Below are 142,936 nucleotides of genomic sequence, written 5' to 3'. Positions count from 1 at the left end.
TTTAAAGAGATCAGAAATAGGAGATAGGTGAATCACTAAGGAAACTATAGAAAAGCTTATTTACATTTGCCTTCACTGAAGAAAATGTAGGCTAGACATCCATGCCTTAACTTCTGCCTTCAGGAGGCAAATCTGAATAACTGCCACAAATAGCAGTGATAAGTGAAATTCTAGACATTACTGACAAATAAAAAACAAATCACCAAATCTAGACAGTGTTCATTTTCAGAACTTTTAAAGAACAGAAGTATGAAACTGTTGATTTTCTGACAAATATATGCAAAATCTGTGGAACAATATAAATCTTAGGGTCCTCTGTGAACATTCTGGGATCCCAATTTTTTTTAACCCAGGCGGATGAACAACAATCTGGTGAAGTTCGCTGAAAATACCAAATTATATTTTTCATGGTTACAAATGGGATAGCAAAGAGCTGCAGATGTATTTATTCAAGTTTCTTATTATAGTAAACTCTTGATTTAATGGACATCAATGTAGCAGACTTCAAATTTAATGGACAAAATCTGCTGGCTTCAAATGACTGTTACAATTGGCATCACACAGTGCCTAGATTGTTGCTCACTTTTACCTCTCTCTTTACTAACTCTGGAAGATCCTCTGGCTCCTACATTGGCTCAGTCCATAAAGTCGGACAATCCATTCCCAGGTTCTGTTCTTCAGCCTCCATAAAGCCTCTCACCTACGGCTCATCTTCCAGATATTGATCTGCCAAGTTTATCTTTGTTGGAGTCATCTTTGACTACAGCACTAGCACTCAAATGCCTGCAGCTGGTGCTGTTTTTTGTTCCTTGGCTACAACTCAGTTCCCTTTTTGCTTTCAATTCTTGGCCCATTCGCTTTAACAGACACCCTTTCCCACATTAGAACTTTAAATCAAGGACTTACTGTATTAAAATAGTAAATGTACATTAATTAGATTTGAGACCCAATTAGTAGTTAAGCTGCTGGACTAGAAATTGGGAGACTTTAAGTTCTAGTCCATCCTTAGGCATGAAAGCCGGCTGGATGACTTGGGCCAATCTCTCTCAGCCTAACTCATTCACAGGGCGGCTGTTGTGGGGAAAATAGGAGGCAGGAACATTATATATGCTGCCTTGAGTTGTACAACATAAAGGCAGGATGTCAATCTAATAATAAATAAATAAAAATATAAGCAAGTGAAAAGTGATACAGATTAAGGCTAAAAACCTAAATTTCATAAATGGGCTGGAGGTCTCTGACAAGACAGGAATCTAGGAATTATAATAGAATTCCATAATAGAACAGAAACTATACTTCAGAAAGGGTATTATGGGACCTGAAAATATTCAAGAAAGGGATAGCTAAAATGATCAAGCACCGAAAAGAAAGGACTGTTATAAGGAACACAGTGCTAGATTAGAGTCCAAAGCGATTCTTCTGTTCAGTTGAATAATACTAGTTTTATAGAAATCTACCCAATTAATGTTATTGAAAACATTCATTATACTTGGTGGCTATGAATCATGCCCTAAATGTTGCTGTATCAGGTCTAAGAGATGTAAGCAGATGATGTCTCAGAATCTCAGATGATGTCAGGCAAGTTCCCTGAATGTAAAATATGGGTGTCCCAGCAAGAACTAGATATACAACCTGCAAAACTCTCATTGGGCTCTTAGTCTTCAAATTATCTGTACATTTAATCATGTGAATTAAAAATACTATTTTTAAAATCTGAAAGTACAGACATGCCAGCTTTTACATTCTGCTAATTCTGGACAGAGTTCATCCACACAGGCATGCTGAAGCCTAAATAACCCACATAATGTCTATTGTATCAAAGTGCTGCGGTTAGAGTCCATGAAATATAAATATAATTTATTACTTCATGGATCCCCTTTCATCCAATACATCCTCAGCAAAACTGACATTGCTGGACACCTTTTTTCAAATCTGAGCTCAGTCAAGGATGCTCAGTATGGTCTTAAAACAAAGCTTACAATCTCTTCCATATGACTGACATCATGGGATCATATCACAATCACAGTGGTAATGTAAATGAAATATTAAGGATACCTACATATTAGTATGTAAGTCTCACTGTAACCGTGTCTCATTTTCTATAGAACCTCTCTCCAGAAATCTTGAGACTTTACCTGTCCAAAGTATACTGCCTGGCTGTCTGCATACAGAACTCAGCAGCACCCAGTGCCCCCCAGGAGATGCCATAACGTGCATTATTCAAGCAGCCAAAAGGTCCCTGTGGGAAGAGAAAGCCATTACAATTCACAGAAAGAATTTACTGATATTTCCTTCAATTCCAAACAGACATTGACTTCCAAGGATCATCCACATGATTCACATCCACTTTCTGCCTACTAGCCACACTATTCAGCCTGTGCAAGCTTACACAGGGGAGTGCCCTAAAGTCTGTTTTACATATTAAGTCCTCTTTAAAATTATGTCATATATCCCTCTGTGAAATTAGCATCTGATATGGCTAAGTTATTTTGTAGCAGGTTGTTTAAAGACAGGATCTCATCATACAAAAAAACATGGAATACTAGATTTATATTTCTTCCTTGTGGTGAAAGGTGAAAGGTCCCCTGTGCAAGCACCAAGTCACGTCTGATCCTTTGCAGGGACGCTGCTTTCACGATGTTTTCTTGGCAGACTATAGCGGGGTGGTTTGCCATTGCCTTCCCCAGTCGTCACCTTGCCCAGCAAGCTGGGTACTCATTATACCGACCTCAGAAGGGTGGAAGGCTGAGTCGACCTGAGCTGGCTGCCCGAGAGAGAATCCAGCTTCTGCTGGGATTGAACTCAGGCCGTGGGGAGAGTTTTGGTTGCAATACTACCGCCTACCACTCTACGCCACACAAGGCTCTTATTTATTCTTGCAATGCAATGTACACATTCTTAATGAAATAAACAGCAAACCTTACAGCTAAATCATCTAGAAATACTGTAAGCTTGAACTAAAAATATATTTTCAATCCCTCTCAACATCCCTGATAGTAAACTAAAGCTAGCACCTCTTGTAGCATTCTTGGTCACTGCACCATTCACATACAGTAGTCCCACTTCACAGAGTCAATGCCAATGAGTATCACATGGATTGGAGGGATCTTACTGCGAGTCCAGACACTTTGGGTAGTAGATTCTCTTCAGGCACTTCTATGTCTTCCATAATAATCATCCCAGTAACAGAGGCCCGTAGTGAAAATTTGCCCTCAATCTTTGGGGTGGAAAGACCTTTCATTCCACGTTCCAATAGGAAACCTCGCACTTTGCCATCATCACATACAGCCCACACCACACACAGGTCAGCCATTGGAGAATTGGTGATCCTAAAAGAACAGTAAGTATATTGCCAATTGTTTGGTATGCCACCCAACACAGGCCTTATAGAAGTCAAGCTAAAACTCAGGTGGCTAAAAAGAAACACTCTAGAGGGGGGAATACAATGTGAAAACTATCTCTGGATAGTAGCAAAACTCAGGTGGTATCTAATCTTCCAGGAATAAAATCTAGCTCAGTCCTGCTCCCTCAAATCTGTCACAGCAATTATCAGGATCTTAACCTTTTACCGCTATTTCAAAATAATCCTAGCGGCCTAGGTTACTTCTCTGCCTCAATCCCTGTATACTGACAAGTGCAAACCTCACCAGGTCTTGGAACCATTGAGCGTGTAGGTCTTCCTGGAAGGGTTGTACTGGGCCCGAGTCTCCATGCTACCAGGATCACTTCCATGGTTAGGCTCTGTAAGCCCAAAGCAGCCCAGCAACTCTCCTTTAGCTATGGAGAAAAAATGAAGAGATGAGTGCAGCAATTCCCAAAGTACCCCTTATCCCTTTTTCACAAGTCCTGTTGTTACTCACACAACTTCACAAGAATAATTCCGTGAAACACCCTGGTAGGCAAAAAATTTCACAGATTCTATCAACCCTTCTGGATTACAGTATTGCATTATTTACTTGTAAAAGGCGAGAAGTAATTTTTAAACAAATTAAACAGCTGAAGCTATCTTAATAAACAACATGATCAAAAATCAGCAGAACCACAAAAAGAAGATAGAAGCTGGTTTGAACTGCAGAGCCAAACCAGAAGGAAAGTCCTGGGAAATAGGGAAAGGAACAAAACAACAATTAACTAAAGCATGAAACTGAAGTATCAAAGTAGTAATAGGAAAACTGAAAAAAATAAAGTTCTGAGTTTTTTTTAAAGCTCAACCAAATTCAAACTACAGGATGAGGAGGAAATCTGGTAAAAAATCACTTCATTGTTTTTTTGGAACAGTGAATGAGATACCTTAAGAGTTCAAAGTGAAAAAAGGTATATAGATTTGAGATATCAAGGAAAAACAACAACAACACTGTCTTCTATGTGCATAAAGGAGATAATTATAATTTTGTTCTAGTTATTGTTGATTATTTCCAAAGCTTACAAATCAAAAGACTGAGAGTTCTAGTCCCACCTCAGGCATGAAGCCGGCTGGGTGACCTTGGGCCAGTCACTCTCTCTCAGCCCAACCCACCTCACAGGGTGGTGGTTGTGGGGAAAACAGAAGGAGGAAGGAGTATTAGGTATGTTCGCCGCCTTGAGTTATTTATAAAAATAATAAAGGTGAGATAGAAAATAAATAAATAAAAGAAGGGGAGGATTTCTAGTACATACTAGAGATCCCCTAAATACTTTTAAAAAATCAAACGTAAGAACATCAATATGATCTGATGAAATACACATTTTTAGGATGTACAGAATGCTGAGATGTCAGTTGAGAGATGGGTGGGAGAAAATAAAACCAGTTCCTTTCAGTATTAGGGCAAGTTTAAGTATGAAATGAGTGTGCATGTGCATGTGTGTGTATGTGCAGTAATGATAGCACAAGAGATACAACACAAAAGTTTTGATATAACTGAACAGTAACAGTCCTCTAACCCAGGGTTTCTCAACCAGGGTTCCATGGCACCCTAGGGTTCTGTGAGAGGTCACTAGGGGTTCCCTGGGAGACCACAATTTATTTTAAAAATTATTTCAAATTCAGGCAATTTGAAAAACAAACAAACAAATAAATAAACAGTCTTCACATTAAAGAGGTAATTTTCATTATTTTCAGCTTAAGAACATTGTTAATGCATATATACAGGCCTAGAAGTGAAACAAATATAATAATTTTGTAACTTCTGGCCTATATTTGAGCCTGAATGTGCAGGGGCTCCCCGAGGCCTGAAAAATATTTCAAGGGTTCCTCCAGGGTCAAAAGGCTGAGAAAGGCTGCTCTAACCTATTTACTCACCCAGGCGTGGCAAGTATTTCTGCTTCTGCTCCTCTGTCCCATATGCATATATAGGATGCATCACCAAAGATGACTGAACACTCATGACTGACCGATAGCCACTGTCCACCCTCTCAATCTCCCTGGCCAGGAGTCCATATCCAACGTAAGTGGTCCCCGCACAGCCATAACCTAAGGCAAAAGAATGGAGAATTAATTGTAAACCCACCTGTGTCAATAAATCAGCAATAACCCCATTAGGTAACTATCCTGGAGGATCCTACCTCCCAAAGATTTAGAAGGAAACAAGAAAATAAAGGGAACAATTTATTTTAGGAGAATAGTGCCCTAATACTCCAAGATACCTCAAAACTTCTTTTATAAAGCATCTTGCAGATATAAAGCAATTGTTATATCTTCAACAGTCCCTAACATGGACTAAACACAAGTTTCACTAAGTCTCTAAAGTAATAATCTTAGTACTTCAAATATGATAAATGATTGGCAGTTTCTAAGCTCCCTAAACCTGGATGTTGCACAATTGTGCAACACTGGAAAACTCTAGATAGCAACTGAGTTGTGGATTAACAAGGCCTCTTCAGTTGCTATATTAGAAAAAAATCACAAAGTTAAATTAATGAGACATCAGAGGCAAGAACCACAATTTTATCAAATTTGGATAGATTTTATGGTTTATCTCAGTAGCAATAGACTAATCTGGTATACTTTATATATATGACAAATTTTCATATGGAAGGTACCTGTCTCTTTATTTGCATTGCAGTAGATCTCTTTTGTATTTTCTATATTTTTTTCTTTTTTTCCCCTCTATATGTATCTTGGATTTATGTTAATGTAATTACCTGATATCGTTTGATAAAAACTAATAAAAATATATTTTTAAAAACTTCCCTAAACCTGGTTTTTAAAATTTTGTATCCTATCAATCATCTTAAGAAGCTCTTTCAAGCATTTCAAAATTCATAACAAAGCATTTAGAAACAAAATCAAACATTTAATTCTGTAAGATAAACCACAACTGGTTCAGCAGCACAACCAAATCACTGTTTGGTCTAGTGGTGAAGGCAACAGGCTAGAATCCAGGGGACTGAGAGTTCTAGTGCCACCTTAGGCATGAAAACTGGCTGGGTGACCTTGGGCCAGTCCCTCTCTCTCAGCCCAGCTAACCTCACAGGGTGGTTGTTGTTTTGGGGAAAAGAGGAGGAGGAAGGAGTATTAGGTATGTTCCCCGCCTCGAGTTATTTGTAAAAATAATAAAGGCAGGATAGAAGATAAACAAAAAACAAACATCACATTGTTACCTTTCCAAACACTCTACTTCATAGCAAAAATTGCAACACACTTTACAGCAGATGGCTGTGGATGAAGGAAGACATCCAAAACATACCTCCCATTATTCATTCATCCATCGATTTTAACCATATTTTCCCTTATAGGCCAACAAAGCTAAATAATAGAATAAAATATTAAGGAACAAATAAAACTGCAAATAAAACTCTGAAGTCACTGACTAAATACAGATGTAAACTAGCAGAAACAAAGGACGGATTAGTTGAATAGAAGAGCTATAAAAATATTTAGAATGTGGTGATGATTTATCAAAAACCTAAACTACAGCTGAAATGGAGACATAATATCATCTAAACTTCTCCTCCCAAGAAACATGGAAAAGTTCTGGAAGATCCTACATTTCTGCTACAGAAATAATGGGCTCATGTACTGTCATGAGAAATGTTTCAACATTACCTTTGATGGTTGGGCCCAAGACACCAATGGCCCCCATCTCAGACACAATTTCCCGGTGAAAGACTAGAATGAAAATAGGAGAGAATAAAACAGGATGGGAATGTCAGTTACAACACTGTAAGCAAAACCTATTGTAAGAATATGCATTAACGTGTCTATATTTCCCAAAGTGTCATGCGCTGCCTGCCTCTGAATAATGCTCAGACACTGGTTCGTGGATCAGGCTCTGATTTATTCACAGCGCAGTTACAGCGTCGGAAGAAAAAAGCTGAGAGTGACAGGAGCGCGCCGGTGCGGGGTTTAAATACCCCGCGCCGGTCAGCGCCCCCTCACTCGCGGTCACGTCACCCCCCTTTGTCCAATACGTTGCCCTGCCGGTGGGTGAGGGGTTGTGAGGCCCCGCTGGCGTTCCGGGATCGCCCATCATCGGGTTTTCTATTCATCCGGTGATTGCTGTCAGCTGGGCGATCTCCGTTGTATTGGCGCTGATGGCTTGGGTGTGCTCCGTGATCCGTTTAGTTATTGTCTGTTGGCCGTTAGTCGTTGTGGGTTGATGGCTACTTATCTTGAGCCCCTTCACCTCTTTCCTTGCTATTGTCATGTGTGCCATTGCGCTGATGACTTCAGCTCAACGGCACTCATGACATACTGCCCCCTGTCCGAATAGTGCTCCCCCCCGGTTTTCTGGTTTTTTTTTTTTTTTTTTTTTCGGTGGAGCTGTCAAACGGCACTTTTTTTTTTTTTTTTTCCTTTCGAAATTCCCGCCAGAGTAGTTGTCGCCCCTCCCTTTGCTCCTCCCTCTACCACGTGCCTTCCCAGGGTGTATCCATGGTGCGCATGCCCGGGTCCCGTCTTGGCGTGCGCATGCTCCAGCCACACCCTGTTTGTTTGGCTCAGTTCGGCGAGGAGAGAGGCGTGGCTGGTCGGGTGCTTATCAGCTCCAGGTAGGGCCCTTCTTTTTTTCCTTTTAAAGTGCGTCGCCTTTGTTGTATCTCCTGCGCGTTGCCCCCAGGTTGCCCTGTTGACTTGCTTGCCACTCCCCCGTGGCCAGGGGGCGGGGGAGGGTGCTGGCGAACGCTTGTCACCACCTCGTGGGCCCGGGGCGGGGGGAGTGAGTCCCGGGGGGGGGGAGGTCCACCCAAGTCGCGGGCTTGGGGGGGCCCTTTCCCTTGGGGCACGGGAGGCGGGGGGGGCCTGCGGGGGGGGTTTTTGGCTTGCTGACCTTGGTTGTGGCTTGTCGGGGTATGCCTGGTGAAATGCTCCGGTTAGGTCAGGCGCGTTAACGTTGTGCGCCGCCACCCATTCCGGGTGGGGGAAGTGTTTCCACCTGACCAGATAGTGTAGAGTTCCTCGTTGCTTGCGGGAGTCGAGAATGTCCCTTATCTCGAAGTGGTGTTGCCCGTCGATCATCACCGGTGCGGGCTGTGGCGTGCTTGGGTGCCATCGGGAGGTGGTTGCCGGTTTCAGGAGGCTGGTGTGGAACACCGGGTGGAGTCTCCGTAGGTTGTGTGGCAGGTCCAAGCGTATTGCTACCGGGTTCACTATTTGGGTGACTCGGAACGGCCCGATGTACTTAGGCCCCAGTTTTTTCGAGGGTTGGGTTGACTTTAGGAACTTGGTGGATAGGTAGGCCATATCCCCCGCTTGGAACGTCGGTTGTTGGCGCCGGTGCTTGTCGGCCTGCTCTTTGTAGGCTGCCTGTGCATCCTTCAGCGCCGTGATTACTGGCCATGCTTCCGCGATCTTCCGTCCCCAGTCGCTAGCGTCCACCTGGGGTTCCGGGGGTTGAGGTAGCTCCGGTATGGGGACGAAGTCGCGCCCCGAGACTACTTCAAACGGAGTTTCCCCGTGCTCGTGTGGACGGCGTTGTTGTATGCGACTTCGGCGAACGGGAGCAGTTCAGCCCAGTCGTCTTGGTGGTAGTTAGTATATGATCGTATGAATTGCTCTAAGGTGGCATTAAGAACCTCTGTGGCTCCGTCCGTCTGGGGGTGCCAAGCCGTAGATAGGGCCTGTTGGGTCCCCGTCAGCTTTAGGAAGGCCCGCCAGAATTTGGAGGTGAACTGTGTGCCCCTGTCGGTCACCACACGTGCGGGACATCCGTGTAGCCTGTACACGTGGATGAGGAAGAGTTTGGCTAGCTGTTGTGCGGATGGGACCGACGTGCAGGGGATGAAGTGGGCCTGCTTTGAGAAGTAGTCCTTCACCACCCAAATGGCCATTTTCTTCTGGCTGGGTGGGAGGTCCACTATAAAATCCATAGAGATTTCCTCCCATGGGCGGGAGGGTTCTGCCACCCGTTGTAATAGCCCCGCGGGTTTGCCTGGTGCCCGTTTGGCCCTAGCGCACGTTGGGCAGGACGCTACGTAGGCTTTTACGTCGCGCCTGAGCGCGGGCCACCAGAATTGACGCCGTGTTAGGTGTAGGGTCTTGAGGAACCCAAAGTGTCCCGCTTGTTTGGCGTCGTGTGACCTATGCAAGATCGCCTGGCGTTGCGAGTCCGGGACGTAGATTCTGCCTTCCCCCCATGCTAGGTCCTGTGCCATCGTTACCTGTCGAGGTTTGCCAGGAACCAGGGGTCGGTTTTGAGGGCGGCGGCGAGGTCCGTGCGCATTCCCCCTGGTAGTTGCGGTTGGCTTCTTCCGGTCGCCGGTTGTCCCGCCGTCGGCTGCGCCGTAGAGTCGAGCTGCCTCCGCGCGCCGCTTCGGGTGGTCACGGCCATCCCCAGTTGCGAGGCGGATAGGGCCGTCCCAATGGTGTCTGGGGCGGGCTCTTCGTCTTGGGGCAGTCGGGAGAGGGCGTCGGCCAGGAAGTTCTTTTTGCCCGGCATGAACTTCAGCTGGAAATTAAAGCGGCTGAAGAATTGGGCCCATCGGACCTGTTTTGGGCTAAGGCGTCTGGGCATTCGTAGGGCCTCGAGGTTCCGGTGGTCGGTCCAGACCTCGAATGGTTGGGTGGCTCCCTCGAGTAGGTGTCGCCATGTCTCTAGTGCTGATTTCACCGCGAAGGCTTCTTTCTCCCAGACGTGCCATCGCCTTTCTGTCTCGGAGAACTTCCTTGACAGGTAGGCGCATGGTTTCAGGAGTCCCGTGGGGTCTTTCTGTAGCAGGATGGCTCCCAGGGAGAAGTCTGAGGCGTCGGCTTGGACCACGAACGGCCGTTCTGGGTCCGGGTGCGCGAGGATTGGCTCCGTAGTGAACAGCGCTTTCAGCTTGTTGAATGCGGTCTGGCACGCGGGAGTCCAATTCAGCACTGTGCCTGGGTTCTTGGCGCGTCGGGTGTCCCCCACCCCTTTGGTTTTGAGGAGGTCCGTTAGGGGGAGGGCTATCTCTGCGAACCCCCGGGCGAATGACCTGTAAAAATTCGCGAATCCGAGGAAGCTCTGTAGTTGGCGTCTGTTGCGGGGGCGCTCCCAGTTTAGCACCGCTTCGACTTTTGCGGGGTCCATTTTGATGCCGTCCCCGGAGATTCGGTACCCCAGGTAGTCTAGGCGCGCTTTGTGAAACTCGCACTTTGTAGGCTTGGCATAGAGCTGCGCCCTTCTGAGCTTGTCGAGGACTTGCCTGACTAGGGTCACATGTTCCTCGTGCGTTTTTGTGTAAATAAGGACGTCGTCGATGTAGACCAGGACCCCTTTGAACAGATGTTCATGCAGTACCTCATTGATGAGCTGCATGAACACCCCAGGGGCCCCCGCGAGTCCGAAGGGCAGTACCTTGTACTGGAAGGCGCCTAGGGGGCAGTTGAACGCCGTCTTCCATTCGTCCCCCTCCCTGATTCGGATGCGATAGTACGCCTCGCGAAGGTCCAGTTTGGAAAAGACTTTGCCCGTGGACAGGTGGGTGAGCATGTCCTTCACCAGGGGTAAGGGGTATTTGTTGGACAGGGAAGCCGCGTTTAGGCCCGGTAGTCGGTGCAGAGCCGTAGGGTGCCGTCTTTCTTCTCCCGGAATAAGACGGGGGCTCCGACCGGTGAGCATGCTGGCTCTATGAATCCCCTGTCTAGGTTTTTATCGATGAACTCCCGGAGGGTTGCCATCTCCTTCGGGGTCATCGAGTAGATCTTTGGTCTAGGTAAGGGGACGTCGGGCAGTAGGTCGATCCGGCAATCCGTCTTGCGGTGGGGGGGTAGTTGGTCAGCTTCTGCCTCTCCGAAGACCTCGGAGAAGTCGGCGTATTGTTCCGGGAGGTCTGCTGTGGTAGCGGCGTTGTCTTGTGTAGTCGCCTCCGCTCGTCCTACAGTGGGGTTGGTTCTGCCCGCTGGAACTGGTGCTCGATACTCGCCGTCGCCGAATGTGAAGGTGCGGGTCTCCCAGTTGATCCGCGGGTTGTTTGTCGCGAGCCATGGCATCCCCAGGACTGCAATGGGCCGTCCGATGTGCGTGACGACGAACGATGTGCGCTCGGTGTGAGTGCCCATTTGCAGGGTGACCGGCTCGGTTTGTAGCGTGGCTGGTTTCCCTCCCGCTGTGGAGCCGTCCAGCTGGTGGAATGCCAGCGGCGTGGGGAGGGGGAAGCAGCGGAGGTCGAGTTTGGCGACTAGGTCGGGGTGGATGAGGTTTTTTGAGCACCCCGAGTCCACTAGTGCCGCGGCCGTGGTGGCTCCGTTGCCGGCAGAGAGTTTGATTGCTGCCATTATTACGGGGCTGTCGTCGTTCCGTCGAGGTGGTCCGCGTTGCTGTCCCACCGCCTGCCTCGCCACGCGTTTCAGGGCAGGCGGGGAGCTTTTCCCGCCGGCTGGTCGGGGTCTGCGTTATCCTCTTCCCCCCAGTAAGCGTCCCAGCCTTCCTCTGGTGTCGCTGTGGCCACGGTCATTCGTCGGTGAGGGGGCGGCCCCAGGTTGGGTGGTTTGGGGCTAATTTTCGGGGTGGGTTTGGGCGCACTGGTCGGCGGTCGGTTGGCGAAGCAATCCACCGTCTTGTGCCCTAATTTGCCACACCCCCCGCAGGGCTCCCGATTGAATTTCTTTTTTGGGTATATGGGGCCGGCCATCCCCACGTGTGGTGCGGGTACCTTTTTCCCGGCATAGTTTGTGTCTTCCGTGGTTGTCATGAGGAAGGTGCGGTGCGCGTGTTCGGCTTTCCCCGCGAGGTGGATCCACCCGTGTAGCGTTTCTGGGTCGTCGCGGTAGAGGGCCCATTGGAGAACGTCGCGATTGAGCCCCCTTTTGAACATTTCCAGCAGGGTGGTCTCGGACCAGTCGCTGACCTTCCCCGCGAGGGCTTTGAACTCCAGGGCGTAGTCAGGGACCGTGCGTGTGCCCTGTTTAAGTCTTTGGAGTGCGCTTTTCGCCCTTACTTTGGCTAGGGGGTCTTCGAAGTAGTTTTTCAACTCATTGATGAAAGCGGGGAAGGTGGCGAGGGCGGGGGAGCTGGACTCGTACAGTTGGACGTACCAGTCCGCCGCCCTGTCTTGGAGTTTGATCGCCACGGCGGCGATCTTGTCGGCCTCGGAGTCGTAGGAGTGTCCGTGCCTCCCCATGAACTCCCTAGCGTTCGTGACGAAGAACGAGAGTTTCGTGGGGGCCCCATCGAAGAAGATGGGGAAGTCCTTTGGGGCCCGGGCGTTGTGCGCGGCCCTGCCTCTCGCTTCCCGGTCTGTGGTGTCGTCCGCCTGTGCCGTCTGCTGACCCTCCGCTGGCCCGTGGGGGTTCGGTGCTTCGCTCGGGGTGTGGGCCTGTGCGGGGACGTCGTTGGGTGGCGCGGGGGGCATAAGCGACTGGAGCATGGTCCGGAGTTCCGTCAGTTGAGCCCGCATGGCCGCGAGTTCAGCTCGTGCCTCCTCGTCCACAGCCCGCGCCGCCGCTGGGGCCGGTTCCGTTGGCGCGTCAGCGGGGGTGGGTTGCCGGCGGGGTTCGTCCTCCCTCTGCCGCGGGTCCGCTTCCTCCGCCGTCTGCTGGGTGTCTCCATCGTCCTCCTCCGTGTTGACCGCCGTTGGGCTGTCGCTCCACGCCCGTTGCTGGGGTGCGATGTGGGGCGCGGGGTCCTCCGCTGGTTTCGGAAGTCGTGCTGCTCCCTCCCGCGGTCGGGTTGCCTCCGTCGCCATCTCCCCTCGGGGTTGGAGCTGAGGCTCGGGTCGGGTGGGGTGGGCGTCCATGGCTCCGGGAGTCCGCGGTGCCTCTGGCCTTGGTCGGTCCTCCTCTGTCTCTTGCCGCGCGGCTCGCCCTCCTTGCCCGCGCCGCTCCGGCCTCATCTTGCTGGTCTTCTCGCCGTCTACTCCTCCCGCGGCTCGTTGTCGTCCGGTGGGGCTCGGCGAGGCTGAGTTTATGACTCTCAGCTTTATGTCATGCGCTGCCTGCCTCTGAATAATGCTCAGACACTGGTTCGTGGATCAGGCTCTGATTTATTCACAGCGCAGTTACAGCGTCGGAAGAAAAAAGCTGAGAGTGACAGGAGCGCGCCGGTGCGGGGTTTAAATACCCCGCGCCGGTCAGCGCCCCCTCACTCGCGGTCACGTCACCCCCCTTTGTCCAATACGTTGCCCTGCCGGTGGGTGAGGGGTTGTGAGGCCCCGCTGGCGTTCCGGGATCGCCCATCATCGGGTTTTCTATTCATCCGGTGATTGCTGTCAGCTGGGCGATCTCCGTTGTATTGGCGCTGATGGCTTGGGTGTGCTCCGTGATCCGTTTAGTTATTGTTTGTTGGCCGTTAGTCGTTGTGGGTTGATGGCTACTTATCTTGAGCCCCTTCACCTCTTTCCTTGCTATTGTCATGTGTGCCATTGCGCTGATGACTTCAGCTCAACGGCACTCATGACACAAAGGCTTAGTATGCAACATAGTGTCATGGCTCTGGTAGGGCAACTGCTTCCAAATTATTAACGTATGGGAGTAGTATAATGCTGATAAGTATTTTTCATAATTACTGCAGCACAAAAGCCAGCAATTATTTAATTTACATTAAAATCAGTATTCCATTTTAAAGGGCAGGTAAGGTAGCATATGAAATAATAAACATTTAACAACACACACACAGCGTATATTCTTTCAAGTGAGTCTTGATTCCTAATGGCTACATGGACTAGTTCCCGCAGTTTTCTTGATAACATTTTTGGAAATGGTTTGCCCTTGCCTTCTTCCTAGGACTGAGAGTAATTAGCCCAAAATCACTCAGCTGGCTTTGTGCCTAAGGCAGGATAAAAAAAGACAGTCTCCTGGTGTCTAGCCTTTCATTTCTGAGACCTAGATAGATATCGTTTCATTTCTGAGACCTTGATTACCTGAAAGGAAATCAAAGTACACTTAACTCAGAGATACCACCGCTCCCTTTTGGAAATTGATCCAAAACAATTTACTGATTCTTTCACTGTCCCCCTTGCCACTCCCAGTCAGGCCACTGAATAAGTAACTTAGCTATGTAATGATTTGGCACATTCAGCAAATGTCAAAGAGGAGATTCTGTATTTCTAAAGACAGAATAATACTCTCAGTTCATCTGGCACAATGGTGTATAAGGCAACGATAGGCAATCTGTTGCCCTACATACGTTTTGAATTTCAGTTCCCATCAACCTCAGCCAGATCAGCAATTCCAAAGTATGGAGGGCACCAGATAGTAATACAAAGTTACCTTCATTTCGATTGGCCATGAGGATCCTGGGCATCAACTTTTCCTGGCAATAGGCACGAAATGAGTCCCGCATCATTATTTCCTCCTGAGTCAGGAGCCTTTCCAGCTGTAGGGCATCACGCCAGTCAAACTGGGCTTTTGGAACTGGAAAAAGCAAGGTAGAACTAGCCTAAAGAACAAAGGGACTGATGCAGAAATTCCCTCACCAGTATGAGAGGCACCCATATGAAAAGGCCTGCTGCAGCAATGGGAGTGCACAGTCCAACAATTCTCCCCACAGACAGTAACATGAACACCACTGGAAAATTGTGTAATTGGCACATGCAAGCTTGTATAGATCTCTTCACCTGGCATTACAAAAAGTTTCTCATACACACAGCACAAGATTATTGTCCATTTCAGTATTCCAAATGCACACAGGCAAACTGCAGAACTGCAGTGACACAACTCATTTTTCTCTGAACTATGTTTTGTATTTTAAGTCCTTGTTTCAAGGTGTGAAAAAGGTTTTGTTAAAGGATGGTAATACTGAGGAAAATAGTATCTCATAAGGAACAGGCTGCTTTTATATACATTCATGTTTTTTTCAAGAGTTAATTTGTGCCCTTAATTATTCTATTTTACTTATCTGATTTAATCTTTGGAATTCTTGAAATGCTGGATTGCATACAGTTATTTTATGCTATTTGTTAGATTTCTATCCTGCTTTTCCTACAGGAGCTCAACACAGTTAAATAGCACTCCCTGCTCCCATTTTTCACCACAGTAACAAACCTGAGAGATAGCAGATTGCCTAAAGTTATCCTGTCAAATTGCTTGGCTAGGAGTGAATGCAAATCCATGTTTCTCCAGTCCAAGCAACACTTCAACCATTATACCGTGCAGGCCATGCTTATCCGCATAATTTGTTATTTATAAGCTGAAATTGCAAGCTCAGTGGGGCTTATTTCTGGGAAGATGCATATACAATTGCTATATAAAATTATCAATTGTGATAATGGCAGTATTTGCAGCTAATCGTTTGTGTCTTCCAGAACAGGATATCTGGGACCAGCTTTTGGGGGAATAAAATCTTTTAATTATCTAATCAAAATCTAATCTATTTAATTATCAATTAGATGCACAGATCCAGTGGAAACTCACAACATCCTTCCTCAGACCCACCAAATTAATGACAAGGAATTAAAAGTGAGAATGTATTTTATACATTTTATACAACACAGCAAATAGCTTTCCAATTTTTTTCCAATGTAAGGATCTATAAAATAGAAGGAATGTTGTTGCAAGAGTGTTGGTGACTGTGAGCTCAGATAGATCACAGCTGGCAAGAAAGAGGAACCTGCTTACCTTTGGATGCACTCACCAAGGGCTTCCCTTCTTTTTCTGTAACGTAAGTGACAAAATAAGGCCATTTCTCAATCCAATTGCCTCTTCTGTGCTCCTTCCCCATAAAATCCAACGTCCTAAATAGGTTTATCTATCTCTCAGATGTGGCTCTACTGTCTCTCCCCTCACCCCACTCTGTCCCTGTTAACAAATTCAGTCACTGACCTTTTGGCACAGATGAACTAGTGCTCTGTGCTCTGGTATTACAGAAGTTTGCCACACAGCGTCTGCACTGCAGTAATAGCCTGCTGGGTGACCTTAGCGCCATGGAGGATGAGTGCCTGGAAAAGGTCAATCAGAGAAAATCGTAAGGTCCTAGTAAGTCGTGAAAATCACCTGGGGTGTTCAACGAACTGCAGCTGCCTTCCTCCTCCAGCAAAATGCTGGAATAGATTATGATGATATCCATGCTCAATTCACCCCTATCTATAACACAGAACCAAGAGTGAAACTAAAGCACCACCTACTAAATGAACAGGCAATAATTCCTAGGGTAAAGGAACAGCCAAATAAAGGGGAAAGAAAGGGGAAAAGGTATTCAAGCAGTACACCAGAGGCCTTTAAATTAGAAAACAGAGGATGTCTGAAGCTCACTTCCAGGAATCCTATCCAGCTTTGCGGGAGGGAGCAATGGGGCCTAGCGGTGTGCAGAGTAGAAACCACCACCCATGCTTTTTCTTCTGGGGGAGGCGGCTATTACCAGCGCCTATTCTCCATCTGGGGGCAATGAAAAGGAATCCCGCCAGGGATTTCCCTTCTCCTCCCAATAGGTGCAGGGAGCGCCACTGGTTTCAGGGTCAGGCACTCTAACCCTTAATTACGATAAAAAAGTACTGACCGAGATTGGGGTAGCCGAGACTTCACTTCACGCTTCACTCGTACCTTTGCTCGGAAGATTGACAGGCCGGCAATGACGTCTCCTCCCGGGTTAACCACAGCCCCTCCCTTAGGCCAATGGACTTCGCCTGCCCTTCCTTCCTAGCTGCGCGAGAGGGCGCGCTCCTCGCCCATTGGTCAGGCAGAGGAGGCGTGTGGCCACGACGCAGGCGGGAGGGAGGAGGGGAGAGCTCGGTGGCTGGGAAACGGAGGAGGGAGGGAGTCCCGAAGCGGCTCGGGCGGGCGGGGAAATGCTTCGGTCCTGCAGATGTGGACCTTTGATACGTTTCTCTTTCCGTTCCTTGGCAGTTTTTTTAATTCAGTCTTATATTGCTGTTTATTATGTTGCTTGTTTGCCTTGCTTATCTAACACACATATAAAACTTTTCAAAAATAAAATTGCATCTTTTCTCGCCGAGCATCGATCCTGGTAAGAGCTATACAGTTTAAAGGAGTGTTTCTTTGCAGAGAGTGGAGGCGTGGGTTCAAACACTTTTTTGGGGAGGTGCCTTCTGGCGACTGCATGGGCTAGTCCCTGCGGCTTTCTTGGCAAGGTTTTTCAGAAGTGCTTTGCCATTGCCTTCTTCGTAAGGCTAAGAGAAAGTGACTGGCCCAAGGTCCCCCAGCTGGCTTTGTGCCTAAGGCGGGAGTAGAACTCACGGTCTCCAGCCTGGTGTTTTAACCACCAGGCAAACTGGCTCTCTCACTTTTATCCTTTTAATGAACGTGAGATAGTAGCCTGAGCCAGATGCCCCTTCACAATTTTTTTTTAAGGGCTGGTTCAGGTCTTATGGGGAAATGCCTCTGACCATGTTTCATTACTGGCAGAGTACCTTTGAAAGTACCAAAACCCACTGATTTTTCACTATAAGCTGCGCATTTCCTGGCATCTCCTGGTTTATTCAGGTCTGGTTTTGGTAGTTACAGCTGGGTTGGCTCCTTCCCCTTTTCCACCTCCCCATTGGCAAGCCGCCGGTCAATCGTTTCCTCCAACCCTCGCCCCCCCCCCCCCGCTTTCCAGTTAGGGAAAAAGCCGGATGCTTACTCGGCACCTGTTCGCTTAAACTCTAAAAATTAGGGAACTCTACCTGTTAATTGCGTGCTTCTGGTATGAATTCACAAAAACACCTGTTAAAATGGGTTCTTTATGCTTTGACAACATTCCACTATTATAGTAGTCCACGTTTAGGGTTACTATCTTTTAGTCATTGTATACAGGGCAAGAGGAACACAAAAATTGCTCATGAATAAACAGATACAAATCAGATTATATTGATTTTCACTAGAATGATCTTTTTCCAGTCAATTTTGCAATTCAGTTGTTCTTCCAACTATCCTTTTATCCATATTAAACCTCTCTTTCATCTGATTATTAGAAAACCATTAAAAAGAGTGTTCTTCTGTTACTAATTGTTCCCTTGTCTTCATCTTAATTTCTTACTTTGTATTAATAAACTCTCATGTTAGCCATCATTCTTTATCTGCTATTTCTCTGCTGTAGAAAGCTTCTTGAGTGGATGTCAGCAGTGATCTCTTTGGGCAAAGTCTAGACTTATATTTGTTCCATATTCTTAATAACATATTTCTCAGGTAATGATTCTTAACATCTAAATTTCCCTTTTCTCACAGTCTGGCAAATCAACATATCCAAGGAGGAAAAGTGTTAATATTATACTTTCACCTTGTACAAAATAAACACTTCTTCCCTTCATATCCCCAATTTGAGCTTTTAACATGATAGTGGCAAACCACATTTTAGCAGCTGCAGCTTTTCTTGTTATAAAAGAGCAGCAATTGGATTCTGCATGTCACCTGTTCATTTATTTTATGCCATGAAAACAATTAAAGACACAGAATTCAACATCTGTGTAAGTTAGGGATTTTTCTCCATCCCTAACCTGTCTGTGTTCACAGAACTTGCTTACCCATGCTTAACCATAGTTTACTCAATTCCTGCATGGGTTCATACAAAATCATAAAGGAATCACATTAGTTTGCTAGCCTAAGCCAACCCTGCCTTAAAACTTTCTCTCCTACCCCTGATTGATTTTCCTTCTCAATCTCATTAACAAGGTTTGAGAGACAGAGATAAATGCTGTATTCTAGTCCCAGCATTGTAGCCAGGGCAATTCTCTTTCCAAAGTGTCTCTCCTCTCAGAGGCAAGACAGTGTTGGTCCTCAATTCTGTATCGGAACAGGGCCTGCTGCCAGACCCCTCTGAGACCTCCTGATACAAAGCCAGGGCAAGCTGTTAATCTGCATTCATGCTTTTCCCCAGCCGAAAGCTGCCCACTGCTCTTTCAGCTGTCTTCGCAGGGCCCAGCTCCAGCCCATGGGACAAGCACAAAATGTCAGCTGGAGGCTGATCTGGTTGAGGGAGGCAAGGGGGAGACGGTGGAGCGGTGGAGTCCACAGTCTCACTCCTCCACACACTTCTGGAGGACTCCTCCATTTGCTTTCTGGCGTCATTAGAGTCAAGCAAATGCACCATGCCAGAAAAGCTGAGGGCTTCTTCCCTGGGCATGCTTAGTCACGGAAGCGTTATCTCTCAGTTTCCATTCCCCATATGCAAGTAGGGATTACGATCATGTATTCTTATCCCGGGAGTTGCTGTCCACGTATGAATGAAATGAAGCCAACCCTTTTGTAAAGACCTTAACACATGAAAAATAGTAAAGCTACACAGGTACAGTAAATGGTCATCCTGGCTGGGAGTCATAGGTGTGATAGTCCAATACAGGGCAAAAGCGCCAGGTTGGGGAAGGCAGCTCTTGTGTCTAGGCAGGAAATAGTAAGACAACGTAGTCACCTTGGAAAACAAGAGAAGAAATAGGCAAATGATGCCTTTGGACATTTCCTTTCATGCTGGTCAGACTCCCTGTTTCAAGTTAATCTAATGCTTTTTAAGGTTCTTTTCATTAAAATAAAGGCAAAATGGGCATGCTGTGAAACAATGTGCCACATTAACCAAGAATGCCTTTAATGCCCATAAAGAACCTGTTACACACAAAAAACATAAAGTCGTCTTTGAGTTGAACTCAACTCCTGCAAGGGATGTGTCCCTATCATTTTCTACATGGCAGCAGTATGTAACAGGCTTGCCACTGCCACCTTTTGGGATGTTTATTTGGCTTTCAAGTGAAATCTATAGACTTGCTGGTGGTCTCCCATCCAATTGTTAACTTGAGGTCCATTTAGTTTTATTAACTGTAGGTGCTGGGTTTTCTTGAACACTTAATATGGCAGGTGACTTGCAATCTATCCAGAAAACATGACAAAACTAAACTGGGGAGGTAGGAAGCACTTTAGAGGCTTCAAAGGGAAGTGGTGGAAAACAACTCACCAGTTGGCTGCTGGGAAATGGGTGTTTTGTGATTATGACACCCACCATGGTAAGGATTTTGCAAATAACCACCCCCACCCCCACCCATGGCAGCCTTTTTATGACAGTGCCCACAATATGATCCAAGAAGGATGCTCATTTTGCTTATAATAAATGGGGTGTGCATTTTTATTATTTAGACATTACTGTATTGTCTTCTATATTATGAATGTTGCTCTTTTAAAAATCACATTTGTATTCATTTGTATCTCTAACAAGCTCAAGACAGTTTGGTCTAGTGGTTAAGGCAATGGGCTAGAAACCAGGAGCCTGAGAGTTCTAGTCCCACCTTAGGCCTGAAAGCTGGCTGGGTGACCTTGGTCCAGTCACTCTCTCTCGGCCCAACTCACCTCACGAGGTTGTTGTGGGGAGAATAGGAGGAGGAAGGAATATTAGGTACGTTCCCCACCTTGACTTATTTATAAAAAATAATAAAGGTGGGATAGAAAATAAATAAATAAAACTAGGGAGTTTTCAGAATACCAAATTCTAATTCCTGGAACTGCAGAGCTTTTAAAGTACCCCATAGTAAATGTGGGTTTATAACTCGACAGTTTGACTGAACAGGCAGAGTTTTGATCTCTTTTTTCTTTTCAAAATAGCAAAACGTGATGATTCTTTACTGTTCACCTTGGCAAGGACAATGAACAGGTCCCAGTCTTCAACAGGTGGACAGTGGGGAAAGCAACAAAAGGAATCTAAATAAACCTTGAGGAGATGTACTAATTTACACTTTGCCTTTGGGAAGGAAGATCCAATGTAAGGTCAGTCATGACCTTAGCCGTTGTTTTTTTAAAAAAAAATATTTATTCATCAACTTTTGCCACTGCCCATCTCCCCCCAGAGGAGAGTTGCAGGGTGTGGAAAATTCAGAACCCATTAAAAAGCCAGGCTACTTTAAATTTGCATGTGTAAAGCTTGTCCTTCCCTCCCTGTTAGATTTGCAGATATTTTTCTTAGAGGCATCCCAAAGCTTTAGCTTAATTTACCAAGACCTTTCTGTGACTAGAACCCATGGAAGTCAGTGGGGCATTCTAGGTGTATATTTCTAAACTTGCACCATGCATTGCATGAACTCTTAAAGGGCTTTCAGATGCAATCATATAATATTTATTGGAATATAATCCCACTAAATTTAGTGCAGTTTACTTCGGAGTAGATGCATAGAACTGCAGGTTAGTCCCTGAAAGGTTTTAAATGTGCAGTTTTTAGGTATCAAACAACCTCCCCCCTCCCATAAATGGACTCTACTTTATGAAAAATACATCTTACAAATAACTCTAGATGCTGAAAGTGTTAGAAAATTGTTAATTAGATGCCTTCATTTAGTTCTTACACTTTATAACATGAAATTTAATATAATTATAGTTGGATCTACGTTTTGACTTCAAGAATACTCCAGATTAGAACTATTGGGACCACATACCCATACTTCAGTGGGTAACAATTAGCCTCATAAGCATAATACTTTAGTAATAATACTATTTCCTTCTGACTAAACAGGATTACAGACTGGATTGCGAATTCATCCTTATCCCTCTTATTTAAAGAAAGTAAGTAACAAATGTGCGGCAAACAAGGTGATTATGATTAATCCTAATCCGCCTCCAACGCGTTCCTTGGCCGGCCACGCCCCCTTTTTCTGATTGGTTTAGTCGGCTTCATTTATTCTTCTCTCTTCTTCAAACTGGCAAATGAAGGAAAGAATTAAAAGAAGAAAAATATTGAAGGCAAGACTTAAAGTATAAGAGTTTGCTCATAAACGAGGGATGGGTGATGTTTAGGTGAGAGAGTAAAAGCAAAGTCTGTGCATATGAATAAGAAGAACAGAGAACTAGGAGTAAGTAAGCAAAACTCCAAGAAGTATGCTACCTTGTTATTAATTTTTCCTTTTCTTTTAGGGATATTGCTGTTTATTGGCCATGACTTTTGTGGAGACTGTGTTGCCCTCATCTGGAATCCTGGGGGGGTTCAACCACTTTCAGGACACACAATCTGAAATTTTTCAGGTGAGGAGTTGTGTGTGGGGAGCTTTGGCTGGCTGAAGGTGGCCTCTGGGTTGCTGCTTGGCTGTGCAGACTGATAAGAATTAAAAATTTCTGACAGGAGGGAAGGAGTTAATAAGTGTGGGTTCCGAGCTGGACCTCGGCTGTTACTTACCAAATCAAGGTTCCTTTGCAGAATAGGTGCGGCAAGGTACTGCTTTCTAAACCCCTGTGCAATATTTCAGGAGCTCCCCTAGCCGGATGGTGGAAAGTAAGTTGGAGGGATTCCCGGTCTTACTCCCGATATGGAGAAAATAGCAGAACAGAGTGTTCTGGGCACCATTTGTTGCTTCTGGAGGAAAGGCAGGATATCGTACTAATTAAATAGATGAGTAAATAAAGAGAGGTTGGTAATTTTGGAGTGCTTGTGTTTGTTCAACTAAAATGCAAAAAAACGTTTTTTTGTGTAGAACGTTTGCATGTTTGGAAAGTATTTCATGATGATAGCAGGTCTGTCTGGGAGAGATAACGGCATGGAGTTTTAGGGTGTTTTTCCCTTAAATTAAGAGATACACGCGTGCAGGCCTCGTAAGAGCCCACAAAACTAATCAGAGCTAAAGTCTAGTCAGTGGATATAATGCTTTTAAGAAAGAATTTCCCTGAGGTCTTCTGGAGGCCGTTGTTTATCAGAACTGTTGATATAATTCTGTGACTAACGTGAAAGGGGAAAAATAGCCCTTCTCCCACTCCCTGTATTTACTGTTTGCAGGACCCAATTCATGGTTAAGTGTTTTTAATCCAATGCAATGTTATGGGATTAAACCTCATGCTGATTGAACCGCAAACTAACTGCAGGAGCTGAGTTTAAGAGCTTGTAGTTCATGCACAGCTTCAGTGGTCTATGTAGTCTTAAATTGATGGTATATCGTAGCTTATTTTTAAAGTCAGTTTCTTCACATTTTATGATTAGAACATATTATATAGAGGGAGAGGAGACTTACTTATTCTATTTGCCCAAATTGTAAGCAAATATCACCTCTTTTTTGACTCTTCATTGTGGTGCATTTAAGGTTCTAGTAGGGAAGGAGAAGTCAGAGGAAAAAAATGTAGTTGCTGTGTAGCTAAAATGGCCAAACTCCAGCAGGAGCCAATGAGTTATAGTTGCTATACCTTAACTGAAGTGCTGTATTGTAAACTGCATGCATTTGGTTATGTTCTTGTATAGTAATCTTACTATTAATAATTTTTTTTAAATGTAGCTGGTTCATAGAGAAAAATATTAAATACTTATAAATTAATAGTTGAGTTATAAATCTGTTTTAGGACAAGTAGAATATGGTGCGTGTGTGCAGGTTTCATCTTCAGGCAGATCTTATTTTTTTTAAAAAATCGGAGATAAGGAATTCAAAAACTAGGGTGAACATTCATTTATTTATTTTCATTCCCACCATTATTATTTTTTTATAAATAACTCCTCTTTTCTCCACAACAACCACCACCCTGTGAGGTGGGTTGGGCTGAGAGAGTGGGACTGGCCCGAGGTCACCCAGCTGGCTTTCATGCCTAAGGCGGGACTAGAACTCACAATCTCCTGGTTTCTAGCCCGTTGCCTTAACCACTAGACCAAACTGGCATCCTTTTTTCAGTGGGAATCTGCCCCTCTGACCTGGAGGAACCTGAAACTCTAGCTCTCATAATTCTTAGATTTGTTTCTATGGCATCTTGCACCCTGCCCTTATAATTCTACTTATTAATAGTAGTCTCTCTAGTTCTGTGGACAGCTTCATTGCTTCTTACTGGAAAGGAACCCTGACATCCCTAGAGAAGTTGCAAGATTTCTTTTGGCTGCCATTGCTTCACACAGGAAGCTACTTCTTTAATTTTTGGGCCCCTGCTAATTGTTTTCTTCTTATTTACATGTTCTTTATGTTTTTTTAGTCCTCTTTGTATTTTACCAGTCATTGGCCCTAATAAGAGATATGTACATACATACTTGTTCAGCAGCTTAATATTTAGTATGTAAAGACTTTTATTCACAAAATCATTTTGTAGTCTTGTTAATTAGTTTTAACAGTTAGTTTCCCTAATATTATCTGCATTTACAACATAGTATCTATGCTTTTAAATTTCTCCTTTGTTTCTCATAACTGCATAAAATGGTAGTCAGGGACTGTGTTAAAGTTAAAAGGTCAGATGTTTTGTAGTTGCAGGTCAGAGTCTGAATAGGAGCAGCTGAGATGCTGTATCTATGTTATCAGATCCAGTTGTGAGGAACGAATGAAATAAGCTGCTGTAACACACAGATTGTGAACACTTTTATTGTAAGGATTAATTAAATACAGTACATTGATGTAATGCTCTTTGAAGAACAGATGCTGAATACTTGCCTCTGTCCTTGGAGGCTCACCTTGGAATTGTTCATAGCTGTCTCTTCAAAAGATGACGTTATGAAGGACAGAATATAGGGACCATGCAGCAGGGAAAGAAGGTGGTTTTTTTAGAAGAAAGCATTGTCAATCAAGATGGTTTTAGAAATGTAGCCCAAGTTTCTTTTCTACCATTCTAACCCCTAGACCTTGAAAGTCTAGAGTAGATTAATCATAGGGTGCTGTCCTAGAGCCAGACTCAAAAAGCCTCTTGAGTAGCAAATGCTTCTGTTGCCTGTTTCTGAGGGCCTGTGAGATAACTAGCTTTCTGCCTCTCCCAGCTGCAGGGCAGAAACTTGTGCAGCCTTGTGATAGTGGGCTCTTTATCTCTGCCTTAATGGCAGGCTCCAGCCTGTACTGGCTCTTCTGAAGCTCTTCCATCACAGCTTTTGTAACCTGCTTCTGTCTTTCATTTAGTGAAAGACACTGCGACAAATCTACAAGAGTCTGCTGTTTTTTTCCAGCTTCTAACTGCAGTTCACATCTGGAACTCAATTTATTTCATGGGCTGTTTACTTGCTTTCTAGTGGTGGAAGACAGAAGACTGCCCTGAAACTCCATCTCTGGAGTTCTCGGAGTCGAACCAACCTGAGGAGGTCCAGCAAGTCAAGCAGGAGCACGAGGAAGCCTATTGGGACCTTGACTTTCTCCTAAGAAATTTTTCTACCTCAGGGCAAAATGCTGGTCTTTCTCGAGTTGACCAAAAGGAACAGACCTCAGTGTCTGCTGTCTGTCAGCCAATGACCATTGAGGAAGTCAGAGAGAAACTCCCAGGAAACCTCAAGGTTCCGGAGGTTCCTGGTCCCTCAGGCCTGGAAGTCAAATTCCTGCCAGGAGAGAACTCTGTGAACTGTGCTCCAGTCCTACCCAGTTATTCCCAGGACATAATAGAGCCCAATAAGGGTCTAGTATTTTCCAACAATCAGTTGCCACAGTTCTTTGCCCAGGGAGATTGTGTGGCTCTTGCTGCAGCAGGGCAGCAGCCTGGGGACCCCAGACAAAGATCTCATGGGCAGTATTATCATTTAACTTGTGAAGCCTATGTACACCCAAGTCCTCCTTTGTTAGGCAAACATGCTTCTTACAATCAGCTTCCACCAGCTGCAGTGGCTTCCCAGCTGCCACACTGTGGTGTGCTGAATGGTTACCACCCTTTCTCCCATGGCCCATACCAAACCCGAGTTCAGATGTACCAGACAGATTCTGCTCTCCATGCTCTGCCGCTCCTTGGTTTCCGGAAACCACCTTCGCCTACCAGAGAAGCCACAGCCAGGCCTAAGAAGGGGCACAAACAGTGGCCCCGCAAGCGGCCTGCTAGTCACATCTGTAATCATCCCAGCTGTGGGAAGACATATACCAAGAGCTCCCACCTCAAGGCTCATCTTCGCACCCATACAGGTAAAAAGATTGATGTGAAGGGAGGCTGTAGGCAGCTGTGTGTTGGGTCTCAGGGCATTTTATCCTCTGGCTGGGGCTTTAGAAATGGTGTCAGCTGTCAAGTCTCCCTTCTGTGTCCAGCAGACATTTAAGTTGTGGGTGTTGCAGTGAATCGTGGCCCCCATACCCTGCGCTAGCGGGGAAGTGGGAAATCCAATTTTAGGCTGCTTATTTCCTCAACATTCTCTGCATGAATATTAGCTATGGAACTTAAAATAATGACCCTTTGGGTCCAGTGGTAGCACAAGGACATAGTGGTATTTTCTGTTTTACAGGAGAAAAACCGTATCACTGCACTTGGGAAGGTTGTGGTTGGAAATTTGCCCGCTCAGATGAGCTGACTCGCCATTATCGTAAACACACAGGACAACGCCCATTCAAGTGTCACCTCTGCCAGCGTGCTTTCTCCCGCTCAGACCACCTGTCTCTGCATTTGAAGAGACATGTGTGATGGATATGAAAATTTTGGACTGCAGTGGATCTTCTAACCCACAAGGAAACCTCAGTGGGACAGTGATTGTGGGGTGGGGGTGAGGATCTGCATGTTTCCATTTCCCACAAAGAAGGCACACCTGACCTTGTCCCTGGTAGTATTAGCCAAGAGAATGTAATGGAAACTAGTTACCGGGTTGGACTCCCACACTGAATGCTTTTGGAATCTCATCTGTTATTCTCTCCACCACCACTAAAAACTCACCTATATGGTACCCATATTTTGAAATCTAAATAGGGTACTTTGTGTCTTTTTCTTCCCTTCCTATCAAATAGCACTCAAGTTATTTCCAAGGCCACAGAACTATTTACTTCTAGGACATGGGAGAACCTTTTATATTTATTGTCCTTGCAGTAAAAAGAGATCACTGTTTTCCATACTCTAAAACATTCCCATAGGTGTGATCTGCTTTGGTTTAATGCCAGAAGTGTGAGGAAGGGGATCTAAGGCAGCAGTGAAGCCAAAGCAATTGGTCTAGTGCATTCTTGGATATATTTTCTGAATAAATGAAATCAGAATAAGGGCTAGACCCTATAGCTTCCAGTATTAAAATGAATGCTCTGAAGTGTTTTGTCATGTATTTTGTGAATGTTCTAAAGCTTCTTGGGCAGGTCCTGGAAATGGAGCTTTATATTCTATTAGGATCAAATGTTGAAGGAGCTGATGGGATAGTCCTCTTTCCCAGGCTGGCTATCCTAACGGGTGCAAAGGAGCTCCTTTATTGTATCTGCCATAGTTTCATAAGTGAAAAATAGGCATATCTTTATGTATTGAATTATTTCTCATTACTCAACTGCTTTTGTATCCAATTATGTCCCATTATTAAACTGAGCATAATGCAAAAGAGGACCCAGCTCTGCATTTTTAACAGTTGTGCTGAAGAGTGTAATTTCTCATGCAAGTTATACCTGCTGAAAGGCCTTATCCGTAACAGTTATTAAAAGGCCACGACTCAATGTCAAATGAGCATTTATTTCTGTTACTTTAATAGGGGGTTCACAATGCTAAGCCAAAATATGAGTTGCTTATTTCTGGCATAACATGTTATACAAACCTAGTCAGTGTGATTTCCATGGTTTATGGCTCAGTGTATTATGCAGACCCAGCCACTTGTGGTTTATTCAATAAACCATGCATAATAAACGATTGCCTGTTGTGCTACATGAACATAGCCAACGTACAGTTTCTCTTCCTGTCCCACTTATACAGTGTGAGAAGCAAGAGGCATTTGGGAAATTGCTGTGCAAAAGGCCTCAGCCTGTTACCTGAATGCTTAGATGTGGCCCCAAGATGACAATCATCTTTAAACCTGGCATTGTGAGAAGGAACAAAGATTGCTGCCTGTTCTGAACAGGCCTACGGCAAGAGAGTCTTATTCTTCATATCAAAGAAAAGCTATAGCTTTTTGTTTTTGTAAAGCGGGACAGGTATTACTAGCACTTTGAGGAAGCTGCAGTTGAGCCACTGATTTCCCCAACAACAGAATAACCACTGAAAGGCTATTTTTGGACACCTCTAAATACCTGCTGGTCTTGCCCGTCTTACCCTCTGTAGCAGCTGTGAGCCATTGCATTAATATCCTCACTGCTGGGTGCTCGGGCTGGGAGGATGAAGAAGGGAGGATTGGAAGGCTACCCCTGGCCATTGAGAAAGGAGAATGGACATTTTAGCGAGCACCCTGCCACCTCTCCTCTCTGGATCTGGTTTTGCAATGAGGGGAATCCAGGGTACTATGAGGGGGCACAGCCAATCTGTTTCTTCCCTCCTAAGAGTGATTTGGTGGTGTAAATGGTGCCAGGTTTTTTTTTGTGGGGGGTGAGAAATTCAAGGAGTCCCTTGGCATGTCACTGAGGTTCCCTTCAGTGCGAAATTGCTTATTGCCCAGCTCAGGAGGAAATGCTGCAAAGTTGTCACTGCAGTTCCCAGGCTTCCCTCCAAGGTAATAGGTGAGAAAGCCTAACAGATTTTGTGTACCTCAAGCCTGCCTTGGAGAATGCTAGGCTAAAAAGGGGAAGTTCAGCACTGAGTCCATGAAAATGGCTTACGGCTGTCTCACTCATGGGCTGCTGGACAGGAGATGGAAGAAATGTCCCTGGGAGCCAATGAAAAAGTTATTGCCAGTTCAGGCTGGCGCTGGGGTTAGAGGCATGTGGGAAACTGCCCCTAAGTTTGAGATACGTTGGAGGATAGAATAGCAATGGTTGGCGGTTGGTTGCCTAGCAACCTATTTCTATGTGATGGCAACTGGCCTAGGTGATGAATCTTAGAAGGCCTATTCGATTGGATGGCTTAGTGGTCATTAATTGATATCCTGATTAATCTTTCCTTGAGTGGCAGAAATCAGGTAAAGGACTCAATCCCTGCCCACCTCTACTGGCCATATGGTAATATGACATATATCTGGCCAGTTCTTCCAAACTGCATTCATGATTTTCCTAACATGTTTTTTATATATGCATTGGATCCGATACACACTGATTCTTGGGTGTCCTCTGATGGAGTGATTTACTACTTCTAAATACTTGAATAGCTTGATCTTCTATTTTCCAGGGTCTCCAGTCCATGCCTGAAAATGTATTGATTTTCTCTAAAAAAGAAATTGCCCAACTAAGGAATTGAGGAACATGGATATGGTGCTGGGCCAAAGCAACAAACTCAAGCAAAGAGGTCCTGGGTGTGTTCTAAAAACTTTCCATTTGCAGCCTGATTGTGAGAAAGAGCTAATTGCGAGCATGGGATTTGGTCAGGCCGTGGGAAGTAGGTTATAGAAAACAGGCACCTTCAGCATAGGGAATAAGGGGCAGTGAGGGTCAAACCAGATACCACAATATGTCTCCTGTGTGTGGAGGAATATCGATACTGCCACCAATAATGAAACCAGTTGGGGCTTGTCATGGAGTTAGAAGGGTGTAGATCCAGGTTTGTTTAATGGTTAACATTTTAGATTGGGATCAGAGAGACCCAATTCTCACGCAGTCATGGAATTGGCTGACTAAGCCAATAACTACCTTTCAACTCATCTTACTTTACTGAGGACAAAATGAGAGAAGTCCCATGTATACTGCCTAGAACTCCTGGAGAAAAGGCAGAATATAAATGTAATAAAAGTCTCTTTATTTTATTATTTATTTATTATTAAATTTGTCTACTGCCCATCTCTTGTATAAATGACTCTGGGAGGCTTACAGATAATTAAAATGACAATTACTAAAAACAATTCAATATAACTATAAAAATACATATAAATACAAAATACAACATTTCATATGGGAGATGAGATCTTCTCCTTGGCACCATCACGGTGCTAACCACCCCCATAGCTGTCCCTTCTCCCATCCCAAGCAAGATGACATAACCAAGTCTTCACTCCCTCCGGAAAGGCTGGGAGAGTGGGGGGCCTGTCTTATCCAGGGGGGAGCTTGTTCCAAAGGGCCATGGCAGAGAAGGCCCTCCTCCTGGACCCTGCCAATTGGCAGTCCCTCATGGACAAGGTCCGTAACATGCCCTCTCTGCCTGACCGGGTGGGACGGGTCGATGTAATGGGGGTGAAGCAGTTCCTCAGGTAACCTGGACTCATGCCATGTTCCCACACAGTCCGTTTAACCAAAGAAGCTTTTCTCCCACTACAAATTGTATCAGAAACATGGGAAGGGATGAAACATGGAGAAACATGATTTACATTATTCCCTTCTATATGGCATAATTTTAATTTGGTTGAGCCCCACCCTTGAAATCTGCTGTTATGTAAAGAAATTAGCTAAATATACATGGGCAAAAGATGCTGGCTTCTATCTTAACAGGACAAATAAAAAAATCAAACTCTATAGCTGAGTGAGTGTGAACAGTTTTAATTATAATCAGCTGTTTTCCTGAATTAGACAGGATGCATTTAACAACGTAGACATTTATTTATTTATTTGTCAAATTTGTCTCCTCCCATCTCCTCCCACCAGAGGGACTCTGGGCAGTTTACAACAAAATAATAAAAGAACAATAAATATATAATAAAATTACAATATAGAGGTGCATTATAAAACAATTTCACATAGCTTCTAAATATAAATAAAGTCCAGATGGCTGTGATCTCATTCAGTCCTTGCGTAGGAGGGGCACTTCAAAGCACTAGTCAACCCCAAGTATGACTATTCTCCTCCCCTCTCCAAGCCAGGTGGCAGAGCCAGGTCTTCAAATTCCTCCAGAAGGCTAGGAGTGATGGGGCTAACCCCACCTCTGAGGGCAAGATGTTCCAAAGGGTGGGCGCTACTGCAGAGAAGGCCCGCCTCCTGGACCCTGCCAGAAGGAATTATCTTACCCACGAGGTCTGCAGCATGCCCTCTCTGCATGATCAGGTGGGACGTAGCGGGGTTGATGTAGTGAGGAAGAGGCGGTCCCTCAGGTATATCTTAATATAAGAAAGGAAGAAACAAGTTCAGTTTTTAGGAAGTACAGCCTGATTTTATACAAGCCACTCGGGAAGGAAGTTAGTGGAGAGATACCTCAGCCTAAGGAGGAAATAGTGCTAAAACGTCTGTTCCATCACCACCCCAACATCATGCCTGCATCTATGGCTCAATGATCTAGAGCAGTGTTTCTCAACCTTGGCCATTTGAAGAAGTGTGGACTTCAGCTCCCAGAATTCCCCAGCCAGCATGGGGAATTCTGGGAGCTGAAGTCCACACATCAAGTGGCCAAGGTTGAGAAACTGTCATGAGTACTGATGGTGAGCAGGAGGGGGCCCCTATCCAGGGGGAAAAACGCATGCCTAGTTTGGAGGCTTTGAACTGTCCTTCAAAGAAACTCAGAGCAGACCCACCTTGAGTTTTGGGTATATCTGTGTGGGTTTCCCATGGTCCTTCGGTTTGGCAGGATTTTCTGTCTACTAGAGTAAGACAATAAAGACTAGAGACCAAATCACCATCTCACTGTGGTTTTTCTCTCTGAGATAGGACAGAAACACTGATCTAGAGACAGAAAAGATATTTAGAAAGGACCAGGAGTATCACTTCTGCAACCTCTTGGATTTACCATAATGCCATACATTCACTCCTCATCAAGTTTCTCCCCTACAAACTCAGGACCTTTGAAGATGAGAATGCTTGGCTGCAGGAATGGATCCATGAAGAACTTGCCTATGGTGAAGTCTGGCAGAAGCAATATGAGGCACTGTTAGGGCATCATGCCCAGCTCTGCTCCTTGCTACAGCCCAAGAGGTGAGGGGACTCTTCCAAGTCTTTCCTGGCAGGTGCTGATCCCTCAAAAAGCTGAAGAGAAAATGGGCACCCATGAAAATTATTTATACATGATACAGCCTGCTGTTTTCCTATTAGTCAGCAAAGAGGAACCCTTTGTTGATGGCTAGATTTTTAGCCATTTTTTGTAGACATCTTTCTCTTTGGTGGTTTAATAAAAAAAATAATGCAAGGGTTTGCAGGGGGTTAGCTGATAGAAAGTTGGCAAGGAGAATGCTACAGCTCAGTCTGTTGGCAAGCATAAGTGGAAGGGACCAAAATTTTAGGTAAGAAGGCCAGGATACTTCTGAGTAAGGTGCTTCTGGGATTAGATCCTTGGCATAAGAGATGGTGGGGATACTGTTCCCTTTTGTCCTCTGCAGTCTTAAACTCCTGAAGAAGAAAACTCAAGCATTGCAAGAAGAGCTGGAGGAAGCCCATGGAGTTCTGCAGGAGTGTCAGAACCGAAGCCGTCAACGCCAGCTGCACATCCACAAGCGAGTGAGCCCCTCTGGGGATGAATTTAAGAGCTCTGCATTCTCTCCTCATAGTCCTCAGCCTCCCATCCTTCCTCCTTTATCCTGCTGGGTTTTCTCTCTGGGTTGAGATAAGAGGATTGGTTTTGTGACATAGTCTTCTAAAAACCTTGGATAATTTGTGCTATGAGAGGAAGAAGCTGGTGTTAAAATGGCTCTGTAGACTGACGGGAACCAATGAGGGTCTTTTGTAATTGTTGTAATTGCTATTTCAAAATTCTCTTTTAGTCTTCATTTCTGGTACCAATGATACACCTACTCCTTCACATTTATGTATTCTAAAACAAGGTAGTTTTTTTTTAATGCACTGGAGTAAATTGATGATCATGATTTAGAGAAGAATCCATGCCAGTACATGGCTTCTCATTATTTTAACTGATATATAATATTTTGAAGAAATAAAAACAGTAACTTTAGAGATAGGCAACCTGGTGCTCCATAAATGTTTTGGACAACAGTTTCTACACTCCTTTTTCACCAACCATATGCCATCTCGCTGATGAGAAGTTCAAAACATGCCTTTGGTATGCCTGCTGTGGCAAATGCAATAGAGATTTGATTCTTTTAAAAGCTGAATTTTTAAGAATTGCAGACTAAGGAGATTCAGACCAGGAAAATGGTAGTAAGTCTTGCTTGAACTCATTAACGGCAAGCTCAGTTGCAGTCCCCATGTCTTCAGGATAGAGATAATAATATTGACTTTACTGTACACAAATTGCATAAAGCACGTTGGATATTCTAAAGTGCTGTATAATTTCTAAATGTTAATAGTGCTGATAAGAAAAGAATTACAACCCTAAAAGCTTGCTCAACAAGAAAACATTATCTGGGTAGTAGGGCTTAGATTGTTCAAATTCTTTGCTAAATTACAGGAAAAGGAAAATCAGAGAATGGCTGAGACAGTTAAAGAACTGGAACAAAAGGTGAGTGCTCGAGATATTTTTTTATTTTTGTTTTCTATCCCGCCTTTTATTATTTTTACAATAGGGCAGAGTTTTGCTGTAGAAAGTTGGGAGTCACTTTGTAGTAGTTTGTTTTGTATTTTCACACCTTTTTAGTTTTCTTCTTTTTCTTTGTAGGTTCTTTTGTTTCATCCTTTTTAGTTTTTATGTACATGTTGAAAAAAATTAATAAAGCTTTTAAACAGTGAGATCGGGCAGAGTTGAAGAGGATTGGTAAAGTTTTTGCCCTTATTCTAGACTTCAAGTAGTTACAGAATAAAGTGATTAAACGTTGGGTTGAGGTTACCACTTCATGCTGCAAGTACAATAAATCATGAAATATAAACTTGCAAAATAACACAGGAGAATCAGATAAAATAGATTGGCATTATAGGCATGCCAATTTTCATTAGCCAACTTTTGAATGTGTGGCACAACTTGCAACCTAAAATGCAAATTGGGCACTTGACTCCTGGTGACTCAATGGGTTAAAGCCATGTAGTTTTCTTAGCAACCTCATGGAAGTGGTTTGTTGTTATGTTTTTCAAAAATGTTTTTTTCAGTTTCCCAGCTCTGGGATTTCCTGTTGGTCTCCCATCCAACTGGCATTTGAAGATCCACTAAATTTGGCTAGTTGCTGCCACCTAGCTGTGATGATATATGTAGAATGGTGTGAAAAGCAGGGATAGGCATTGGAAGCCAGGAAAAATAAGTGGAGTGCTACAAATGGCTGCTCCATTTGGGGGGAAGATGGGAGGGGTAGAACCTTAGAAAACACTTTTTCACAATGCAAAACACCAGCTGCTAAATAAGAGACCAATTATAGCCTAGTAAGAATGGTGAGATCAACAAGTCAGCAATGCAAATCCTCTTGGATTTGGGGCAACGTTTACTTGGGATGGCAATTTCCAGCATGTAGTAAGTCTCATTATGTGAATAAAAGGACACCAATTCAGTGTTAAATATGTATTGGAGCTGTACTTAGATGGCCAAAGTTCTTTGGATATCACTTGTCTATCTAGTAGCATTATTCCAGTGTTCTCCACAGGTCAAGGATGTAATTATATAATTAATGGTGACTGCACATATAGGAATTGAATGCACTATAAGTCCAGTCTGGCTTCAAGGATAGCTCAAATCCGAAAATTTGCACTATCAAAAAAGCTAATGCAGTATTATAGGCAGTAAATTTATAAAGGTATGTTTAAATTTCCTGTCTTATGTAGGATCCATAAGACTGAAATTTTAGAAGTCTGGAAAATCTCCACCCACAGCAGCTCTCATTCTCCCAAACCATGTTAAGTTCACCACCTGGACACAGGCTGGCCTCCTCTGCTTCGTAGGGACCTTTTTCTGAAACAAATGGGGGGTGGGGTACGGGCATGAGAATGCAACAGGAACCCTCTTTGGTACTAGATAGTTCATTTGCTAATTATTCAAAAGGTGGAAGCCTCAGTAGAGGCAAAAGACATGGTGGTCAAGAGGGAATCTGCACTTGCCCTCTCTCTCTTTGGAGAGGACAGGCTGATCTATGCGAGACCAGATAAGAATTACTTTAGCCAATATTCTGCTTCCTACAATAGGAACCAGCCATTTGCCTCTGCGAGCCCACATAATGACATCATGGCTTCTTCCCAGCCATGAAAGCTTTGGATTCTTTTTGCAATCATTACTACAGGTCTTCAAGCAACAGCTGGAGGAGAAGTCCAACAAAGACACTCTGAAGATGCTGAGATCAGAAGGCAATGAGATGAAGGTAACTTTTAGATACCTTACCTATTTGTTATAAGGGCCCACTAGATTAGGAAACCAATACAATTAACGTAGGAATGACCACAGAATTTTACAGCAGAGTAATAGATATTGCGAGCATTTGCTTTGTAATCTTGTCTACTTATTTATTTAATAAATATATAAAAAATAAATATGAACTTATTTACTTAATCCAGTTCTGATGTTATGGGTAACTGTCCCTGGTAAGTCATAATTCTTATTTAGTTTCCTGACTCAGTTTTTAAATAAAAAATTGGCAACCCATAAAACAGTCATTTTTCACATCATATTTAATCAGAGAGACAGTTGTTCTGATTTCATCCTCACATCGTGTCTCAGAACTTCTCTTTCATAAGAGAAGATCCACTTTGTCATGCACGTGAACGCATTGTCAAGTGCATCATCTTTTTCATGTCAGGATCCTAGGCCAACATAAGTTTTGCAGGCAGGAGGAGTTATATGCTTCTGTATTCATTTATTGTGCCGCGTATGACAGCTGCCAGGTTCATTATGAGTTCGTAAGATTTATGACAAGAGGATTTTCATATACAGTAGGTTATTCAATTAATAGTGTTCTGTTCCTTTCTCATTCCCTACAACTAGATGCTGTAGCTGTTGGGTAGTAAATGGGAGGTCTGCTCATTCCTCCTCTGCTCTTTTTCAGGAAGTGGGGAAAAGCTGAACGGAGATATGACAGATCTCTGTATGTGTCCTCATGGGAGGGGAGAAAAGAATGAGCTTTCTTGAGCATGGAGGAGTCCCCTGAGCAGGGATGTGGTGCCCATAGTAGGTTGCCTTCTGCCCTTTAGGTCTCTATGACATCCACAAAATAATTCATGTGTTTTAGTTTTCAGTCTATGTAGGGCAGAGTTTTACAGAATAAAGCAACTGCAGCCAAGTTAAGAAAACTGTTCCCCAATGTAAAATAATGGAATATGTGCATACCAGGAGTATGTAAAGTTTGGAAGGAACACGTCTTTCTGATGAAGCTTTGAAGCAAAACTGCCAAGTGCAATTGCCCCCTGCTTCCAAGCACAGGAGAGGCTGCCCTGCCTTGCTGCCCTCCAAGAATGTGGCCCCTGTGCGTTTCCTCTGATCTGGGACTGCCAGTCAAGGAGGAGATGCTGCACCTCAGTGCTTTGTGAAGTAGGGTGATGCACTTAGGCAGACGACATTATGACTGAAAGTGCATTGTTGAGGTGGAGCACATTTGCTTTGCACACTGCAGTGTTTAGTAGGGCAATCTGAACTACTAGGGGAAAAAAAACCTATCCACAAATTTTCATTCGTGAAGAATGTGAATGCATTCTTGCTGTTCCTAGAATATAGTTTGTCACCAGCTTACTCACTTGTGGAAGGCAAAAAAGAACTTTTGAAACTAGAATTCCACAATTGTGTCCCAGCTTTGGGATAGAAATAATCAAGGATGCTCAGGATTAAGGGGTAGCTCATAGTTGTGGCCGGGTCTCTGCATCTGAAGGCTAGAAGTTCCTGCAACAATATTCTGTGTTTTTTTTTCACCAACACAGAGGCACTTGTCTGAATGGGAAGTCAAGTGGCAGACAAAGAATGACAGGAACAGGCAGGTAAACTCAGTTATGTTTCTGGGTTCAAAGGTCCTTTGTTTCTGATGGCAAACTAAAGTACCCTTGGGACTTTGGCTGAAAAATGAGAGTCAAGGCAGGGACTGATTTTCCATTGGGTCTCTATTATATAACAGTCACGTCTGTCAAAGTTCATAACCTGTATGTGTTAATCAGCTGGCAGGGTTATTGTTCAATAGTGTATCAGCTACTGCTTCCTGAATCCTTCCAGTTATAGTTTAATTGGAGAGAGATGTCATTGCTTAGAGGCAGCTTCTAAGGCTGAGAAGTACATTTATTCAGAATAAAAGTAGTGTGATGGAAAAATTGAATATAAGAATTAGAGACAAAGGCCCTGATAATGCATAATATTAATTTCCCACAAAGCTCAGCCAGATGATTCTGGGAAGTCCACACATATTAATATAATAGCCTCTTCCACTGCTTTTCCCCAGAAAGAGGCACTGGGTGGCCTACTGCATCCCATATTGGTACATTATACATCCATCAGAACTAGTTGCCAGTACCATCCCCATCCCCTATGAAGTTGTCTCAAGTTCATTCAAAGCAGTCCAAGTTTGTATCTATCACTACATCTTCTGAGGAAAAACACAGGAGAATTCCCTAGTCACTGCCCTTAAATTTGAAGCCATTAGTGGACAGCTAGGACCACTGAATGGAGCAGAGCTTAACACAGTGGCAGATGAGCACGGAAAAAGAATATTATCTTAAATAGCACTAATGAGCACGTTAGAGAAATATAGGTTACTGATCTTACACACTTAGCCCACCCAAGCATAAAGAATTATACACTTAGACAAAGTAGGTTCAGAAGTAAGTAAAAGGAGTCTTACTGATTTATTTGATCCAGTTACATCCATTTCAGTAGAAAAATGATAATTCTTTCTTTCCCTAAACTGAATTGACCCTCAGTCCTCATTGCTGCTGAAGGCTGCATGGAGAAAGGGGGAACCTCCTGAATTCTAGGCCCACTGAATGGCCCAAGAGAGATGGAAGGAGCTGCAGCTGCATGCTCCCTTCCCAGCTGGTGAAGGAGGAGGATGTGAGGAATGTGGGAGGGCCAGCAAACAGCTTCCCCCAGAAACACATACAGAATTTGCATCCTAGAGCAAATTCATCCACATGCTAATGACACATGCTGATTTGCTGGGACCTCCAACAAAATTGTCCTATATGAAGACTGTATGGCCGGCACCAGCTGCCAGCCTTGTCACTGAGGCTGACTACAGAAGGGCTTGACTGCTGGGGCAGCACAATCATGCTGGCAATGTTTTCTGTTGATTCAAGGATGGGTTGAACACACATGAACTTGGCCAGGAGAAAGATGGGAGGATAGAATATATTAGAGTAGGAAGGAAGAAGTTCACAAATGAAAAGGTAGGGCCCCAATGACAGTTTAATTCTTTTTTGGGGAGTGGGTAGGTGGGTTTTTTTTTACAATTTACCTCCTTGATTGACTCTCAGAAGACAGCCAGAGTTTCAGTTCACTCTTTTGTCTTATCCTGCAAACTGCCACTTTAAGTTGCTAATGCAACAGGGTGTACATCAAATATAAGCCACATTTTTCACTAGCTGGCTTGCAGAAAAGTCCTGTGTGTGAATTGCTCACAGGTAAAGACTTATTGCAGAATTGCCACAGCTCTTTGCTTCCCTTTTATGGAAGGTCCTATACCATTGTCATCCTCTTACGTTTTTTTCTCTTAGTGGAGAAAATCTGGTGTTTTAGGACAGAAGAAGAATGTAGTCTAAATAGAGAGGAATCCCACTACTGCTGCTCTTTTTTGAAGGAGGGGTGTGATTGGTGTAGAGCATACTGTCCTCGACAAGTCAGCTAGGTCCTTCTGAATGAAGAGCTGCCAATTCATCTATCAAAAAGCTTAGGGAATTTTTTTTTTAAAAAAAAGTTATTTGGTGAGAAAAAAGGTGGACGGATTGGTGGAAACAGTGGAAATCTTCCTACTGTTTCCTCCAGTTCTGTGAATGGGACAGAATGATTGCATCATTAAAATGTCACTGTCAGTCTTCAAGTATCTGAAGGGTTGTCAGACAGAAGAGAGAGTGGGCTTATTCTCTGTTGCCCTAGAGGACAGGACCAGGACCAGAGGGAAGGAGGTTCAGGCTTGACATACGAGGACCTTCCTGACTGTGTGGTCTCTCAGTCAGTGGAATAGGCTGCCCCATGATGTGGCTGAGTTCTTCTTTACCAGAGGTCTTTAAGCAGAGGCTGGGTGATCATCTCTCAGACATCTCTAATGGATCCTGCACTGGGCAGAGAGTTGGGCTAGATGATTTCTCAAGTCCCTTCCAACTCAAAGATTCTATGATTCTCAAAGCAAAATACCACCTAAATGAAAGAATAATAGACCATAAATATGTTAATATGATTTTAAAACCTACACTTTTCAGTTCCATTTTAGCAAGCTGGTAAGTGGCTAGATAAGTATTTTAGTATTATTTTAGTATTTTAGTGTGTGTGTGTATGTATGTGTATGTATGTGTGTGTGTTTATGTATGTATATATGTATATAAGCACTAAAGAAGTACAATCCAACAAGACTGTGTGCGAAGCAACTGCAATTCTCCTTGTAGCTTCTAGAAGAGTAATTATATATTAATGCTATGAGTTTTTAGCATGGAAGCACCTCCAAGGCCAGACCCTCAAAGTATGTGAGGTTGACATCTAATTTTTTTCTACATGGAACTAGAATAAAAGTCTTCTGTGTTTTGGTATTTCAGAAACAGCAGCACATTGAGAAACTGAGCACAGTAATCCAAGGGCTGTCTCTGAAGAGCCAGGTATGACTCACCTTAGGCCCAAACTCTGTGGCCTGAAACAGAGATGTCACATATATCAGGCTAACAGAATCTAGGCAGGATCAAAGAGAATCACAAAGTGAAAACTGAATTTGCACTGAAACAAATGAGGCATCTCCACTGCAAATCTACTTTCACAGTTCATTTAGACGGACTGGTACAGCTAACTATTCAAACACTGATTCAGAAGGCTGCTTGCCTTTTTTAAACCAACAAGAATACTTCTGTTTAATTAAGTAAATCAATGTTCTTCCTTTCCCTCTATTTTAAACCAGAATCAGTTTTTAAAATATTGAAACATTGCTTGGGGAAATTAGGAATTAGGTTAATTACACTGTATACCGCAGCTTGCACTGCAAACAAAGAGAACAGGTTTTCCTTGAGTTGAACTAAGAAAAACGATATATATCTGACCCAAATGCAGTGACTACTCATCTACAGCTGGTGGACTGCTAACATTATGCAGTGGATAGATTTCGACTATCTGGCATGATGCATGGGGCTAAATCCAGTTAGAAGTTTTTTTTTTCTAATTTGACAGAAGGCATTCTGCAGCTACTCCACCTTTCCCTTTTTAATTTGTGGAAATGAAGTAACTGGAAAATATAGGAAAGTTACAAATGGAAAGCATCATCATCTGGGCTCCTTATAAAAATCCATGAATAAGCCAAGCGACTGCACAGAGAGAACTGAGTTGGACAAATTTTGCAAAAAAAGAAAAAAAGGACTGCTATGGACTCCCCCTACCTTCCTACCCCAAATCACTTTCTTTCTTCCCTGAAGCTATTTATTATTTTCAACAAACTTTCTGCAAAAAACATCTTTAGGGCAAATAAAGGTGATCTCCATTAGGAGCTTGCCTCAGACTGAGGTCTCATGGTTGCTTTACCTTCGAAGTAGCCGGGTTCAGCATAACTGTAAGAAACACGGATATGCAACATGTAGTTTTGCTCTTCGTAGGTCTAGACTGCTAATTAGCTGCCACATCAATCTAAGTGTTGAAATAGTAGATACAAATTGAATGATTATTATGAAAATTGTGTCTGCCAAATTCCTAGAAAAATCCTCTTCCACTTTTGACTTCAGACTTAGATGGTCTTCAGTTAGAATTAGATGGCATATATTGCCACCCAGTGCAAACTATTAAGGATTAGGCATCTTCAAATTAACCTCTCTTCCCGCCACCTGCCAACTCAAGTTTGTGGCTTCCAGGAGAGTCTGAAGTGTAGTTGAACTAGGGTAAGGATAATGGAAAATTAAAGATTTTAAAAAATGAAAGCCTGAGGCACTGCTGTTTTCTTTCTGAATCAATGAAGGAGCTGCAGCGAAGCATCACCTTCTTGGAAGACAATGTGGTGGAAGCTCAACAGGAAATAGCACTGTAAGGATGACCTAATCAAATCCTCTTACGGTAGTTGGTTATGAAGATCAGCTAGTTTGCTGAGCATCAGAGACTTAGGCCAAATCTTGGCCAAAAACAGGATGGTCACAATTTCCTGGACTCAGCAGCTCATCTGTAAAATGGCAATAGTATGCGTTTGAGGGTATCTGAATGAATGGGCCTTGGGAACATAGGCTAGAAACCAATAAATAAAAACAGACAGATAATCCCATAAGTGTTTTAGATTTAACGTATGTTCTCATTGAAAATGTCCTATGTTGGAATTAGTACTGGAGTTTGCTACATCTGGCAGTGGAATTACATTTATCTGCAGGAAACATCATGTGTCTGTGTGCATGAGAGAGATGTTTTTTTTGGAGACACATCAAGCTCAGATTAATCTGCAGTTTAAAAGGCCCAGGGGGCAAGGTCCCATTTTCCTTCTGGGTCAAGCAAGATTAGGGAGAAAGTACTAACAACAGGGTTGCAGGTCACCATTCTGCCCAAAGTTGCATTCTCTCCTGCTCTGCTAGGCTTCAGTTATGTGCAGGGAAAAGATAGTCTCCCCCTTTTACTACTGTGTTCTCTTTTAGTTTCCAGAAAGATGCACTGTCTGGAGAAATGGAGACCCCAGCAAGGGGCTTTCTTTGGGAGGAACAAGTGTGTGACCAGATGGTATGAAGTGGTTGGGGTGGTTGCAATTGTCCTTAGTGCCACCCTCTTCTGAACCCCATATTCTGGATGAGTTGGCCAATGCTCTCTCCAACTGGCCCCCTACCTTAGGATCCTTTGGTCTTTCTTTCCCTCTGGCCAGTCATGATGAGGGGGGTTGTGATGCTGCCATTCTACTTGTTTTTAAAAAATGGTGGCACAGGGCCATGGTGCCCTGATTTCGAGAGGGAAGAGCCAGTGGGCTAAGGCAAGAGTCTGCACCAACAGGAACCCTGAAGCTGACGTGCACATTACAAACAGGCTTTGCAATCATTTTAAGTATGTTGGAGCAGACCTGGAAGCCGGTACTTATCCACAAGACAGGCAACGGCATTTGATCACACAGGTGCAGAGCCAGCCCAGGACAGCTGCCAACCCTACCTCTGGAGGGGCCCTCACCTTTGCCAAATTTTTTTCTGTTTGACTCTTACTTCCTAAAGGGGAAAGAAACTGTCAAAGGAAACTCTTTTTTGCACTCCACTATGCCCTTAACTTTGAAATAGACTACACACCGCTTATGCTTGGTGGAGCTCTTGTATCTCACTGCTTGTTTTTCCTATTCCCCTCAGAAAAGACTTCCATGTCTGGAACTATGCAGAATTCATTCCAAAGGGCACTTCCCATCCATGTAAGTAACCAAGGGACTACCAGAGAGATGATATGCGGGTATTGTAAGATAGGCAGACACAAAGCAGAAGAGTTGGAGATTGGGGGATAGAAGAGAAGGAAAGGGCGTTGGCTGTATTCACACACCATGCTTAACCAGGTCAGTTGAAGACCCAAAGCTGAATTGCATGATGTGAAAATCTTGCTTAATTTAAACCTTGTTTTTCCCCCTATACTGTATTAGGTATTTTCTGTACTGTAGCTTTAAGCTGCTTATCTCCCATGAATAAACTACATGGACATAAAGCTGGTTTAAGAAATCCCATTCTGGATTTCAGCCCCTCCCACTGCTTTGGTGATGGTTGTGGCCTGTTGTTCTGGCTCGTTTACTCTGATTGGTGGACCCCCCCTTTTTAACCCCCCCCAAACTGTTTAAAAAGGGGAAAAAAAGACAATACCACTGCGTTACCATTTTTTCTATCCTTGGGCTATAATTTAGAAGAGGAAAGTGATGGCATTATTCCACTATTGAATCAGTGACTCAGAAAAAAAAAGGACAGATCCACCTTTTCACTGTTCCACCAGGAACAATCAACTGTATTGGATCCTGTTTTTGTGTCACTGCTTATACACCATTCCTTACCTCTTTTGTGCAGATCTTTCCCATGTCCAACTCTCCAGGCTACCTGGAGGCTGCTGTGGGCCTTGGCCAAGGTCCTGCTTCTGATCCTGCTGTTGGTTCTGGCTTTCTGCTTCTTCTATGGCTGGTTCTCCAGGCAACCATGCTTGCAGTTGCACTCAACTCCCCTGCTCTACATCCAGTCGAAGAGGTGGTTCCCCCCATTAGCTTCGTGAAGGCACTTATGTAACTATCATTAATGACCTTTAATAAAACTGAGTAACAGTCACAGCAAACCTCTCTGTTTACCTGAAGTTGGAACCAGACATGACATTTACTGCGCAATTTTTCTTCGCACGTTTTTTTCATTTGCAACAGCCAGACAAGAGTACTGATCTCAGTTTGGAACCAAAACATTATTATTATTATTTTTGTTGTTATCTACAATTCGATTCACAGTCAAAGACTGGTGAAAACTTAGTAATTCAAGTCCTAACCAAGGACCTAAGAATGATTGAGGTACTGTCTTAAGGATGCAGTTCCAAGCAGAGAATTTTTTTTTGTAACCTTAGGGTGTTTGATAAATTTAAAATGTCCAAATATCAAGGGAGTCCTTTAGGTATTGCTCCAAGGGCTCCAATCACAATTGGTATTACAGAGGATTTCTTTTTCCGTAAGCGTTCAACTTCAATCTGCAAGTCCCGGTTTTTCGTAATTTTTTCGGATTGTTTTTCCTCAATCCTAGCAACACCCAATATAGCAATATCAGTGAGCCCAACTTTCTCCTTTTATTATTCAAATTTCTATCACCGCCCATCTCCCCCACAACAGGGGGACTCAATGGCTGTTAGATCAGGCACATATGTTGTTGGCAAACAGGTTATGGGTTTGTAATTGCCAGGCTCATTTCCCTTCTCCTTGTCCTTCTGAATTAGGAATGTCCTTCCAGTGGTTAACCATCCTTCATTTTCTGGTGCTTCCAAAACTCTTCATCTGGACTGCCAATCAAAAGCATAGATGTGTTAGTGATTTTAGGCAGAATCTATGGAATTCATCTGGTCCAGGAGCATTCCAGTTTTTGACCTTTGATTGTTTTCATACTATTTCCTCAGTTATCCTAATGTCTTCCATGCTGGGTTCTTCCTCTTCCTCTTATTATTATTATTATGCTACCTTACAGTATTGAATATTTATTTTCTATCCCACCTTTAGTATTTTTATAAATAACTCAAGGTGACGAACATACCAAATACTCCTTCCTCCTCCTATTTTCCCCACAACAACAACCCTGTGAGGTGGGTTGGGCTGAGAAAGTGTGACTGGCCCAAGGTCACCCAGCCGGCTTTCATGCCTCAGGCTGGACTAGAACTCACAGCCTCCTGGTTTCCAGCCCAGCACCTTAACCACTAGATCAAACTGGCTCTTACATACTGTATATAAGAATATCTTATATATATAAGAATATAGAGAAGAGGAAAGGAAAAGTGGATATTCTATCAATATTAGTTACAGTTTAGAATATTAATGTTACAAGCATTATGATTATTTGGCTTTTTCATTTAAAATTAAATATAGCATTGAAAATGAGATGGAAGAGCATATATCAAGATATTCGTAATATGTAATATTCATAATATGTAATATTCATATATGTAATATACAAATATACAAGGGACGCGGTGGCGCTGCGGGTTAAACCGCTGAGCTGTCGATCGGAAGGTCGGCGGTTCGAAACCGCGCTGCGGGGTGAGCTCCCGTTGCTCGTCCCAGCTTCTGCACACCAAGCAGTTCGAAAACATGCAAATGTGAGTAGATTAATTGGTACCGCTTCGGCGGGAAGGTAACGGCATTCCGAGTCGTCATGCTGGCCACATGACCCGGAAGTGTCTATGACAACGCCGGCTCCAAGGCTTTGAAACGGAGATGAGCACCGCCCCCTAGAGTCGGACACGACTGGACTTTACGTCAAGGGAAACCTTTACCTTTACCTTAATATACAAATATGTAATATACAAATATTACATATTACGAATACCTTGATATACCGTATGCTCTTTGTATATGTAATATCTAATAAACGTTTCAGTCTTCAGCTAAATTACTTGATACTGAAATTTCTTTAGAACCTTGTAGAATTTTTTTGTTTAATTCTAGTGTCATGAGTGCCGTTGAGCTGAAGTCATCAGCGCAATGGCACACATGACAATAGCAAGGAAACAGGAGAAGGGGCTCAAGATAAGTAGCCATCAACTCACAACGACTAACGGCCAACAGACAATAACTAAACGGATCACGGAGCACACCCAAGCCATCAGCGCCAATACAACGGAGATTGCCCAGCTGACAGCAATCACCGGATGAATAGAAAACCCGATGATGGGCGATCCCGGAACGCCAGCGGGGCCTCACAACCCCTCACCCACCGGCAGGGCAACGTATTGGACAAAGGGGGGTGACGTGACCGCGAGTGAGGGGGCGCTGACCGGCGCGGGGTATTTAAACCCCGCACCGGCGCGCTCCTGTCACTCTCAGCTTTTTTCTTCCGACGCTGTAACTGCGCTGTGAATAAATCAGAGCCTGATTCATCGAACCAGTGTCTGAGCCTTATTCAGAGGCAGGCAGCGCATGACATAAAGCTGAGAGTCATAAACTCAGCCTCGCCGAGCCCCACCGGATGACAACGAGCCGCGGGAGGAATAGACGGCGAGAAGACCAGCAAGATGAAGCTGGAGCGACGCGGGCAAGAAGGGCGAGCCGCACGGCAAGAGACAGAGGAGGACCGACCAAGGCCAGAGGCACCGCGGACTCCCGGAGCCATGGACGCCCACCCCACCCGACCCGAGCCTCAGCTCCAACCCCAAGGGGAGATGGCGACGGAGGCAACCCGACCGCGGGAGGAAGCAACATGCCTTCCAAAACCAGCGGAGGACCCCGCGCCCCACATCGCACCCCAGCAACGGGCGTGGAGCGACAGCCCAACGGCGGTCAACACGGAGGAGGACGATGGAGACACCCAGCAGACGACGGAGGAAGCGGACCAGCGGCAGAGGGAGGATGAACCCCGCCGGCAACCCACCCCCGCCAACGCACCGACGGAACTGGCCCCAGCGGCGGCGCGGGCCGTGGACGAGGAGGCACGAGCTGAACTCGCGGCCATGCGGGCCCAACTGACGGAACTCCGGACCATGCTCCAGTCGCTTATGCCCCCCGCGCCACCCAACGACGTCCCCGCACAGGCCCACACCCCGAGCGAAGCACCGAACCCCCACGGGCCAGCGGAGGGTCAGCAGACGGCCCAGGCGGACGACACCACAGGCCGGGAAGCGAGAGGCAGGGCCGCGCAAAACGCCCGGGCCCCAAAGGACTTCCCCATCTTCTTCGATGGGAACCCCACGAAACTCTCGTTCTTCGTAACGAACGCCAGGGAGTTCATGGGGAGGCACGGACACTCCTACGACTCCGAAGCCGACAAGATCGCCGCCGTGGCGATCAAACTACAAGACAGGGCGGCGGACTGGTACGTCCAACTGTACGAGTCCAGCTCCCCCGCCCTCACCACCTTCCCTGCCTTCATCAATGAGATGAAAAACTACTTCGAAGACCCCTAGCCAAAGTAAGGGCGAAAAGCGCACTCCAAAGACTTAAACAGGGCACACGCACGGTCCCAGACTACGCCCTGGAGTTCAAAGCCCTCGCGGGGAAGGTCAGCGACTGGTCCGAGACCACCCTGCTGGAAATGTTCAAAAGGGGGCTCAATCGCGACGTTCTCCAATGGGCCCTCTACCGCGACGACCCAGAAACGCTACACGGGTGGATCCACCTCGCGGGGAAAGCCGAACACGCGCACCGCACCTTCCTCATGACAACCACGGAAGACACAAACTATGCCGGCAAAAAGGTACCCGCACCACACGTGGGGATGGCCGGCCCCATATACCCAAAAAAGAAATTCAATCGGGAGCCCTGCGGGAAGTGTGGCAAACTAGGGCACAAGATGGTGGATTGCTTCGCCAACCGACCGCCGACCAGTGCGCCTAAACCCACCCCGAAAATTAGCCCCAAACCACCCAACCTGGGGCTGCCCCCTCACCGCCGAATGACCGTGGCCACAGCGACACCAGAGGAAGGCTGGGACGCCTACTGGGGGGAAGAGGATAACGTAGACCCCGACCAGCCGGCGGGAAAAGCTCCCCGCCTGCCCTGAAACGCGTTGCGAGGCAGGCGGTGGGACAGCAGCGCGGACCACCTCGACGGAACGGCGAAAGCCCCGTAATAATGGCGGCAATCAAACTCTCTGGCGGCAACGGAGCCACCACGGCCGCGGCACTAGTGGACTCGGGGTGCTCAAAAAACCTCATCCACCCCGACCTAGTCGCCAAACTCGACCTCCGCTGCTTCCCCCTCCCCACGCCGCTGGCATTCCACCAGCTGGACGGCTCTACAGCGGGAGGGAAACCAGCCACGCTGCAAACCGAGCCGGTCACCCTGCAAATGGGCACTCACACCGAACGCACATCGTTCGTCGTCACTCACATCGGACGGCCCATTGCAGTCCTGGGGATGCCATGGCTCGCGACAAACAACCCGCGCATCAACTGGGAGACCCGCACCTTCACATTCGGCGACGGCGAGTATCGGGCACCAGTTCCAGCGGGCAGAACCAACCCCACTGTAGGATGAGCGGAGGCGACTACACAGGACAACGCCGCTACCACAGCAGACCTACCGGAACAATACGCCGACTTCTCCGAGGTCTTCGGAGAGGCAGAAGCTGACCAACTACCCCCCCACCGCAAGACGGATTGCCGGATCGACCTACTGCCCGACGTCCCCTTACCTAGACCAAAGATCTACTCGATGACCCCGAAGGAGATGGCAACCCTCCGGGAGTTCATCGATAAAAACCTAGACAGGGGATTCATAGAGCCAGCATGCTCACCGGTCGGAGTCCCCGTCTTATTCCGGGAGAAGAAAGACGGCACCCTACGGATCTGCACTGACTACCGGGGCCTAAACGCGGCTTCCCTGTCCAACAAATACCCCTTACCCCTGGTGAAGGACATGCTCGCCCACCTGTCCACGGGCAAAGTCTTTTCCAAACTGGACCTTCGCGAGGCGTACTATCGCATCCGAATCAGGGAGGGGGACGAATGGAAGACTGCGTTCAACTGCCCCCTAGGCGCCTTCCAGTACAAAGTGCTGCCCTTCGGACTCGCGGGGGCCCCTGGGGTGTTCATGCAGCTCATCAATGAGGTACTGCATGAACATCTGTTCAAAGGGGTCCTGGTCTACATCGACGACGTCCTTATTTACACAAAAACGCACGAGGAACATGTGACCCTAGTCAGGCAAGTCCTCGACAAGCTCAGAAGGGCGCAGCTCTATGCCAAGCCTACAAAGTGCGAGTTTCACAAAGCGCGCCTAGACTACCTGGGGTACCGAATCTCCGGGGACGGCATAGAAATGGACCCCGCAAAAGTCGAGGCGGTGCTAAACTGGGAGCGCCCCCGCAACAGGCGCCAACTCCAGAGCTTCCTCGGATTCGCGAATTTTTACAGGTCATTCGCCCGGGGGTTCGCAGAGACAGCCCTCCCCCTAACGGACCTCCTCAAAACCAAAGGGGTGGGGGACACCCGACGCGCCAAGAACCCGGGCACAGTGTTGAATTGGACTCCCGCGTGCCAGACCGCATTCAACAAGCTGAAAGCGCTGTTCACCACGGAGCCAATCCTCGCGCACCCGGACCCAGAACGGCCGTTCGTGGTCCAAGCCGACGCCTCAGACTTCTCCCTGGGGGCCATCCTGCTCCAAAAGGACCCCACAGGACTCCTGAAACCATGCGCCTACCTGTCAAGGAAGTTCTCCAAGACAGAAAGGCGATGGCACGTCTGGGAGAAAGAAGCCTTCGCGGTAAAATCGGCGCTAGAGACATGGCGACACCTACTCGAGGGAGCCACCCAACCATTCGAGGTCTGGACCGACCACCGGAACCTCGAGGCCCTACAAACGCCCAGACGCCTTAGCCCAAAACAGGTCCGATGGGCCCAATTCTTCAGCCGCTTTAATTTCCAGCTGAAGTTCATGCCGGGCAAAAAGAACTTCCTGGCCGACGCCCTCTCCCAACTGCCCCAAGACGAAGAGCCCGCCCCAGACACCATTGGGACGGTCCTATCCGCCTCGCAACTGGGGATGGCCGTGACCACCCGAAGCGGCGCTCGGAGGCAGCTCGACTCTACGGCGCAGCCGACGGCGGGACAACCTGCGACCGGAAGAAGCCAACCGCAACTACCAGGGGGAATGTGCACGGACCTCGCCGCCGCCCTCAAAACCGACCCCTGGTTCCTGGCAAACCCCGACAAGGTAACGATGGCACAAGACCTGGCATGGGGGGAAGGCAGAATCTATGTCCCGGACTCGCAACGCCAAGCGATCTTGCATAGGTCACACGACGCCAAACAAGCGGGACACTTTGGGTTCCTCAAGACCCTACACCTAACACGGCGTCAATTCTGGTGGCCCGCGCTCAGGCGAGACGTAAAAGCATACGTAGCGTCCTGCCCAACGTGCGCTAGGGCCAAACGGGCACCAGGCAAACCCGCGGGGCTATTACAACAGGTGGCAGAACCCTCCCGCCCATGGGAGGAAATCTCTATGGATTTTATAGTGGACCTCCCACCCAGCCAGAAGAAAACGGCCATTTGGGTGGTGAAGGACTACTTCTCAAAGCAGGCCCACTTCATCCCCTGCACGTCGGTCCCATCCGCACAACAGCTAGCCAAACTCTTCCTCATCCACGTGTACAGGCTACACGGATGTCCCGCACGTGTGGTGACAGACAGGGGCACACAGTTCACCTCCAAATTCTGGCGGGCCTTCCTAAAGCTGACGGGGACCCAACAGGCCCTATCTACGGCCTGGCACCCCCAGACGGACGGAGCCACAGAGGTTCTTAATGCCACCTTAGAGCAATTCATACGCTCATATACTAACTATCACCAAGACGACTGGGCTGAACTGCTCCCGTTTGCCGAAGTCGCATACAACAACGCCGTCCACACGAGCACGGGGAAAACTCCGTTCGAAGTAGTCTCGGGGCGCGACTTCATCCCCATACCGGAGCTACCTCAACCCCCGGAACCCCAGATGGACGCTAGCAACTGGGGACGGAAGATCGCGGAATCATGGCCAATAATCACGGCGGCGCTGAAGGATGCACAGGCAGCCTACAAAGAGCAGGCCGACAAGCACCGGCGCCAACAACCGACGTTCCAAGCAGGGGATATGGCCTACCTATCCACCAAGTTCCTAAAGTCACCCCAACCCTCGAAAAAACTGGGGCCTAAGTACATCGGGCCGTTCCAAGTCACCCAAATAGTGAACCCGGTAGCAATACGCTTGGACCTGCCACACAACCTACGGAGACTCCACCCGGTGTTCCACACCAGCCTCCTGAAACCGGCAACCACCTCTCGATGGCACCCAAGCACGCCACAGCCCTCACCGGTGATGATCGACGGGCAACACCACTTCGAGATAAGGGACATACTCGACTCCCGCAAGCAACGAGGAACTCTACACTATCTGGTCAGGTGGAAACACTTCCCCCACCCGGAATGGGTGGCGGCGCACAACGTTAACGCGCCTGACCTGACCAGAGCATTTCACCGGGCATACCCCGACAAGCCACAACCAAGGTCAGCAAGCCGTCCCCTGCAAACCCCCCCCCCGCAGGCCCCCCCCGCCTACCGTGCCCCAAGGGAAAGGGCCCCCCCAAGCCCGCGACTTGGGTGGACCTCCCCCCCCCGGGACTCACTCCCCCCGCCCCGGGCCCACGAGGCGGTGACAAGCGTTCGCCAGCACCCTCCCCCCGCCCCCAGGCCGCAGGGGAGTGGCAAGCAAGTCAACAGGGCAACCTGGGGGCAACGCCCAGGAGCTATAACAAAGGCGACGCACTTTAAATAAAAAAAAGAAGGGCCCTACCTGGAGCTGATAAGCACCCGACCAGCCACGCCTCTCTCCTCGCCGAACTGCGCCAAACAAACAGGGTGTGGCTGGAGCATGCGCACGCCAGGACGTGACCCGGGCATGTGCACTATGGACACACCCTGGGAAGGCACGTGGTAGAGGGAGGAGCAAAGGGAGGGGCGACAACTACTCCGGCGGGAATTTCAAAAAAAAAAAAAAAAAAAAAGTGCCGTTTGACAGCTCCACCAAAAAAAAAAACAAAAAACCAGAAAACCGGGGGGGAGCACTATTCGGACAGGGGGCAGTATGTCATGAGTGCCGTTGAGCTGAAGTCATCAGCGCAATGGCACACATGACAATAGCAAGGAAACAGGAGAAGGGGCTCAAGATAAGTAGCCATCAACTCACAACGACTAACGGCCAACAGACAATAACTAAATGGATCACGGAGCACACCCAAGCCATCAGCGCCAATACAACGGAGATTGCCCAGCTGACAGCAATCACCGGATGAATAGAAAACCCGATGATGGGCGATCCCGGAACGCCAGCGGGGCCTCACAACCCCTCACCCACCGGCAGGGCAACGTATTGGACAAAGGGGGGTGACGTGACCGCGAGTGAGGGGGCGCTGACCGGCGCGGGGTATTTAAACCCCGCACCGGCGCGCTCCTGTCACTCTCAGCTTTTTTCTTCCGACGCTGTAACTGCGCTGTGAATAAATCAGAGCCTGATCCATCGAACCAGTGTCTGAGCCTTATTCAGAGGCAGGCAGCGCATGACATCTAGGCCTTTTCCTACTCCATATGAATTTACTGAGTTTCTTGCCATTCTAGTAGGGTTCTCTCAGAAATTCTAATTGGTGCCATTTGAAGTAGATTATCTTGCATAATACATTCATCTTAATGATTGCAATTGATCCTGACCAAGACAGCTTTAGATTCCTCCACCTTTCAAGGTCTTTTTAAATCTCTTACCATAGTTTAACATAGTTATTTTGATATGTTTCTTGAATGTTTCCTGTCAAATGCAAACCAAGATATTTTGCTCAATGGGCTAACAACCAGATTCTTCTTGCAAAAAGAAGAAAATCTCCTTCAGAGGAGTTTTCAGTCTTAAAAGGAATGTGCTGGGGTATGTCCTATCACTCCTCCTTTCTCCTTATTATTTTGTAAACTAAGCATTGTACTAGGACTGTCACTAGGTGATATGGAAATTGATTATGTGCCATCAAGTCATTTTTGACTCCTAACGACCACATATAGATTTTCTCCATGATGATGTATCCCTAACCTGTTCTTTCAAGTCTCCCAATGGTGCACTCATCGCCATCATAATCAAGTCCATCCACCTTGATGCGGGTCATCCCCTTCTCTTTCCTTCCACCTTTCCCAGCATTAGAGCCTTTACCAGAGAGTTGGGTCTTCACATACTGTGTCCGAAGTAGGCTAATTTGAGCCTGGTCATTTGTGCCCCAAGTGAGAACTTTGGGTTGATTTGTTCAATGATCCATTTGTTTGTTTGTTTTTTGGCTGCCCATGGTATTCTCAGGAGTCTTCTCCAACACCAGAGTTCAAACGTGTCAATGTGCTTCCTATCTTCTTCAAAAACTTAAAAGGTATGGAAATAAGCAACTTAAAATTGCAGATAGTGTGCTCTTGGCAGAAAAAGAGGACCTGAAGCTTCTAAAAGAGAAAATAAAAATGAGTGAAAAACGTTACATTTTAATACCAATAAACCCAAGGTAACAGTAATCATAAGAAAAAAAGAACATCTCCAAATAAAAACAGTGGTCAATTGTGCCCCCCTTCAGAAAGTCAAGAATTTTGTCTACCTTGGACACTTAATCATGGAAGATGGGAAAAGAGCTAGTGAAATAAAGAGGCAAATAGAAATTGCCAAAAAAAAAAAAAAAGACTTAAAGAATATATTGATCTCCAGGGAAATGGACATAAAACTAAGAATGACCAAATGCTATACGTGGCCAACTCTCCTTTATAACTGCAAAACATGGGCAATATCCAGGAAGGCTAAGAACAGGCTGAAATCCTTTGAAATGTGGCTTTTAAGGCAAATCTTGAGAATTGCTTAGCATCCCAAACGATTGAGTCTTGAAGTCCTGGAGATGGCACAAGAAAAAAAAAAGCTTCATAAAGACCATCAAACAAAAAGCTCAGATACTTATATGCAACTCTGTACAAAGGACCCTGCTAGACCAGTGGCAGAAAACTGCAGCAGGGGATGACAAAGGCAACAGAAACACATACAAGCAACAGTCATCTTGCTTAGACCCACTTCTCCGCAGAGAAGTAACACGTAGGCACCTGTCCTGATTAGATCCTCAGACGCATACACCTACACACTGCACAGAGGCAAAATGTAGGCACACACCCTGATTAGTCCCCGGAGAGAAAGTGATGCAAGTTATTATTTCATTACTCGGAAGAAAACACAGACACCTCCAATGGCCACGGCTGATAAAGGGAAGCGCTGGAAAGAACTGCCGAACTGATACACCTATCGGGCTATGTGGTAACCCAGCTCATTAGGCATTAAAGGCTAGAAGGACCAAAACCCAAGGAAGAGGGATTGTCTGCTGGAATGGTACGTGCAGACAACCTTGGGAGACAGAAGAGCCACAGACTGGACAATCGGCAGGTAAAAGAGCCAGGATTCAATGTTGTGCTTCTTGTCCGGACTACCTCGGAGGGCTAACATTTGCCGAGATCTCAGGGTGTGCGGGGTGCGCTTATAAATCTTGACTCATCTAGAAAGTTAAAGCAGGGTCAGCACTAGGTGGCGCTAGGAGGGGAGATCGCTCGCCAGGAGATTCCCCGGCTGTGGGCTCAAGTGGGAAGCAAAGCCGCAGGGTCGCGTCCGTATCCAGTAATCCCAGGGCAGAAATGAACAAGCCAATTCTAAGGAGACTTGACAACTACAGCAAACTTTCCTGCTCTTCCTTTCCGAACAAGCCATGAGTCTAGGCGCGATTTTCCACCTAGCCTGGCACTTACTGCAGGCGGCTGCAAATGCCCCAATGCCCACCCTCCCTCTTCTCTTAAGCGCAGCTGCCAGGGCCTAGGCAAGCGCCGCCAAGCGCCTTCCGCCCGGCGCCTAGTGAGCTCGGTATCGCCCTCTTATTTCTGCTCCGGGCTTGCTGCAACAGGCGCCGCCGAAGAAAAGTGGGAAGGGTGGGGCCAAAGCCACATGATTTTCTTCGCCGTGGGGAAGTAGGTACAGCGGAGCTGGCTGAGCTTTTGGCGACTCAACTTTTCCTTCCCTTTTACCAGGAGCGAGGCGGAGAAGCGCGGCGCGTTCGGTCGCGGGGCTGGCTAAGGGAGCTGCTGAAGAGCCCCGTCTGCATTCCCCCCTTCTGTGGCTGCACTGCGTGAGTATTACGTCCTCCGGAGCATCAGAACAAACCATCGGAGGCGCCCTCTTACGGTCAGGTGAGTCAGCCTAGTAACAGGCGAGGCGGGGGGGAGCGGACGCCTTGGCGGGCGGAAGGCGTCGCGCCCAGGCGGTTGAGGCGAAGCGTAAGCAAATAGTCGGCAAGCGGGGAGGAGGGCTCGCCTTCTCGGATCTCATTTCGGATCGCATTTTTCGTAATCATGCCGCTGAGGGAATATGAGCGTTGCAGTCTTAAGATACACGGAGATCATCAGGTTGGGTCAGGTTGATTTAACTTCTCCGGGCGAGTCCGTGGACTAGGATGAGATGCACGGGAAAGTAAATCTTTTTGTGGTTAGACTGATTCTGGGTTCCCTGTTGGTTTTTGCTCTTTTGAGTTTCTGTTTCATGACTGTCGTCCTTCTAACCCGAATCTGAGTTACCGGGGGAAGTAGTAACAATTGCACTTTAATTAAAGATGCATTTTTCACATGATCAGAGAGGCAACAGATGGGCAGTGCTTACATGATACTGTAAGTGATGAGCAAGCCAACTAGTTCTCCGGGTTGTGCAAGTCCAGCGGATGTGGTTGCTTGTTCAGTGTGAATGTGTCCTTTGAACACACCCATAAGTCGAGACCTCCAGGGCAAAATAACTGATATTTCAGGACGATGAAATCCAATTGCTAAGTGGGGAGGTGAAAATAAATTGCGAAGAAAATTTAGGAGACTATTGAGATAGGCGTATTGGAAAGGGAAAATACATTGCACACTAAACCCTTTTCCTCCCCTTGAAGAACATTTGGATAGAAAACTGCCCTCAGTTAAATGAAAGAGCTGGGAACCTTTGATAGGAATACTAACGGGTATGTTAGCATGGTGGTGACTGTTGTCCTGACTTTCCTTTTAGCCATCATCAGCCCTCATTGCTTGCACATTCTTTGCAGGGATTCTGCAAAAGCCTGATGCTGCTCCTTCTGGTGCTGTCTCTGGCCTTCATGCACAGTGCTGTCTACGGAAGCATTTCCTGCTACGATGACTCTGGGCAGCCTGTGGACTGGTATGTGTCCAGTTTACCTGGTTTCATCCTTGGTTTTCTTTAAAAAGATTGCTCTCCTGCCTTCCATCAAAGCTGCTAGAGCAGCTTACAAAAAGTAGATTCTCCACCTCTCCCTTTCCCTCCTTGGCCTTCCTATTTCTCCGGCAGTTTGTAGGCTTTTCAAATCTTTACTCCAGTTCTTCCCCTGCAACCATCCACGGATAGATGAGCAGTGTATTCGAAATGTCTTGTGCAAGAGACGCAAGCAGCACACTCTTCCCTGGCCTTCTTTAGTCAGAAAATGCATTTATTTATTGTATTTATCAACAGTCACACTCTACATGGACTCTTGGTGGTGTACAATTAAAACAGAAATACAGAAATAATGTAGAAATAATCATCCTTAAAACTGTCAGCATTTTTCATAAATTACTACAAAGAAAATTTCTAAGAGGTGTATTGATGATTGACCTTAAATAAATGCCCGGCTGAACATCTTAGCTCTTAAGGTTTTTCTAAAGGTCAGAATTGATTGAACCATTTGGATTCTGGCAGAAGCGTGATCTGGAGTGTAGTTGCTGTTGCTGACAAACATCTTGTTTCTCAATGTAAAGCTATCTTTGAAACCCCGTGAGACTCTCCACTTCCCTTGACTGCCTCGGGGTTTTACATCCTTAATATGTTCAATCTCCTAATTTCCTTTCAGTCTATGACTGTTAATCCTGCAATGAAGTCATGTTGCATACCCATAACTTTGGTGGAAATCAAATACAGGAGTTTGCTCACCCATAGGCAGGTTGTGGCTTCTAATGGCCTTGTGTTACAGGTTCATTGTTTACAAGCTGCCCAAGTCCCATCACAGCCCCGCAGTAGAGGGCATGCGGTACATGTATCAAGATGGAGGTACCCAGGGCTGGGTGCAAGGGAGGAGCCTGATGAACAGTACTGAGGGAGCTGTGGGCAGAACATTGAATCAGCTGTACCTGGAGGCAGCAAACAGGCAGGTGAGCCTGCATAAAGAGCGGTTCCACAGTTTCACATGGTCCCAAATTAGAAACAGTGGCGGTGGGGCGACGTGGCTCTCACTGGAAAGACACCGCCTCCACTGACCAAGATTTCTCTTGAACCACACCAATGGCTACTTGTCTATCACAAGTAGATCCATCTGACTGGGAAGGGGATTAGATGCAAAATTGTGGTAAAGGCCACAGTAGCTGAGGCATGCGTGAGAGTGCCATAGATCCTCTAAACCTTTCAGGCGGTGGAACCTGTTAATTAAAAACAAAATTCCCAGAACTCCTGGTCAAGAAGCAAAACAATGAGTCAAGTCGTCATGAACAATAAATGCTCCTGGGGGGTGGGGCTTTGGAATGCTGACAAGCCCCCCTTTTAAAAAATTGCTATGGATACTACATTCGAGTGAACTTTTTTCCTCCCTTAATCTTTCATGAAACCACTCAAGTTCTGTTTGAAAAAACCCTGCTCCACCTGACTGTGTTTTATTTTCCCTCCAGAGGGAGGAAGAGATGGCCTATGTCCTGTACAATGATGAGCCTCCAACCAAGAATTCCTCTGGTTCTAAGGGTCATACGAAAGGTAGTGCCCTTTCATCAAATATATTCAAAGAAATAGGCCAGCTGTGACCTGCAGTCTTGGACTTATCTCCAGTTTCATTCTGTGATGGAGCATACAAGACCCTTGGTGCTGCACTTCTGGGATTTCAAGACAGCTGGATAGAGGTTGACCACATGCTTTTTTTTTTTTTTCTCTTAGGGGTCATCGTCCTGGACAGAACTCAAGGATTCTGGCTCCTTCACAGCACGCCTCACTTTCCTCCCAGGCTAGATGAGAAGGAGTATGCCTGGCCCCACACTGCACTGACTTATGGACAGAGTTTTCTGTGTGTCACCTACCCCTATAGCCAGTTCAAAGCCATAGGTGGGTGGGTGGGCTGGGGAAGTTTAGGATGCGTAGAACCTCCATACTGAAAATCAAAACTTGTGGATTATTTCAGGGCATTTGGTTAAGTGCTAAAATGTCTGTCCCAAACTAAAATCTCCCTGAATTTGTAGTCTGTGCAGGAGAAGGAATAAATTATGAAGATTTAGATAGCACAGTCAAGATACCAGAGGTGTTACCAAGGAAACTAAGGGCAGAGTGGACAAGTTTATGCTTCTAAGAAGCATAACTTCTGAAATTACTAATAACTTCTAAAATTATTGTTCAAGAGCTACAAAAATTTGGGAGGAAGAATTCCAACCAATCATTTTGGCACTGGCTTCCCTTGAAATGCATGTGTCAGTATGCCAGCCAGATATCTAAATCATGCTATGCCAAGTCTTCCCATGAAAATGAAGGGCAGTCTGTCCCTTGTCCCTGCAAAGGAATAGAAATGCGCACAAGCAGGAGACCTTCACTAGGTAGTACTGTCTCTTGAAATGATTCCATTTCAAGAAGCACACTATTCCTGTTAGTTTATCAACAGGAATAGTGTGCTTTTTGAAATGGAGTCTGCTTTCACACAGGGTGGTGCTATGTCTCTAGGTTCCCACATCAGCAGCCCTAATCAGTTGCCCCAAATCTCAAAACTTCTGGGCTGCAGTTTGTTTTTAAGAGTCCCTGTCTTCTTGCCTTCCCCCCTTCCCAGGAGTCAACAAGCTGTCTTGGATAACCAGTTAATAGTGTTATTTTCTTAGCTTCGCTACAGAAACAAGCGTGGGGTTGGTAACATGTTGGCAGGAGCCCAGTTTTGGCACTCTCTTGTTGGCCAACTGGAGGGTTGGTCAACTTTGGCGAGTGGGGAAAGCAATGGGCCTTTGTGAGACTGGAGAGTGGAGATCCCAGCACTACGGAAATATCCTTATCTGTTCTCAGACAACAGAGTTGCCAAAATATTTTTTTTCCTGCCAGGATGATAATGCCCTGCCAGCCGATGAATCTAACATTGTACACTATGTTTCTGCCTTAGGGAATCAGTTGCTCTTCACAGAGCCTGATGTCTATGATTACCGTGTGCAAGGGGCCTTTGCCCAGGATCTGCCTGCTTTGTTGAATGCTTCTGAGGGACAACACGTAGAGGAGCAGCCATGGAACTCCAGGGTGATTCTGACATCATTGGGGGGGAAGGAATTTGTCAGCTTTGCAAAATTCCGCTTCTTTGGTGATGGTAAGTGATGGTGGGGGATGATTAGTTAGGGGAGGTGTAGAAAGCATGGAATTAATAGAGAGGGTAAGGGAATATGGCCCCCTAATTACATCAGAACTGCTTTCATACATTTATCTGCTCTTATTTAATCTATCCAGATCTGTACTCTGGCTGGTTGGCCCAGGCTCTTGCCACTGATCTCTATGTTGAGTTCTGGCTCAAATCCCGAGGGATTCTGGCATCCAACTGTTCTGGTCAGTTCAGAGTCTACAATGTGGAGAAACTGGCATTCCAGGACCCAGCTGCCACCTTCTTTTCCACAATGGACCATTCCAAGTGGTGTGTTGGGACAGAGAGTGATTCGGGGTGGGCCTGTGTTGGAGACATGAATCGTAATCTTGCAGAGGAACACCGTGGGGGTGGTACCATCTGTTGCCATGATTTTGCTATTTGGAAAAGCTTCCACTCCTTGGTACAGAACTATACTGCTTGTGATACAACAGGATATGGACTCAAAATACTGTCTGAAGATTCTCAGTGATATTAAGGGAGCAGAATTCAATTCATTGGGAAAGATGACTAGGGATGATTCCAAGGAGTAATAGTGCCCGTGCCTCCCTTGTTCACATCATATTAACTCCCTACATGGAATAATGTAGGGAGTTGGGCTGCTGCTTTGCTCCACTGATTTTTCTGAAAGTTAATTTCCAGGAAAAGTTCCTCTATGTTTCAGACTTCTCCCATCACTATTTTTTCCTGTTATATAGTAGCACTGCCAGGGTACCATGAGCTATATGGAAAAATACAGAAGGAAGTTCCTTTCCTGTAATAAAAATGTATACATTGTTTATTTTATAAATTTCAAAAATCTGGGTATTCCAAGGAAAATACTTTTATGTGTGCAGATTCTATGAGTATGAGAGAAATAGTAGGCTGATCTGAGGATAAGCCTCCCCTGCCCCTTCTTGAGTAGCTGGAAAGCCTTTAACAAGGCCACATCAGTCAGTTTAATTACAGCATCTCTAACTATAGCAACCACAAACTTACTGAGTAACTTCCACGTGTGTATCATAACTCTACAGCGTTACAGAATACATGGTCTACAAAGTAACTCAGTTTGGGATGGAGCCCATTCGCTCCCCTCTCTTGTTAGTCTTGGCTAAAATAAAAGAAGCAGAGTCTTTCAGCATGAAAAAAAAAATACCAGAGACAAAATGATTTAAAACTCAAATGCTTTAAAGACGTGTTTTGATGTTCTCAAAGATGTTCTCTTCTTTAGATGCTTTCAAGATCTGTTTTAGAAAAGCAGGCCTGATCAAAATCTCTTGCACAATCTGGAATAATGGGATATTGCAACCTGTGCTGCCATCTCCTTTGAACAATACTCACAGTTGAGGAGTCAGATGGGAATTTAGGAATGCCTGGACAGCTGTTTTAAGCAGACCGTGCTCATTCTCTGAATGCATCAGAAGATGGATGCACCAGTTAGACAACTTTACTGGACTGACGGGGGGGCGGGGGGGCTCTCACTGAAGTTACCGTAAAAGAGAAGCACATTTAACAAATGCACCGTGGTGATGGTGGGTTTTTTTGCTTAATTTATTACTGTTTGAAATCCAGTGACACTGACACAGTTACCCTGCCATCCTCTCCTTGCTCTGGGAGGAGCAGCTGGCTGTTTGACCTGTTTCATAAAATACAGTACTAGGAAGTGGACTGCTTACACACATGCACCCACAGGTTAAAACTACAGTGATTCAATACTGCAACTGAGAATAGTACTGCCAGAAAAAGAAAAAAAAAAGATCAAGTGTTCCCCGTCATAATTTTTTTAAAACAGTTAATGCTGTTACAAACGCTACTGATGTGAGGACAAGGCAAGACACAAATAAGTCCTACATCTTCACTGCAGTATAAATATGGAAGAATTTTATACAGTTTACCCACATCCAACACTACGTTTCTTGCTACCCATTGCAGCTAAAGGACTAGAGCATCTCTGCTTTGGAAAAACTGATGCCTGAGGTCTCCATCATGGAATGTCACTTAATCATCTTCTGTGCCACTTCCTGAGCGATCCTGGGAGAGGAGAGGAAAATACTTCTTTTAGTTGCATTTTTATGGACCTTAATGTAACAGGTATCTTCCTGACTCTCCTGGGAAGTAAGTAGGCAGGGAAGAGAGCGGTGATCGTCCAGGAAGTTGCATGGATGAACCAAGGTCTTATCATTTATTCATTGCACCATATAGCATCTTGAAAAGTAGGGCTCAGTTTTGTGTTTTCTGCTTATTTAGATGGAAAATCCTCTCTTCTTCCCTTGGCCATCCCCTTCCAACAAAAGTGCCCTGATTTCTCCTCCTATCACTGACAACATTTTGGGGAAAATCAATTGTTTTAGCTACCTCTTCTTGCTCTTCCTCGCTGTCGTCATCACTAACTACGGGTTTGGCCCGGGACCCACGGCTGGTGCGTCTGCGGCCTTTCATTCGGTCTGGTACTTTTTCCTTTCTGCCCAGTTTAATCTTCACTTTGACAGAACGAGCTGGGAGGAAGAACAGACAGAGTGAGACTGCATAGCTGGTTGCGAGTTGGCTTTCCTGTTCTGTTACGAAGTATGATTGGAACAGGTTGAGATCCGTCCTCATTTTCATACATGCATACACAAGAGGGACACAGACATGCCCCTATTTATACATTTGCCAAATGCTCCATTAGGATAAAACTGTATACTTCCTAAGCTTCATAACCTAGCTTGTTTTGTGAAATAACCACAATAAAAGCTCTTGTCTTCTTATGCACATGTAAGGATGGTGCGAAAAGGGTAGGATGAGGCTTTCCTCATAACCTTGCTCAGTCAAATGTCACCTTTCCTGGTGGCTCTGATTTCAGGCTTTCAGGTACTTTCTCTGCTCAGCCCATCAAAGTCGTCTTACTTTTTCTTATGTTTAATAAGAGGTACCTAGCCAGCCCTGACTATCTCCAAAAGCCAAATAGGATCACAGGTGGATACATGGTCAGAAATATCAGGAACATGGGAGTACCATGTCCAGCTCTGGGCACCACAGTTCAAGGAAAACTGATAAATTAGAGAAAGTTCAGAAGAAGGCTACTAAGATGAAATGTTTGGAAACCAAGCCCTATGAAGAATGGGTATCTTTAGCCTAAAGAAAGTAAGACTAAGGGGAGATAGGATAGCAATCTTCTGATATTTTAGATTTAGATTTTTTTAAATTGCACCTTTATTATTTTTATAAATAACTCAAGGCGGTGGACATACCTCATACTCCTATTTTCCCCACCACAACCACCCTGTGAGGTGGGTTGGGTTGAGAGAGAGGGACTGGCCCAAGGTCACCCAGCTGGCTTTCAGGCCTGAGGCGGGACTAGAACTCTCCTACCACGCCTGACTGGCTCTTGGGCTGAGAGGGAGGGACTGGCCCAAGGTCACCCAGCCGCCTTTCAGGCCTGAGGCGGGACTAGAACTCTCCTACCACGCCTGACTGGCTCTTGGGCTGAGAGAGAGGGACTGGCCCAAGGTCACCCAGCTGGCTTTCAGGCCTGAGGCGGGACTAGAACTCTCCTACCACGCCTGACTGGCTCTTGGGCTGAGAGGGAGGGACTGGCCCAAGGTCACCCAGCCGCCTTTCAGGCCTGAGGCGGGACTAGAACTCTCCTACCACGCCTGACTGGCTCTTGGGCTGAGAGAGAGGGACTGGCCCAAGGTCACCCAGCTGGCTTTCAGGCCTGAGGCGGGACTAGAACTCTCCTACCACGCCTGACTGGCTCTTGGGCTGAGAGGGAGGGACTGGCCCAAGGTCACCCAGCCGCCTTTCAGGCCTGAGGCGGGACTAGAACTCTCCTACCACGCCTGACTGGCTCTTGGGCTGAGGGGGAGGGACTGGCCCAAGGTCACCCAGCCAGCTTTCATGCCTGAGGCAGGACTAGAACTCTCAGTCCCCTGGATTCTAGCCCAGCGCCTTAACCACGAGACGAGACTGGCTCTCTGATACACTATCAGAAGGGCTGTAAACACTGTCTGTTACCCCACAGGACAGAATGAGAACCAGGAGGTTAAAACTACAAGAAAGGAGGTCTGGGCCAGGCATCGGGTGGAACCTCCTGACTACAAGCCATCCGCTACTGAGACAGGTTGCCACAGGACATGAGTGCTTTACTGGAGGTCATCTGCCAGAGGTTCTCTTCTGGATCGAGCACCGAGCAAGGGACTGAACGACCTCTACGGTGCCTTCCAACTCTATGGCTCCATGACTCTGAAGTTGGAAAGTATCCCAGAGAAGGCACATCACTTCCATACCGCTACCAAGAAAATGACATGGATGTGCCCATGGGGTTACGAGGAGTTCAGCTCAACGTGAAGGAGCCTTTTAGGTTTCTCTGAAAAGTTCACGCATTTGCTTTGCAAAGAAAATAACACAGAATAAAAAAACACTCACACTCTGATTCAGACCCTTCCTCTTCTCCCTCCTCCTCCTCCTCACTCTCTTCTCCTTCGCTGTCTTCCTCTTTTTCAATTTTCTGCCTCACACTAGTAAAGACAGACTGCAGTACAATTGAGTCTTCGTAAATCTGTAGGTGACCACAGCAGAAAGAGAAGTAGTAGACATCATGATCGATGTAGCACTTTCATTTCACTAGCCTAATTCCTGTATTTATCCTCAGTCTGTGCCCTTAGTTCTTATGGTGGTTTTGTTTAAAAATTAGGGTCAAATCTTAATACTACGGAGGATTTATGCAACCCTTTTCAGTGTCTGCTCCTATTGTACTTGACGACGTAAAGTCCAGTCGTGCCCGACTCTAGGGGGCGGTGCTCATCTCCGTTTCTAAGCCTTAGAGCCGGCGTTGTCCGTAGACACTTTCCGGGTCATGTGGCCAGCATGATGACACGGAACGCCGTTACCTTCCCGCCGAAGCGGTACCCATTAATCTACTCACATTGGCATGTTTTCGAACTGCTAGGTGAGCAGGAGCTGGGACGAGCAACGGGAGCTCACCCCGCCGCGCGGTTTCGAACCGCCGACCTTCCGATCGGCAGCTCAGCGGTTTAACCCGCAGCGCCACTGCGTCCCTACTCCTATCGTACATCTTGCTGTAATGGTCCAACAATCTTGTGTTCCCTACTGAAGATGGGGAGAAGAATGGAAGAGAGCGGCTGGCCTAAGGCCATCTACTGAACTGGTTGCAGTAGCATTTGAAACAGCACCAGATGGGTATTACAGGTAAACTAAAGGAGTTTCTAACATTTGGTTATGGAGGTGAGAGAATAGAAAAGAGCTTTGGAGTTTCATTGAACTCATCATCTCCTAGTAATTCTTACCTGTTACTTAATTCTAATTCATTCTCACCCCACTGCAAAGGTGGTGCATACTTAAAACTCGCTACATGTATTCTGCCCACAGCCATGTTAGAAAAAATAACTGGACCCATCTTGTTTCTTACACAGCACAGAAACGATGAGTCTCCCAAAACATACCTTGACTGTCTTAATTTACTTAACTAGAGGAGAACGAGTCTGACTCACAATATAGGGGGACTGAACACTTTTCTAGTGTCAAGAACATGCTCTAATTGTAGGGAGGTGTCTTACCAGAGATCCTTCAAGGTTGAAAGTCTGGGCATTCTGACACAGGAGCATGACATCCTTCTCCAAATCGTTCAGGCTGCGATACTTGTGGTTCCGGATACGCTCCTGAAAGTGAGGTGGGGAGTGGAGGAGAAACAAAACTCTGTTTACTGAACAAAAGATTTAGATTCCTGCCTTTATTCACTTGTCATCAGAGTGAGATGATGCCCTGTTTTCTTCACCTAGCTGTACGCATCTTTCAGCAACCAACAGGAGAAAAGATAACAGTCCTTAAAGCTGAAAAGGATCGTATCCTCAAAAATTCTTTTAAAATCAGGAACATGGACAGAGATGATTACATCAGTATGGGTTCTGTAGGACATCTGTGCTATTAATTCACTTAGAAGACACCTGGAAACAAAATCCATTATATAATTATATGCAATTATACAGTAATTATATACAATTATACAATGCTTCAATAGTACTGGGTTATGTGAAAATATTGACTGAAACTGATAGTTGAACAAAAGAACTTGCACAACTGGATGAGCAAGGTGGCTATCTAATATCTTGGCATCTCAAAGGCATCAAGGGAAATCATTAATTGTGCCACTCAACTGATGGACCGGGGGGGCATCTTTGGTAATCCAAACTATCCCTTTTGTCCTGAAACTAGTTTGAAAGCCTTAGATGATGCAATGCTATTTTAGAAGGTTAAAATGGAAAGGGAACAAACTCAAGATCTAACATGCTCATGGACTTTTTTGTTGTTGAAGGCAGGGCATTCTGAAATTTCCATATTAAGATGATTAGACTGAAAATCTAATTTATCTAAGCAACCAAATAAAATACATTGGAGTTCTTAAAAAGTTAGCTGTACTAGGAACCTAGAATGGCTTCATCTAGTAAATCACAGGACATTACAAACTACAAACTATTACAAAGACTTCCACCATCCTGTTCAGGGAATTGTGTAGTTTGCTATTGCATTCTTTGAATGTATACATTTTAATGCATTGAAATAAATAAAGAACTATTTAAGACATACCCTATAATACAGTTGAAAAATGTAAAATGTAATATTGATGGCTACTACTTCCATGCTTCAAAGGGGATATACCTTACTAAAGTTATAGCTATGTGAAAATGCTTCTTTACAAGCCATTGAGCTTCATCAAAGTGTTCTTAGAAATTATGCAGAAGAACGGCGGGCATCCTGCAGTAGAGTAGTAGTAGTAGTGTAGAGTAGAGTAGTAGTAGTGGCATCTATTAATTATGCTGCACTGGAAAACCACTGTTTACTTCCCTTGTTGTAGGCATTAAACCACAGGGCTCCAACTGCTCTTCTAAGCAAGGGGGCAAAAGGTAGGCCCCTGTGCGTGTGATCATGTGAGGAAACTGCAGCAGGGGGCTACTTTACCTTTCCAATCACATGACCAATGCCAAGTCAGTCTTCCCAACCTGACTGGATATCGTCTGCTGGGCGGTTATGGGAAATGAAATCTGCTGTGGTTACATGCCACCCTGCTTCTCTCAGGTTTGTCACCACACATGAGGTGCAAACTGCCCTATTTGGTGCAAACTTAACATGCTGCATCCTGCTTAAGGTGGGCAACAGGCTTATTACATCACTCCTGTTACCAAGAGCCAGTTTGGTGTTATGGTTAAAGTGTTGGACAAGAAACTGGGTGTCCTAGTCCTTCCACAGGCACAAAAGCTGGATGGGTGACTTTGGGCCAGTCACTCACTCTCAGCCCAACCCACCTCGCAGGATGGTGGTTGTGGGGAAAACAGGAGGCAGGAGCATTATATATGTTGTTTTGAGTTGTACAAATAAAGAAAGGATATAAATCAAGTAAATAAATAAACAAACATTTATCCCATCTTTGAATCAGTGAAAGATGAGGACAAGAATACAGCTCCTAAGGTACCTTTATCTTCTTGAAATCCACTGGTTTGCGAATGAGTTCATAATACTCTGGAAGCTCCTTTCGAGAAGGCAGTTGAATGAAGACTTCACTAAGCTGACGTCCACTGCTGCTACAAGGCAAGATAAAGGAAAACATCTAAAACACAGTGTTTTAGCGCAGGCCGGATCAGAGGCATCTACTCTGGCTGTCACGGACTGAGAAGTGAAGTGAAATATCAAGGCAATTTTATTTCAGATACTGAAGTGCACCTATCAATGGCTGACATGCTGGATCTGCCAAAGTAGCTAAGGATGGGTTACTTTCATTGCAGGGTTAATGTGTATTTGTTAATATTAGGCACAGCAAATCAATTTTTATCTACAGTATATAACGTGTAAAGGTAAAGATAAAGGTTTCCCTTGACGTAAAGTCCAGTCGAATCCGACTCTAGGGGGCGGTGCTCATCTCCGTTTCTAAGCCTTGGAGCCGGCGTTGTCATGTAGGGAAGTTTAAATCTTAACCTACTTACTTCAGGTTGTGAATCTGATGAAAATAGTTCTCTCCTGTTAGTGCATGTCACTTTTTTTTTTTTTTTTAAATGCTGATTGGAAGATGTGATTCACCACCCACTTCCCCCAGTATTCTAATTTCACTGGGATCATGGTTGGAGAGAAGAAGAGTGGTATCTTCTTTCTGGATGCTATCTTCCTACTGAAAATTGCTCTCCTCCCCCAGTATAAAATGTTTTTTTAAAAAAACATTTGGTTTTTTAAAAAAAACCAAATATAGGTCTAATCATACAAATATTGTCTAATGTGGCTCTGAAGCATTACATTGGCTGAGGAATTTGAAACCCTGGCATGCCTTTCAAAACACAGAAGAGCAATCCTGATGGGATGGGTCAGACCTGAGAAACGATATTTGTTAGACAAAACCAAACCTTTGTTTCACAACAGAGAGGGAAGTTAACTGCTTGCTGCAAGATTGTCAAGACTGGAAGCTTAATGGTTTTATCTACAGTTAGGTAAAAATATGTTTGCTGTAATGAAAGTTCAGAGTTGTTAGTTAATGCAGGCAACGGATTAAGAAGAAAGGATCTACGTTAGCCTTCTCCAACATGATGCCCTCCAGATATACTGGGACATCAGACTGGCTAGGAATTCTGGGAGCTGTAGTTCCAACCCAATGGAAAGTGACATTGTGTGGAAGACTTGGCTAGGGGATGAAAGATATAGTGAATGGCCTGCTGCTACCATCTCCAGCCCCATGAAAAACTGAGCCTTTGTACTCACAGGACAACCAATATATTAAAATGTTGCAACAGTTCACTGTTCCAGCATGTCACCCATACCCACTTCACACTGCTCCATTCCAGTTTTTCACTTCTCAACAGTATCCCTCTCTCTGACACGTACAGTCTCAGTTTTTCACATAAATCTCAGTACTTCACAACATGCTGACTTCCCCCTTAAAGTCCAGAGGCAGCAGAAGCAATAAAAATCTAGGCACTGCAAAACAAACATCTGTCCAGAGGAGAAATACTGAGGATGGCTGAGGATATAAAATGTAAAATTGTAGAGGGAGAAACATCCCTTCTTTCGGTTACCTGTCTTTATACTTAATCACTGCATCAACAATCTTCTTCATTTTCTTGGTGAGGTTGGGTGGATTCGGAGAGAGCTTCTCCGCAGGAGGCCGGCCACGCTTCTTCTGCTTTTTGCTGTCATCGTCTTTGTCCCGGCTGCGAGTGCTGGTGGTCGGGGTGGAGGAGCTGACATCCACATCTCTCTTGCGCTTCCGGGAGGATTTCTTCTGACGCACCTCCTCTTCAATCTCCTCTAGGGTGCCCTCTTCTATGGCCTACAGATAAGAGCAGCAGTCAGTCAGCCAGGTACAATGAAAAGCAAGTGGGACAACAGCACACTGAAATGATTGAACATGAACATTCACACACAACCAAGCCACCTAAGCACAGTGAGGAATGGGATGTCTACATGGGCTGCTTCCCCAAAGGCATCATTTCCCAGTGTAGTCAATTATGGATCATGGAAGGCTGCAACACTAAAAGGTGGGGAAGGAAAGCTAGTTCTCTTACCTACAAGCTTTTCTTCTCATGTTAAACAGGGCCAACAGGCAGAAGACTCGGTAGAAACCATGCAGAGCAGGTTGTGGGGATGCCCCTTCCTGCCAGTTCTGTTGCAATTTCTTCCAAAGCTGCAAGGAGACCTGAGGCTACTAACCACCCGTTAGCCATAAATTTTTATGCTTCAGATTGCACAGTAAGAGAGGAAAAGAAGCAAGTTGACTGAAGGCCATGTATAACAGAAGTAGGAAAACTCACAAGTAAAACTACCCCTCTTTCACTGTCCTAGTCATACATGGCTAGAGGATCTCACTTACTCAACATTCAGAGCAAAGGAACCTAGAGTTGCAATTGCGACACTTCTGTAATGTCAGCAAATTATGGAAAGTCTAAGTGGAGAATGGCCTGCCAACATGGTTCTAGTTTGTTCAGCATTTGTTCCTTTTATGATATTTCAAGTAAACAAAGTTCCTGCCCTCAAGTAGCTTATAATATAGGACCTTTTATAAGATATACCTTATGAAAAAGAATGAAATCAAGGAGACCATTCTTTGATATTGCAACACAGACATGGAAAACATTAACTTCTTAAAATTCTTATTTGCTGGCATCAAACTTCTAGGAGCCTGGGAGGAGGAGGTACTTAATTGTGTTCGCAGTCCTCCTGTTATCCACCAAGTTCCACCACTATTCTTACACCATGCGCTCCTTTTTCTCTGAACTAATTGTTTGGCTCCAATTCTATACATAGTTTGCTAGTTCAGACCCTAACAGGAAACTGGTCAATTAAGCTACAGCAAATTATGGCATACTGAAGACAGAGGAGGGAAAAGGAATGATAGTTTAATTAATAAGGATATATACAGTACATGCAAATAGGTCCAGTGATTCTTCATCCCACCTTGATCGCTTACGTTCTGAACTCAAAGCCTGTTCCATTTATGGCAGCAAACCCACTTTTTAATAAACAGTTGACAGGTCTGATCTTCTGGATACTGGGAAACATTAGTGGGTTTCTCATCTCTTTGTCCAAGAAACATACAGGCTGCCTGGTATTAGACTCAATATATTAATGAGGTATTCTTGGCAGCTTCAAACAAGGGGGGCAATCTAATTATTTAATTATGCTATTGTTTGGAGGGATCAAAGAGAAAAGAAATGACCCGTGGACATTATAGCCTGAGTTTCCAGGGCTCTGGAATGAAAATCTAGCGTCAGCCACCCTCCCTGGCAACAAGAAGACAACAGATGTGCACAACCATTGGATGTTCTCTGCCCCAGCTTCTAGAAAAAAACCTGTAGTGCATAGACATCACAATGCCAGCTGTTAAGGAACCGAAAGTTAGTGTTTGTATGCCTTATATGGAGTCTGATAAATCTGGGAAATGGTGAAGAACAAGTCTGATAGAAAAGGCTCTTTACTGAACATAAGCAAATACTAGCTTAGAAACCTGTTCTATTTGTTTTTAAGGCTTGGCCTTTGAAAGACAGCTACTGCATCTGATTCTCCCCATTCCCCAAAGTAGTAAGTGTGTGAATTTATTCTTGTAATTCATGGAATGGGTCTCTTTCATTATACTTCACGTAACGTACTTCAGCGTTGACTAATACACAGAGCAGCGCAGAAAGCTGACACGCACAGATGCCCTTGTCCCTGCCTTTCTCTCACAACTGGAACGAAAATACCAGGATGGGCAGGACTCCTGATTTCTGCTCAGTTCCTTCCGAAGTCCCAGCATTTCACCACTTGGCTCAACCAAAGCCACCTCCAGAGAAAGGAGAATGGGATGTAATTAATCAAGGAACTATGAACAATTGTAGTTTCCATTTTCTCATGGAGTCTCTGTTTCTGTTAGTGACTAATTTGTGCGTATCTGGAAAAGATGTTAAGATACTGCTGTTCCATTGGCTATGCCTGTTCTGGCAAGATCATTCAATCTCTTCCTATAAGCTGAAGTAAAAAGTAAGTAGGCCGGAGACATACTGGAATCTATACTCCTGAGGATGCTGCTTGGGCTCCTGCAGAAGGTGTTATGCGCTTTTACCGGCTACAGGTATAAAAGGCTGAGAAAACCAGTGGGAAATTTGCTGGGGACTGAAAAAACTTCTCTTTCTCTTGCTCTGGGACAGAAATAGAACCTCTTTCCTCATGACTGTCACATGACAGAAACTTGCCTCAGTTTTGAAGCAGAAGTAATTTCACTTGCAAGCCTCTGTTGTTGATGAGGCAACCTGGTTCCTTCTTGATATTTTGGATTAATAGCTAGCCTCTCCAATGGCAAAGGCTTGTAGAAAATGTAGTCTGAAACCCAGAGGGCACCAGGTTGCCTACTCCATCAGGTTACCCATTTGGGAACACAACCTTCTTAAACCTTCCCCTCTCTTCAAATCCATAGCTCCACGGAGGGTCCAAATTCTGCTTTTTCTTCCTCAAAAGGGGATACTTTCTTCCTGTAGTGGGAAGGGGAACAGGAGCAACAGAGGCAATTTGAAGACATTCTCTCCTACAATAGTTAAGCAGACTGGCACTGTTATTTTATGATCCTGGGAAAAGATTGAGTTCCAAGTTTCCTTTTTGCCTTTTTCCATGCAGCAAATAGGTGCAGGTTCCCAATGACTATATGAACAAATTAATGTAAAATAGAATTTGCTGAAAGGCATCATCAGGCCTGGTGGTGTGACTGACCTTCTAGTGCATAAGCTACAGCCAACCCTGAAAGGGCATCTCATATTGGCAACTTAAGAGAAAAGGGTCACATAAGGATCTCAAACAGGTCGCCTCTCCCCAAAATGGCAGAAAAAGGTTGCTGAATGGTTTTGCAAGCAGGAATTCCTCAGGGCTAAGAAGGAAAAGCCATAAAGGAGGTTTAGCCCACATAATTAACATATTGTATAAAAGATGGGTGAGGAACCTATATCTTTCTGTTAGCAAGGCACTTAGAGGTGGCTAGCATCACAATTCTCATGGAGCCTTCCTGCAGCATCCTATTCAAATGTTTGAACCACTTCTTGTCAGCCAGCATTTGCCACATTACAGAGAAAAACCAGAGTTCCTGATTTAACATGGTATGGAACCTTCACTGACACACAAAACTGAACTCAGGAAGGGGAAAGCAGGCCTACACAGCAGTACTACATACTAAACCAGGTCTGAGTGATTTTCCTCCTACAAAATGATTAACTTCCTGTTTTCTGTTATGGCAATTGTTGTTATCCTCTCAGCAAAATGTATACAGTAAATTGATTCAATCCTATATTATATATTGGTTCAACCCAGTTATGGAAGTGCTTTTGCTCCTCTTATCTTCAGCTCTTACCAGCTGTTCTTTTGTTAGAAGAAGGCTACAATGTCACTCAGAGATTCACAGTTTCCCCATTTTCTTTATCAGTTTGATCAGTTTGAGGAAAATGGCTTGTTTCTACAAAAAAACTAATTAATCTACATAGCACAACAGCAGCATTTGACTGCTTTTTTTATATCTGACTTGCCTACCTTTGTGCAATTTTTAGATTAAAAAATGAACTCATTAGATCCACCAAGAAATAACCAAGTGATCTGCAGCAAAAGAAGTCGAGAAAGAACCTTGCTTGGCAGGTCATTCTGATTTTACTTTATGTTTCTATGATAAGAGTTGGTCACCACTCCCCTTTGCTAAAACATTTTACTTTTTGACATAACTTAGTGTTGGAAGCAAAAAAGGCTAGGCTATCTTTCTCCCTGCCACCCTCAAACATGGCATAAAACAGAAAACTTGGTCTTACCTTCTTTGTTTCTACTTGTTTGATAGGTAGCAGTCCAGACAGAGGGCATATTCCCTGCCCAGCCAATGGGGGCAGATGCTGAGGAAAATATAAATGGGCTGGACTAAAAGGTCACCACCTCTTCCTCTGGACAACCAGTCACTCTTGGCCTAGCAATAAAGAGCCCACCCCACAGACATGCTCCCCAGTGATCAAGCATTCTAGAACAGGCAAGTGCTGGATTACTGCCCATTAAAAAACAGAAGGAAAATTAATAGTTAAGACCAAATTTTCTTTTCTATTTGTTGCTGGGCAGTGGTCCAATCACTGGGATGATTCAAGAGGTCCATCGCTTTACCTACATACACGTGATGTCAGCACTCTGCTTTAGGCACTGTTCTTGTAATTATTTCATTTGCTAGACAAGTTGCTGGATGCCTCAGGAAGAAGGCTGTCCAGACAAGCTTCTCTCCTGTACCAGTGAGCCATTGGCAAGTACCACGCAGCCCCATGACAGTGCTTGGTCTTGATCCACTGGGGCTTTTCTTGTGCCAACTTAGTGCTTAAGAAGGGAATAAACAGGGTGTCACTCCAATAAGCCAACCATACATAATCTCCATCTTCAATGCCCAAAGGCTGATTTGGTAATACCATCGAGTTTAAATTAACTCACTTTCTTGAAAAGCAGGAATTTGGAATATTCCACATTTGATTGCAGAAGTCAACTTCCTTCTATAGAAATTATTACTGAAGCAAATGTAACGATTGCCTTTTAATCTTAAATGTTGAACTGAAGCCATGAAAACTGCTACAGTAGTTGTGTGCTGACCTTTCTCTGAATCAGCAGCTATCTTGCAGCACTGAGGTCATCCAATTTTTTGTCTAATGCACATTCGTTGTTTTTTCAGCCGTAAAGGGCAACTGCTGCTATTTCCACAAACTGGAGCCCACAGGTAAAATTATTTTTTAAAAATCTGAAGAGAGAAAAGCCCAAACTTTCAAGTATATCTTCAGCAATGCTTTAAGTTCACTTCCAATCCAAACCGCGACCCAGTAAGTACTATTCCTGCTGAAAGAGGCTCAAGCTGTTCTGCTAAGGATAGGAAACTGCTTAAGAAATTCTGGATGGCTCTAAACCTTGTATGAATTCCAAGGTATAATGCCCAAGTGCATTCTGAAAGCATAAATGAGAAATCCAGGTTTCCCAATCTTGCAGTCTTGTATCTGCTAACATAGTTACTTCCTGGGGATCAGCAATTTAGGAACCATCATTTCAAATGCTGTAACACCAGTTAATCTCCTTTCCTTCACCAAAACAGGCATCCATCTCAGAGTCAGATTTTTTTGAATGAGGAAGTGGAATGAATGCAGATCTCCTATGGCACCATCATATGTAGCAGATTCATGTTCATAATGACTACAGAAGTGAACCTATTAAGACTCAGCTAGTAATTCTATCTGATGTGTTGCAAACTTGCTGAGATATCCATCTGCTCTAGACTTGGGTATGATGAGTTTACCACTCGAGTATGGCCATCATACTCTCACTTTAATGAGCTTGGCAAGTATCTTAAATAGCTAAGCAGAAAAGCAACTGCAATTTTATAAGTTGTCTTATGCCATATCAGACCAAGGGCAATCTATACTGCATGGCTGCAGCAATACAAAGATTCAAGTGGAAGTTTTCTCAGTCGCTCGTTGATCCATGATTTTAAAAGTGGGATTGGACCTGAGACCTTGTACATGCAAATCATGCATCCCACCATTGCATTTCAATATGGTTCCCCACCCCACCTCTACCTCCAGAATTTGTTTGGGGGAAGATGGGCATGAATTACCCAGAATTTGTAAATGACTTTAAAAAAAATCCCATAATAAAGGAAATGCTTTGCATGGCAATTGATCACTGATGGCATGAGTACTGACGGTGAGCAGGAGGGAGCCCCTATCCAGGGGGGAAAACGTATGTGTAGTTTAGAGGCTTTGAACTGTCCTTCAGAGAAACTCAGAGCAGACCCACCTTGAGTTTTGGGGTTTATCTGTCTGGGTTTCCCACGCTCCTTCAGTTTGGTAGGATTTTCTGTCTACTAGAGCAGTTAATAAACACTAGAGACTAATTTCTTGTCTCAGCATGGTTTTTTGCTTAAGTCAGGACAACTGATCTATGTAGTCCAAAAGCATCTACTCTGACCAGCATCAGAGTAGAACTAAAATCTCAAGGAAAAATGGTCTTATAGCATTATTCTTTTCCAGTAGCGTACAGAAAGCAAGGTTTACAGCAATCAGATATTCCTTTGAGGACAGCTAACCAAAGGAGCTTGAATCCATTATTTGAGAAAAAATCATTCTTATCATTTTAAGATAGCCTCTTCAGAAGCAAAAAACAGGGCCAAATTATCTCTGAAAAAATATGAACTTTTAACAATAGAAGTCACAGATAAATTTTTGCACCAAAGGAATTATATAGAATGTAGGAAGTTGGTATAAAAATGCCAGGAATGAAGTTGCAAGTTACTTTAACTTTGTCAATTTCCTAAAACAGGAAATTTTTCTCATGGGAAGTCTTCTTAATGATTGCTGTAAAAAGATTCCGATGTTTAACGTCACACTCTTTTTTTTTTGTGGTCCCAGTTTACAGGACTCCAGCAGGAAGGAGGAGTCTATGAGAAAGAAGATAATACCTCAGGCACAAAGAAAACAGGCGCTGAGCGGAGCAGGTACATCTTGAGCAGGATGCTTTCTGTAGCTTATCCTTAGAAGTGTCCAAAATGCTTGGAAACCTGGGTTTACTAGGATGACCTTTGGTAATAGGACAGAAGAAGGGAGAACATCCTAGCAAGGTCCTCTGGCTCCAAGCCTGAGAAGATTAATTTTACCAAAAACTTTGAGAATGTTGAGCAAATAGTCGCATGTCTCCTTCTTATTACCTTCAATCACCACTCTCTCCTCTATCTTGAGTGGTCATCAGAACAGAAAGGTGGGGGTATAAATAATGCACAAACAAACTGGGATTTTTAAATAATGCACAAACATATGGGATATTTTACAAATGAATAGTGTCCTAGTAGATCACAGCTAACTAAGCCTGCCATTTTCTCCTGCAGTAGTAGTGACTGGATCACAGAAGGAAGGGTGATGCCTCCTAGTCTAGCTCAGGGCCAGCTTCTACTCCCCGCCCCCACCCCCAGTCTGCCTCTTAATGGCCAAAGACGGAGAACATCCAATCTCTGGATCACTGCCCAGCAACAAATAGGATGAAATGTTTGCTGGGACAGGCAAGAAGAGGGCACACTCAGCTGCATAGTAAGTAGGCTTTCTGCATCTGAAATGTTTGACATCTGTCAAGGAGATCAATTGAATTTAAGTTTAGCAACATGGTTCCACACAGTTGAGTTGATAATACCCAACAGAAGTTTTGAATGGCACAGAAGAAATCTACTTTTAAAAACAATCCATTCGGTTTAATACGAAAAAGGAGGGATTAGCAATGGAAGAGGTTCACCACACATGGCTAGAAATTGTTAAAAGAGTTGTATCAAATTGAAATTTGGTTGGGCAAACTCAGCTAACCCTCAAAACTTCCAGCATTGGGTATTTTCTCAACATTCAGACACACAGACAACACAGAGATAGGTAGAAATAAAATTTGAGAAAATCATTGGAGAACGATGCTGTACCATGTATACCTTGAGCCACTGCTTCTCAGTCAGTGAATCGCTATAATCCACTTCCTTACGGTGACGAGAACCTCTACCAAACATCTTCTCTTCCTCTTCTTCACAGGTCAGTCGTTCTACCTCTGCATCATCTTTAATTATCCAAGAGGGCAACTCATCCTCTTCCATCAATCGTGGCTTTCGCTTAGGATTGCGGGCTTCCTCTCGCCTGCGATCTAAATCCATACGCTGCAGAAGGAGAAGGGCTATGTTAGCTTCGTGCAGTATTACACTGGATTTTCTGAGTACTATATAAGCTTTATACTCAGTTTAAGTCATTTATGGGGGACTGAGGCAAGTCTATTGTTAAAACCTAGAAAAGCCTGATGTGCTTCAATCTTAATTAGAGGGGAATTACCAGGTACAGGAAAACCATCAATCCCAAATGTTTGGAATTAATTTTGCAACATATGTGGCAAACTCTTAAGAAATTATGAATAACAAAACAGTATTTGCAGTTGTTTTTGTAAAGAATAAAGTCTATAATAGTCTACTCCAATGTTCAGATGCAGTGGACTTAATTGTTCATGCTAGAAATACATGCTAGAATATGGAAATCTAAGCAAATATCTAGGTATCCAAATATATAAATAAATAAATCTCTGCCTTGGAATGAGATTATTTATTTTTTTCATGGAAGAGGAGGAAGAATCTTTCAGCTTTCCATCTTTACTTTGTGTCCCAATATTTCTTCTGTTCTGGGCTTCAAAACACAACAACATTAGAAACAATGCAATAACAGACTGGTGCTTCCCACCTAGTAGCACTTTGAAGTCCAGTATCAGGTCTGGAAAGGTTGCTTTAGATCATCAAAATATAAGTAAATCAAAACTATGGACAAAAAACTGGCTCTTCGTAAGAAAAGTGGTTTCTGAGATCTAAGGGGATGAAGACTGACCGCAATCTTACAGGCCTCACCAAAATGAGTAAGATTTATTTACAAGTTTCTTATCTTGATTGCTTTCTGAAAGCTGAAAACACTATTTCAAGTATATTCGGAAAGATTTTTTTAAAGAAACAGATTTATACATTTATGTGGAAAAGCATGAATTGAAAGCGGGTATACTTACTCAAGAATGCAGGAAACTGTATTGGTCTCAGATTAGCACTGGTACATTTCATTGTACACACATTATATATTATTACATTGTACATTACATACAATTTCAATCTGCGACAACGCACATTGTTTCTTTGGAAGTAAACTGCCCGGTCCAGCAAGTATTCCCTCCCCCATGCAATACTTGAGGATGGAGAAGGAGGCACCAGCTTGCTGATATCCCTCATCACCTCCTGTATCTGGCTCATCTCAGTAACTCCAGCAAGGGTGAATCTGGTTCTTCTTGGATGAGAGACCACCAGAAGTCTCACAACTGCAGGTTAGACTGAGAATTCAAAAAGAAACCATTCCAGAAGAAGGCAGCGACACCCGTAAGTTGCCAGGAGTCAAGCTTGACTCAAAAGGGATGTCACCTGCCTCCAGCACTGAAGACCAGGGGGTGCCGTACTTGGAAGGAGAAGGACTTAAGAGTACTGGAGGACAGGAGACTGAAGTGGGTGAGAGAACAGGGTATTTTCCCTTCTTTCACTCGAGTTCAGGTTCCTAGTAAAAAAGAGAAGGCTGTTCGGTAACTAGGAAGGCAAGCTGCAACTTGGAGGGACCGGAGGTAGCCTAAAGTGAAACAGCTGCAGGGTATCATTTGCCCCAATTCTATAACAAGTCACAAATGTCTATATGAAATATATATGCTGGGATAAGATTCTGCTCTGGGGTTTTGCTTGTTGTGGTGCCTCTTCCAGCTTTTGTGTGGACGTTTTTGTTCAATAACCGCAATCTTCTCCTCCTAAACAAGGCTTCCCCTGCCTCTCAAAACAAACTTGAAAACGTGTGTGTGTGCATGAAGGACCCTGATGCTTGTACTGAACGATGCGGTACATCTGGCTAGATGCCCTGGAACGATATTTTTCTCAAGTAATATCATGAAATCCAAAGGCCAGGATCACAAGGCCAGGGTCTGCATAAGTGTCTCAAGCATGTACTTCCTCTCTCTTTTGCACACACGTATACCCTGCTTTCTTCTGGCACCAGTCCGTCTACTACTGACTTCCAGATCAAGATTTAGCTAACTTAATGTACCTTAAGTAATAGGCTGAATTCAGAAGAATAAAGCTGACCTCTCTGAAATACCACAAGCAAGATAGCCACTCTCACCATAAAAAGATCAAACTCTTCCTCATGTCGGGCAATCATCTGGTTAACTGTTTCATCATCTGGAACTTCATCTTCTTCCTGAAAGATTTCAAAGTTTCCCCCATTTAATTCCTGCGTGGCAGTTCACGTGCTTGGAGTTTTATACTGAAGGTTTTACCATCTCAAATTTGATTTGGCTACTTGTGTGAGAATATATCTGGTGGTCTCAGTGGACAGTAGCCACATGGCAGAAGCTCCCCATCGGCGCTGGCAACTTTGCTGACAGTCTTAAACAGTGAGGACTAAGGACTGGACGGGCGCGGCGACTGAATTACCCCTCTCACCTTTAAAGGTGGCTCCTCCGAGTCGGAGTTGAGGCACAGGGTTGAGGCAGTGTGGGGAAAGCTTGCGCTGCCACTGCCGCTGCCCGTGCTGTATCTGGTCTGTGGATAGATAGAGGACTTCAGTCTCCAGGGCTGTCGATCCAGCACCTTTCACTGACACTCAAATTCACTTCCTAGGGTGACAAGGGTTCATGCCACTTCCTTCCAGCCCACTGTCCCTTGGCCTCAGGGCTACAGAGAGCAGGGATCGAGGCAACGCATCCACCAGTCACGGATGAGAGATGGAGAAAGGCACCCTTCTGTCACCCCTTACCTCATCTTGCTCCTCATGCTCTAAGATAGCCTGGAGGAAAGCTCGCCTTTCATGGCTGGAGGACTTCTGGTCAAACATTCCAGCCTGGATCACCTTCTGATCAACATTCAGCTTGTACTTGGCTGCAGCAAGTATCTTCTCTTCCACACTGTTCACAGTGCACAGGCGCAGCACTCGCACTTCATTCTGCTGCCCAATGCGATGTGCTCGATCCTGTGCCTGCAGGTCCTAGAGTGGTGGGAAAAGGCCATCCTCACTGTTCCACAACTACACTCAGCTTTCTTTCAGTTCCATCCCCAAAGAGAGAAGAGGAGGCAATGTACCAGCAGAGGGGACCCAGAGCTGGCTTAGTGACTGCCTTGTATTGGCAGGTAGTTGGCTCAATCCGGAAATACTCCTGGGGTGAGCCTTTTACAAAAGCAGCATTCATGCCTTCCAATCAGATTCAAGACCAAAACATGCATCTGGAGACCCATTTCTAACACCATAGATCAGTGGAGATGCTGCTGTTTAACTCTTTGCTCCTTAGGTCTCTGGCTGGCCTGTGACCTGGCAGTGTGTCCCAACCCACCAACTGAAGACTAATGTTCTACACTGTGATCCATTGTTCAGGGTTATCCAGGTAACTATGTTTAGAGGACACCAGCAACATCAAGGGATGCTCAGAAATTCACACAGCAAATCTCTAAATCATCACTGGTGTAACAATCCTTATTATCCTTGCTTGATATTATTTCAATTGACCAGTATTTCTTGGCTTCACATGCCACCCTTTGGTTTTGGCACAGGGATAAAATTTTGGTTTCATTTAGCAATTAAATACTAAATAGGTGCTGATGATTAATTGTGAGAAGTGGCAAAAACATCACGTGTTATGAGGACCAGGATAGGCAGTGTCCCTGGTGTCCTTTCAATGTGCTGGATTGCATGCTGGCTGGGTATTTTGGGAGTGGTGGTTCTGCACATTCAGAGGGGATAAGGGAGGAAGAGAAGGTTCCTCCTAACTTTGCTTCAAGATAGTTAAGGCTGTGCCCTGAAGAAAGATCAGAGCAGGGTGAGAGTTTATACTATCAGCTCCCAAAGAGAACTCTTAACTATTGTCAGCTGAGATAATTTTTGATTTTTCTCCTAAGGGCACAGAAGAACTATTTCTGACAATGTTTTAAAACTGTAACCACCCCCTTTGGCAGAATTCTCACTACAGATTGTAGGCAAAAGTAGAATGCCAAAGATTCAGATATTTTTGAAACTACAAACTACAATAACCATGCCTTTTATTTATATAATGAAATGTAAAAAGTCCTTTCTTTTGCATTTGCACTATATGTATAGCATCACAAACTTTAATCTTGCCATTAAAAGTTAATGCTCTGTTTATAAATCCTTTTCTCCTGAAACGTAGTAAAAACAGTTTTGTTACCTGGTGAGGATTCCAGTCACTGTCAAAAATAATCACTGTATCGGCAGACTGTAGGTTCAGTCCCAAACCCCCTGCTCGGGTGCTCAGGAGAAAAATGAAATATTCAGAGCCCGGCTCATTGAAAGTTTTCAGCAGCATGCCACGATCTTCAGCTTTAGTGGTTCCTTTAAAAGTTCAGAGAAGAGAGGGTTTCCCCAATGCTACGATATTTTATTTCAGGATAAAAGCTATTACAAAAATCCCGAAACTCAGCAGAAGGCCATAGGAAGAAAGATATTATATACTGAGCTCAACAAAGCTGACAAAAGCGACATACTAGAATTATTACCTATGGAGAAGTTACACAACAATTTAAGCATTTAAGTTCTTAACAATATTAGAGAATTTACAAGAATAAATTGGATGGTTTTGATTAGCAGATATTGCCTGGAGGGAAGCATAATGATAGTACATGAAAACTGCATTTTATTAATTACTTTATATCCTTGCCTCCCCTCACCTCCCAACTTCAAAACAAATGGAGAATAAGCTAAAAATGAACACTTGAGAGAAGCTGCAGTTAACAGATACCAGATATTTCCCCCTGTATCATTCTTTAACAAAACTATTGGGACAGGCCTGTAATGCCCAGTTCATAATATTAATTAACATCCAGGCCTTCATTCAACACCAGCAACCTCAGCCAGTAATGATGACATGAAGCAGGTTAATCTGTCAGAGCACTGCGGCTGTTAATTATAGTCTTAAGTGGGCAACCACAAAGAGACCATCATTTTTGAATAATGTTAGAGTTTAATCATAATCTTTAGCAGATTAGGACACAGGGCTATATATCACACCAGATTGCAAATACTTCAGACTACACGGCATTCATTCATAGGCACTCTGTAAATACCTCTTTCCCTTCTCCTGCACAAACCTTATGGGGAGAGAGAGAAGCTCAAGGTTCACTCTTGATCTCCTTCTTTACAGAAGGGCAAATTAATGCTGGATTAAAAAACAAAACCTCAATCAAGAGTGGAAAAGGAAAAATTAAAAAGAGAGAAAGAAATGTTGCCCTGGCTAAACAGGACTAATCTACTGGAACTAGATCAAAAATATGTCACTGTAGATTATACCTACCAGAATGTACGACAGGCTCCCCATTCAATCAATGGTACTTTAGGATCAGAAAGAGATTTAAAGTATTTCTTATTGAAAAGAGATTCAAAACTTCAGGAGAGCATTAATAAGAAGAGTCATTGGGAAAAGTGATCCTCCATTACACACTGGTTTGAGGGAGAAAAATGGCAAGTTGGAAATGGAAAAGTTAACCAAATGAAGGAACCTGGGCCACTGTAGAGGTTGAAAGAAAAAAATATAATGTTGCCGAATGCAATTTGTGTTTCTTTTAATGAATGCATCTGTCCTATCTCAGAGTGAAGAACCACGCTGAAGGCAGTGACTTGGTCTCTAGTGTTTATTGCCTTACTCTAGTAGACAGAAAATCCTGCCAAACTGAAAGACCGTGGGAAACCCACGCAGATATACCCAAAACTCAAGGCGGGTCTGCTCTGAGTTTCTTTGAAGGACAGTTCAAAGCCTCCAAACTAGGCATGCGTTTTTCCCCCTGGATAGGGGCCCCCTCCTGCTCACCCTCAGTACTCATGACAGCATCCTTCAATTCACACACTACAATTACCACTAGTAAGGTATGTCTCATTGTACAATTGTCACTTTCATGGAAGGGGGGTTGTTTACAAAATGTTCCTAGGTGACTGCTATAAGTTTCTTAGCTTGAGTGCCATACTTAAGGAAGTTTTTTAAAATGTAGGAAAATTCCTTATCACAGAATCATAGGGTTGGAAAAGACCTTGGAACACTTCTAGTACAACCCCCTGCCCTGTGCAAAAATCCTCACACCATCCTGGACAAGTAGTTGTCCAACCTTTGTTTGAAAACCTCCATGATGGAGCACCCACCACTTCGGGAGGCAGGCTGTTCCACTGCTCAATAGCTCTCTCAGTCAGGAAATTCCTCCTTAGTTCAAGTTTGGGTCTCTCACTGTAAAGCTTCTACCTGTTGGTGGATCAGAGTTCATGGTTTCTAAGTCTCAGCTAGTCCAGCTTAATTACATACTTTCAAATGGTTCACACCAGCACTGGAGGGAACTTCCCTTTGCCCCCACACAAAGAGAATGAGTCAAATCTACTTTTAAAGAGGAGCTCAACACCCACAGTGGAAGTACAAAGGTTTTTTTTATGTGGTTTATGATATATTGACAGGAGAGGTCTCATGGGGCAATGATATGAAACTTGAGAGCAATGAAATCCTTTCTAAAGCTACACTATAAAAATTTCAAACTAACATCAACCCAAGGTCTTAGAGAGCAGTTCTAAGCAGCCTGTGTGTACTAACCCTGTTAAGAACCACCTAGCTGGAATCCATCTTGCTGGATAAGTGGTGTTGCCACCACCCTCTATATCCTCCTTTTCCCCCAGGCTTAGCGCTTATCTCCTGCTCTTCACAGAAGGGATCTAGACCCTAGGCCTGAGAAGAAAGGAGCTTGTGCAAAGAGAATATGACAAAAATGGCTGCATTCTTAGTGCATGACCACTGCCAACGTGGTGGCTTGACATGGCAACCTGCACATACAGTACATACGTAAAATGCGAAGGGACCAAAGTTAGTGTGTTCCACGTTTTTGTGTGCAGCTCCAAACCCCATAACCTAAGTGACTCTTCAAGTAATCTCTGTTGCCAACTCGAATAGGTATCTCCCAGTGAAACTTTATCACAGCATGTAGGTCCCACTGCCAAACTCACCATCTAGCCTGAGGTATTTGAAGCCACGGTAGGCAAAATAATCTTCCATTATGGTCATGAGGGAGGTCATCTGACAGAAGAGCAATACCTTGTGGTTGGTAGCTCGCAACTTGGGAAGAATACGATCTAGAAGCTCAAATTTCCCAGAAGCACGATACAGGTCAAGTCTAAGTTGTGTATGAGAAAGAGAAACAGGAAGATTTTTTCTGCACCAAAACAGTGAGTTTCACATGTTTTAACTTCAGGATTCCCCTTCCATATCAATTCCTTTGCTGAGCAGTCTTTTTTTTTGGGCCACAGAAGTCCTGCACTCCTAAGTTTGAAAAACCTCATCCCAGGATACCCTAGTTGCTCGTATGAATAGACCAAGCTTTGCTGTTGCCCTTATGAATAGTATGAACAGTAGCTATTCTCTACAAATAGGTAGTCCTCAGGTTACAATGGCAATTGGGACTGGGATTGCCATTGCTAAGCAATGCGGTCATAAAGCGCAATGTCATGTGACCACATTGCTTAGGGATGACAATCCTGGCAGTCCCAGTTGCCATCGTAACCCCAAGACGCGTGGGTCATTAAGCAGGAAGCAGCAGGACTCCCAAGTAAGGAGTGCGGGGCTGCCACAGGGAAGTGGGGGAGGCTGGGGGTGGGGCTGCCACAGGGAAGTGGGGGAGGCCGGGGGCGGTCCTGGGAGGGCTGGCACGGGTCACACATGTTGGGGGAGGCCAGAGAAGGGCTTGGGATGCCTGGCACAGGCCATGAACAAGTCAAGGAAGGCCAGGGGAATGGATGGCAGGGTGGGGTGTGAGCATAGGAAGGCCGGGGAGGACTTACCAGAGTGACTTGTGACCTTCCCTGCTGTCTTCTCCATTGACTTTGCTCGTGGGAAGCCAGCAGGGAAGGCTGAGAATGGCAATTGCGTGACTGTGAGACACTGCAACCATCATTAAGTGCAAGCTGGCTGCCAAGTGCCCAAATCGCAATCATGTGACTGCAGGGGTGCTGTGATGGTCGGAACTTTGAGCTCCAGTTGTAAGTACCACTTGTTCAGTGCCATTGCAATTTTGAATGGTTGCTGAATGAGTGGTTGGTAAGCGGGGACTACCTGTACTGATCTTAAATTAAGGAAATCCAGAGAAGCTTCTAAGGTAGCCCAAGACCTTAATGAGCACCATTCCCAAAATATTAATTTCTATGATTAGAAATAGTAAAAAGTGCCAGGATTATCCATCAAATCCAAGTGGGGGATGCCTCTGAAAGTTAAGAAGCCAGGCATGAAAGCAACAACTCTTTCCATTCGTTCATTACTGGCTCAGTCCGTTAAGTCTTCATAAAGAAAACACACCACACAGTTCAAATGCTTTGGAGTAGCCAACTTACCCTTGCACAATGCCTCCAGTGAAGCCCAAGTGCTCAGAAAAGGACTCCTGTAACAAAAAGTATGGAACCCCACATAAAGATGAAGAAAGGATGCCAGATAAAACAGTAGAGAGTTTTTTTCCCCACCTTCAAGAGGCATTTTGATGGTTAATAGTCTGGAAGACTTGTACTGCACATCTTAGGCCTGGTAGCTAAGATAGCCTTTCTAACATTTAAATTAATAAACTTCAAGTAGAAATTTTGATTATGTTTAAAATTATTTTCAAAAGAGCTGGAGATCTTTGCTTGCTTGCTGGAGATACGGACCAACACATTTCATGAATGCAAACTTCCAAGTGCTCAGGGAGTTATAATGCAAAGTCCTGTTGTCAACTAACCTACTCCTTGCTCTGTCAGGCTTCCCCAACTTGGTGCTCTCCAAATACACTAACTGGAAATTATTGAAGTCCAACACATTTTAAGGCTACCAGATTGTGGAAGGCTGCCTGAAATGCTGTACATACAATACCATATTGAATAACCAAATATTAACCATCAGCTGTGCAAATTTTGGAATAAATCTGGAGGAAGGAGGGAAAGTCATGAATTATGACATTCTAGACACCTTCAGCCATTAAAAGAAACTAAAGATTCCTCCCCCTCCTTGCAGAACTCCATAAATACCAGTTTGGAGAACTGCGTGCAACTTTTTAGGTGCCAGGGTGGGGAGAAAAGGGATAGACAACTGCTACAAAATAATCCTTAAGAGCCATTTGCTTGAGGAACAAAAATAACAAAATGCATACAACTGTCTGAAAATCTCCATATAGCTGCCTAGCCAAGGCATTGGGTTGATGGTATCCTAATCAGAAGGATACACTGGGAGAGGGTCAGCATTACACGAAGTGAGAAATGGTAGTAACTTATTCACACACGTTCCCAGTTAACCCACCCTTCAACACATTTGCTCCACCATCTTTCCTCTTCACTAGTCTCCGCTTTAACAATGCCACATCTTTACCTCTATATGCTGAAACATGTATGGATGGTTGCAAATCTTCCGCAGCTGCATAATGGTGTTCATTAGTGTTTTTGTACCACCTTTGCCCTGCAAAAAAAAAAAAGAGCGTGGAAAATATTGAAGGAGACAAACTATTTATACAACACGTATATGGCCATGCGCCTGTTACTCCCTGCCCAGGGTTCAAACCACAGAGCAAATGTCGGATAGTTATAGGCATATGAGTATGACACCGAAAAAGGAGCCAGACGTTAAAAATGGGACATCCACTGTATTAAGCTTCATTTCCCCAAGGTTTTTTGTTTTGTTTTGCTATTATTTTGGTTGGGCTGAAGTTCTCATCAGATAAACTAAGTACATAAAGCATCTGAGGAAGGGGTATAAGCCCGTATAAACTTTTTTTATGGCTCCACAAATTTCTTCTAAGTATTTCTACTGTCTTGCAGCCTCTACCCAGCAACATCATTTCAAAGGGATCTCAGGGGGATCTCAAGTTTTTTTTTTCTTTTGTTATAGTTCTTCATTTTTTTTTATAATTGCACTTTTTAAAGGTTTTTTTCCCTTGATAGTGTACCTTACTATTATTTTTGTGATTTGTTTTTTTTCTTTTTTCGGTTGTTAATTAAAAAGCAATAAAAATGAATTAAAAATTAAAAAATGAAGGATCTCAAAAAATGAATGCTACCACCAGGGGACCCAACCACTTGGATATGGCTTCAAATTTGGGGGCGAATGAATGTTTTAACCATTGTGCTTTAAAGCACTGTTACGACCAGAAATTCTTACAGTATGACGACTTGTATGCCAATGGAATTCTATTACTCATCTGAATATTACTCTCAAAACTAGCAAATGTGGTTTCACTGGTCTGTGCCTCATTCTGACTACCTGTGGAACACTCCACATACTAGAAACTCAAATCTCCCACCGCAGTTCCGTTTTCGTGTGCTGCCCCTTTCCAGGCTGGGATCACAAGCCTATTTCTCCACTGTGGAGCCTCTCTGTGAACCGCAGTGGAGAGCTAGGTGATAGCCAGCCATGAAAAGGTCCAGCCTTTGTGTCCTGTCTTGAGCTCCAAAAAGGAAGTAATCTGGCTGGTTGGGGATGCTGGGAGTTCTAGTCCAAATACGCTAGGTTCAAGAAGCTGATAAATCAACCCAGCAAAACGATGGCCACCCCTTTTTTCACATTAGTGTAAAAATCCGTTCTCCAAACCTTTTTGTCTTTCTCAGATCCATCTGTAAGCAGCACTCCCTTTGCTTGCATGTGTCTATAAAGTACTCTTTGTAATGCCGACATATCACACTTAATAACATATTCTACCTGTTGTGAAGAGAAAAGACACGTGAGTTCGTTAAAATGCAAACTGTTTTCACTCTGCATGGAACCCAGCATCCTGTGGTGGCTGAGATTTGGGACTTCTTCAAATTTCTGATAACCTTGAAGCGGCACCTTTAAAATTTATTTGGTTAGGGATACAGCTTCATTGTAGAGCACAGTGCATGTTCTAGATTAAATCTCCATAGTTTTTAGGCAGAGCTGAAAAATGAGAACTGATTACAATCCTAAACTAGAGCTACCCCCAATATGTACACTGGATCAGTGTACTACGGCACCTCCCTATGCCTGTAGTATTTTGTTTCCAGCCTCAGTAGATGTGGAGAACAGGGTCCTGGTATTTGGATGACAATTTGTAAAGATTTCGTCAGAAAGTCCCACTAATTATGCATTCAGTCAGGACAGGCCTCCTTTTAAACCTTGAGTGCCATATTCCTTGTGACTATCTTTCTGGATGGTGCAGGGTAATGGTGGGTAGGGTCAAAGAAAAAGTGAAGTAGGAGATCCATGCTCATTTCTTAAAGAAACCCCCCCCCCATAAAAGTATGCATATATACACACATGTATACTCAATACCATAATTAGGCTTGAACATTTATCTTTTCAAGTATTTTCTAGAGTAGGCCAGAGTTTAGGAAAAGGAAAATTAACTTTTCTCTCTCTAGCTTGTCTCTCTAATTGTGACATCCTTTCCCTTGTGCAATATTGAGTGAGAGAAGAAAGTTTCCACAGGGGGAGGGGACCAGCCTAATTGCTGTGCAAAAGGGGCAGGGAGAGAAGTTGAAGTAGGAGTTCATACACCAGATGATAAGGCCCTGTGGATCACTTTTGGCTATGAGCCAGAGGTACCCCACTACTGCATTAGATAATAAACATGAATTTGACAAAAGCTTTATGAATAGCCTTGCAATTAGTTGTAGTAAAGCAGCTTAAATATTGTATACATTAATATATTGCTAGAGTACTTTTGGATAAATGTGGGAGGGGATATTTCTGGGCTGATTCTGAAGCAGGGCAAGCAACGAGAGCCAGTTTGGTCTAGTGGTTAAGGCACCAGGCTAGGAACCAGGAGACGGTGAATTCTAGTCCCGTCTTAGGCGTGAAAGCCGGCTGGGTGACCTTGGGCCAGTCATTCTCTCTCAGCCCAACTCACCTCACAGAGTTGTTGTTGTGGGGAAAATAGGAGGAGGAAGGAGTATTAGGTATGTTCCCCACCTTGAGTTATTTATAAAAAATAATAAAGGCGGGATAAAACATCTTTAAAAAAATATAACAAAGCTTGGGAAGGTTTGAGGTGCATCAATTTTGAGATACTTCAGTTACTGTTTTCCCCAGACAGTCTAATCTATTCAGATTAATTTCTTGTGGTTGTGCAAACAGTTGTAGATTTAATTTTCATAATGAGGCACAATGGACCATGGTAGCTGGTCATCCTGGAGAAGTGTTCTCCACTTGATTTGATCATTTCTGCAGGCATTCCTAAAGTGAGACTTGAACCTTGAAAACCTATTAACTTGAACCCTGAAAAATAATGTATTTCCCAAGAGTTTAACAAGAACTGCAAAGAGTCACAGAAAAAATTTTGATTGGAAATTCCTCTAATATGACTAAAAGATGACTTCCATGTTTGGAGGATCAAATTGGACTGTTGGAAGCAGATACCAAACCTTCAGGCAATGTGAACAATCTGGTAATGTTGGCTATTTTTATAGGACTATGGCAATATTGACATAGAGGTAATCTAGTTCTTGCCAAATAATGTTACAGGTTTCTTGCTGAGAATTTACTTTAAAAAGTCATGAGTTTCTGGGGGTGTTGGCTAGGGAGGTAAATGACAAACATATTTGTAATACCATAATGCCTCTTTTGTATCTGTGTTGTGATAATGCATACAAATACACAAGGGGTAGTTTGTCTCATCACAACATCATGAAGCAGGTTTTGTTATTCTGATGAAATTGTATAATAATGTCCTTCAATGTCTATGGTCAAAGAGATCTAGAATTTTGAGAGTCTTTATAGGTATCAGCTTCTTCTGACTTCTTCATCTCAAATCTCTTATCAAAACATAGATCAAAGCCAATGTGAGTCTTTCTCTACCTCTTGCAGATCCACAGAGAAAAGCAGCAGTGCATCTGCTGAAAATGAGGGACCAGACATTTCTTGGCAGAGCCCTGGCTCTGTTGTGGAGATGGGGTGCTGCTACTAACCAGAATTCAGCAAAACAGGCACAACATTACTAGCAAAGAAATCAAATGCACATGAAGGGGCTGCTCACATCTGACATTTAGCAGCAACCTCTTAGCATTTTTCCTTTTTACACAAACACTAGAGCCAACAGTCCATCTAGCCTGGCAATATTCTTCTTCCTTCCAGGTCCAGGTCCAGGTCCAGGTCCAGGTCCAGGTCCAGGTCCAGGTCCAGGTCCAGGTCCAGGTCCAGGTCCAGGTCCAGGTCCAGGTCCAGGTCCAGGTCCTTCTCAGCATTGCTGTTCTAAGCCATTTTTATTTAGTGGCATCAAGTAGTAACAAACACCAGCTCTTCTATTAAGCCATGCCCCTTCTTGAATATCACATCCTGAGCTACTAGACAATTTTCTTGACCAACAGAATCTTTTCTTAAAAAATGAAGTGCAGCTATCAGATTATAAAGGGATCAGCTTAGTGGTAAGCCACTACTTTCCATGAGCCAAACAGATTCCAGAAAGAACCTGGAATAGTCTCTGGTGTATACAGTTACCTTTTCAGGTAGCTGTGCTTCTACTTCCTTCTTTAACCTTCTTAGCAGGAAGGGGCGCAAAACTTTGTGCAAACGACGAATAATTAGAATAGTTTCTTCCTCATTCAAATCCACCTGTATCAAAACACACACCAATATAAGGAAACACCAGTTTTTAAAACATCCTTCTCCAATGACACTAGGAAAATATAGATCACTTTTAACATGCAGAATAAGAGAAAAATCTATCATTAATTATATATCCAAACTTATCAAAACCATAGATTTGTGAAATTAATTGCACAACATGTGAAATTAATTGGTAATTAATTGCTGTAAGTAACATGTTAAGTTTAGAAAGCTGGAGACGAATCAGTGAAATAATATTTCACACAGAAGTCATGTCAAACCAGATTAGAACTGTGGGCTAATATGAGAAATAAGTGCTTGATGTACCAACAAAGAGCTCCAACTGATCCAACTGGCTTTGGCTGGCTTTCCTGGGATCAGGTGGCATACAAGTACGGTAAACAAATACACCCTACCCATAATTTGTTTAGCATTCTAGGTGAAACAGAAACTCAGCTTTGTATCTGAGAAGTTAGTAAAGTCACATATAAGGAACAAACCATGTTATTTCCTTTGGCTTACAAAGAGAAAAAAAAAAGCTAGAATCCCAGTTCATGCATAACACTGATAAAAACACGATTAAAATACTTAGTTTATTTAGCTGTTCTGGTTAGCTAGCGCAACCAAGTAAGAACATTTGATCCTGTTAACAGCAATGCTAAAATTCTCTAGATTGCTAAAGATGAGATCTGAACTCAGGCAATCCAAGAATATTTCCATCTTTCAAGCTTGATCCTTTAGGAGGGTGTAGCCCGCTCGGGGAAAAAAAAATCAACAATCCATTCAGAAACAAAACTCACATTTTTTTTAAAAAAGGACAGCAATAAAACCCCAAGGTTTGGGGAATTCTGTACTGTACTGTACTACTGTAATCAGACTATTTGGAGTTATGTATGTAAGATATCATGATACACCGAGGAACCCCAACTCCTTTCTTCCTAACTCAACTCCACCACAAAGTAAGCAAAATCCGTTCCTAAGTGGACGAGACTAGTCTGCACCAGAGACAGTGAAATGCTGGAATTGTCTGTAGGTTGGGTCATGGCAACTGGATTTCTTTTCTTTTGGTTGAAACGTTTCGCTGCTTGTCCAAGTAGCTCTTCAGTCTGGGCAAAGGTTGGTGAGGGGACCCCATATATATCTTCCAGGGTGGCTGCATTGTCCCTGCACCTGGATGGCTTGTTAATTGGGCAATGGAGGTGGGGATTGTCTTTGGGATGTCTTACTCCTAAAATCCCTCGCTCATGATGGCCCAACACAGGAGAAGCAACACCACAGGACCAGAATCAGCAGTTTACCTTCATCTAAAAGAAAAAGGACACTCATCTGAGGACAACAATGTCCACATTTTGGACAGATGGGTGGTTTGAGAGAGGGGTTAAGGAATCCATTTATGCCAAAGTGGAAAATCCTTCCCTCAATAGAGGCGGAGGCCTCAGACACAACTTGTCCCCCATTTTTCATGCTGCTCTTTCATCAGTCCCCAGGAAGATTAAGACCACCAGGAAGGCCACTCTTAACGATCCACTTGGGGATGAACAAAGGATCTAGGAGTAAGACATTCCAAAGGCAGTCCACACCTCCATGGCACAATTAACAGCCATTCAGGTGTAGGGACAATGCAGCCACCCTGGAAGACATATAAGGGGTCCCCTCACCAAACTTTGCCCAGACTGAAGAAGCTGCTTGGACAAGCAGCGAAATGTTTCAACCCAAAAGAAAGAAATCCAGTTGCCATGACTCAGCCTACAGACAATTCCACCTGGATGATTGAGAATCTTCATCGACATATGAAATGCTGGAAGTAGACTGCCATTGTCCAGAAAGAACCTCCTGGAGGACGGCTGCAGAACTAAAGAGCTTCACAAGGCCTTGGCTGAAAAACAAAAAGTTAGATGCTTCTTCTGGCACTTACCTTTTCTCCAGTCATGGCAAATGGAGCATTAAACCACTGTTCAAACGTGCTACAACTCTTGAAGATAGTTGGAAGGAGAAAATTGAGCAGAGCCCATAGTTCTGGTAGCTTATTTTGCAGTGGAGTCCCTGTCAGCAGCAAACGACGTGGGGCTACGTAGTGTGTATTCAGAACCTGGGTTAGCTTGCAGTGGTGATTCTTCATCCGGTGACCTTCGTCAACAATCATGTACTTCCAACGAATCTGATGATACAAGTTGACAACTTGTCTTAGAATCTGCCTGAATTCCAGAATACAAGCTTCTTCCCCTAGGACACATTCTCACAGTAAAGGGACAGAACGACTGACCTAGATTGCTACTGACTTGGTTTGGTTTAAAAATGCCCTTAGATAAACAGTATATTCTGAGAGGAGTGAAATAGGAGCCCTCAATATGCCATTAATTTATATATTCTGTATCACAGATGCTACCAGAAATATTAAATAAGGAAAAATAAAATTCATATAGGCTGCAGAGAAACACTATTTTTAGAGCAACTCATTTAACTCAAACTCATAAAGTTTATTCATTTCTTATTTGGTAGATTTCGAGACAGGCCAACCACCATGGTTCCACAGTTTGGCAAAGCTATGCTTAGTAGGAGCGATCACATGCTCCTTGAATTTAGTCACAGCCATGAAGTTGTGAATCAGTTGTTACAAACCAGTCTTTGAAAATTTGTTGGGATGCTGCTAAACAAAGAAACAAAAAAACCTACAAAAAATCAGCAGAAGCTTCTCCAACCCACTCAAATGTAGTTACACACACACACACACACACACACTCTACACACTCCCTGCCCCCCCCAACTGATAATAGCCTAAAGTAACCAAAGTAAAATCTCCTTGATTTCTGATGATTACACAAACATGCCCTCTTGGTAACAACATGGAAGTGATTTGCCACTGACTTCTTCCAGGATGTTTTCTCAACTTCCCAGGCAAATCTTAAAGTACACAAAGTACATACATGAATATATTGACATTTAGGATTGGGACACAAATCATGCTTGTCTGTATAAACCACAATGCACATTAATGCTGTTTTAATGTTACTGATGGCTGCCACTGTTTTTTGATTGTATATTTGTTTATTTATGGTATTTTTCTGTTGTACTAAATCAGTATTTTTCAAACTTGGCAACTTTAAGAAATCCCCAGCCAGCCTGGGAGTTGAGGTCCACATATCTTAAAGTTGTCAAGTTTGAAAAACAGTGTTCTAAATGAACTTCTTCTTGGTTGCCTTTTAAGAGAAAACATTACAAATAGAACCACATAAATAAAAGAATACAGGAACAGGGAAATCTCACTTTTGCAAGAATGTGCTTATCTTTGATGATATATTCATATGTAGTAAGCAAAACATTAAACTTTCCACTTCGAAGCTGAGGTACAAATGCCCGTCTTGCAGCTGGAGAGCCCTAAAAAAAAAACCAAACAACACACACACAGAAAATCTAAGCACAGGGTTTTGACATTTAATCTATGCTGTTTACTGCATCTATGGCTGTGAAATGACTTGACTGACCTGCTTTATCAACTGTCCACCTGATGGGTAAAGAAATCAGTAGCCCAGAGAAGGGCGCAGAATTAAACTTCACAGAGGTTCTGGAGAGGAATAAGCTTTGTGGGGCTGGTTGAAAGGTCTGGGAAGCTAAGAGGCAAAGTCCAGAATTCAGGAGAAACAGAAACTTGAAAAATAAACAAAACAGAAAGTTTGAAAGGAAAAGGGAAGCAGAGATCAGAAACTAAAAGAGCTGATTGGGGGTGGAGGATCTGATGAAGGCATTCAGCCCTTACAGACAGGAGTGGTCCAGCAATGAGGTACTTTCATTCATACATCCAAGGACAGAAGGTGGCACTAAAGAAACGGCACTCCAAATCAAGAGAAAGATTTTGACAATGTTTTTGATTAAAATTGAAAATGAAAATCTCAATCTTGATATTTACCTTGTATGAGACCTTAACCACAGAAGGAGCCCACTTATCAAATTCATAAGCCCAATTTGATAGAGTTCTGAAACAGAAAAACAGTGAGAATTCCATTTTATAAAACAATTTGCTTCTGACTTGTTTCAAGAGAGTAATTCAAAGTTAAGTCTCATAACCACAATACGTTTAATGAATAAAAACTGCAAAGTCTCACATAAATTTTATGCATTTATTTTAAATTAATAATTTGTTTAAATAGAAGGTGGAAAAAACAGATGAAGAACAAGTATCAGTAAATAAACAAAGGATTTACAATTATCATAAAATTTAAAATTAATTATTCCATTAATTAATTAATGTACAGAACTAGGTTCATTATATCATTTTAAGAAATAACTGAAAACTCTATAAAACTGTAAACATTAATGTTAATATTGGTATCACAATCATTTGTCAGTGTTCCAAAAATAAACAATTTTTTAGAAGTGTAGTAGAAAATTGTAGTCGTATCTGCTGGCTGATCAGATGGAACCTGCCACTGTCAAACATTTCTTTTCATGCAGCTAAATGAATTTAATTATTTTGCTCCCTCTTGCAAAACATTAAATAACTATTTAACACTCTTTGGATGCTAGTCCTTAGTAGTTACATTCTTTATGGCATTTCAAATAAAGCATTTGTCCAAAGGGTTTCCATTTCTCAAGTTTTACCCACCTGTTTTAAACTAAGTCAGTTCAAAGAAAACAGACTTGAATGGGACTGTCAAGCCAAGGGTGGACAACCTCATGGTCTCCAGAGGTCTTGGAACACAAATCCTGAAAGCCCTTACAACTGGCCATTGTAATTCTGCTGATGGAAGTTGGAACTGTAAACAGCTGCAGGGCATCACGTGGCCTAACTCTGACCTAGCCTGTTACTCCAGGATGCAGGGATTCTAGGAAAGCACACCACAGTTTTACATTTCTTGGCCTTTGTAAGCTAGTGGTCATAAACACCACCATGTCAACCCATATTACAAAGCTTAAGTGATTTCCTGGAGTGTTTGAAGTGACAAGGCAAGCTTGCCAATTTGCTGGCATAAGAAAATGTGAAACCATAGTTGGGCTGTGTATGCAAAGGCAAATCCATACATTTTGATTTGGCCTGCACCACATGCTCCCACTATGATTTAGGTCACAGCTCCACCTCCAGTTCCTGAGTCTGTTGTAAAGATGGAAGCCCAAAGAGGACAACTGAAGTAAAAGTCCTACACTTTTATCCTGGGATTAGTTCACTGATAGCTCTGATGTTTGAGCACACCACTATGCTCAAATGTTGCAATGTTCTCATACAGTACAAGAAAACAAGAGATGAGTGAAAAACATACGTGCAACTGTCCACGGCTGATGGCCAACAGTTCACCAGAATTGTCTGTCAGTGCAATCCTTTGATTTCATGCACAGTCATGCTCATGATATCAGCAACAGTGTCTACTGCATTAGCTTCTGCCAGCCTTTTTCCCCATTGCCTTTGACTTTCCAAGCATTAGGTTTTTTTCCAAGATTCTGGCTGCTGCACTATGTGCCCAACATATTTAAGTTTTGCCTTCATGATCAGTGCTTCCAGTGAGATGTCTGATTTTCTAGTACTGAATGATTTTTTGCTTCATAGGGAACAATGAAAAAAAATGAGGAGATGGGAATATTTCTAGGCAGAACACCAGAGGAAGCAGCAGCGCAACACGTGGTAAAAACAGCGGTCAGCAGCCCAAAGGTAGCTGAAGAAGCCGCATACCTTAAGCTGTACCTGAGACTATTGATCAATAAGATCAAGCCAGCCCATAGGACATCAGCTGATCAGCAGCAGAAGACACGAAGTGGCATGAGACTCAGAAGCTAAAAACTACGGTTAACAGATCACAATGACTGAGTTCACATCCAGAGCTAAGTCAAAACCAAACAGAACGGAAGAAAAAAGCATCTTTGTAAAAACTGTCTTAACTTTATGGCTCATCATGTTGTGGATTAAATTAGTTCTTTCTCAGGTCATTGTGTCTGTTGTTGTGTGTATCAAGGGTATACCTTCTGCCTTCTAGGTTACCTTCAGGACAGAGCTCATAGAATCACAGGGTTGGAAGGGACCTTGGAGGTCTTCTAGTTCAACCCCCACTAGAGTTTGTCCACTAAAGTCAGCCTGACCTAGTCAATCTTGCCGGGGAAGACAGCTGTCGGTTCCCCTCTTCTGAGAGTTGGGAGGGCGGGGAGTGCTTGGCCCTCAAGAATGGCCTCCCACCAGAACTTAGATTAGCCCTGACTTTGGCCAGCTTCTGGAAGCAACTGAAGATGGAGCTCTTCTGGAGGGCATTGGGGATTTGACACTTTGGGGTTTTCTGGCTTGCGTGTCTTAGGTTTTAAATGATTTTAACCACACTGTGGATGTTTTAGTGACTTCTGTAGTTCTGCAAAGTCACTGAGAGTCCTGTGGGGTTGTGACAGGGCATAAATGTAATAAATAAATAACAACATGCCCTTGTTATCTCTCATATAGACTACTGCAATGCACTCTACATGGGGCTACCCTTGAAGAGTATCCGTAAGCTTCAGCTGGTCCAGAATGTGGCTGCGTGGGCTATTTGTGGCGCCCCCAGAAGGGCGCACATAACACCTTTGCTATGTGAGCTGCATTGGATACCAGTTTGCTTCCGGGTCCAATTCAAGGTGTTGGTTATCACCTATAAAGCCCTACATGGCATGGGACTGGGTTACCTGAGGGACCACCTCTTCCCCGTTATCATCAGCCCGTCCCACCCGGTCATGCAGAGAGGGCATGCTGCGGACCCCGTTGATAAGAGAATTCCATCTGGCAGGGTCCAGGAGGCGGGCCTTCTCAGCAGTAGCGCCCGCCCTTTGGAACATCCTGCCCCCGGAGGTGAGATCAGCCCCATCGCTCCTAGTCCCCCGGAGGAAGTTGAAGACCTGGCTCTGCCACTGGGCTTGGGGCAGGGAGGAAAATCGACATACTTGGGGTTGGCTAGTGCCTTAAAGTGCCCCTCCTACATAATGATTGAAGAGATCATAGCCATCTGGATTTTATGAGCTGGGGTAGTTAAGAAATTGTTTTAGTTTTAGTTTTAATGGGATTTTATTTGAATTTTATTGTACATTTATTCGAATTTTATTGTATATTTATTCTGTATTGTAAACTGTCCAGAGTCCCTCCGGTTGGAGGAGATGGGCGGTGACAAATTTGATAAACAAGCAAATAAATAAATAAATCCCCAAATCAAAGCAAATTCACCTCCTACACTAGCTTAAATTAAAAAAATTTTTTTTTCTTAAGATGTGAAGATTTCTCAGTTCACTATGCTCACATGGGATCAGGGTGAAATTGTACTAATTTTGTGAGATTTCAGGCAATATCACAAGATGCCAACTTCTGGCTTAGCATGTTATATGAACCAAGTCACAGATCACAAATCATGGTTGGAATTTATGCTTGCAACGTAAGTGATGGTTTGGCTTCTCAACCACAGTCACTGAACATCAATATCTACAGTGCCCAAACTGAACTTGTAAATTTACTCATTCATAGTAAAGATACTTCCTCAGTCATTTGTTGTTGCTATTGCTAAATTCTGTTGTCCTACTTTTTATTGCCCACTCTTTGTAACAGTTACTACAGCACACCACATGCTGCTTCTGTTGCCCTGGAAGTTTCAGTCATGTTAGCCTGGGCCATAGATTTCTGAAAGCATGAATTTATTTTTCCTATTAAATTGCATCCCACTAACACCTTCCATCTGCACACAGTAACAGTGCTTTTTCATACGTACACAAAGTCTCAGAGTTGCCCACCCATCTTCGAGGGATACTTACGACAGAGGTACAATAATGAGGAATGGTCCGTTGATTCGTTTGTGCTCCATGAGGTATGTAATTAAAGCAATGGTCTGGATTGTCTTACCCAGGCCCATTTCATCAGCCAGGATGCCATTGAGATTATTATTGTACAACGATACCAACCACTCTAAACCTTTGATCTATGGATGGGACAAAGAAACACATACACATTACATGGCCTACAGAGAGAAAATCATGGTCTTGTTCTACAGAGCAGCTCAAAGCACTGAATTGGTACATCCAGGCTCGGCCTCCTTGACTGAGTGGTAGGAATCACTCTCTGGTTCTTACCTGATATTGTTTAAGGACACCATTCACCATGAGGGACGACTGTTTGTCCACCCTTTCAGTGACTGCATGAGCCACAGCATAGTAAGACTGCAACCCCCTTGCCAGGGCCTGGGACACACCGTACTCATCATCAACATCTTGTTTGGCATTCCTAAGAAAAGATTTCAAGGGAATGAGAAAGATAGAATGGGATTGTTAACTTTATTGGCAATGCAACTGCTATCTTAGGAGAGTTCAAAGAAAGTTAATTCTTGCTAGGTGTGAGGGAGCAGAACAAAACACAAGCATTGCCTTATCTTTGGGGGTTTAACTGTGTATGAATGTTCTTTTTTGGGACACATACAGTTTAAGAACCACTTGGCAAAATGTCCCTCCCTGCTACCACCTGTTTTAGGGACAGGGATGTGGATGTTTACATTGTCTACTTTAGTCCTGATGCTTTCAATTTCTTAGAAAAAGTCATGAACATGTTTGGCCTCTGGACAACTTGGAACTCAGATCTGCTCTGGATTCTTCCTCTCCTGTTTGGGATGGTTCTGACTAACGTTCTAGCTTGGTGCATGGATAAGGAGTGACAATAACATATTGAGTAGTTATAGCTGAATTCTGTACCACACTATTGGTTCGTTCCTTTGGGATCATTCAAGAATCTGTTCTTCTGGGTGACTAACTGGAGTCTCCAATGATGTTGCCTGTCTCCAGGCTGATTATGCCTAGAACTTCTGAATAATACCTAAAGCTGGGGATATTTCCCATCACTGTCTACTAGAGTCTTCCTGGTTCTTTCTTGCAGAAAGGCCTAATGAAGAACCAGGGAATGCAGATGGTATGGGTGGGAGCTGCCCCACTTCTAGAAAACAAAGCTTGGCCCTTGTTGCTAGGCAGCACATATTCTCCTTTTGGTAACCATGGAGCCGTCAAAGAATGGCAGCTGGAATGGACAATTTTCATCCTTGTCCTCTTCAAATTTCCTAAGTCAACACTGCTTTATCATGTACAATTACGTAACTGTTTTCATGTATTATTGGCTGCTAAGGAGGGTTGCTGTCAGGAGAAAGAAGGTTTATATAATCAGGAGCAGCTATAATTTCAGAACCTAGGATCCAGAGCAGCATCTATTTCTGCATTAATATGAAGATAAAAAATAAGAGCAATGCCTGGGATAGCACCGTTCTCAATGGCTACCCCACTAGAGTACTAGGGTAACTATGTAGCTGGGCTTAGCCATCCTGCAATACAGACTGCAGAAGAAGCTGCACAAGGGGAGGGAGAGAGAGACAGAGACAGAGAGGGCCATCATCTATCTTGTCTCTTTCTACTCCTGGCCTTTTGTATTTTGCCAGGCTATGGTCCTCTGGGGAAGCAAGGGGGAGGCAATCTGGTTCCAAATTGGGAGTCTACTCTTCCCAAGGCAGAGGATGGGTCTTTTCCAGCATGAGCTGCCCTCCTTCACTTAGGGGAAGTATTCTATATGCATCTATCCTCCTTTTTCACCTCTGTTTAAAGGCAAAGCTGAAAGAAGCAGCTGACAAAAAACACAACATGAGCCGTACTCAATAATATGCCTCGCATCAACTTCTGATACATCATCACTGTCTGGATCTGGAATCTTTTTCTTCTCCTCTACAGGCAGAGCAGACTGAGAAGGCTGAGGTTGTTCTTCCTCTTCCTCCTGCCAAAAACCAAAGTCTCATTAATGTAACTTAAAATACCTTGGCAATGAAGGACCACGCCGTCGGTTCTGCTGATTGCCTCCTCCAGCCAGTCCCTCAAGATGTTAGCAGCAGCAAAAGGGGAAAAAAATGGGGGGTGGGGACTGTAGGGCTATCCATTCCCTTTAAATGTTTCTATTTAAGCTGGTTGTTGTAAGAACCCTAACTAAAATCTGGTTCCTGGACATGCATTTTTTCTTCTTCCCACATCATCCCCTTCCTCTTTTGAGGCATTTTTAGACAGAAAACCTGCAGAAGCAGGGACCATCAAATTGTAACTGATCTCAAAAAACTGCTCAGGGAGTTTTTGGATGAAGATTGGGGTAAGAACTCAGAGCAGTTCAATTCACTTTTGATTCATTACAACCGTTAACCAACAAAAAGGAGAAACGTTAAAACAAACAAACAAAAACAAGGTATTAATGCCTGCATCAGAAGCGATACAGTCTTAATTAAGAGGACAGACTGCAGCAAGATTTATACCAATATATTCCAAGATGTCCAAAAGGACATCTTAGATGATATATATGTATAATTAGCATCTATGATAAGAGATATGGACAAGCTATCAGTACAGGCTCTTAGCACTTCTTCTTTTTTTTTTGGCTTAAAGATTCAGCCAGGTTTGCTTGAGTCTTGTGTCTGTTTTACTCCTTTCCCACATGCAACTGCTCACGTGCACCTCCAGTTATATTGCTCCAATGCAGAGAGAAGCATCATTCATTGGAGCTACTGCTGGCCTGATTTATACTGTACTTAACTGAACAAAGCAAAATGTAATGGGAAATAGGAACCACTAGTTAAGTTCTGTTTTCCTGATGACAAGAAGGCTCTACCTGAAAATAAGTAAGATCAGATAATACACATCAGATGGTTCACGTCACAATCCTTTTCAGTCCAGGATAAAAGATGCTTCAAATACAGCACACGCGTCTGATTTTGATCTAACACAGACCAAATGGATCAAGAGAACATTCCTCCTCACCTCTTCTTCCTCCTCTGATCCGCTTTCTTCACTGTCAGATCTTGGTGCTACTTCATATCTATTTAAATAATTATGAAATCATGAATTACTCTACAGAAATACCTTTAACAAGCCAAGTCACTTGGAGTCACTCCTGCCTTCTAAAGTCATTGGAAAACTGGGACAAAGATGAGGGAAGAACAAAGCTTCAGTTCACAGGGTACTCATGGACAAATTCATCAAATGTAAGAACTGTATTATAGGAACAATTTTTTAAATAGTGGTTTTCAAAAAACCAAACAGAGAAAATGGATCATTTCTAAAAAATTCCCACTGGAGCCTCCTTGTATACAAGATATACTTCCCAACTTGTGTAAAACAAAATGGAGAGACGGCTCACTCTCAAACGTCACTGACTCCATTTAGGACAAATCCGTTCTTCCACAAATAACAAAATATAAATTGGAAATTTCCAAACCAGTATAAGATCAATAGAATAGGAAAATGGAAATGGAAAAAACCCTTTCCCGTGATGAAATACCATCTTCCCGAAAGAAGATTTCATGAAAGTGAATGAAAGTGTATCATAAGAGCTGTAAGTTAGTCCAAGTTATATATCTACCCTATCATTCTGTTCCCAACTCTGGTCAGCGATCCACTTCTAGGAAATCCCCAGCACCATCACTGCTTGTGGGCAAGCAGCATTTGCAGATTTCCTGCCTCTTTACACGGAAAGTTTAAGAGCTCTTATTCAACCCTGAATTTGTCTAATCCTGTTTTAAAGTCTCAAGTCTGGCAAACTGAGGCGCTAGCTTGCCTTGATAACCAGACTAGGTTGCTGAGACTCCAGACACAGAGTCCACTGCCACCTCCCGCAAGTCCTCTAGCAACACATCCAGGCTACAGCCTTCAGAAACTCAAGGACACTATACCACCGTATTGCTATGATTATTTTTTTGAAAAAATGCACAGAACAGGCATATTACATGTCTCTGTTCTCAGGGAAAATATGACTGTGAATTCTGTAGGCAACTTACCCAGGATTCATTTCTAACCAGGTATCCAGCTGTCCAGCCTTTGGTGCATCTGTACCGGTAAGAATTTTCCCACTTTCAACATGAATCACTTTCACAGGGAGGTCACTCATTTGGCTGGTTTCATCTAAAGGCTGAAGAAATACAATGGCATGTTAAACATATGTTTCACATAAAGAATGATTCTAATGCAGTACGATGTTAGACTTCAGGAGGAGGAGGAGGAAGAACAAGAAAAAAAGAGATTGGATTATATCACCATATCGCTAGGTTACTACTGCTGAGGAGCAGGACTCCCAGAAGGCTTGCATAAGTATCTTTGGTCAGGTACAAACAGAAACATCCTGTCTATAAGAGATCACTCAATTATAAATAGGGACCTAAAAATATGCGATAAATATAGAAGAAGTCCAGACTGATCACCCCTTGCTTTTCTTTTCTTTTTAATGAAGGTGAATGTATAAAAATATTTGATCAGTGGAGATATAATAATTGGTATAGATTGCAAGATTTAATCTTTAATAAAACAAAGATGAAATCTTCTGAAACTCTTTCTTGGTCAGAAATACCTACATGGTTTCAATTATCTTCAAATTAAGTAGTAAAGGTAAAGGTTTCCCTTGACATTAAGTCCAGTCGTGTCCGGCTCTAGGGGGCGGTGCTCATCTCCGTTTCAAGCCGAAGAGCCGGCGTTTGTCCGTAGACCCTTCCGTGGTCATGTGGCTGGCATGACTAAACGGAACGCCGTTACCTGCCCGCCGAAGCGGTACCTATTAATCTACTCACATTTGCATGTTTTCAAACTGCTAGGTTGGCAGGAGCTGGGACTAGCAACGGGAGCTCACCCCGTCACGCGGATTTGAACCGCCGACCTTCCGATCAGCAAGCTCAGCAGCTCAGCGGTTTAACCCGCAGCGCCAAATTAAGTAGTTTCGTTCAAAAGGAATGATAAAAAGAAGATGGAACACTCAGCAACAATGACTGAATTTGAAAGGCTTATAACAGAAAATTCAGAACACCTGCTGGGTTTACTCATAGATTGTTAGCAAAATATGATTCAGAAGCAAAGATAGTATGATTAAATGGATGCACAATTTAAACAGGGCAATTGATATGCAACAGTGGGACTAACCAATGGAAGATAAATATCAAATTTACTGTGAATATTAACACTAAGAGAAAATAGGGACACAATGTTTTTGTTGGTATATTACACCAGTGTTGATTGCCAAAATAGATAATTTGTATTTTCAAAAACTGTTGCAAATGTAATAATCAGGTTGGAAACCTGGAAACCATTTGTTGATTGTAACTCTGTACATGGACTTACACAGCATCTGAAGAGCAGAGTTTTCTTAACATAAGGCTTTAAAATATTAGATTTTTGCCAGTTCCATGGTTAATGTTTGCCTGATTCATAATAATACAGCCAGACTTTCTGAGATTAGAGAGAAGCTCCTATTAATTGCTTATCCTGACTGATGATTTTTATAATATGGGCTGCCTTCCTTTCTTTATTAATTAAAAGTATTTCTATCCAGTTGCAATTAAAAAAAAGACTCTCAGTGGCTTTGTTGTTACCAAATATTGATTGGATTTTATAATGGTTTTAAAGTGCTGAATTGGTATTTTTATATGCAGTACTGTTGTTACTTCAACAATTCTTATTTAGGTTCATACAGCTCTTTTATTCCTTGTTTTTGCTTTTTTCTTGGTTATGTTTTCAAATATCTGTTAAAATAAGTTTTAAAAGGATAAAATACGTCTAGAAGAGGAAGGAGAAGAAAAAAATGGCATCTCTTAAGTATAATTTCTAAAAAAAAAAGTAAACACTTTTTGTCCTCTGGAGCTGCCCCTGCCCCCCACCCCCGGGGTTGTATTGATAAAATTCAGGAGCCGAGTGAAAAGCTTAATGCACCTTTGTTGAGTGTGGACTCATCAAAATTATAAGTAGCCATTTTTTAAAACGTCTGTTAAGTATTAAGAATACAATATTATCAGAGCAAAATAGGCCCAGGGGAGTTGAGTGGAGCTGACTCCTATGAAGGTGGAAACCTAAAGTTGCAAAGCACAAAGGGTGCTTCCAGATGGATAGTTCCTAATACTACTATATTAAAGGCACAATGTGGCTCTTCCATCTTTCCTTCCTTAAGATTTTTTTACCGTCTCAAGAAGGATGGGACAGCAGTAGCCATGGGACAGCAGTACAGGTTATAAACTAGACAACAGTGTTTGACGACAATAAAATCTTATCTTTAATGCAGGACAAATACTTGCCCATACAGCTGAACAGACATCAAAAGCATTGCCTGGCTAAGGTGGTATATAGGGTACCCTCAGCATGCTATTGTTTAAGAGTGGCTCATAAATTCCACCAGCCCTCCCCAACCTACTGTCTTCCAGATGTGTCATTCCCATGGTTCCAATCAGGAATTTAGGATTATACCGAATTACAGACTAAAAAGGATCACTTTCTAGACCAGTGTTTCTCAACTGTGGCAACTTTCAGATGTGTGGACTTCAACTCCCAGAATTCCCCAGCCAGCATGGCTGATCAGGCACAACTGTCTGCCTCAGAAATGTTCCCACAGTGCTAAAGTGTATTATGGTTCTGTTTCAATCATTGTAATTACTTGCATCTATATATATATTTGGAAGCATATGCAAATAAATGTTCCTTTCTTTCTTAGATTTCAATACCACCTTTCTTGCAGGAATTCAAGGTGGCATACACAGCCATCCCTCCAGCTGTTCTCCACAACACCCCTGTGAGGTAGGCTAGACTGAGAGAGAGTGAGTGGCCCAAACACACCCACTGAACTTCTCCGTCCTTTGATCTGGTAATGTGTAATTGGGAAGCCCTATTTGTAGAAGCCACTATTTTTGCTGATAAACCAACAACACTGATGGGTAGATGAAGTCACCACAGTTGTTGCCAGAATGCACTAATTTCTATCTGTCAGGGTAGACAGGTATTCATGATACAAACAAAGGCTAGAAAATACTTTCGGCACCAGAAATATTAAGTCCTAAAAGGAATTTTTAGGAGAATCCATCGATCCACCAACTGCCGCCTCTAAAACAATTTTCAGTTTTCAAAACCAGCTGCTCACACCAGTGCATTTCAATTGCTACTCCAAATAAAAGCAGTTTCCCTACCATAAGAAAGCAGATACTCATTTTGCAGTAAAATCTGTACATTTTATAGCCACAATTAAATTGGTTGGGAGGGGGTCTTACTTCACCATCAGGTCCAATTGCTGGGGTCTGTCCTTCTGCAACCTCAGCCTTCTAAAAAAAAATAAAGATCAGGAAAAGCATCTATTACAATGGAGAGAAGTATTTTAAAGCACAGTAGCCTGATGAAAGACATTGAGGTCACTTTTTCCAGTTTTAACTTCTAAATTACTGTTAGGATTTTTCATTCTAACAGTAATTTAGAAGTTTGGGCCTCTAAATCAATAATGTAGGGAGGTTTATTTAAATGTATTATCTTCATTTGGAAGTGCTCTGATTCAGTTTCGTAACATACTTCGGAGGTGGGCAATGCAGTATCAGTGGGCACCATAGTTTAGTGGCACCCCAAGTGGGTGCCAACATTTACAGATATAATTTTAAAGAGGTATATCATTAAAATGGCAGAAATCCCACAGGAGTTGAATCGATATTTCATTTTGCAGGAAATAACGCTGTTTTCTCATACAAGGCCTCAGACGATTTTGGCCCCTGCAAGACTGACATGAGACGCATCTCAGCCAAGCGTTTACTCGGAGCTTGCCTGAGATGTCACTGACCAGAGCAGACCAATTTGGCTCACTCACCTTCTTTTTCTTCTTCTTTTTCTTCTCCTTTGCCACCTGGGCAGCCTTGTGCTGCCTCACCAGTTCTGTGAGGTTGGCCACATATTCATCTGTCTGCTGAAGCAGGTAGGCTAAGCGCTTATCCTTCTTTTGATCAATAAGCTTTCGGTACCCTTCTTCATCCTCAGCCTGTAAAACACACAGACCCAAGTTATAATTCCTTTGAACTGGGAACATTCAAGTGATCAGTCAGGTTCATTCTATGCATGGAAACGAAAAAGCCATACCATCAACCGTCGCATTCTCTCCTTCTCAATTCTCTCATTTTCCTTCTTTTGCTCACGCTCCGTATTGGCATGATAGGTGGCCACAGCCTTTGTCAGCTTCTGAATCTTGCCGGTGACCGATCGATGGTATTCCTTGAAATCCTTGGCATGCTGGAGAATGCTGTTGAGGTACTCCTAAAAGAAACAGCAACAGAAAACGGCTTAATGAATAGGTCAAGCATGAGTTAGGGCTTGTTTGTATTACAAGCGTGATATCAGAAATTACACAGTATGCCTCACAAAGCTGTTAAAGCTGATTATATAGTCAGCTGTTGCCCACATTCTGGAAAACTACTGCAGAATTTTACCAGCTCCAGGGGCTAAGACTGACTTCTGGGCATCCAAATGGTGTTTGTTGCTTTTGTTTGTGCTTTCCTTCTGGCAAATTTCCAGAATGTTGGAACTTTCAGATGTAGATAGCTCAGGTGGAGGGAACCATCAGAGGTCCAATATGCACCAAGCTAGCTGGATTCTACTGTGAGAAGCAGCTCCAGCAAAGGAAGATCTTCCAGGGTTCAGAAAGGGGTAGAGTCAAGTCCAATTCTGTTAGCCAGATGTAAAAAGGCTTAATTAGGTTAGGCTGCTGCAACCATCATTGGGGGCTCAGTTCCACAGCATTTACTGCTTAATATGTATTCGAAAAGGTCCAGTTATATGCAAGGTGGGAAGCTTGGGATGGATCTTCCAAAGTTTTTTTAAAATTTACTTAAAAGTAAACTCAAACTGAAGAAGGGTAATTTAAAAATGCTTTCCTCTTTCTCATTTCCTGTAAGTATAGGTCATTTGAGGGACTGCCTCTTCCCGGTTACATCTACCTGTCCCATCAGATCCAGTGGAAGGGGCATGTTGTGGGTCCCATCTATGAAAGACCTCCATCTGATGGGACCCAGGAGGAAAGCCTTTTCTGCTAAGGCTCTGGAATATCACCCCCTCTGAGGCCAGATTGGCCCCAACCTTCTTGGCCTTTAGGAAGTCCCTGAAGACATGGCTGTGCCATCAAGCCTTGGGATCCCATGGAGGTGGGGAGCCTGCAAGATGGCTGCATTGTTTGTGAGCTTTGGTTGGCACTCTTCCACGCTTTTATGTTTGTGATCAATTGTTTTAATTGTTTTCAGTTTTATTTATATAAGTTTATTTTTTTGCTGGTTTAATTTGCAAACTTCCCAGAGTCATGTAAGTGAGACAGGAGGTTATATAAATCGAACAAAATAAGTAAATAATAAATATTCGGTGGGAAAATGCCTTAAAGACATGCTTGCGGATCTGGATGTGTGGCAAAACCCATGCAATGGTTGTGCTGATTTGTTGTTGTTGGTTCTCCTTTCTTACCTCAGCTGCCAGTTACATCTGTATTCTTTTTATGTTGTACCCACAACAATAAAACATGGAGTGTTTAACAGTTGTTACTTGTCTAGAGACATGAATTTGAGATGGGGGGCTATATAAATTGAAATATTAATGAATAAAGGAAAATGAATGAAATGTGGATTAAACTTAAAAGCTGATTGTAAAATACTAAATAAACCGAAGTGTAAAATATGAAATGAGTCAAGTTAAAGTGGCTGGCCACAACTGAGGAAAGGATCGCTGATCAGAACACTGGCTTGTCCTTTGCTTCCTGCCCGTCACTTGCAGGTTATGAAGAAACAGGGCAGTTCTCTCCATGTTTATTGGCAAGCACAAGCTTGACCAATAGAACTTTTGTTATTTTTTTTTAAATATCCACACCGTCTCCTCCAAAGAGGTCAGGTGATATGATGGAATGTGAGGGCAACCCTGGAGAACAGAGGGAAGAGATGCCGCCTAGGGAATGATCAGATAAAAGGAAAGGGCATCTGAGAGAGGCTAACAGCCTAAAGAAGATCATCTTTATCTGTACATTTGGACTGAGGATAAAACACCATAACCTCTTTGACGCTCAACACTCCAAGCGAAGAACAAAGGTTCTCAGCATTTTAGAATGGAATCCTATGCAATGTCCTTACCCTGTGGCCACTTCCCAGATACCATGCTCTAGATGCTGTGTTAGCAGCTATCATTTTAAAGCAATGGAGGCCTTTCCCACATTCCACTGTAAAGCAAGGGGTCCACAATATGTTATATCTTTAGGAGAAAGGAAAACTACCTATAATAGGACAGATACATTAGATGGTTCTATATTTTCTGAAGGGTGGCCTCTCCAGTTCTTCTCCTACTACCGCCCATGCCTTTCCTGTTTTCCCGTCTCTTCTCTTAACCAAGCCTTTTCTTTCTCTCAATATGAGTTCTCCCCTGCAGATGGTTTTCTAGCTTTCCTCTTTATTCAAGGATTTGGAAGGTGTTTCAGTGGACACAGCCTAAGGTACATTTAGCTGCTCCACATTTGGCTACGGTTAGCTTGCTGTTCAAACGTTCATCTTCATGTTTTTATTTATCCCAGTGAGCTAATAATAAACACAATGCACTGATTATTAATCAATTCGGGCATCCTATTATATACACCATTGTTTCAAATAGAAGTAGAAGCAATAGGCACCTGATGTTTTTGCCGGCGTTTTCTTTCTTGTTCAATCTTCTGCTGTTTTTCCAGCTTCTCGGTGATGCGAGCTTCCCGCAGGGATTGCCGTTTGCTACGTTTATATGCCTTGGCGTTCAGTGCTGTTTCCAGTGCAGTATCCCTTCTCATACAGACCACAACTTCTTGTCGCAGCTGTTGAACAAAATTTTAAAAGAACAGTGGGTGCAGACTGAGACTAGAACGGGGTCCAGTAAAATGCCTCACTTACTGTACATGCTGATTAACACACTTTACGTTGTTTCTGTGTATGCTGTCAAATATCAGAATCCATCATAAAATGTAAACATCTCACATCACCAAGGACACATATGGAGTGAGAAACAGTTCTGAAAACAATTGAAAGTACCTGACGTATCTCTGAGAACAGACGCTACTGCTGCTTTTCTGTTATTCAGATAGTTTTACCTGTTCTTGTTTTTAAGTCTACTGAACTGTGCTTGGACAACAGAAGCAAAAGAAAAGCACAACACCCATCAAACGGTCCTTCTGAAAAGTAGAACAAGAGTGGGTGTTGCCAAGCAAGATAAGACAGAAATATGAAACAGATTCCCAAAAGTCCATGGAGAAGAGAGATTAACAAAAAGCAGCAGAGAGTGTCAGAATAGGAACACATCCCAGTTCCTATTCAGTCCCTAAAACAGCACCCAGACATTTACGCAAAACCCAGCATTGTTTGGACTTCTGAAACCAAGATGCATCTATAGTCACTGCACTACCGCTATGCTCTGGCTGAAAGCATGTTTACATTTATATATTAGGTATGTTTTGTGTAATTTGGTTCTGCTTGTTTGTTCTTCTGTTGTACACAGTTCAGAGTCTTATTGTTTGAGTTGGGCAGCCTTATAAATCCAATAAAAATAAATAAAAGAAGACTATTACAGAGAAACCAGTCAGCCAATCCCACTATGGGATGGAGAAGGACTAGCCACGCTCTCTAGCTTGAGTTGCAAAGGGGCTTCTTTATCAAAATCTGCTTCCCTTCTGACCTTGCCTCCTTGTTTTTCTAGAGTCATGCTGCTGCAAAGATCTATCTACTGATGTCAAAATGTACCCGAAAACTTAAAGGACAAAATGGAAGATTAAAGCAGAGCTATTTATCCAGTGTTGCTGTTGCCCTGTGTTTATAATGTCTGTTAACACGCCAGGCTCGGCTATGGCATTCTGAGTGAGCCCAGAATTATTGGAGTTAGAGCCTCCATCATAATATTCCTGATTTCAGATGACCCCAGTGCTACAACTGGAATGATGTAACTGAAATCTTCAGGTAGGGCCAAGATCAAAGCTGATACAAACATCTACAAGGAATTAAAGACATAAGGTGTCTTCCCCTGCTTTAAAAAAACCCAAAAGACTCTGGGTCAGCAAAGCCACTATGATTTTTTTATGCATGACATTCTTTTCTATATCCAGAATGCCTGTGAAATTACTCTGCCCATTTGATAAGGATCATTTCCAAGGGCTGAGATGAAACAGGATGATCCACTGGCATGTGAAATTGGAGCTCCACTGCAGCAGAAAATACAGGATCACTTTGTCGCATGAGAAGAACGATCTGCACAAGCCACTTGGCACTTATTTAGATAAGCTCCATTAAAGGGAGGACATTTTAAGGATTTCTACAATAGTTTTATTTAAAGGAAGCTACTCAAGCACAAGCTTCATTCTCTTACGATATGTGCAAATGCTGGCCATAATTGATTTAATTCCAATTTTCAAAAGAGTCCTGAGCAACCAAATTTCAGCAGGGTGTCACCTACCTGTCTCTGGAAATTCAGCAGTCGTAGGGCTTTAAGTTCAATAGTTGCTTTGGTTCGCAGGTCACCAGCCAGGGACCCAGGAAGATTTTCAAGTTCTTGGATTCTATGAGCAATGCGAGCCTGCAAGCTGCAGGGAAGCGATTAAGACACGCAGTGAGCTTAAGCATGTAGGACCGTGTACATCAAGCAAAGCATATCCAATACAGGACTGATCTGCCAAAACACTCTTCCCCCATATGGCGCCTTAGGAATGGTGGGAATTTTAATTCAGAGCAGTTGAAGGACACTGCCTTGGGAAGGTCACACTTAGTGCCCGACAGCCAAATGTGAGACAAGAGACTCTAGATCAGGATTTTTCCAGCTGTGTTCTGAGGAACTTGGGGGTTCCTTGAAAACTTGATGGGAGTTCCATGAGAGACTATAGGTAAACGGACAACCAAAAAACCACTTGAATGCAGCCAGGGACATCCACAGCAATTTTTCTTAGGTACAGCAGAAAGACCAGGGCTTGATCTCCCATGAAAAAACCCAAGGCTGCCATTCGTTTTTTTTAACTAATAGATTCTGTGGCCTGAAAATTTTTTGAAAACCCCTGCTTTAGGTCAATGTTTTTCAACTCAGCAACACATTGGCTGGGGAATTCACATCTTAATGTTGCTGAGGTTGAGAAACACTGCTCCAGGTAATGGAATCTACCCTTGGCAACCAGGTAGCTTTTAATACATTGCTGCATTTATAACGCTGTCCTTGGCACCATGCAAGCTTGCTTACCTGTTCCCTGTGGTTGTAGTCACTTAATACAATTAACTTCAAAGCTAACCACAGCACTAACGCGCCCAGTCATTCAAATGAATTTCACCCACATTTCCTATCAGGGCAATACCAGCAAAGTTGACATTTAAAGCCACAGTTTTACCGGTATTCTCTCTCTTGAAGGATTTCAACAGGATCAAGTCCTCTCGGCTTCTGGATTGGAGTGATACGGTTCTGCTTCTGATGGAACTGCACCATTGGAGCAGGTTGGGCTGGTTGCCCGGGTGACTGAGTTTGGGGAGGCATGACAGGGGATGCTGCTGGAGGTACCGCCGGAGGTGCTGGTGAAGGTCGGCCTGTTGGCTGAGGAGGAATCAGTTTCTGAGGTGTGCTAGTAGGGGCTGCAGCATTTGCCATTGGTCCTGTTGAAGAAATAGGAAGGCATTTGTGGAGCTCCTTCATATGCCAGCCCACCGAGAGCATATATACAAAATAACGAAATCTTCAAAGACTGGCTTCAACATTTAGGTAAACGTACTTAGGTACCTGAATAAGTTGACGTTAAAAGGCAAGAATATGCCAGTGCTTCCCTGCCTTCAAAATGTCATCTTACAGCCACCTTGGGAATGGGTATCTATCTTAACGTGGGATGGCCACTCCCTGTCTGTATCTGCTATCTGGCCATTACATCATGCTGGTTCCAGACCAGTAAGTGACCTGAGAGGCAATTAACAAGGATCCTGTTAGCCTTTCATAAGGCTCTGAAGACTTGGTTGATTCCCCAAGCAGTGAGGCCAGGAAGTTAGGCAAGCTCTGTTGTCGATGTGGTTTTCAGACTGGGATGTATTGCTCACCTCAAGCATCACTGCTTTAACCATTGTTATAATCCCAGAGTCACTGTTGTGAGATGGGCGGCCATGTAAATTGTTTATTTAATTTTATTTCTATCCTGCCTTTATTATTTTTATAAATAACTCAAGGTGGCGAACATACCTAATATTCCTTCCTCCTCCTATTTTCCCCACAACCCTGTGAGGTGGGTTGGGCTGAGAGAGAGTGAATAAACAAACAAACATTAGCCTATCCAAGGATCTCTAAATCAAGGCTGTATAAATATGAACAAAATTACTCATAATTATCCATGTTAATAGGCTGAACAAAATTTGATTACTATTTTATTTGATTACAGGTTTTCTCCAAGCTATTCACTAAATTGCTGTGATGTTCTGTCACAGCATTCTAATGAGATACTGACATTGGCAGAATAATTTATTTATTTATTTATCACATTTCTTCACTGCCCATCTCGGCAAATGACTCGGTTTACAATCAAATTAAGATAATAAAAGATTAAAATATCATAAAAACAGATTTATTATAAAAATAAATATATAAATGTAAAATATATTCAGGGTTGCTGGATGTTGATGCATTATTTTTATTTATTTTTACTATTTATACCCTATTGTTAGCCACCTCAAGGATCATTTGATTAGAGTATGGGATATACATCTTGTAAATAAAGGAAAATAAACATTTTCTAGATAACTTTATACTTGAATACACAAGTAAAGATACTGCAATGGAATGTGGGAATGACCTTGAGAGATACGGGAAAGAGCCACAACCAGGGGAACGGTCGGACAAGGGGCAGCTTAGCCCACAAAAGGAATGGGGGCGTGGCCAATGCCTCAGAAGGGACCCTCCCTACTTTCTTGGGCTATAAATGTGACAGGGGAGGAATGTACTGTTAGATTTGCAAGATTCAGTTAAAGTAACCTTACAATAAAGTAGAATTAATTTACCTAGGCATGCTTCCTGTCTGGACTATTTCGCAAGGCTGACAGATACCTATCCTCAAACACTGGGACTTTTGTGGCAATTTTTAGACTGATGACGTATCTCCTGGCAGTCATATGATATCACTGAAAAAATGTGACATGGTAGTCTCTTATAGCAAAAGCTAGGGTGAGGTCTTTGAAGCCTTAATGATTGAGATGCCAATGAAGCAAGATATATTTCAACATAGCAATGGAAAACCCAACTGAAAGTTTTACCCCAGTCCACAGTCTTACCTTCCGGCCAGGGCTTGGGGGGTCCACCAGGGGGCTGCCCAGGCATTCCTGGAGGAACTCCTGAGGGTCCAGGAGGGGGCATATTAGGCCCTCCCATACCTGTGAAGACATGGGACAAACACAGGCACACAAGCTTTGTCTTCATACATTTCACTCTTCTGGTCTGAGCAAAGGAAAGATTTCTCAGAAGGGACCTAGGAGAACCTCACCCCAGATGAGTCTCACAGTCTTTGACTTAGACTCACCATGAGGTCTGTTGTAGTTCGGAGGTGTTGGTCCAGGTGCAGGCCCTGGTCCTTGCACTGGTCCTGTTCCAGATACAGAAGGTGGAGGTAGAGTTGGCATTTGCTGCTGCATTCCAGGCATTGGCCTTTTTCCCTGCACAGCCATGTGAAGATGGTCAGGCAATGGCTGTCCTCTGGCAAGCATCTTGTAGGCCATGATCTGAGCCCTCAACTGATGCAGCTGATTCTGGTTAAAAGGAGTTGGGCCCCGATTCTGCTGCCCCAGTGCTTGGGGGTCAGTACCATCTAATGGGACTCCACCAGGGCCAGATGGCATCTGGGGGCCAGAAGAAGGGCCATTAGCTGGAACTGGGCTTGATGCATGCTCAGAACCACCAAGTGGAGAAGGGTAACCTGAAAAGGGGCAAGGCAAAAAGAGAAAGGAAATCAAAAAATAGAGAGAGAGAGAGATTGCTTAATTTGCTTTGTACTTCCCACAATCAAAGATAAAGCAGTTTTATTTGAAGCACGTGCTTGCATTTTAGTAGACACTACATTTTTTTACTTAATAGTTTACTTAGCATAACTATTCCAAATGAACAGCCAAATGACAGCATTAACAGAAGATTTTGCCTAGAGTTTGGCACACTTGAACATAACATTACCAACATGAATAAGTGGACGTGCCTCAATGGGTCCAAGAGGTTTGGCTGGCACACTGCTTACGTATCTCTGCTTCTTCTGCAGGGTTGGAAAAACTATTTCTGCAAAATTTAGTTTTACTTTTAAATTAGTATTATATTTAAATCTGGAATCTTGGTTTCAGTCAAACAATGTTAGTTTTGAAAAAGTATGTTTTTATTCCAGGGCTGAAAATTGGCTAGTTCTGGCAATGATTTTGAGAATAACCTTATGGGCAAGGGATGGAGGAAAATAAAGGCAGATCTCTGAATCTACCTGAAAGATCAGGTAGGGCTCCTTTTTAATTTGAAACTTCATGGTCTATTTATTTTACAGATGTGTCAGGAGGGTTCTGGGCTCTGCAGAAACTCAGTCTTTCTAGGGACCTTTCCAGCATGTCTCCTTTTTGTCCATTTCAGTGTCATAATTCTTATTTCTGAAAGGAACGGTAGGTGGACCTTTTGGCAACAAAAGCCTGTGGTTTCTCTCTCCAAACACTTTTTAAGAAAGAGGATAAATCTATAACCCCAGAATGCCCATTCAGGAACCACAGGATTAAGCAGGAAAATTTATCAGGATCTCTGATTCAAATATCAACCAAGAATTATTAAACTGAAATTAAACGTGGTTGAAGCTATCAGAAAGGTATGTAACAGTCCTCCTTCTGTTAAGCTCTCAGTGCAGAGAGATACAGATATCACATTATGTAATGTTCCCATGTATGGGGTTTACATGACATCTACCTCCTCTCTTTGATGGAGGCGGGTATTTCTCTAGTTTTACACAGAATGTATACAGTGTGGCATTTTCAGTTATACTGACCACCACATGACTGGTTTTGTCCTTATTGGGACTCCTCAGATGTGGGGTTTTTTTTTTGTTTGTTTATTCGTTTAGTCGCTTCCGACTCTTCATGTCATGAGTAAGGATGGCGAGCAGGGGGCTCCCATCCAGGCTGTAAAGCGCGTGCGTAGCACTGAGGAATTAGGTAGCCATTCCAAGAGACACAGATCGGGCCCGCCTTAACCTTTGGGGTTGATATGTCTGGGTTTTTCCCACGCTTCTTCAGTTTGTTAGGATTTTCCTGTTATGTAGCAGCAATAAAACACTAGAGACCTGTTCCTTGTCTCAGTGTGGTTCCTGGCTGTTAGGACACTTCGTGACTTCATGGACCAGCCCACGCCAGAGCTTCCTGTTGGTCGTCAACACCCCCAGCTCCCCCAGGGACGAGTCCGTCACCTCTAGAATATCATCCATCCACCTTGCCCTTGGTCGGCCCCTCTTCCTTTTGCCCTCCACTCTCCCTAGCATCAGCATCTTCTCCAGGGTGTCCTGTCTTCTCATTATGTGGTCAAGTATTTCAGTTTGGCCTTTAATATCATTCCCTCAAGTGAGCAGTCTGGCTTTATTTCCTGGAGGATGGACTGGTTTGATCTTCTTGCAGTCCAAGGCACTCTCAGAATTTTCCTCCAACACAGATGTGGGTAGGAGTCCCAATAAGGACAAAACTGGTACATGGTGCTTCCCGGTGGTTAGTGTAACTAAACGTGGCAGGAGTCCAATGCCTTCTAGTTTCTCAAAAGAAGAGTTGAGCACAAATCTGAAATTTCGCTTGGGCTTGCTGAGACACATCCATGTTGTCCTGAACCATGGTTTCCTATGAAGTGTGAAGCATGATAAAGATTTTCAAGCCTAAAGGCAGAAATAAGCTGCAGTACTACTCCAGAACGTTTACCATCCTGCCCAGTCAGAAAACCACAAACTTCTGCTACTCCGAAAAGCTGAAACTCTTTCCCCCCCCCCTAAAGTTTTTACTGGATCAAGATGATAACGGTAGTACTGATGGAGGGTTGTCTTCTTTCTTGATCAGCCATACTTTTTTTAAAGCACTTCTTCTCTTTCAGTAAGCTTTTAAAAAACCCGATATAAAGTCATTCCAAAAGGATGTAACACCTACATGTGAGACGAATGGGGTACTCCACCACTCCTCAGTTTGAATCTTATCCTTTATAAGTTGAGGACCAGTATCTACAGTAGAGAGACTGTTCTACTTGCAAGCTTAGAAATTGTGGCTCTGAATTACACAAAAATCCTTCACAGACAGGAAGCTTCTTGTGTAAGTTACCTTAAAGTTATGAAGAATTAGAAGGATGGAAGGACACTTGATTGTAGAAAATGCTACATTTAACTAGCAATGTGATTTACGTAAATCCTGAAAGCATGCCATACCTTGAGAATGCTGATCCATTGGACTTGGAGGAGGTCCCATTCCTGTGTGCCCACCAGCCCTCATTCCCATGCCCTTCATTTGACTGTAACGAGGGTCCTCAGATATTCCCTTTTCATGCATGGAATCCATTGGCTGCAGTAATACAAAACCCACATAAAGAACTCCTCTAAACAAATCTGTTCCAATGGAAGAACTAAACTATCCATAGAGTAATCAGCAAATATTCAGATGACATGAGAGCTAATCAAGATTGAGATAAACTAGAGAGGCCAAACTAAAATTCTATACCTTCCCCCCGCAAAGCAAGCTCCATTAAACTTAACTGGACTTATTTCTCAGCAGACATATACCAGATTGTACTTTTAATGTCCTACTTATATTTGCATGATAAACGTATTGACTGTTAATCTGCCAGAAGAAATAATGACCTAATTCCTGCAATTACAGATAGTCCTCATTTAGTGACCACAATTGGGACCAGTAACTCAGTCGTTAAGAGAAGCAGTCACTAAGTGAAACAGCAATAGTGCTTATGATCTTATTTCAGCTTTCCTTTGCTTTACAGACCTGCAAAGGTCGTAAATGCGAGGATTAGTTGCAAAGTTACTTTTTCATCACTGTTGTAACTGCGAATAGTTGCTAAATGAGGCAGTTGCTAAATGAGGACAACCTGTACTTGAAATGGACACATTTTTTAAGATCATGTGGTGATTAAGACATCTACATGAAACCACTGGGTGAGATCATTCGTCACCATGGGTTGAGGTATCATCAGTATGCTGATGATACCCAATTATGCATCTCTATCCTGGGTGAGGTAAGTGATGCAGTGACTGCCCTTTCTCAGTGCCTGGGGGCTGTGGGGGTCTGGATGGGGAACAACAGGCTTCAACTGAACCCTGGTAAGATGGAGTGGCTGTGGGTTGATGGGGCTTCATCTTCCGGGAAACTGTCATCTTTAGTTCTGGATGGGGTGGCATTGCCCCAGACAGACTCAGTGCATAATCTAGGGGTTCTCCTGGACTCACGACTCCTGCTCGAAGAGCAGGTGGCAGTCATGGCCAGGAGGGCCTTTGTGCAACTTCGGGTTGTGCGCCAGTTATGCCTGTTCCTGGATCGTGAAGCCCTCCGAACAGTCACTCACGCCCTGGTTATCTCCCATATAGACTACTGCAATGCGCTCTACAAGGGGCTACCCCTGAACAGTATCCGGAAGCTTCAGCTGGTCCAAAATGCAGCCGCACGGGTTATTTTTGGTGCACCTAGGTGGGCACATATAACACTGTTGCTGCGCAAGCTGCACTGGGTGCCAGTTTGCTTCCAGGTCCAATTCAAGGTGTTGGTTATTACCTTTAAAGCCCTACATGGCATGGGGCCAGGTTACCTGAGGGACTGTCTCATCCCCATTACATCGGCCGGCCCCACCCGATCATCCAGAGAGGGCATGTTACGGACCCTGTCCATAAGAGAATGTCATCTGGCGGGGTACAGGAAGCGGGCCTTCTCTGTGGTGGCCCCCGCTCTCTGGAATATCTTGCCCCTGGAGGTGAGGGAGGCCCCTTCTCTCCTGACCTTCCGGAAGGCCCTGAAGACCTGGTTCTGCCATCTCGCCTGGGGCGGGAAAGGGAATAACCATTCTTGGGGATGGCTCGCACCCTAGAGTCCCTCCCACCAGCCTGGATTTTACATTTCTCTTGGATTTTATTTATTTATTGGGTTTTATTATAATTGTTTTATGTGATTTTAATGTTTATGTTTTATGGGGAATTTTATTGTAAACCACCCAGAGTCCCTCTTCTGGGGGAGATGGGCGGTGGCTAAATATGAGTAATAAATAAATAAATAAATAATCAATCAATCAATCAATCAATCAAATCCAATATAAAATATATGCTAGATCAAATAGAATATTAATCAACATCATATTCAACATGAATTACAAGCACATTTGCATGACATTTTAAATCACTGCAGCTTAATATGATTATGTGTGCCACTTCTTTACTTCTATCCCCCATGACTTCTAAACTATACTCAGCAACCTTTTTATGGTTTAATTTGAAATGAAAATGTGGAACATGTGATAAACATGTCACATTAAACCACAAAGGAGCTGCTGACTTGGTTAAGGAGCCACACAAAACACAATAAGGAGATGACATGCCCATGCACACCAACCAGCCAGGGTGATTTAATACGTAATGCAGATGCACTATCTAGCTCCCAGAATTCACAATATATCTCAAAATACTAAATTGGGGAAAACTGTTATGTATCATGCATCTGACTACTTTCTCAATAGCACATAACTAGAAGGTAAAAACCTTATTTATAAATATGTACTGTATTCTAAAGAACTTCTTTCCTCTGCCTTTCTCAGTCCAGGAACTATTTTATTTCATATATATATAGTGTGTGTGTGTGTGTGTGTGTACGTACACACACCCACACACACGCACTAATACACCTTTCAATGTGTATTAAAATCACTAGTTTTATGTAACTTTGCATCCCAAAAACCTTATTATCTCTCTCAGTGTGTTGAAATATTTGGTATGGCATTTTGTTGCTTGCATTATCATTCTGGTATCTGCCCCAATATCAACATTGTGTTCAAGCCCTCTTAGTGATGGTCCTTGTTTCTGCAATAGCCTAACCCAAAATACTCCCTCCCTGTTACATTTTTTAAAGAGCTTTTAAACACAACTCTTCAGAAAGGCATTTGGGGACATATGAAGACCATGATACCCGCCCCCACTCCTGAAACGGTGGCACATCAGAGCAGCGATTGTCCTAAACGCTGATCTGTTGTTTCAGTTTTTTGTGTTGTTCTTAATAAGCTGTTCTGTGGCTTCAGAAATAGAGCAGCATAGAAGCCAAAGAAATAAATAACACATAATCCAAGGTAATATAACAAAAGCATCTTGTGACACTAACAATCTTGTTGCCTCGTTAGCTTCGGTTGTGATCCATGAAAGCATATATGATAATGAAAGTGTTCGTCTTTTCAGTGCTGCAGAATATTTTCTTGCTTCTGCTACACAAGATGTAGCTACACAGCTACTCTCTGAACACTATTCCAATGTAGACTGTTCTCTCTGCAAAGACCTTTTTGTGGAAAGGCATGAATGCCAAACAAGAGTTCTACTTGGTTGCTAGTTGCATATCTTAAATGATTAAGCTGTCACCTTCTCTTAGCACACACGATTGTTTTTTGGGCAGAAAAATAGGAGGAGAGAGAACTAGGTATACTGACCTGAACTCCTGTATAACATACAACACAAAAATAGAACTCTTTTTCCCCTCTGTTGAAACTTAACACTATGAAAAACATTCAACTGTGCTACAGTTTATCCCTGAGACAATAAAGGAAGGTGGATATACAGGTGTACTTAGTTTTTCACACATGGCTTCTCCATTTTGGCTTTATTTTTGTAAAATAAATAATGACACGGTGTAATACATCATGTGTTGTTGTTCATCTGAGGTTGTATTTACCTAATTTTAAGACCTGCTAAGGACCAGATGATTTTTTATTATGTCCTGATATATAAAATTATAGAACTCAAAGAGGGTGTACATTCTTTTTCACACAACTGTATCTCACATTGATCCCCCTTTTTCCTTTTATATTCAAGTAAAGCAAACTGATACTGTGAAGGGTGTACACATATGGAACAATGTTATCCTTTATTACCTTATGCATCTGATGCATGTTGTCCTGAGTATAACCTCCAGGCCCTTGTGGTGGTATAGAGTGCCCTGCTGACGGTGGCCCTGGGCTGGGACCCATCATACTATGTGCAGAACCCGGGGATGGCCCAGGACTTGGGCCCAGCATAGCACCAGGAGAAGGCCCAGGCCCAGGAGAAGGCCCGGGACGAGGCGTCCCTCCCATTGGAGGATCAGGAGTAGACATTTTCAGAGAGGTTCAAAATAATATCCTAGTGCAAGAGAGTTTATTATTAGGGGGAAATATTATTCATTTGTTAATGAAATGCAATCACAGTTAACAGCATGGCATAACTAGAATATAGGCTTTTCTAAAGATATCATCTCCTGTAGACAGGGAAAAGAAAATACTGAAAATAAGTATCTGAAATCTTTCAAGGACTGCATTGAACAGGACTTACCCTCCTTTCAAATCAGCGTCCTTGGGAGTATGGGGAAGATAAAAAGCTGTGTTGTCGAGGTCCAAAGTACCAGCTCACAAATCACTATTAATTTATTTATGGCAAATTCAATGTCTTCCAGACTTAAGTAGAGCTGTACCAGTCTGGATGACCACAAGATGGCAGCAAAGAGATACAGAAAATTCTAACTCTTTATTGCAGCCCAGACGCCTTTCCATCTTTCATATTTAATTATCTATACTTTTAAGATAAAATTTACCACAGTCGCAGACCAGAGTTAAAAACAAAATACATTAAAAAAAGAATAAAAACACAAAACAAGGTTACAATTGCTGGTGGGTTCATCAGTGGGCAATCAAGTTGTGTCTAATTTTACAGGCAGTATAACAGAATTTGGCTATGCTCAAGGAAACTAAATCAAACTGATCTGATACAACTGTACATAAAAAAAAAAAGAGCATTTCTCAGCTGTTTTACCAGGGAGTTATAACGCAGGTTCTAAGATCCTCATAGAGGGTACAAGAGGACATGAGCTGTAGTTTCAATAACACCTTTTCCACAGGGGCACAGTCTTAGCTCATAGGAAACTTTTATATTGGCCATCCTAAAACTGCTGTGGAGAGAGCATTGAAGTGTGCTAGTGTTCTTCAGAATTTGGAGATGGCTTATTAGGTAGAGCAGATTGGTCCTGTTGGGCTTCTAGACCCTAATACGTGGTTTAAATGCACTAAGTACACACTCATAACCCATTATTACGCATGCCTCCCTGGAAAAGCCAAGATGTTGGAGTTCTCTGAAATTGTCCTAGTCCATATTGATTCATAACTGTCCTAAAGAAAGAACGAACTGAAGCCTGTGGGGAAAAATAGTAACTTCAGCTAGTGTGCTATGATGCAGGTCCATGTGCTTGTTTCAACCTTGTTGCCCTGCCTCCCTCCTTAATATTACGTTTGTAAAGCAAGGGGCTACCCGGAATATAGCCCTTAGGAACTTAGACTGGACCCTTTCAAGAGGAGTGAAGAACGTGTAAAGTCCCAGCTGGGCACTGAAAAGTAGATGCACATGAGCCTTAGCTGTACTTTTTAGTCATTCCTTTCCCAGATGCTGTTGAGAGGAGCTGATGCCTGTTTGAAGACAAATGCACCTTTGTCTTCCATCTTCCCCTTGCTATCACCTTCTCCTTTAGGCCTTTGTTGGTGCTGACTGCACCTTTCACTTCTTGTCTCAGATCAGGTCAGCCAGTAGCTTCATTTCCAACCCACAATCTTTCATTCACTACTATTCCTAAATATCAAACAATATAACTTAAAATTTGCCCTGCACAGCAACCCATCTCAGTTTCTCACACTTGCTAGCATCCTTTATTACTGCAGAAATCATATTAAACAACTTGCTAGGAGCTCAAAGACAGCAGGGAAGAACGGGCTTTGTTGTTACTTATCCACCAGATTATCTGTGACAACAAATGCCTGAGATGACCAAGTGATTTTTTAAAAAAAGTTATTTCTCTTTTGCACCTGCCAGATTATCATAAAAGGAATGTTCTAATATGCTATTTACGGTGATTGCTTACAAAATGAAACAGCAAGCCCTATCCAGTTCTTCAGTTTCCAAATATTAATGTTATTTCACCATACATAGTTTTTCTCCTCCTTTTGAGCACTGATTTGAATTCTGCCAGATTACCTATGAACTGGAGAAGAACTAGAGTGGAACAGAGACTACATTTGTGTCCATGGGAATGAATCTGCAATAGCTAAGTTTAATTTGATTCTGCCATTCCTCAGGTCACATATGCAATCTTCCACTAATGTTATAGAAGGTTTCTAAACTTCACCAGATTTGAGGATTAGGATACCTAATCTTAAATTGTACTTTGCTTCATGTTGTTTAGTATGGATGAAGGAGTTAAGAAATAAGAGAATGTTGGAGTTGGAAGGTTTGGGTGGCACGGTTGCTTATAATATGATATGATAAAGTGAAAGTAAATGTAGATTTTAAGAATCTTTACCTGAGAAATACATTATTAAGAATATGGAATAAATATAAACCCAGACTGTGTCCAAAGATATCATTATTGACATCCACCAAGAAAACACAAGAAAAACAGCAGATTAATAGAAAGATCTATTAATACAAGATAAGGGAGAAATTAAGATAAAGACAAGGAAACAATTAGCAATAGTAGGATATTCTTTTCAATGGTTTTCTTATAATCAGATGAAAGAGAGGTTTAACATGGACAACAGGACAACTGGAATCGAGAAGAGGAAAACTGAATTTGAAGTAGTTATATAAATACGATGAACATGTAATAGCTAAAATGTATACATTGTTATTAAAATTTGAAACAAGGATGAACAGGTTAGACTGTATGGTGAAATGGGCTGCAGACTGTGTTTATAATATAAATATGGATATATGGGAGAAAATGTGGGAAACTGGTGTTAAATTTACAGTGTGTCATATTTTAAGAGAGAACTTTTATAAAATGATGTATCAGTACATGACACTGGATAAACTCAAAACTTAAATATAAAAAATGTGTAAAGGAATATCAAACCAGTGTTGGAAGTGTGAAAAGGAAGAGGAAACTTTCTATCATGCATGGTAGACTTGTGAAAAAGCAAGGAAATTTTGGGTGCCAATTCATACAATGATGCAAAAGATATTGCGGATTAATATTACAATGAAACTGGAATGATTTCTATTGGGTTTCAAGGACAATGAACTAGAAAAGCAATATGGGAAACTAATATTGTATATGGTAACAGCAGCAAGATTATTGTATGCACAAAGATGGCACAATAATGAAATACCCACAGTAAAATATTGGATTATAAAATTGATGGAGCTTGTAGAAATGGCAAAGCTGACCAGTTTGGTCAGGAAAAAGATGATAAACACTTTTTTAAAAGACTGGAAGCCTTATATGGACTTTTTATTGAAAGAAGAGAAGACTGAACTGATGATTTATGGATTTTGGGATTAAAAAGGGTCAAAGAGGAAGGGGAAAGAATAAGATGGCAATTACTTAATAGAAGGAAGGGTGGAAGTCATAATTCTATGTTTTCTTTCTTTTTCTTATTTTCTACATTTTTTCCTTATGCTTCTTATAATTTTGTATGCTTTTACTGTATTGAAAAATTCTAATATAAAAAAACTTTACCAGATTCCATTAAATCCCTGTTAAATCCCATGGTCCTAGAAAATTCACAGCTGAACCCCTCCAAAGTAGAATTCAGCAGCAGCATTTATTATTTAAATATGGTCATCTTATATACATTGCCCTTTCCAAAGAGCTTACAAGCCGCAAAATAGAGAAATGAGAGAAAAAGACATGAAGGCACAGAGAAGAATTTATCATCATTTCAATTAGGGGCATTTCCCTTCTTGCCTGTATTTGGGAAGTGTTTTTTTAATTTGAAATTAATTACTTTTTAGTATAAAAACACATCAACCATGCTTTCACCCAAACCTTGAGGAATTTATTGACAGAGAAAAAAGAATATTAAAATAATATTCATGTAATATGTTAAAGGTCCAGCTCTGGATCTTCCATTTATAAGCAGATAAATAATTCCAAAAAATGTTACTTATGCCATCCTTCAAGCCATGTCCATCCACTTGCTCCTGAGCAAAGCTTGGCCTTATATACATTTAACAATTTTAAATGTTAACAAAAAATCCCACCCACCTGGGCTACCCAAGTAGTTTCCACGTAACCAATATGAGGCTAAGAAGTCTGAACTTCCATGGACAACTGAACTCCAGCAGCCAAATTCCACTGTCTCCGCAGATAGTTACGCTGACAGCCGGCTTCTTCAGCTTAAAGGCAGGCTGCTTCTGTACATGGCTATTTTACCATATACTGTACCTGGCGCTAGTTCCCCGCAGGGGTGCATACAATAAGCCAGAACTATATGACTATTAATGCAAGTTCCTGCTATACCTTTGTACGTTACTGCAAGAGAACTCATAGGAGACAGCCTTGAGATATGAAATGGAAAGTGTTCCCCTGCACAAAAACATTAGGCTGTAATCTTTCTTTCCAGTCTACCATTTCCACCTGATTCTAATTATTGCATTTTCTCTCATTTAGGCAGAATTCCATTTGAGGTCATGCCCTGAAACAACCCGTTCCAAAATGTATTTGTAGACCGAATTCTGTATTTTAATTAAAAACTTTGGGTGAAAGCATGATTAGCTTGTCTTTACAAGAAAAAGTAAAACCTTTTGAATTAAAAATTGAGCAATCTCAATCACCCAAAGTGGCTAACGAGTGAAATAAATTAAGACCAACTACATTATATCTAAAAACCAATAGCAATGTGCTATTTCCATTATTTTAATAAATACTTTTTTTCAATTTTAACCACCTAGTTGTTGATATTACACAAAATATATCACTGGAATGCCTTCTATTTATACTTTAAAAAAAATTTGGAAACTGGGAATTTCTGCTTTCACCTACCTGTGAAATTCAATTTGTTTATTAATTCATAACATTGGTCCTGTATAGCGATGAGAGCTCTTTCCCTTTTGCCAGTACCTATTCCAATTCTGTTGGGGGGGAAAAAAAATTAACTTACTCCTCTTTTCAAAATTTCTACAATCTGTCAGATCTTCAAGTTGTGAAATAGTCACCATCTGCCTGTCTAGGATAACGCCCTACACTAAAGGTTTACAACATTCCAGTGCTGCAAAACTGTACATTCAACCTGATGCACCCAAAACAAGAGAGCGGGTGGCAACAGCACACCTACACCATTTGAAATATATTTGCAACATCAATTCACAAAGAATTAAGACAATCCTTACTCAGGCTTTCTCTGAACTACTGAATAAACCCTATCATCTTCTACTACTGGAGAGGATGGGACATGTTGATTTAACATATCTGGAGGGCATCTGGTTGGAAAAGGAGGGATTTAAAAACTCTAGTATCTATACTGACAGCCAGTCTAATGGATAACCCCAGGCTAGAAACCGGGAGACCGTGAGTTCCAGTCCTGCCTTAGACACAAAGCCAGCTGGGGGACCTTGGGCCAGTCACTCTCTCTCAGCCCTGGGAAGGAGGCAAGGGCAAACCATTTCTGAAAAACCTGGCCAAGAAAACTGCAGGGACTTGTCCAGGCAGTTGTCAGGTGTCAAGACTAACTCAGAAGCACACACAAAAAAGGATCTATACTGGACTAGTCAAGTTACGTTCATATGAAGGAAAACATAATATTATGTATATCATTTAAACATTATTTTGAAAGGAACCACACATTCCTCTGCTTATCCGCACATTCCACTTGAAGAATGAAAGAAAATAATGGATGCCACGTTTCTTTCTGCTTTTGTTAGTAGTTTTTAGTTTTTGTTTTAAAGCAGACCATCTCACCAGGATGAGCAAGGGAGTATGAAGCTGTCTCATTCTGCTTGGAATGCCAAGAATATTACTGTGATATCATCTTTCTCTCTTTTTAAAAATATTTCCTCAAAAAGAAGGAATTACAGTTCCTTAAGTGAAGCAACTGCAAAAAAGCACCATGAATATGTTCAGAGGATTGGAAACAGTCCTAAGAGGAGAGATTGCAGGAAATGCCTTTCCTATAAACCTCTGAACTGTTCACTCTTCATTTATTCACATTTATCCCTCGTATCCATTTTTTCTCCCAACCAATTTCTTTCCAAAGGCCCCTCTATGCTCACACCCCAATCACCACAACACCCAGAGTTGGTATCACCCCACTGGTCAAATTTAGATGGTATTCTCTAGGGTGAAAGCTTAACCTTGTTTTGCTTCCTTTGCTCTGTCAACTACATACACTGGTGGCCCTTCATAACAAAGCAAGGCTTAAGCAGGCTAATATCCTCTCCATCTCCACCTCTCTTCTTGCCTTGTATAATTTGCTGCTAGGAATTTTTTTTAAAAAATTATAAAACTTCTCTCAGTTACAATTATAGCAATTCCTTCCTGAAAAACAAAATAAATGCTTTTGTTTAAAATAAATCCAAATGCAATGTGAACATCTTGCAGGATATGTTCTGGCCCCAAACTAAGTCATAACCTTCTATCAAAGGTATTGCATTCTTCACACTCTAGAACAGCCTTTCTCAACCTTTTGACCCTGGAGGAACCCTTGAAATATTTTTCAGGCCTTGGGGAACCCCTGCACAATCAGGCTCAAATGTAGGCCAGAAGTTACAAAATTATTATATTTGTTTCATGGGTAGGCTTGTATATATGCATTAACAGTGTTCTTAAACTAAAAATAGAGAATGAAACTTACCTCTTTAATGAGAAGTTGCCTCAATCTGAAATATTTTTTTTAATAAATTGTGATCTCCCAGGGAACCCCTAGTGACCTCTCATGGAACCCTAGGGTTCCATAGAACCCTGGTTGAGAAACCTTGCTCTAGAAAGCAGAACCTGAATTAAACTAGGAGCAGTGAAACTTTTTCTGTGAAGGGCCACAATTACTTCAGCAGTTAATTTGCTGGCAATGGGAAGAATCCAAGTCAGAAATACTTACTAAGCAACAGTTTGTTTCAGCAACTGGCAGCAACCAGCTCACCTTCCTGCAGCTGGGAAGCTATGAATGGTTAAGCCTGATGAGTACTTGGATGAGAAACCTTCAAGGAATACCAGTTCTGTAGGTTAGACTGGCAAGTTGAAAAACATCCTGGAAGAAGGCACGGTCAAACACTTTTGTGCTGCAGCCAAGAAATCTACGCGGATGTATTCATGAAAGCGACCAGGAATTAAGTTCAACTTGAAGGAGATTCTAAGTCCTTGGATTTAAAGATAACAGGAAATATGGGTAATTTAAAATTATGGAATTAAGGCTTCAGATGACTGGGAAGTAAAAAAAAAAAAAAAAACGACTCTTAGAAGATGGCAATAGCAAAGAACTTCTGAACTGCTGCCAGTACAGAAAAGTACATGGAAGCAGTCACCATGAGTCCAGCTGGACACAAGAGTATCTTCACCTTAACATAAAAAAACAAAAAAAACAAAGGAAGAAATGGGTGAGAGGAGAGATACATCATGGTTTGTAAACACTGTGGAAAAGCATGGTTCCCCATTACATCCAAACCAGCCAAAGAGTCCTGTGCTACCTTCAGCCCCAACTAATTTATTACATATGAAATTTTAGAGGTCCGACCAACAGATGAGCCAAGTTGATGCAGATCAAGAAAAATATACATACCTCACTAAATGAAATAAGATAATACACATAGCCTAAGTATTTATTAAAGTAAGTATTACTATTCAATTCTATTTAGCCCAATTTCACAAGGCAAAAGGCACACTTTGATGGCCAAAATATAATCTGTATTTGTCTCAGCACTGAAGTATGATAAAAATAGCACCTAAATGCACCAGTGTTTAGCAGAGTACTGTATCTTAGCCCTGGCACATAAAAATATTTTGAATTGCTGAGCTAGACACAGAAGTAATCTCAGATATTTAAACCTGCTTTTCATATTTGACGGTCTCCAAATGTGTACCTCCAACTCCTACCATTCCCAAACAATGCAGCCATTCAGATTAGCAAAGGGTAGACTAAAGCATGTTCTGAAGAGATGAAAAGAAGGTGGCTCATGCTTTTTTAAATAATGACATTAAACAGGAATTTTAGCAGATATAAATTATGACAAGCTGCACCAGGCAACCCTTTTTCCTTTAAGGGTTGTATTTCTGCAGAGATAATCTGTTGAGAGATTATACATAATGGATGAAGCCAGAGCCCAAAGTGGGTTGAAGCAAGTGGTGAAGATGAACATTCATAAGCTCTCTTATGACATGCATGCTTTTTACAATTTTCTTTTCCTAGCATTTCTCTGAGTATGGTTTAGAGTGTAACTTCAATTTAAAAATTCTGAAAACTGCTAATTTCAGCACTGAAGTACAAACTGAGTAGGTTCACATAAAACAAGGTTGTGGGGTGGATAACCGTTTTGGTCACCAGGGACAGAACTCAACTTTTGGAGGAGGGGGGCATGGGGAACTGAGTGCCATAGTAGCTGGGACAATAAGCTGATTTTTCCCCAGTTGGTTCTTGGAAGGGAAAGAATTTTTTTAAAGACTTTCACTACAATTTTCATAAATATTCTGCCTAAAATGGTGAAAAACTTTGTCATCACTTTCATGCAACAATGGTTAGAAGAGGCTCTACAGCTACAAAGAAGGGATCTGAGGCCACAGGTTGCCCACCAATGGCTTAAAAGAATACTTCTTCCATAAGTCTATACATATTTTAGGAAACGGTTTTGAGAATTCAGTGGGGCTTACTTCTGGGTAAACATGCACAGGATTGCAGTCTTAAGTAGTGTTATTATTTCAACCATATGACATCAATCTGTATGGCTACATAATATCTATGTGGTCAGCTGCCAACTGGCTCAGGAGGAAATAGCCCTGGAGCTTTGGGGCACATCAGCCAGATTGTGAAAAGCCCAAACACAGAGGCTTGTTGCCTCTTTCTAGAAGTGCTTTAGAGTTTCCTCCATCTTTTTTTTTTTTTTGCCCAAGCCTTTAGAATGACCTCCAGTTTCCCCCGAGACAGGTTCCAGGGTACATTCAGGAGGGAGATTTCCAATCTGGATGGGAGAAATCCAACCTGGTTTTTCCCCTTCCTAAAAAAGGTTCTTCCCAAGTTGGGAATTCCCAATCTCCAAAAGCCCCCAAAAGCTATCTCTCTCAGTAGCAGCTGGCTGAAGATCTGTTGAAACCGATGGCTCCCAGGCATGCCCACTAAAGTTAAACAATGTTAGTCTCAATGAATTCTCCCCATGGAGAGCCTTTTCCCTCCATACAGGGAGGAAGAGCTGTGGGTATGGGCATCTGTGGGATCTTACTTTTATTAAGACAATAAAAGCATCATCATCCTGCAAGCTCCGCCTTTTTCGGATGTGCATGTGATGTCACAACACATGTACAGAAGAAGGCAGGGCTTGGCTCATGCGGTGTGATGCTACCTTTGTCATTCTGCCCCTCCCAGGTGCTGCTGCTATCATTCAACCTGCAATCTATTGTTGGGAAAGTTCTTTGAAAATGTGAGATCAGGTGCTCCAAATACCATGTTAAGATTATTCTGTTTATCTATCTGCTTCCCAAGGATACTGATTAGAAAAGCTTATCTGGGATTACTTAATTCAATTGCAGTCGTTGTATTATTAATGTTCTGAAACACAGCATTTTTATTATTGGATTTTTTTTTCTACAGTAGAATATTATTTTTAAAATATTGCTTTTTTATTAAGCAAATACAGTATCAATATAAAAAAACCCAAATTGCAAAAATAAACTCAACAGAAAAAGACAAAAAAAAAAAAGAGGAAAGAAGTAAAGTTGATGCCCCAGGAGTATTAATATGCATATAACTGAAGAAAGTATAAACATTAAGCATCAATATTTACTATATAAATTCAAAATTGTACCTGTACCAATAGGGGGAAATCTATTAGGAAGAACCTTAGTAATATCACTAATAAATGATACCCACATTTGACTAAATCTTTTTTTTAAATTATTATTATTATACGATTTTAAAACATTTTTATTGCCAAGTTAGTTTTTCTGCCAATGCAGTTTTCCTCACTTTAGAAGAGCACTGCTTCTATGATAGTTTCACTGGGAGTTTCTCAATGACAAATCTGGGTCCTAGCAATAAAAACTGAATGGATTTTTATGCAGCACTTCCATTATCACAGAAAACTATAAAACTGCTTGCGTATATATTGTTAGGCATATGTATAATTTTACATTTTATCATTTATCTATAAATTAATACTGATAGAGCACTATAGGAGCAACTGGTTTACATATTAGCCATAGTGGATTTAAATATTTAGAAATAATTATCACAGAGCATTTGCTGTAATTAAATTGTTACTTAGGATAGAACTTAAAACCTGGCAACATCATTCTTTATCATGAGTAGGAAGAACAGGAAGAGTTAAAAGTGACTATTCCTCCAATTTTTCTTTTTCAGATACTCCCAAAATCAAAACCTTCTAAGTGCTCTGGTAGACTACAAGGTGTATCACCATGTACTTGTAAGTATAAAAAAAGAACAAGATTTACCATTTCTTTTGGCTAATAAGGAATGAATAAAAACCATTGTAAATACAAATTTAAAACTGTCCTCAGAAGCCTGGATAAGATGGAAACATATTTTTCTCCTGTCCAATATCTCTTATCCCATTCCTTGTGCATCCACAAATCAAGTAAGAGGATAAATCTGTCCAATTCAAGGAATGGCACGATAGAGAATGTTACTGAATTAGTGACTTAATCACAATCATCAAGAAAGTTCACATAAGGAGGAGGAGGAGTATTGTAGGGACTTGTCCAGGCAGTTGCCAGGAGTCAACGTTGATTTGAAGGCACAAAATAAAAAATAAAGTAGTAGTAAACTATTGTCTTGTAAAGATGGCAGTATTAAAAATGAATTACTTTTGTTTGGTTTTAGCTAATTTAATTCAATCTCTTAATTTAACTAATCTGGCAGGTTAGTTGTAAATCCTAGAATAAAAAATATTCTTATCCAGAGCGATCCCTTGGAAAATACAAAGGAAGGTAAACTTCAACTCAATGTGATGAGTCTCCTTCTTCCAACTGCTTCAGGTTCTGAATCACAGTCCTTGCGATGTCCAATTTACCTTAAAGAGTGATCTGATTTGTACATAGTACCAAACATCACTGTTCATCAAAATGAAAAAGAAAGATAGGAAACTTCAGGATTATACAGAACCAAGTTTCCACTTCCATTTCAGTTTAAATATAGTTTAGCACTATGTGTGAATTTTAAATTGTTCTTGATTCAACTTTAGTGAAAACAACCCAATATATGTTATAGTTTGAAAATGACTTGTGGTTGTACAGCTCTGAACATCATGACAACATTTAGTCAAAAAACAAAGCAAATTTTTAAAATGCTTCTTTGCCTTTAAGCGCAAGGGCAAATGCACCCAACATTGTTACATCTTATTTGGGGGCCAAAATAATACAGTATAAATAATGAAGGAAATAGTAGAAATGTTTCATTTTCCAAAAAGTTCTACCCTGCCAGACTCTTTACCTCATTATGAGAAAGTGTTCAGGGAAAAGAATAAGGGACACAACAGCAGCAAAGGAGAAAATCTTCCTGGGGAAGACAGAAAAAAGAAAAACTGTCCAAGCATAGAACAAGGTTCCCATTTGCTGTGGTGGCTGCTTTAAGTATGTCACTTAGACTTGTCTCAACTGAAGCAGTTTATACATTCATAAATAAATACAAATAAATAAAACAAGATGGGGAGAGACAAAGAAGAAGGGAAAGTTTCCTCAAGGTAAGCAAGAGGTGGAAAACAGAGCCAAGAGAAGCTGAAAGAAAAAGCATGTTGCCTTTGAGAGTCATCAGGAGCTATGATAAGAATCCCCCGGTTTAGAAGACCAGTCTACCTGTAGATGAAAAAAGAAAGAAAAGCAGAATACAATTGCTAGAAACAATTAGGTGCTTTAGAACATTCCCTGAGAGGCCAAGATGTCCTTCTGGTGCTAAAAGGGGCCAACTGAGGCAAATCCTTTAGCTCTGTGTTAGGTACAAAGCAACCATGACTTGCAGACTGCAATCATAAAGTGAACACATACACTTTATTTTGCTGCTTCCTATCTCTCCCCAATGGCAAAGGGTAAAAATAAAAGATCTTCTTCTCATCTTTTTTTTAGAAGAGACTATGGGACATTCTGACCTCATGCTAGGCTCCCAGACTAGTTAGAAGTAGCACCAGTCTTCCATGCTGAAAGCAAGCAGAAGGCAGTAGGGTCCAACGTTTTCTGGGCCGAGGGCCATGTCTGCTCTCTAAGCAGCGTGCTGAGGCATGCACTTTGGGAAGTAATAGGTGGGACTGGGAAAAAACTAAATTTGATTTTATATCCATCTAATTAAAATAAAAGATAGTTAATGCAATTACTCTACAGACATGTATCTAATCATTTTGCTTATTTATCAAATTATATCTTTAATGTGACAACTTTTGGAGGCTTATGGGGGTTATATCTAACACATCTGGAGGCTACCTGCAGCCTGGAGCCTCAGGTTTTGCACTTTTGGCTTTAGATGACCAATCTTGAGCATGTAGAAACACATTAATTCCCTCACTATTTACAGAGGGCTTCTGGATGGAAATGTGGAATTATTCTGAGCAGTGTATCAAGGAATATCAAAGCACCTTGAGAGGCACTCCTAAGACCCCTCTCCTACTGTTCATAAAGAGCTTCCAAAACTGCAGCTCATCTGCAGGGCCACATATTCAGTCCAGTTCAAGATTGCACAGCCTCCTTAACTGAGATTCCTCTGTGCTGGTTCACCAGGGAATAAAGGACCCTAACCCTGGAAAATCTGGGTCATTAATGAGAGGGAAAGTCTTTGTAAATAAAGATGTCTTTGAATTTAACCCCCACAACATGTGGAGTCCAGAGGAGCTGTGCAATCTTGGAGCAGGGCTAAATGCATGATCCCTGATTTATGTTGTATTTCTAGAGCCTCATCCTTTTGCATCATCTGAAAGGGCTATATGCTTTTTCTTGTATTCTTGGAAGCCTTACACAGATTTTTCTTTATCTCATCCTCAGATTGGGTTGGCATTCCTGACTGCTTCCAAGAAGAGCAGAGCAGAAAAGTGAGAAATTTATGCAACATTTGGCCTTTGTTTGCACAAAAACATGAACATGTTTTCCAGATTCTTAAGGATGAGAACTTGGTGAATGGCTGTCAGGAAGGAAGAAGAATATATGAATGGAGGGAAAGCAGAACAGAAATAAGGGAATGAGATTGGAATAAAAAGAATGAGGAGGGTAAGGTAGAAAGCACTTCCATTCCTTGGGTACAAAGGACCACAGATGGGTCTTAATCTTTATTAAACCCTTTTCACTGAACAGATTTAGTCCAAACCCCTCTAAAATTCTGGAATTAGCCCATGGGAAAGTAGAGACAAGAAAAATAGGAATAATACATATAGACACTCCCTAATGAATGAGGATTATACTTGGATGAGGCAATACTAGGAAAACACTACCGAAGCTAAAAACAGTGGGAAAAACCACAGAACCAAAGACTAGAACCATAGAAATAAGGCATTGGGGGTGGGGGAATAGAGGAAAATTGGACTATTCTTCCACAAATTGAAAACCAAGACCAGCAGGGGATGAAGTGACAACATCAAAGGTAGCTGGAAGAAAAGCCATATCGGAGAGCTCTCTGAGTTAGTTCTTGAGACAGAAAGTGTGAAGGAGGCAGCTGGAGTGATGCATGGACTAACTTTACTTGTGTACAATCAACTTTAAACATCATAGAACCAGAATTCTCCTAGTCAATTACTGTCTTTTAAAGAATCAGCAGGATTCCTTAAAAATAGGGGAAAATGTATGAAGCAATCCTGAAAAAGCATTCTTTGTAAGAGCAATAGATAGTCCTCACTAATAAGGCCTGCCTGGTCCAACATGGGTCACAATAATCTCTGCATCCAGATAGCAGTATATGATCCATTAATGCAAGCACACACTCTGGGGATTTTGCTTTGTAGGGCTGCAGAATGGAAGGATGGAAGAAAGACCAATGGTACAAAAGATGAAAAGAGGTTTAACAGAAGAAAATGGGCAATATCAGGGGAAGGACTACAAACAAAGGGAAGTAAATTTACATGTTGAGTATATAATCCAAGACTCTGAGATCCAAGCTAACATTCTGAAATATTTCTGAACATAAAGTTTACGTTGTGATCAGCAAAAATTAACCTGATTTTTGTTGTTGCCACGTTAATTCAATAAATTATATAACCCAACTCTACATTTTTCCAACTCCATTTTTCTCTACAGCTTACTAAGAGGTTTGTGCTGGAGATCTGGGGAAAAAAATAAGTTGAGAAATGTCAAAGAGCAGGGATAAAAATAAATGAACTACTGAAGCCTAAATAGGACACGCCAGGAAGGAATCCATTCCCACAAAGAGCTTGAAAAATCAATAACAAGGATGCTAAGAAGTACCAAAAAGGATGCAAAGCCTAGGGTGGGGGAGGGAGGAAGTACTGTATGCTGGTAGGAGGAGGGCTGGGGGGTCGAAAGAGGAAAGGATGCTGGGGGTCGGCTATGAAGAGGCGGGCCTGCCTTTACCTTCTTACCCTCAAAGCCGATCGCAGAGATGAGACTCCGACTCCGGGAGAAAAATAACGGCGCCCCCCCATCCGATCAGGACGCGCTGATTTTACTGAGGTTGCCCCCCGCAGCTTCCCAATTCATTCTCACGCGTTCACACGGTCACTCACTCATTCATTCATCCACGCGCGTGCGCGATCAACGTTCTCCCCCCCACCTTACCGTGCCGGCCCCCGCCAGCCAGGCGGCCCGAGAGGTCTAGAGCGGTGGAGGGGGTGAACAAAGGAGGAGCCGCTGCCGCCGCGCGTGTGAAAGAGATGCTCCGGCTCCCCCTCCTCTCACGGCGCGCTCCCGCAATAGGTACACCATACAGAACGCGCGCGCGCCCTCCTAACAGGCTGGACGAGTTTTCTCAGGAGCGCGCGCTCATTCGTTCCTCGCCGGCTAGACGCTGCAAGGGGGCGCGCTCGCTCTGGTCCGAACCTGCTTATCTTTTCCACCAATCAGGGAACGTTTCCCTAACAGACCTCCAGAATCTTAACACCTGCCCCCTTCCAGAGTCTTGCTGCCCATTAGCCAATCACGAGGGGGAGGAAGTGCGAGGCTACCTTTAGAGAATTACGTAGTCATTAATGGACCAATAGCAAGACATCTCACATTTTTATTTTCATCCTTCCATTTTCTCTCTAAGTGACTTGATCTGATTTGTTTTAAAAAAAAAAGCTCAAAAGCGCTGGATAGTATTATAGCAGAGTACAGTAGACAGAAGCAGGACGGCAGATGCTGCTATTTGGGAAGGCGGATCGTTTTTTCCAAGTCCCACCTCTTTCATTTAGCCTCAGCCAATAAAGTGGCGAAGGACGGATCTTTCGCGCTCCTCTGAGAGGGGAGGAGTTAATGTGGAGACGCGCTTAGCTGGAAGGAGACGCGCGCGGACTTGCTTTGCCTTCCCAAGTTTCTCTCTTCCCATCCCCCAACGCCCATCGGAGCCGCTGTCGGTGCGCATGCGCATTGCTAGTACCACTGCGGCTGAGGGGAATACGGGGGGAGGGGCTTCAGTCATGTAAACCTAGCAGCCGTTGAGGCAAAGCAATTCGCTTAGCTGCTTCCTTAAGAGTCCATATCCAGTGAGTGGCCTCTTTTTCCATAACAGACTGGAAGGTGAGGTGTTAAAAGGGGATTTAATAGAAGAAGTTCAGTTGACCGAGAAGATGGGAAAAATGCGCGGGAGGGAAGCGAAGCAAGACGGGTGGCTTGCTAGCATTTTGAATGATTAATAACAGTAGCGATACGACTTCGGCTTTCCAGAGTCGGTTAAAGTTAAATCCCCAAAGGGGATAATAGATACATCTTGCCACTAATTCACGAATGTATCTAAAAGTGTGCAGATGTAGGATAAGGCACATGGACGGAGTAGGCTGAAGAATCTTATGTACTAAAAAAAAAATTTCCTTAGGCTTTAATTCCTTGAGGGTAGGCAAATATTGCAGGTGCTGGAGAGAAGCTGTAAGTATGGTGTATTTATGTGTGTTTGCAGACAAAGAGAAAGAACTGATTCTAGAGGCAAAGCTAAAAAACTGCTGGCTGCTCTGAGATTAGATAGTTTATTTTATTTATTTTATTTATTTTCTATCCCGCCTTTATTATTTTTATAGATAACTCAAGGTGGCGAACATACCTAATACTCCTTCCTCCTCCTACTTTCCCGACAACAACAACCCTGTGAGGTGGGTTGGGTTGAGAGGGAGGGACTGGCCCAAGGTCACCCAGCCAGCTTTCATGCCTAAAGTGGGACTAGCACTCTCAGTCCCCTGGATTCTAGCCCGTTGCCTTAACCACTAGATGCCACAGAAAATAGCCATGGAACCCACTTTTCTCCTCCTACAGAAATCCATTTTACAGAAAAGCAGATTGTTGTGGCTAAAAGTGTCCACTTGCCTGACAACAATTTAATATAAGCACTGAAAAAATCTATGCCCTAATATGCACACTTGGAGTCACCATTTTTTGATAAAACAGCACATTTCACAGGAAGGCAAACTAATGATGTTAAAACATAAGTAACACAAATGCAGGGCAGGGGTAAGATAAGTCCCCAGACACAGAACCACTTCTTGTAACCCCAGTTCTCCTTGAGATCACCCTCAGACTCTTACTCCATACTCTTAGCCCATAAGATTCAGCCATCTCTCTCTCTTCTGGATCATCACTGCACACTAAACCTTTTTCAGATGGACATAAAAATGCCACACCCTGTATCCATAGACAGACTCCTCCACCCACCCAGATGAGATTGCATCTCAGTGTCCCTAGCTCCATCTGCCCATTTCTTTCCATTATACTCAGATATTATATTCCATCTACTCGGAAGTCTCCAGGGTCATCTCCATTCTTCCAACTGTCATTCTGGAACAGCTTGCCTCCTGAGGTGAGGGTGGCTTTTTTGCTCGTGTCCTTTGGAAGCTGGTAAAAACTTTTTTTCCAGAAGGCATGTGGGAAATCATTGGTGTCAGAATGGTTTTATTATCAATGTGTATCAATGTGTATTATATTATTTAATTGTATTGTTTAGTTGCATTATTTAATTGTATTGTTTTTATTTAAATGTGTTTGTATTGTTGTGCACCTCTTAGGGTCTGGTGGATTCAGGCAGTACTGTAAATGAATGCCATAAAAAATAAAATTCAAAGTAGCTAGTTAGTGGCAATAGAGCAACTGACAAGGAGACATTTAGTTCCAAATCTCTGCTTCCTATATCTCTCTGGATTCACACCCAAAAGTAGGTGGCTGAAAGCAACAAGTCATTCTGATTTACTTCCAAGTCCTCCCTCTTCCATACTGAAAATAAATTTAAGTTTACATTCTAATTGTTTATCTACAGATGTTTCTGCTTTGCAATGTTTGAAGCTGAGGTCTAGCTGAGAACTGTAAATTATCTAGACTAAATCTGCCATAAAGCCAACACTCTTGGCTAATTTGTTCACCCCTTATCATACTGAAACCAGCTCCTTAAGAAGTAGTTGGAGCAATTGTTTAGACAAAGGCTTGAGGTGTGAGCAAACATAGAGGTGGCCATGGTTTCATGAGATTTCTTGAGATCAACTTACCCTGTCATTAGGGAATTTGAAACAACTTCCTCCAACTTTACTTACACTGGCTTCTAAAACCAGGGTGGCCATGGGGCTTCAACCAAGGGGTTTTAAATCAAACCTCTTTCTCCTGTCTTTTCAAGTCAATGACCTCTTGGCTGTTCTTTTCATTTTCGAAGCTTTGAAATTGGAATGCACCTTCTCCATGTTTATACAGCTCTGAATAATGCTTGTTCCTGCCTCACCATTTCAGATTTTTAGTAACAATCATTCTGTGATTAAGTGTGTGGAAGGAAACAGAAACAGTTTATATGCTGTTCGTTTGTTTGTTTGATTTCTATAGCTGCCCATCTCAACAAGTGACTCTTGTTGCTATAGAATCTGTTCACATAATCTTTTAACTAGTTTTAATTGTTCATACTCAGCTCTCAGTAAATGACAAAGAATGTTAATGTCCTTCTAAGATACTGCTACCAGGAAAAGAACTGATAAAAGAAGAGATAACATCAATAAAAGAATTGTATAGTTGTTTGGGGGCAGTGACAATGAGATTTTAGAGTATACTTATCTCCAAAATAAATTTAGAAGAAATTGTGCCAGTCCTGACCAAATGAATCTGGTTTTGTGGCAAGGATTTAATAGAATAACTAAGCAAAGAACAAAATTGCTACATAATTTCTTGAAACTTCTTTTTAATGTTTCTTTTATATAGCTGACACAACATAGTTGAAGAGTACAATAATAATGTCTTTACACATTTATTTTGAATATGGTGTTAGTCATATATAGAAATGTTATTTATTTTAAAAACTGATTGCTTTTCATCCTTAAAAACAAATACCAGTATAAAGAATAATTTAAAATAATGTTTGCTATATTTAAACAATTAAAATAATATTTCAGAACAAGCTTGTGAAAAATGTGTTTAAAATCATAAACAGATTAAAAACGATGATATAGGATGACATAAAACTAGATCAGAAAGTACCACAAAACAGAAGACTTGGCTAAACATTTTAAGCTGATGTTAAAATATGGCAAAGAAGGAATTCCATAATAGCTTGTATATACAGTACATGCTTTCAGCTCACTGCCCTGGCAAATGTTATACCTTCAGGAGAGCATCCCCATTAGACCATAGTTTATACATGCATAACAGAAAAAGTATCCTATCAGAAGTACAGGTTCTAAGCCATATTGGGCTTTGTATGTCCTTAAAAAGTAAAGTCTTCAACTCCTGGTGACTTAATGGGAACATCCAAGTGGTTTTCTTATTAGCAGTATGGAACATTGTTTGCCATTGTTTGCATTGGGATTTTTTTGCCTTGTTAATCTAGCTGACTGGAGATCTATCCAGGTACTAATCAGACCCAACACTGCTTAGCTTCTGAGCCCAGAGAAGATCAGCCAGGGGCTGCCACCTGTTGAGCCTGGATCAGGTTTTCCTTTGTGACCTTCCAGAACAATAAATGAATTTTTGTGACCTTTTCTTCCCCAGTGAATGAAGCCAGTTATTTTAGGTTTGTTGGTTAGGGTTGTACAAGAAATAAAAATATCACTAACTTTTAATAGTTGATTTTAATTTTATTGATTGAGTTGATAATAATAGAACTTTGCAACTTTATGAAATAAAAAACTTTATCAGAAATAAATATCACCAAATGTAAAAACATATTTTTAATGGAAAGGATGAGCTTGCTTTGCTTTTTATTACTTCTGAAATCTGGGTTTTATTTTTAGGACAGCCACTCCTATTTTTCATCCAACAATTATTTTGGACTGATATTTACTCCTTATAGCAGCAATTATATACAATTCTGACTTGGTTGTTGGACTGGGTGAGCATGCCATGAGGCTTGTGTACTCAGAGCTGGAACCCTGCCAGGACTCACTATAGGCTTGCTTGGATAAACTGGCTGCCCTGAATTTGCATTTTTTCTGCCTGGACAAGCCAGCTGTCAAGTTCTAACTGGGCCTGACCCTGCTTAGCTTTCTCCAGTTCAGCCAAATCAACAGGCCTGCAAGACTGCAAGCTGCCCTCCCCAAAGGTCTATAGCAGAATTTCCCAATAGTGGGTAGGAAGACAATAATAGCATTTATTGGATGAAGAGTAAAAAAGGTGCTTTGTAGGATTTGCCTTCCCTTTCCTATCTTCTCACACGTGTCAGCCAGATTAGTTACTGAACTTTGGCTTCTTCGAACCTGAAGGACTATACCTGTATTTGGCAACCAAACCCTGTTAAAGAAGTGTCAAGGGCATCAAATGCCGTTTTACAAGTTCTGTTTTCTTGGAGGTGAAACCCGGGGATGGGAGGGCCCTTAAACCAGAATTCACATTTGGCCAATTGGCATAGTCAGAACAATTGCAAGGGTCACCAACTATGGTTGCCTGGAGCTGCCCAAGTCAAGACGGCTTTCTGAATTCTTGGAAGGGGGATGTGTGGAGGGAGTCATTAATACTTTGTGTGCAGCTCTTGAGCAAAGGAACCCATTTTCTGAACCATCACCTTTTGCTTCTCCCCACCTTCTCCAAAGATGGCCTGACTCCTCCTGCTGATGGGCAGCTCTCATGGTTTAGACACAATTGCCTCCACCCCATATTTGCAAAAAAAAGAATTGGCACTTCTTTCAGGTAGCATATGCAGTCCAAAGTGTCAGGGAAGCAGTGAAGGTCACCAAATTTAAGGCAGATTCCACTGTGCAACTATCAGCCAATGCTTTCTTGGAGTGTCCGGGAAATAAGCTGGGGAGTAGTTTTTTGTGCCGCCTCAGCACCCCTGCAGGCAGACTGTAAGAGTTAGTTCTTACACAGTCAATGAAAAACATAATTAATACAATTCAATGGTTGCAGATACAAAGGAAGATAGAAACAAGGCTCAAAAGACAGAACCAAGTACTGTAGTTTGTTACATAAGATGGGAAAGAGAAAGATATACAAGAGTTTTGAATATTGTTTCTATATACTATATAGGGATTCTTGAAATAGCAGTTGCTGAAATTTTTTTGATGAAGGCTTCCTAATTTTTTCAATAAATACCACTTATCAGAAGTTCTTGTAATCTTGCCTAAATAGTCAAGTCCTGCCTGTGGTGTGAAACCTGACACAGTGCCAGGCTGTTTCCTCCAGCCCTCCAGTAATGTGTCCTGCTTTACCAGGCCTCAGACTCCCACTTCTTGTAAGCAGCCCTCACCTCTGAATGACTGGCAGAAGCCCCTAGTGGGTGGGGTGGGGTGGGGTGGGGTGAGGTGGGGGTGGAAGTGGGAGTGGGGGTGGGGCAACAAGTAAAACTTTCTGCCTTGTGAGGAGAACAACAACCTTTCTTTGAGATGGGAGCCAGCCAGGTACACCCCCTAAGGCTGCTAGTGACTGTAAAGCTGGAGCAGGGTTTTCCTTCCTGCTCTGCCTAGACAAGATTCTTGGCTTCTCCAAGTAAAGCGGAGAGGAGAGCCCAGAGCATGGTCTGATAGGGCTTTGGCATTTGCTTCCACTCTCAAATTTACACCCACAGTTTGAGAATCATAACTGTATGTGACAAGTACTTTGAATTTAGCTTGCTAGCAAACTGGCAGGCAGTATATTTCCTACCGAACAGATATACAACATATGTGCTAGACTGCCCCCTTCAGTATTTTGCGCTGACTGTGCAGCTGCTAAGCCAAACCCAAAGTAGCTCCATATTCAAGCACTTAAAAAAAATCTAGAGGTTATCAGTGCATAGATCATTGTGGCCAACTTACCCCTATCCAGAAAACAGCTAGAAAAGCCAGTACTACTGAAAGCACTCCTTGACATGGAGGCCACTTGTGCTTCCACTGATGGTTCTAGGAACATCATGGATCTGCTCCTTCAGGGTCAATGCAGTCCTATCCAAAGCTGTGACCGCTCTGATTTCTGGACAAAGGAACCCCTTGCAAATGTTATTTTAGGAGCTTGATTTGCTGAAATTAAACTTCAGGTATTGAACCATGGCATTTTAGAACTACTGTTCGATGAATTCCTTTTGTAGTCTTTCACTGATGGCTCTATTACTTTGCTCTTGTTGAAAAAAGTGCAAAGATAATGATACTGGTTTCATTATCAGTGTTTTCACCCATAATCTTTTTACTGGTTCTGATGCATTCCTCTAAACATCATAGCTGCCAAGGCAACAAGCTGTCTGCCATGAACAATCAAGTTTTGCAACAGATTGCAGCTAATAAAAATTGTGATTTTTTTTTAAAAAAAACCTTCAACAAACTTTTTCATATTTTCATAATACTAGTGGTAGCAAAATTATGGTCCCACTGATAAATCATGAGTGCTTCAGCTGAGGGCTTGAAAACTTTGATTTTACAATTTTCACAGGAGTTTTCTTTCCTGAAAACCTTATCAGCTTCTAGCACTGTCACTTTAAGTAGTATTCTGCATTTTCTCTTCGCATCCAGTTGGTGATGTATAGTCACATAGTCCTCATGGCCTAGGTCCTAGGAGATGACAAACTACATGATCATTGCAGAAAACAGAGAGAGAGAGAGAGAGAGAGAGAGAGAGAGAAATTCCTTTTAATGTGTATGCAAGTAGTTAGCAAATAGCCCTACACACACACTGTGGGCTACCCTACTCAGTATGAACCATTAGCAGCAAGAGACATGGCCAATTCTTGCTGCTGTACTTTCCCAGGCAGGAAAATTCATAAGATAATATTCCAAAGGCAGGAGGCAAGACAACACTTGAATCACATTTCTTGGAACTGTACAAAAAACTCTTAGACATGGTGCTTGAAATAGGTGAGTTTTGTTCCATGCTCAGAATAATTAAAACGTGTGTTATCTCCAAATATGAACATTCCAAACAGCTATTTTGCGCATAGCTACTGAATATAATGCATTTAAAACATCAGCAATCATTTTTAATACTGTAAAAACATGTTTTATTAGACGTAACTCAGCAGCTTAGTGTGATATTTGTTACTGTATATCCTGCAAGCGTATTGTGTGGCAAGGAGTAAATTGCAGAACTACCACATCACCTTGTCAAGATCTGAACATGCCCATTAAACTCCATTCACTGGGTGACTGATAAGCAGACAGACTGAACTCTTCCAGCTCCCCAATGGCATTTGGGTGAAGTTATATATGGTAGCAATATATATGAACTGACCCGTGCATGTATTAGGGGAATGCCCCTGAAGACACTGTATTGCTAAACTAGGTCTTAGCAGGGCCGCGACTAGGGGAGGCAAGCGGGGCATGTGCCCTGGGGGCCACACTGGGGGGGTATGCCAAAATGAGTGCTGAGGGGGCACCAAAATGGGCACGGAATCCATGTTTGCCCCGGGTGACACAGACCCTAGTTGCGGGCCTGGGTCTTGGACTATTCCTTTGAACAGATTAAGATTTTAAAACCTTGAACATTTGCTATTGCTAGAAAAGTGAATTGTAACAAAATGTACAACTAGAATTGGATTACAAGTTTTAATCCAGGTGTTGTACTAAAAAAATAATATGGCAATTTTTTTAAATTAAAAAATAAAAACTGGGTGACTGCTATCTGCCACACAAACAGGAACTGGAGAATATAAGCCAGCAAGTTTAGAGGGGGCTGAGAAGAGTTCAGCAGGTAAGTATGATAGGAATGGCTGTCAATTTTTCTCTCTAACTCAACAGTGTGTACTTGGCTAAGCTGAAAGCATGAAAAAGGAACAAGAAGAAAGAAAAAAACTTTTTACTGGTGGTACATTTAGAAACAAAAATGAAAATAAATGGATAGAATGAACACTTTGTGGCATGGTTCCATTCATATCTGAATACAACCTTGGTTCTGTTTGCAATGTTTGAAGAAATATTCAGAGGATTTGAACAGCAAGTGAGCACACTTCATGTGAGAACCAGTTCTCAGAAGGTCATAAACAAACAGTCTGAAACCAGAGTAGTCTCTTACCAAAACAAGAGACAGACAGAAATTGCTCCTTCTGAAAAAGAGAGAGGCTTCAGATCTGTTACACAGTACAAATGGGAAGAAAAAGTGCAAGAATTTGAACCTTGATTTCACTATAAATAGGACTTGCATTTGATGTATTGTAATCGCAGGAATTATTTCATAAAAATTTCCTTTTTGGAGCTTCTGTCCTTGGAAGTCTACCCATGCTAGTTTTTGCCTAACCAGTCAAGAGAAACCTGACGGTTCAGCTGAGGAGAGAGCAGTTTTAACAGATCAGATGACAGAGGCACTACAGCAGGAGCTGAAACAAGAAGCAACTCTCCATAAGGAAAACAAGCAAATGGTGTTGATGGTAGTAACTTATTTCTGAGACCAAGATGTGAACAGCCTGGATGATGAACTGCCCAGTATTGCTGGGAATCTGGCAGCATATAAATTTAATAAATTATTAGCATTAGTATTATCATGAATTAAATTGCATCTCACAAGGATTAGTAAAC

General features: G+C 43.0%; 5 protein-coding genes across 15 annotated transcripts in view; 3 read left to right on the top strand and 2 right to left on the bottom strand.

The window, feature by feature from the left end:
* Window positions 1-16,928, bottom strand: part of GCDH (glutaryl-CoA dehydrogenase) — a 21,160-nt gene extending 4,232 nt beyond the window's left edge. The window contains exons 1-9 of the mRNA XM_063294405.1: window positions 16,815-16,928; window positions 16,142-16,257; window positions 15,938-15,973; window positions 14,591-14,734; window positions 7,025-7,087; window positions 5,279-5,449; window positions 3,648-3,777; window positions 3,113-3,329; window positions 2,136-2,239 (exon numbers count right to left, since the gene is read on the bottom strand). Of these exons, the coding sequence (XP_063150475.1) occupies window positions 2,136-2,239; window positions 3,113-3,329; window positions 3,648-3,777; window positions 5,279-5,449; window positions 7,025-7,087; window positions 14,591-14,734; window positions 15,938-15,973; window positions 16,142-16,244 (968 nt within the window). The 5' untranslated portion in view covers window positions 16,245-16,257; window positions 16,815-16,928. The remainder of the gene's footprint in view (window positions 1-2,135; window positions 2,240-3,112; window positions 3,330-3,647; window positions 3,778-5,278; window positions 5,450-7,024; window positions 7,088-14,590; window positions 14,735-15,937; window positions 15,974-16,141; window positions 16,258-16,814) is intronic.
* A 5,026-nt stretch (window positions 16,929-21,954) lies between these two features.
* Window positions 21,955-27,419, top strand: KLF1 (KLF transcription factor 1). Its single transcript, XM_063294401.1, has 3 exons — window positions 21,955-22,243; window positions 25,173-26,043; window positions 26,358-27,419. The coding sequence occupies exons 1-3, from the start codon at window positions 22,157-22,159 to the stop codon at window positions 26,531-26,533; spliced, it is 1,134 nt and encodes a 377-aa protein (XP_063150471.1). The 5' UTR covers window positions 21,955-22,156; the 3' UTR covers window positions 26,534-27,419.
* A 991-nt stretch (window positions 27,420-28,410) lies between these two features.
* Window positions 28,411-41,527, top strand: LOC134490985 (uncharacterized). Of its 2 annotated transcripts, XM_063294399.1 has the most exons (8): window positions 28,411-29,249; window positions 31,651-31,785; window positions 32,187-32,304; window positions 33,212-33,262; window positions 34,959-35,036; window positions 36,583-36,639; window positions 39,394-39,453; window positions 41,446-41,527. In XM_063294399.1, exons 1-8 carry the CDS (start codon window positions 29,200-29,202, stop codon window positions 41,518-41,520), a joined length of 624 nt encoding a protein of 207 aa, XP_063150469.1. In that variant the 5' UTR covers window positions 28,411-29,199; the 3' UTR covers window positions 41,521-41,527. The 2 variants fall into 2 exon arrangements, with proteins under 2 accessions (XP_063150469.1, XP_063150470.1); XM_063294400.1 differs by lacking the exon at window positions 39,394-39,453.
* Window positions 41,528-53,877: 12,350 nt separating this feature from the next.
* On the top strand, window positions 53,878-62,783 carry DNASE2 (deoxyribonuclease 2, lysosomal). 2 transcript variants are annotated; one of them, XM_063294397.1, is made up of 11 exons: window positions 53,878-54,141; window positions 54,940-55,008; window positions 55,090-55,202; window positions 56,008-56,185; window positions 56,696-56,777; window positions 56,955-57,119; window positions 58,150-58,347; window positions 58,485-59,906; window positions 60,307-60,489; window positions 60,864-61,051; window positions 62,389-62,783. In XM_063294397.1, the coding sequence occupies exons 3-8, from the start codon at window positions 55,108-55,110 to the stop codon at window positions 58,865-58,867; spliced, it is 1,101 nt and encodes a 366-aa protein (XP_063150467.1). In that variant the 5' UTR covers window positions 53,878-54,141; window positions 54,940-55,008; window positions 55,090-55,107; the 3' UTR covers window positions 58,868-59,906; window positions 60,307-60,489; window positions 60,864-61,051; window positions 62,389-62,783. The 2 variants fall into 2 exon arrangements, with proteins under 2 accessions (XP_063150467.1, XP_063150468.1); XM_063294398.1 differs by lacking the exon at window positions 53,878-54,141 and having other exon boundaries at window positions 54,385-55,008.
* On the bottom strand, window positions 59,909-133,837 carry SMARCA4 (SWI/SNF related, matrix associated, actin dependent regulator of chromatin, subfamily a, member 4). 9 transcript variants are annotated; one of them, XM_063294389.1, is made up of 36 exons: window positions 133,650-133,837; window positions 123,771-123,859; window positions 118,861-119,107; window positions 115,163-115,295; window positions 112,274-112,666; window positions 112,029-112,127; window positions 110,117-110,375; window positions 109,201-109,327; window positions 107,402-107,575; window positions 104,848-105,021; window positions 104,582-104,749; window positions 104,001-104,051; window positions 100,764-100,894; window positions 99,748-99,805; window positions 98,604-98,722; window positions 97,051-97,201; window positions 96,736-96,899; window positions 92,900-92,966; window positions 92,260-92,370; window positions 90,911-91,153; window positions 88,888-89,001; window positions 86,026-86,133; window positions 84,811-84,897; window positions 83,811-83,857; window positions 82,434-82,600; window positions 79,630-79,793; window positions 78,210-78,437; window positions 77,897-77,995; window positions 77,574-77,651; window positions 75,323-75,550; window positions 67,428-67,681; window positions 65,843-65,951; window positions 63,933-64,034; window positions 62,782-62,914; window positions 60,730-60,869; window positions 59,909-60,405 (listed from the first exon to the last, which is right to left on the bottom strand). In XM_063294389.1, the coding sequence occupies exons 3-36, from the start codon at window positions 119,080-119,082 to the stop codon at window positions 60,373-60,375; spliced, it is 4,935 nt and encodes a 1,644-aa protein (XP_063150459.1). In that variant the 5' UTR covers window positions 119,083-119,107; window positions 123,771-123,859; window positions 133,650-133,837; the 3' UTR covers window positions 59,909-60,372. The 9 variants fall into 9 exon arrangements, with proteins under 9 accessions (XP_063150459.1, XP_063150457.1, XP_063150462.1 ...); XM_063294387.1 differs by lacking the exon at window positions 133,650-133,837 and adding an exon at window positions 125,821-126,078; XM_063294392.1 differs by lacking the exon at window positions 133,650-133,837 and adding an exon at window positions 125,821-126,078 and having other exon boundaries at window positions 75,332-75,550.
* Between the last annotated feature and the right edge of the window lie 9,099 nt (window positions 133,838-142,936).

The sequence above is a fragment of the Candoia aspera genome, chromosome 2, assembly GCF_035149785.1.
Source record: "Candoia aspera isolate rCanAsp1 chromosome 2, rCanAsp1.hap2, whole genome shotgun sequence".
Lineage (NCBI taxonomy): Eukaryota > Metazoa > Chordata > Lepidosauria > Squamata > Boidae > Candoia > Candoia aspera.
The sequence above is the reverse complement of the archived record's forward strand: the minus strand, read 5'-3'. Positions and strand labels throughout refer to the sequence as shown.

What these genes read in the sequence shown, in the direction of transcription:
- KLF1 (XM_063294401.1), top strand. Translation starts at nt 22,157, where the DNA reads ATGACTTTTGTGGAGACTGTGTTGCCCTCATCTGGAATCCTGGGGGGG. An exon ending in CACAATCTGAAATTTTTCAG is followed by an intron (nt 22,244 to 25,172) that starts GTGAGGAGTTGT and finishes CTTGCTTTCTAG; the next exon opens with TGGTGGAAGACAGAAGACTG. An exon ending in TCATCTTCGCACCCATACAG is followed by an intron (nt 26,044 to 26,357) that starts GTAAAAAGATTG and finishes TCTGTTTTACAG; the next exon opens with GAGAAAAACCGTATCACTGC.
- LOC134490985 (XM_063294399.1), top strand. Translation starts at nt 29,200, where the DNA reads ATGGATATGGTGCTGGGCCAAAGCAACAAACTCAAGCAAAGAGGTCCT. An exon ending in CTCAAGCAAAGAGGTCCTGG is followed by an intron (nt 29,250 to 31,650) that starts GTGTGTTCTAAA and finishes CTACAAACTCAG; the next exon opens with GACCTTTGAAGATGAGAATG. An exon ending in GGCTGTCTCTGAAGAGCCAG is followed by an intron (nt 39,454 to 41,445) that starts GTATGACTCACC and finishes GTTCTCTTTTAG; the next exon opens with TTTCCAGAAAGATGCACTGT.
- DNASE2 (XM_063294397.1), top strand. Translation starts at nt 55,108, where the DNA reads ATGCTGCTCCTTCTGGTGCTGTCTCTGGCCTTCATGCACAGTGCTGTC. An exon ending in TGGAGGCAGCAAACAGGCAG is followed by an intron (nt 56,186 to 56,695) that starts GTGAGCCTGCAT and finishes TTTTCCCTCCAG; the next exon opens with AGGGAGGAAGAGATGGCCTA. An exon ending in TAGCCAGTTCAAAGCCATAG is followed by an intron (nt 57,120 to 58,149) that starts GTGGGTGGGTGG and finishes TTTCTGCCTTAG; the next exon opens with GGAATCAGTTGCTCTTCACA.
- SMARCA4 (XM_063294389.1), bottom strand. Translation starts at nt 119,082, where the DNA reads ATGTCTACTCCTGATCCTCCAATGGGAGGGACGCCTCGTCCCGGGCCT. An exon ending in ACTGGAGGCATTGTGCAAGG is followed by an intron (nt 82,601 to 83,810) that starts GTAAGTTGGCTA and finishes TACACAACTTAG; the next exon opens with ACTTGACCTGTATCGTGCTT. An exon ending in AGTGGCTCAAGGTATACATG is followed by an intron (nt 67,682 to 75,322) that starts GTACAGCATCGT and finishes TCTTATCTGTAG; the next exon opens with GCCATAGAAGAGGGCACCCT.